Source organism: Pseudophryne corroboree, chromosome 4 (assembly GCF_028390025.1).
Source record: "Pseudophryne corroboree isolate aPseCor3 chromosome 4, aPseCor3.hap2, whole genome shotgun sequence".
NCBI classification, from domain to species: Eukaryota; Metazoa; Chordata; class Amphibia; order Anura; family Myobatrachidae; genus Pseudophryne; species Pseudophryne corroboree.
In genome coordinates, this window is record NC_086447.1 from 445,288,008 (window position 1) to 445,432,186 (window position 144,179).

Below are 144,179 nucleotides of genomic sequence, written 5' to 3' on the forward strand. Positions count from 1 at the left end.
GAGACGCGCCCCCACCGCTCCTGGCTCCGCCTGTGGAGCCCCAGCGTCATGCAGTGGACTTAGTGGAAGCAGGGGAGGACTTTTGTTCCTGAGAACTGGCTGCATGGTGCAGCTCCTTTCCTCTACCCCTGCCTCTGGCAAGAAAGGATGCACCTCTGACTCTCTTGCTTTTTTGAGAACGAAAGGACTGCATTTGGTAATACGGTGCTTTCTTAGGCTGTGAGGAAACCTGTGGCAAGAAAGTCGACATTCCAGCTGTCGCTGTGGATACGAGGTCCGAGAGACCGTCCCCAAACAATTCCTCACCCTTATAAGGCAAAACCTCCATGTGTTTTTTAGAGTCGGCATCCCCTGTCCATTGCCGAGTCCATAAGACGCACCTGGCAGAAATGGACATTGCATTTATTCGAGAGCCCAGCAGGCAAATGTCCCTCTGGGCATCCCGCATATATAAGACGACGTCTTTAATATGGCTAAGTGTTAGCAATACGGTATCCCTGTCCAGGGTATCAAACCCCTCTGACAGAGTATCTGTCCATGCTGCAACAGCACAGCACATCCAAGCTGAAGCAATAGCCGGTCTCAGTAAAGTACCAGAGTGTGTATACACAGACTTCAAGATACCTTCCTGCTTCCTATCCGCAGGTTCCTTTAGGGCGGCCGTATCCTGAGACGGCAGGGCCACCCTTTTAGATAAGCTCGTCAGGGCCTTGTCAACCCTAGGGGAGGATTCCCAGCGTAACCTATCCGTTGGCGGGAAAGGGTACGCCATTAGTATTCTCTTGGTAATCACCACTTTCTTATCAGGGGAAGACCACGCTTCTTCACATAACTCATTTAATTCATGTGACGGGGGAAAAGTCACTGGCTGCTTTTTCTCCCCAAACATATTTACCCTCTTGTCAGGGACAGGGTCAGCCTCTGAAATGTGTAATACATTTTTCATTGCAATAATCATGTATCGGATGGCCTTAGTCATTTTGGGCTGAAATAGTGCCTCATCCTCGTCGACGCTGGAGTCGGCCTCCGTGTCGACATCTTTATCAACCAACTGAGATAGTGGGCGTTTTTGAGACGCTGGCGGCCTCTGAGGCGCCTGGGCAGGCCCAGGTTGAGAGCCCGGCTGTCCCCCGGCAGCAACATAATCAAATCTCTTATGTAATGAGTTTACATTGTCATTTAAGACCTTCCACATATCCATCCAATCAGGTGTCGGCACCGACGGGGGCGACACCACATTTATCTGCACTTGCTCCGCCTCCACGTAACCCTCCTCACCAAACATGTCGACACAGCCGTACCGACACACAGCACACACACAGGGAATGCTCTGACTGAGGACAGGACCCCACAAGGTCTATGGGGAGACAAAGAAAGAGTATGCCAGCACATACCACAGCGCTATATACACAGGGATAGACACTACCAGAAGTGAATTTTTCCCAATAGCTGCTGTATCAATACACCTTTTGCCTAAATTTATGTGCCCCCCCTCTCTTTTTACCCTCTTAGTGCCAGGAGACTGCAGGGGAGAGCCTGGGGAGCGTCCTTCCAGCGGAGCTGTGAAGAGAAATGGCGCTGGTGTGCTGAGGAAGAAGGCCCCGCCCCCTCAGCGGCGGGCTTCTGTCCCGCTGTTTCTGACTAAAAAATGGCGGGGGTTTTACACATATACAGTCACAGACTGTATTATGTGTCTTTTTTATGCCAAAGGTATTCTTATTGCTGCCCAGGGCGCCCCCCCCAGCGCCCTGCACCCTACAGTGACCAGAGTGTGTGGTGTGCAGTGGGAGCAATGGCGCACAGCTGCGGTGCTGTGCGCTACCTTAATGAAGACAGGAGTCTTCAGCCGCCGATTTCATCACCAACTTCCGATCTTCTGGCTCTGCGAGGGGGACGGCGGCGCGGCTCCGGGAACGGACGACCGAGGACCTTTGCCTGTGTTCGAACCCTCTGGAGCTAATGGTGTCCAGTAGCCTAAGAAGCGCAACCTAGCTGTGAACAGGTACGTTTGCTTCTCTTCCCTCGGTCCCACGTAGCAGTGAGTCTGTTGCCAGCAGATCTCACTGAAAATAAAAAACCTAACATTACTTTCTTTACTAGCAGGCTCAGGAGAGCCCACTAGGTGCATCCAGCTCTGGCCGGGCACAGATTCTAACTGAGGTCTGGAGGAGGGGCATAGAGGGAGGAGCCAGTGCACACCAGATAGTACCTAATCTTTCTTTTAGAGTGCCCAGTCTCCTGCGGAGCCCGTCTATTCCCCATGGTCCTTACGGAGTCCCCAGCATCCACTAGGACGTCAGAGAAAGTTCAATTTAATACCCAAGGAGGAGCAGAGATTTTCCAGAATCTGCAAACAAGTTGAGAGTCACGATCAGAGATAATTTCAACGTAACCCATGCAATCTGAAAATCTCTGTTATGTGGGCCATTTTAGAAAAATGGTCTACCACAACCCAAATGGTATTTTGACCTTTAGACAAAGGTAAGTCAGTTATAAAATCCATTGAAATATGAGTCTATGGGCGACTAGGTATAGGTAGAGGATGTAATTGTCCAAGAGGAGAACCCCTGGGGATTTTATGTTGGGCACACTTTGGACAAGAGGCTATAAAGTCCTTTACAACAGCCTTTAAATTTGGCCACCAACTGGAGTGCTGGCAAACTTGAGGGTCTTAAGAACAACTGCATGACCCATAAACGGGGAAATGTGAGCCAAAGTAAGGAGTCTCTTTCGAATATCTGGAGCTAGAAAAGTCTTTCCTGGTGGAGGAGTTGGAGAAATTTGGGTTTCCAGAAATGACGCTGGATCCACTATGGTCTGTTGTTTACAATTAGTAGTAGATTCATCACAACTCTGTCACGATCCGGGTATCTGGACGCCATTACTTACCCTTCAGATGCCTCCTAAGGCTGGCTCAGCGTTCCAGGACCGGATCCCGCTGTTCCTGAGTTTCCACATGCAGAATGTCAGAGCGGTGATTTCATCAGCCGCGGCCTCCGCTGTGCCCGCGTGGTTAAATGTGCGCTTGTCAGTCTGGCGTCTCCTGTCTCCTGTGGCCGGCGTCGCCATTACTGTTTCAATTCTCACATGGATTACAAACCAAACTTCCCTCCAAGTGTCTGCATGGGCGCAGCCATCTTGGATTTTGTCATCTGATTATTTCCACCAATCTGCTGTCTGTATTGTTGATTTGCATAATTGCCTAGCCAACCCCTTCCTTGCTGCAGGTATAAGTATGCTGTGCCTGAGCAAGGAAGGCGTCAGTGCTTTGGTTGTCTAACCTAGTTCCAGTTTGTCTCTCTCCTGTGGTTGTCTTCCAGGTTCCAGCTCCTGTCTCCAGACTTCTGCTATAGAGACCCGCACCAGCATTCCATCTGCGGTGTAGCCTGACTCTCCGATCCATTCTGGACTCACCTGTTTCCAGCTACAACAATCACCTGCTTCCAGCCCAGCTTCCAGCAGTGTACAGCTTCTCTTAAAGGGCCGGTGTCCTTTCTGCAGTTTACCACTCTCCACCGGTATTATTATTTCACCGCTCTCAAACAATCACCTGCTTCCAGCCCAGCTTCCAGCAGTGTATAGCTTCTCTTAAAGGGCCGGTGTCCTTTTCTGCAGTTTACCACTCTCCACCGGTATTATTATTTCACCGCTCTCAAACTCCAAACTTCATTATTATTTCATCGCTCTCAAGTTCGTTTATTATTTAACTGGTTCCAGCCAGTATCCACTCCGTACCAACAACAGTCTGGTTCCAGCCAGTATCCACAGCAGCCGTTTTACCTTCAGCAGCCCAGCCTTTCCTGGAACATCAGCTGGTACGATCCTGGGTTCTCTCCATTGCTACAGTCAGGCCTGGTAAGGACTTTCCAACTAGAAGATTATAAGAACTGTCTCACACTACCAGTGCCTGTGGCCCTTGCCACCCTGTAGTACCCAGGAATTGTATTTATCCTCTGTTGACTTTTATGTTTCCTTTTACTGCTGCTGTGTTACGGAGTTTGTCATAATAAACATCATTGACTTTTATCCTGGTTGTCGTGGTCACGCCTTCGGGCAGTTATTCTACATGTTACTTACATGTCTAGGGGTCTGATACAACCTCCCAGGTTCCGTTACATCTCAGCCCCTACAACTAAGGCTGCCTCCCGTCAGCTCAGGCCCTCAGTTGTGACAGTAAGCACTGACCTAATGAATCCAGCCGGAGACCAGGATCAAGCGGCCAGGCCGATGCAAGAACTGGCAGCCCGACTTGAACATCAGGAGGCTGCACAGGGCCACATCATCCGCTGTCTCCAGGATCTCTCTACACGGCTGGATGGGATTCAAACGACCCTCCGTGGACCTGGCACGTCCGGTGCGTCCACTACAGTAACACCAGCTGTAACCCCACCCACCTTACCCATTTCCAGTCCACATCTTCATCTTCCAACGCCAGCAAAATTTGATGGATCTCCAAGGTTCTGCAGGGGATTTCTCAATCAATGTGAAATCCACTTTGAGCTTCTACCTGGCAATTTCTTCAGTGACCGTACCAAAATTGCCTATATCATCTCCCTTCTCAGTGGCTCAGCCCTTGACTGGGCATCACCTTTATGGGAGAAGTCTGATCCCCTGCTATCCTCCTATACTGACTTTGTAGCTACATTCAGGCGCATCTTCGACGAGCCAGGCCGGATAACATCTGCTTCATCTGAGATTCTCCGTTTACGCCAGGGAACACGTACTGTGGGACAGTATCTTATACAGTTTAAAATCCTGGCATCCGAACTGGCATGGAACGACGAGGCCCTGTATGCTGCATTCTGGCATGGCTTATCAGAACGCATCAAGGATGAGTTAGCTACCAGAGACTTGCCCTCTAAGTTGGATGAGCTAATTTCTCTTTGCACGAAGGTTGATCTACGTTTCAGAGAGAGAGCAACCGAGCGAGGAAGATCATCTACTCCTAAATCTTCTGCTCCTCCTCCTCGTCAACCATCTCCATCCAAGGATGAGCCTATGCAAATTAGTCGTTCCCGTCTATCTCCCGCTGAGCGCCGAAGACGTCTCTCTGAGTCTCTCTGTCTCTACTGTGCAGCTCCGTCGCACACTATCAATGTCTGTCCCAAACGTCCGGGAAACTCCAGATCCTAGCTCGCCAAGGAGAGGGCCGGCTAGGAGTAATGATCTCCTCTCCATCTCCTCATGACTGTAACCTCCCAGTGTCGCTCCAAATTGCTCAACGTTACAGGAACGTCATTGCCCTCCTTGATTCCGGAGCAGCTGGGAATTTCATAACCGAAGCTTATGTTAAACGGTGGTCCCTACCCACCGAGAGACTGTCCTCGTCCATCTCTTTGACTGCCGTGGATGGCAGCAAGATTTTTGACGCAGTCATTTCCTTAAGGACTCTTCCAGTTCGTCTGAGAGTGGGAGTTCTTCATTCTGAGTATATTTCTTTTTTAGTGATTCCAAGAGCCACACATCCAGTGGTTTTAGGCCTTCCATGGCTCCGTCTCCACAACCCATCAATTGACTGGACGACTACGCAAATACTGGCATGGGGTCCCTCCTGTGCTGAGACTTGTTTAGCCAAAGTTCTTCCTGTTTGTTCTTCCTTCCCCAGGTCATCTGATGTTCCGCCTCCTCCATATCAAGACTTCACGGACGTGTTCAGTAAAGCCTCTGCTGATATCCTTCCTCCTCATAGAGAATGGGACTGCCCAATCGACCTCATTCCAGGGAAGGTTCCACCGCGAGGCCGAACTTATCCGTTGTCTCTGCCTGAGACACACTCCATGGAAGAGTACATCAAAGACAACCTGGCGAAGGGTTTCATCCGACCATCTTCTTCTCCAGCCGGCGCAGGCTTCTTCTTCGTTAAGAAGAAAGATGGTGGTCTGCGTCCGTGCATCGACTACAGAGGTCTGAACGACATTACCGTCAAGAACCGATACCCTTTACCCCTGATTACCGAGCTCTTTGATAGAGTTAGTGGTGCAACTATTTTCACAAAGCTGGACTTGAGGGGTGCCTACAATCTCATCCGAATCCGTGAGGGTGACGAGTGGAAGACCGCCTTTAACACCCGTGACGGACATTATGAGTACCTCGTCATGCCCTTCGGATTGAGCAACGCTCCAGCAGTCTTCCAGCACTTCGTGAATGAGATTTTCAGGGACATCTTGTACCGCCATGTCGTGGTTTATCTAGACGACATCCTCATCTTTGCTAATAATCTCGAAGATCATCGTTTCTGGGTAAAAGAGGTTCTTTCCCGTCTCCGTGTCAATCACCTCTATTGTAAATTGGAGAAGTGTGTGTTTGAAGTTAAAACCATTCCGTTTCTAGGTTACATTGTGTCCGGTTCCGGACTAGAGATGGATCCTGAGAAACTCCAAGCAATCCAGAATTGGCCTATACCCTTAAGCCTCAAAGGGGTCCAGAGGTTCTTAGGGTTCGCCAATTATTATAGAAAATTTATACGAGACTTTTCCACCATCGTGGCGCCTATCACTGCATTAACCAAGAAAGGTGCTAATCCGTCCAAGTGGTCCGAGGAAGCTACACAGGCCTTTCACCTTCTGAAGCAACGGTTCATCTCTGCACCAGTTCTGAAACAGCCCGACACCGACTCTCCTTTTATCTTAGAGGTAGATGCCTCCTCCGTTGGAGTAGGAGCAGTGTTATCCCAGAGGGCCAAAGATGGACATCTACATCCTTGCAGTTTCTTCTCCCGGAAGTTCTCCCCAGCTGAGCGCAACTATGCCATTGGCGATCAGGAGTTGCTAGCCATCAAGCTCGCTCTGGAGGAGTGGAGATACCTGTTGGAGGGAGCTTCCCACTCAATCACCATACTTACCGACCACAAAAATCTTTTATATCTCAAAGGCGCACAATGTCTGAATCCTCGTCAGGCCAGATGGGCACTTTTCTTCTCTAGGTTTGACTTTAAACTCCAGTTCTGTCCGGGTTCTCAGAATCGTAAGGCCGATGCCCTTTCCCGCTCATGGGAGCAAGAAAATGAGTCCGAGTCTGCAGACAAGCATCCTATTATTAATCCGTTGGCATTCTCCACGGTAGGGATGGACTCTACGCCTCCACCAGGGAAAAGTTTTGTTAAGCCAGTTCTAAGGAAGAAGCTCATGCATTGGGCCCATGCTTCCTGTTTTGCTGGACATACAGGCATTCAGAAAACCCTTGAATTTATTTCTAGGTCCTACTGGTGGCCAACTCTGAAGAAGGACGTTATGGAATTTATTGCCTCCTGCCCAAAGTGTGCCCAACACAAAGTCTCCCGCCAGTCGCCTGCGGGGCAACTGGTTCCATTATCTGTTCCCCGTCGACCTTGGACCCATTTGTCGATGGATTTTGTTTCCGATCTACCTATCTGCAACAAGTTTAATACCATCTGGGTGGTAGTTGACCGGTTCACCAAGATGGCACATTTCATCCCTCTCACCGGTCTTCCGTCAGCTTCCAAGTTGGCTCAAGTGTTTATACAAGAGATCTTCCGACTTCACGGTCTTCCTGAAGAGATCATCTCGGATCGTGGAGTACAATTTGTAGCCAAATTTTGGCGAAGTTTGTGTCAAGCCCTCCAAGTCAAGTTAAAGTTTTCCACGGCTTACCATCCTCAGACCAATGGTCAAACCGAGAGGGTGAATCAGGACTTGGAGGCCTTCCTCCGTATATATGTGTCTTCCTCTCAAGATGACTGGGTTCAACTCCTTCCTTGGGCCGAGTTCAGCCACAACAATCAATACCATTCCTCATCTTCTTCTACACCATTCTTCATTAATTATGGATTCCACCCTAAAGTCCCAGAATTCCAACCACTTCCCGCAACTTCTGTTCCAGCAGTGGATGTCACCTTGCGTCAGTTTTCAAATAACTGGAGGAACGTCCGCGCAGCCCTGCTTAAAGCCTCATTCAGGTATAAGAAGTTTGCCGATAGGAAGCGTAGAGCGGTTCCTGCTCTCAAGGTGGGTGATCGTGTGTGGCTGTCCACGAAGAATTTGAGGTTGAGAGTTCCCAGCATGAAATTTGCACCTCGCTACATCGGACCCTTCAAGATTGAACAAGTCATCAATCCTGTTGCCTACAGGTTACAGTTACCATCCTTCTTGAAAATACCCAGGACATTTCATGTTTCTTTGTTGAAACCGCTGATCCTGAATCGGTTTCATTCCGCACTTCCTCCAGCTCCCAAAGTTCAGACTCAACGGGGAGTCGAGTACGAGGTGGCCAAGATTTTGGACTCACGTTTCCGTTACGGTCAGTTACAATACCTCATTGACTGGAAGGGCTATGGTCCTGAAGAACGCTCTTGGACCAATGCCTCAGACGTCCATGCTCCTGCCTTGGTCCGAAATTTCCACGCAAACTTTCCTTTAAAGCCTAAGAAGTGTCCTGGGGCCACTCCTAAAGGGGGGGGTGCTGTCACGATCCGGGTATCTGGACGCCATTACTTACCCTTCAGATGCCTCCTAAGGCTGGCTCAGCGTTCCAGGACCGGATCCCGCTGTTCCTGAGTTTCCACATGCAGAATGTCAGAGCGGTGATTTCATCAGCCGCGGCCTCCGCTGTGCCCGCGTGGTTAAATGTGCGCTTGTCAGTCTGGCGTCTCCTGTCTCCTGTGGCCGGCGTCGCCATTACTGTTTCAATTCTCACATGGATTACAAACCAAACTTCCCTCCAAGTGTCTGCATGGGCGCAGCCATCTTGGATTTTGTCATCTGATTATTTCCACCAATCTGCTGTCTGTATTGTTGATTTGCATAATTGCCTAGCCAACCCCTTCCTTGCTGCAGGTATAAGTATGCTGTGCCTGAGCAAGGAAGGCGTCAGTGCTTTGGTTGTCTAACCTAGTTCCAGTTTGTCTCTCTCCTGTGGTTGTCTTCCAGGTTCCAGCTCCTGTCTCCAGACTTCTGCTATAGAGACCCGCACCAGCATTCCATCTGCGGTGTAGCCTGACTCTCCGATCCATTCTGGACTCACCTGTTTCCAGCTACAACAATCACCTGCTTCCAGCCCAGCTTCCAGCAGTGTACAGCTTCTCTTAAAGGGCCGGTGTCCTTTCTGCAGTTTACCACTCTCCACCGGTATTATTATTTCACCGCTCTCAAACAATCACCTGCTTCCAGCCCAGCTTCCAGCAGTGTATAGCTTCTCTTAAAGGGCCGGTGTCCTTTTCTGCAGTTTACCACTCTCCACCGGTATTATTATTTCACCGCTCTCAAACTCCAAACTTCATTATTATTTCATCGCTCTCAAGTTCGTTTATTATTTAACTGGTTCCAGCCAGTATCCACTCCGTACCAACAGCAGTCTGGTTCCAGCCAGTATCCACAGCAGCCGTTTTACCTTCAGCAGCCCAGCCTTTCCTGGAACATCAGCTGGTACGATCCTGGGTTCTCTCCATTGCTACAGTCAGGCCTGGTAAGGACTTTCCAACTAGAAGATTATAAGAACTGTCTCACACTACCAGTGCCTGTGGCCCTTGCCACCCTGTAGTACCCAGGAATTGTATTTATCCTCTGTTGACTTTTATGTTTCCTTTTACTGCTGCTGTATTACGGAGTTTGTCATAATAAACATCATTGACTTTTATCCTGGTTGTCGTGGTCACGCCTTCGGGCAGTTATTCTACATGTTACTTACATGTCTAGGGGTCTGATACAACCTCCCAGGTTCCGTTACATCTCAGCCCCTACAACTGAGGCTGCCTCCCGTCAGCTCAGGCTTTCAGTTGTGACAAACTCAAAGAGTGAGAAAGAGCATCAGCCTTACACTTGAGTGGACCTGGACGATAACTGAGCTTGAAATTGAACCGAGTGAAAAACAGTGCCCAGCGGCCTTGATGAGGGTTGAGACTAGAGATGAACGGGTTCGGTATTACTCGGGTATTTCGGGTTTTGCTTATTGGCTATCCAAGACGCGTGACATCCGTGATCCAATAAGATGCCGTTTCGAGCCCCGAGTAAATCAGAGTAAAACCGAACCCGCACATCTCTAGTTGAGACACTGAGCCGTTCGGAGGTATAACAAATTCTTGTGATCTGTGAATACTGATGCTGTGCTCCTTCAAGCAAATATCTCCATTACTCAAAAGTAAGCTTTATGGCGAGTAACTCCTGTTCTCCGATGGAGTAGTTTAGTTCAGCAGACTGAAATCTATGTAAGAACTATACACAAGGATGAATTTTACCATCTTCAAAGTATTGCGCCATGTTATGGTCGACAGTAATTAGGTCGACCACTAGTGGTCGACATTGGCATGTCCAACATGGACAAATTGTCGACACATGAAAATGGTCGATACATGAAAGGTCGACACATGAAAAGGTCGACATGAGGTTTTTTTTTGTTTTTTTGGTGTCGTTTTCTGCGTTGAGTGACGGGGAACCCCAATTAGTGCACCGCGGACCCTCGCATGGCTCGCGAGCTTTGGGCAAGGTGCCTCGCTTTGTTACCGCTGCACTCGGCACAGGTTACCGTTCCCAATCGTAGTCCACGTGGATTGTAAAGTATGGAAAAGTTCCACAAAAGGAAAAAAAGGGGGAAAAACTCATGTCGATCTTTTCATGTTGGCCATTTTCATGTGTCAATGATGTGTCCATGTCGACCATGTCAATGCCGACCAATAGTGGTCGACCTAATGACTGTCGACCATCCAAACGGATACCTGCGCCAAGACAGCACCAACTCCCTCTGTGGGTGCATAAACTTCCACGATAAATGGTAGATTTAAATCCGGTTGACCAAGAATAGGAGCGGACATGAACGCTTGCTTTAGTGCCAAAAAAAGCCTTGATTGCTTCCGATGACCAATTAGGTGGAGCCACACACCTTTTCTGTTTAGTCCTGTGATTGGAGCAACGACAGAAGAATCATTTTTGATAAATTTAATGTAGAAATTTGCGAAACCCAGAAAATGCTGAATGCCCTTGAGGATCGTGGGCAAAGACCAATCACGGATGGCTTGAACCTTCTCAGGATCCATTTGCAAATCAACTCAGAAATAATTATGTACCCAAGGAAACGAATAGTAGGCACCTTGAATGTACATTTCTCCAATTTGCAGAACAGCTGATTTTCCTTTAATCTAGTTAGTACTGTGGTACTGTATATGTCTATATATAGAGCTCAATTACTGTTCATGAGAGATTACATGCTAGAACATGGGTCTTCAACCTGCGTCCCTCCAGCTGCTCTGGAATTACACATCCCAACATGCCCTGCCTCAGTTTTATCATGCCTTAATAGCAAAACTGTGGCTGGGATGTGTAGTTCCACAGCAGCTGGAGGGCCACAGGTTGAAAACCTATGTGCTAGAGGATGGGTTGAGATAGAGAGGAAGAAGAGATTAGAGAAAAGGAAAGCACAGGTTGAAAGGTTGACCAATGGAAAGTATTTTTGCCATTGAATGCTAGAAACCAATGCTGCACCAGGGATGGGCAGTAAGGGGAGGCAGTGCCTTCCCTGTCATTAGTGGTTAAAAATAGGATTTGAATTACCTACCGGTAAATCCATTTCTTGTAGTCTGTAGAGGATGTTGGGGTCCATTTAGAACCATGGGGTATAGACGGGTCCTTTGGGAGCCACTGGCACTTTAAGAGTTTAATAGTGTGGGCTGGCCCCTCCTTCTATGTCCCTCCTACCAGACTCAGTCTAGAAACTGTGCCCAAAGAGACGGACATACTTTGAGAGAAGGAAATACACAGACTGTGGTGAGATTCACACCAGCCCACACATAACAAAAAGGAAAGCCAAGCTAGCCAACTTGGAACAATTCAGCAACAGCTGAAATAACAATACTGAACCAAGTAACAACGCAGGAATACTAAGCACTGTGCGGGCACCCAGCATCCTCTACGGACTACGAGAAAAGGATTTACCGGTAGGTAACTAAAATCCTCTTTTGTCTTACGTCCTAGAGAATGCAGGGGTCCATTTAGTACCATGGGGATGTACCAAAGCTCCCAGTACGGGAGGGAGAGTGCTGAGGTTCCTTTTTCGGAATGCCCTTCCAAGCTAAGATCTGGCGATCAACCTCCATGCCGTCAAACGTAGCCGCGGTAAGTCTTGATAGGCGAACAGCCCCTGTTGCAGAAGGTCCTCGCGAAGAGGAAGAGGCCTCGGATCTTCCAGCAGTAATTCCAGAAGATCCGCATACCAAGCCCTCCTTGGCCAGTCCAGAGCAATGAGGATCGCCTGAACTCTTGTTCTTTTTATTAGTTTGAGAATCCTTGGGATGAGTGGAAGTGGAGGGAACACATACACTGACTGGAACACCCACGGAGTAACCAGTGCGTCCACCGCCACTGCCTGTGGGTCTCTCGACCTGGAACAGTACCTCCGAAGCTTCTTGTTGAGGCGAGAGGCCATCATGTCTACCTGAGGTACACCCCATCGGCTTGTCACCTCTGCGAACACCTCCAGGTGGAGGCACCATTCTCCTGGATGGAGATCGTGTCTGCTGAGGAAGTCCGCTTCCCAGTTGTCCACTCCCGGAATGAAGATTGCTGATAGCGCCACCGCGTGTCTTTCTGCCCAGAGGATGATTCTTGTTACCTCTGACATTGCAGCTCTGCTCTTCGTTCCACCCTGTCTGTTTATGTAGGACACCACTGTGACGTTGTCCGACTGAACCTGAATAGCTTGATCTTGCAGAAGATGTGCCGCTTGTAGAAGGCCAGTGTAAACGGGCCTTAGTTCCAGAACGTTTATTGGAAGGAGAGATTCCTGACTGGACCACCTTCCTTGGAAGTTTTCCCCTCCGGTGACCGCTCCCCAACCTCTGAGACTTGCATCCATGGTTGGAAGGATCCAATTCTGAATCCCGAACCTGCGGCCCTCGAGTAGGTGAGAAGTTTGCAGCCACCAGAGGAGCGAAATTCTGGCTTTCGGCGACAGACGAATCCACTGGTGCATGTGAAGATGCGACCCCGACCATTTGTCGAGAAAATCCAGTTGGAATGACCTTGCATGAAATCTTCCGTAATGAAGAGCCTCGTAGGAGGCTACCATCTTCCCCAGAAGGCGAATGTACTGATTAACCGATATCCGGGCTGGATTCAGAACATCCCGTACCATTGATTAGATCACCAATGCTTTCTCTACTGGTAAAAACACCCTCTGCACTTCCGTGTTGAGTATCATCCCCAGAAAAGGCAATCTCCATGTCGGTTCCGAATGTGACTTTGGAAGGTTTAGGATCCACCCATGATCCTGAAGTAGTCGAGTTGAGAGAGCAATACTCTGCAACAACTTCTCCCTGGATGATGCTTTTATCAGCAGATTGTCGAGATATTGAAGTATGTTTACTCCTTGCCTGCGAAGGAGTAGCATCATCTCTGCCATGACCTTGGTGAACACCCTTGGTGCTGTGGAGAGGCCAAAAGGCAGTGCCTGGAACTGATAGTGATAATCCAGTAACGCAAATCAGAGATAAGCCTGGTGAGGCGGGCAGATCGGAATGTGAAGGTATGGATCCTTGATATCCAGGGATACCAGGAATTCCCCCTCTTCCAGACCTGAGATCACCGCTCTCGGAGACTCCATCTTGACTTTGAACTCCATCAAGTAGGGGTTCAAGGACTTAAGGTTTAATATCGGCCTTATCGAACCGTCCGGTTTCGGCACCACAAATAGGTTTGAGTAAAAACCCTTGTGTATTAGTTGAGGTGGAACTGGAACAATAACATTTGTTCGGACCAATTTTTTAATGGCTTCCTGCAGGATAGCACTTTCTGTCAGCGAAACTGGTAAGCCTGACTTGAAGAATCTGTGAGGTGGGGGTTCCTGAAACTCCAGTCTGTAGCCCATGCTAACAATATCTGTCACCCAGGGGTCCAGGCATGATCACGCCCAGATGTGACTGAAATTTTTTAGTCTCGCTCCCACCTGCCCAATCCCCAGGCTGGGAGGTCCACCGTCATGCTGAAGATTTTGAGGAAGCAGAACCTGGTTTCTGTTCCTGAGAACCTGTTGGTGCAGGTTTTCTGGATTTTCCCCGACCACCCCTGAAGAAGGTGGATGGGGATTTGGATTTTTAAAAATGTTGTGGTTCGAAAGGACTGCAGTGTAGACTTAGGATAAGATTTTCTAGTTGGCGGTGTTGCTGAGGGGAGAAAGGTTGACTTACCCGCAGTTGCCGTGGAGATCCACGCATCCACTGCATCCCCAAACAGAGCCTGACCTGTGAAGGGTAGGTTCTCCACACTTTTCTTGGATTCTGCATCCGCAGTCCATTGGCGTAACCACAGTCCTCTGCGCGCCGAGACCGCCATGGCCGTAGCCCTCGCATTCAGCATACCGAGGTCCTTCATGGTCTCCACCATGAACCCCGCAGAATCCTGTATGTGATGCAAAAACAATTCAATGTCACATGTCACATCCCAGGATTTTTCAAATAAAGAATTTAACTCCTTAGGAGCAGGGAAGGTAAGCGAGGATTTCTTATTTACCATAAAATAAGAATTTACTTACCGATAATTCTATTTCTCGTAGTCCGTAGTGGATGCTGGGAACTCCGTAAGGACCATGGGGAACAGCGGCTCCGCAGGAGACTGGGCACAAAAGTAAAGCTTTAGGACTACCTGGTGTGCACTGGCTCCTCCCCCCATGACCCTCCTCCAAGCCTCAGTTAGGATACTGTGCCCGGACGAGCGTACACAATAAGGAAGGATTTTGAATCCCGGGTAAGACTCATACCAGCCACACCAATCACACCGTACAACCTGTGATCTGAACCCAGTTAACAGCATGATAACAGAGGAGCCTCTGAAAAGATAGCTCACAACAATAATAACCCGATTTTTGTAACAATAACTATGTACAAGTATTGCAGACAATCCGCACTTGGGATGGGCGCCCAGCATCCACTACGGACTACGAGAAATAGAATTATCGGTAAGTAAATTCTTATTTTCTCTGACGTCCTAGTGGATGCTGGGAACTCCGTAAGGACCATGGGGATTATACCAAAGCTCCCAAACGGGCGGGAGAGTGCGGATGACTCTGCAGCACCGAATGAGAGAACTCCAGGTCCTCCTCAGCCAGGGTATCAAATTTGTAGAATTTAGCAAACGTGTTTGCCCCTGACCAAGTAGCTGCTCGACAAAGTTGTAAAGCCGAGACCCCTCGGGCAGCCGCCCAAGATGAGCCCACCTTCCTTGTGGAATGGGCTTTTACAGATTTTGGCTGTGGCAGGCCTGCCACAGAATGTGCAAGCTGAATTGTACTACAAATCCAACGAGCAATAGTCTGCTTAGAAGCAGGAGCACCCAGCTTGTTGGGTGCATACAGGATAAACAGCGAGTCAGATTTTCTGACTCCAGCCGTCCTGGAAACATATATTTTCAGGGCCCTGACTACGTCCAGCAACTTGGAGTCCTCCAAGTCCCTAGTAGCCGCAGGTACCACAATAGGCTGGTTCAAGTGAAACGCTGAAACCACCTTAGGGAGAAATTGAGGACGAGTCCTCAATTCTGCCCTGTCCGTATGAAATATTAGGTAAGGGCTTTTATAGGATAAAGCCGCCAATTCTGAGACACACCTGGCTGAAGCCAGGGCCAACAGCATTACCACTTTCCATGTGAGATATTTTAAGTCCACAGTGGTGAGTGGTTCAAACCAATGTGATTTTAGGAACCCCAAAACTACATTGAGATCCCAAGGTGCCACTGGAGGCACAAAAGGAGGCTGTATATGCAGTACCCCCTTGACAAACGTCTGAACTTCAGGAACTGAAGCCAGTTCTTTCTGGAAGAAAATCGACAGGGCCGAAATTTGAACCTTAATGGACCCTAATTTTAGGCCCATAGACAGTCCTGTTTGCAGGAAATGCAGGAAACGACCCAGTTGAAATTCCTCTGTAGGGGCCTTCCTGGCCTCGCACCACGCACCATATTTACGCCAAATACGGTGATAATGCTGTACGGTTACATCCTTCCTGGCTTTGATCAGGGTAGGGATGACTTCATCCGGAATGCCTTTTTTCTTCAGGATCCGGCGTTCAACCACCATGCCGTCAAACGCAGCCGCGGTAAGTCTTGGAACAGACAGGGTCCCTGCTGGAGCAGGTCCTTTCTTAGAGGTAGAGGCCACGGGTCCTCTGTGAGCATCTCTTGAAGTTCCGGGTACCAAGTACTTCTTGGCCAATCCGGAGCCACGAGTATAGTCCTTACTCCTCTCCTTCTTATGATTCTCAGTACCTTGGGTATGAGAGGCAGAGGAGGGAACACATACACTGACTGGTACACCCACGGTGTTACCAGAGCGTCCACAGCTATTGCCTGAGGGTCCCTTGACCTGGCGCAATACCTGTCTAGTTTTTTGTTGAGGCGGGACGCCATCATGTCCACCTTTGGTTTCTCCCAACGGTTCACAATCATGTGGAAGACTTCTGGGTGAAGTCCCCACTCTCCCGGGTGGAGGTCGTGTCTGCTGAGGAAGTCTGCTTCCCAGTTGTCCACTCCCGGAATGAACACTGCTGACAGTGCTATCACATGATTTTCCGCCCAGCGAAGAATCCTTGCAACTTCTGCCATTGCCCTCCTGCTTCTTGTGCCGCCCTGTCTGTTTACGTGGGCGACTGCCGTGATGTTGTCTGACTGGATCAGCACCGGCTGACCTTGAAGCAGAGGTCTTGCTAGGCTTAGAGCATTGTAGATGGCCCTTAGCTCCAGGATATTTATGTGAAGTGATGTCTCCAGGCTTGACCACAAGCCCTGGAAATTTCTTCCCTGTGTGACTGCTCCCCAGCCTCTCAGGCTGGCATCCGTGGTCACCAGGACCCAGTCCTGAATGCCGAATCTGCGGCCCTCTAGAAGATGAGCACTCTGCAACCACCACAGGAGAGACACCCTTGTCCTTGGTGACAAGATTATCCGCTGATGCATCTGAAGATGCGACCCGGACCATTTGTCTAGCAGATCCCACTGGAAGGTTCTTGCGTGGAATCTGCCGAATGGGATTGCTTCGTAAGAAGCCACCGTCTTTCCCAGGACCCTTGTGCATTGATGCACTGAGACTTGGCCTGGTTTTAGGAGATTTCTGACTAGTTCGGATAACTCCCTGGCTTTCTCCTCCGGGAGAAACACCTTTTTCTGGACTGTGTCCAGGATCATCCCTAGGAATAGAAGTCGTGTCGTCGGGATCAGCTGCGATTTTGGAATATTGAGAATCCAACCGTGCTGGCGCAGCACTATCTGAGATAGTGCTACTCCGACTTCCAACTGTTCCCTGGATCTTGCCCTTATCAGGAGATCGTCCAAGTAAGGGATAACTAAAACTCCCTTCCTTGGAAGGAGTATCATCATTTCGGCCATTACCTTGGTAAAGACCCGGGGTGCCGTGGACAATCCAAACGGCAGCGTCTGAAACTGATAGTGACAGTTCTGTACCACAAACCTGAGGTACCCTTGGTGAGAAGGGTAAATTGGGACATGTAGGTAAGCATCTTTGATGTCCAGAGACACCATATAGTCCCCTTCTTCCAGGTTTGCAATCACTGCTCTGAGTGACTCCATCTTGAATTTGAACCTTTGTATGTAAGTGTTCAAGGATTTTAGGTTTAAAATTGGTCTCACCGAGCCGTCCGGCTTCGGTACCACAAATAGTGTGGAATAGTACCCCGTTCCCTGTTGTAGGAGGGGTACCTTGATTATCACCTGCTGGGAATATAGCTTGTGAATGGCCTCCAATACTGCCTCCCTGTCTGAGGGAGACGTCGGTAAAGCAGACTTTAGAAAACGGCGAGGGGGAGACGTCTCGAATTCCAATTTGTACCCCTGAGATACCACCTGAAGGATCCAAGGGTCCACTTGCGAGTGGGCCCACTGCGCACTGAACTTCTTGAGACGGGCCCCCACCGTGCCTGAGTCCGCTTGTAAAGCCCCAGCGTCATGCTGAGGACTTTGCGGAGGCGGGAGAGGGCTTTTGTTCCTGGGAACTGGCTGTTTGTTGCAGCCTTTTTCCTCTCCCTCTGCCACGGGGCAGAAATGAGGCGCCTTTTGCCCGCTTGCCCTTATGGGGCCGAAAGGACTGCGCCTGATAATACGGCGTCTTCTTAGGTTGAGAAGCTACCTGGGGTAAAAATGTGGATTTTCCAGCAGTTGCCGTGGCTACCAGGTCTGATAGACCTACCCCAAATAACTCCTCCCCCTTATAAGGCAAAACTTCCATGTGCCTTTTAGAATCTGCATCACCTGACCACTGCCGCGTCCATAAACCTCTTCTTGCAGAAATGGACAGCGCGCTAACTCTTGATGCCAGCCGGCAAATATCCCTCTGTGCATCACGCATATATAGAAATGCATCCTTCAAATGCTCTATAGTCAGTAATATACTGTCCCTATCTAGGGTATCAATATTTTCAGTCAGGGAATCCGACCACGCCAGGCCCGCACTGCACATCCAGGCTGAGGCGATTGCTGGTCGCAGTATAACACCCGTGTGAGTGTATATACATTTTAGGATATTCTCCAGCTTTCTATCGGCAGGTTCCTTTAGGGCGGCCGTATCAGGAGAGGGTAGTGCTACCTGTTTAGACAAGCGTGTGAGCGCTTTATCCACCCTAGGGGGTGTTTCCCAACGTGCCCTATCCTCTGGCGGGAAAGGGTACGATGCCAATAACCTTTTAGGAATTATCAGTTTTTTATCGGGGGAAACCCACGCCTCATCACACACTTCATTTAATTCCTCGGATACAGGAAAAACTACAGGCAGTTTTTTTCTCACCAAACATAATACCCTTTTTAGTGGTACTTGTATTATCAGAGATATGCAATACATTTTTCATTGCTTCAATCATGTAACGTGTGGCCCTAGTGGAAGTCACGTTTGTCTCCTCATCATCGACACTGGAGTCAGTATCCGTGTCTGTGTCTGCCATTTGAGGTAACAGGCGTTTTAAAGCCCCTGATGGCGTTTGAGACCCCTGGACAGGCACAAGCTGAGTAGCCGGCTGTCTCATGTCGTCAACTGTCTGTCGTAAAGAGCTGACACTGTCACGCAATTCCTTCCATAAGCTCATCCACTCAGGTGTCGACTCCCTAGGGGGTGACAACTCTATAATAGGCAATTGCTCCGCCTCCATCTCATTTTCCTCCTCAAACATGTCGACACAATCGTACCGACACACCGCACACACACAGGGAATGCTCTGATAGAGGACAGGACCCCACTAGCCCTTTGGGGAGACAGAGGGAGAGTATGCCAGCACACACCAGAGCGCTATATATAGACAGGAATACCACTATAAAATGTGCTTTTCCCTTTATAGCTGCTGTTAGTATTAAAACTGCGCCAAATTAGTTCCCCCCTCTCTTTTTTACCCTTTTCTGTAGTGCAGGACTGCAGGGGAGAGTCAGGGAGACGTCCTTCCAGCGGAGCTGTGATGGAAAATGGCGCCCGTGTGCTGAGGAGATAGGCTCCGCCCCCTTCTCGACGGCCTTTTCTCCCGCTTTTTGGTGAGTTCTGGCAGGGGTTAAAATACATCCATATAGCCCTGGGGGTTATATGTGGTGTATTTATGCCAGCCAAGGTGTTTACATTGATGCTCAGGGCGCCCCCCCCTAGCGCCCTGCACCCTCAGTGACCAAAGTGTGAAGTGTGCCTGAGTAACAATGGCGCACAGCTGCAGTGCTGTGCGCTACCTTGTTGAAGACTGATGTCTTCTGCCGCCGATTTTTCCGGACCTCTTCTTGCTTCTGGCTCTGTAAGGGGGCCGGCGGCGCGGCTCTGGGACCGAGCTCCGAGGCTGGGCCTGTGTTCGGTCCCTCTGGAGCTAATGGTGTCCAGTAGCCTAAGAAGCCCAAGCTACCACCACTTAGGTAGGTTCGCTTCTTCTCCCCTTAGTCCCTCGATGCAGTGAGCCTGTTGCCAGCAGGTCTCACTGAAAATAAAAAACCTAAAACTAAACTTTCACTAAGAAGCTCAGGAGAGCCCCTAGTGTGCACCCTTCTCGGCCGGGCACAAAAATCTAACTGAGGCTTGGAGGAGGGTCATGGGGGGAGGAGCCAGTGCACACCAGGTAGTCCTAAAGCTTTACTTTTGTGCCCAGTCTCCTGCGGAGCCGCTGTTCCCCATGGTCCTTACGGAGTTCCCAGCATCCACTAGGACGTCAGAGAAAATAAGATTCCTCTACTTGTTCAGGAACCTTCTCAGAAATATGTAAAACATCCCTAATGGCTTCAATCATGGGAAGGAGAAGAGCTTTCAACATTACTCTTGATGTGCCAGGCAACTAATAACACAGAACAACTGAGACAAACCAGGCCTTGCTTACTAATTCAACCATTTTTTCTTTGCCTAAATGTAAATTTTGCCTGAAAGTAGCAGCACCATAGCTATAAAGGGATCTATTTAGCAAGCCAATCTGTGACTTAAATCATATGGAAACAAATGTTTTTGCATGACTTAAGTAAAGCACAGGAGAGGCTTCACGCACAAGATAATGCAATTAACATCTCTGCTTATGCCCAACTCCTATAACATTGCATTGCAGAGAGCAAGACAAACACTGTAGACAGATGTCATCCCTGTAACTCCTCCCACTCTCCTCCCATCCTCCTGTCCCGTATGTATGTACTGTACTGTGTGAAATGTACTGTAATGGTGCTTTAAAACCAATGTCCAAATAACGTATTTTTCATAATATTTTCTCCAGGTGGCATACTTACTTGTGGGTAAATATACGTTATGGTAAGAACTTACCGTTGATAACGGTATTTCTCCTATGTCCACAGGTTTCCACAGATAACAATGGGATATGATGGAGCGTCAGCGGATTGGCACCAAATGATCACAAGCTTTCAGTCCTCCCAATATGCAACGGGCCCATCCATATATCCCCGCCCACTGGCTCAGGCAAATCAGTTGGATTCCAAAGCATTTAGGCAGGAGCATTATGTAGAACCCTATTCAGGCGAGAAGAACACACATGCACACCCTTCCACGCAAGAGGGAAGAGTTTAGTGAGTATAAAGATCCTCAAATCAGGTGCGTCAGGGTGGGATCCCTGTGGAAACCTGTGGACATAGGAGAAATACCGTTATCAACGGTAAGTTCTTACCATAACGTATATTTCTCCGGCAGGGTCCACAGGTTATCCACAGGATAGCAATGGGATTTCCCAACGCTATTTTTTTGTGGTGGGGACGCTCCTGATTAGACAGTAGAACCTTACGCCCAAATTCAGCATCATGAGAGGCAAAAGTATCCAAGGCATAATGTCCAATGAATGTGTTAATGGAAGACCATGTGGCTGCCTTACCTTTCTGTTCTGCTGCAGCACCATGTTGTGCTGCCCATGAAGGACCTACCTTATGTGTAGAGTGAGCACAGACATTAGCCGGAACAGAGAGATTAGCTAGAGAATATGGTTCTGAAGTCGTCATTCGAAGCCATCTTGCTAGCATCTGTTTAGTAGCAGACCATCCGCCCTTGTGAAATCCATAGAGGATAAAGAGAGAATCTGTCTTTCTGATGGCACTGGTACGATCTACGTAGATTCGTAATGCACGGACTACGTCCAGCGACGCTTCTCCCGCAGAAAGTCCCGATACCTGTAAAGCCGGGATTACAATTTCTTTGTTAAGGTGAACTTTAGATACCACCTTAGGAAGATAACCAGACCTAGGGGGTAATTCTGAGTTGATCGCAGCAGCAAGTTTGTTAGTAACTGGGCAAAACCATGTGCACTGCAGGGGGGGCAGATATAACATATGCAGAGAGAGTTAGATTTGGGTGGGTTATTTTGTTTCTGTGCAGAGTAAATATTGGCTGCTTTATTTTTACACTGCAATTTAGATTTCAGTTTGAACACACCCACCCAAATCTAACTCTCCCTGCACATGTTATATCTGTCCCCCCTGCAGTGCACATGGTTTTGCCCAATTGCAAACCAACTTGCTGCTGCGATCAACTCAGAACTAGGCCCCTAGTTCTGAGAACTGCTTTATCTGGATAAAAAAAATCAGAAAAGGAGATTTACATGACAGCGCTCCTAAATCTGGTATTCTTCTAGCTGATGCCATAGTCAGTAGGGAAAACTTTAGCTGTCAACCTTTTAAGATCCACTTTATCAAGTGGTTCAAACGGAGCACCTTGAGGGCTTTAAGAACCAGACTTAAATCCCAAGGCACTGCAGGAGGAACAAAAGGCGGTTGAATGCGCAGCCTTCCCTGGAAAAATGTACGCACATCCTGTAAATTGGCAATTTTCTTTTGAAACCTTACAGTCAATGCTGATACTTGCACTCTCAAGGAAGCCACCTTCAAACCCTTATCCATTCCTGCCTGAAGGAAATCTAAGACCCTGGATACTCTGAAAGACTTTGGGTCCATACTACTTTCACCGCACCAATGAATATAGGCTTGACATTTTCAGTGATAAATGCGAGCTGAGGATTGTTTCCTTGTTCTGAGCATAGTTTGAATTACCTGTTGTGAGAACCCTCTTGACTTCAGGATATAGGTTTCAACAGCCACGCCATCAAAGACAGTCGATCCAGATGCCTGTGATAACAAGGACCCTGCATCAGTAGATCTGGTCGCTGAGGGAGCAGAATTGAAGCATCCATCAACATTTTCTCCGGATCTGTGTACCAACGCCTTCTGGGCATCCCAACTGACAAACATATTTAAAGTCAGCAATCACACTAGCAGTCAGTCACCTGTTATATATTAGTCATATGAGCACATAATCAACTACAAACACATTTCAAAGGATGTACAGTAGGAGTACATATTACTGAATTCTGTTTTATGCAGACTTTAACGTATTCAGACACAATGCGAAGAAAACCACAGTAATGTACATAGACTCATATGCAATATGCACTAAACTTAACTATTCATACTGACAAAGGTAGATAGAATTTTAGTGCTGTATAACCCGTACTCCGTAGAGTGGGATACAGGGAGACTCACCTCACTTCCAAGATCGATCAATACGTTAGCGAACGCTGAGTGGATCCAGACGCTACTAGTTTACACTGTCGCTCCGGGAACTTTAAGTGGACACAGACACATTGTGCATACAGACGCACCGGTCAAACAGACGCCTGTACTGCGACTGGGTCTCCTCGCGGTAGCGCTTAGTGAACACAGACGCAGCTGCCTATGCTGCGACCGAGACCCCTCGTGGTAGCGTCTGAGATGGAAGTGAGATAACAGTTCATGGCGGAAGACCGACGGAAACTGGTCTTGAACTGGGGGGAGGGGCAACCAGGAGAGCGTCTGACTCCCCACCACTGACATCAACCCTAGGGATAGCAGCCTCATACTATTCCTGGTGCCTTATGATCCCTAAAGCCTAGCGCTTGAGCACCCGTGGTGGCGGCGCGTCAGCTACTGTTTGGTAGTCTCCTCCCAAACCAGTGCGGCTGTGTCCGTATTCCCCTTCTAAGCGGAACCGATGCCTCACCTTCTCCCCGTGCTCCGGCCACAGCCTGGTAACGTCTGCTGGACCTGCTAGTAAATCCGACACAGACGCCCGTCAAGACAGCACTTGTACCGTGGGTAAGCGTTGTTGAGACCCGGCGGAGAGTTGTTGGAGCAACTCTTTCCAATATGCGTTTAAGACGCTGTTAGGAAAGATCACTCAAAAACATAGTAAGACTATTAAAAATAAAATAAGAAAGCTTAGGGCTGCCATAGAACAGCAGCCCTGTGACCATGGTCCGGCTCCTGCCGCACCAAACAAAAAACTGATTTGCCTGAGCCAGTGGGCGGGGATATATGGACGGGCCCGTTGCATCCTGGGAGGACTGAAAGCTTGTGATCATTTAGTGCCAATCCGCTGTCGCTCCATCATATCCCATTGTTATCTTGTGGATAACGTGTGGACCCTGCCGGAGAAAATTAGGATTTCACTCCCATGCAATGATTTCTGGGAATTTATTCATACATATATAACATAAGAGGTAAAAATAATAAAAAAAAGTTCTCACATTCAGCAGAATAAAATTGGACAAGGGCCCTCATTCCGAGTTGATCGCTAGCTGCTCTCGTTCGCAGCTAGGCGATTAGTTGAAAAAACAGCACTTCTGCGCATGCGCGTTGTACTTTCACACAAAACTATACAGTTTCACACAAGGTCTAGCGACGCTTTTCAGTCGCACTGCTGATCGTTGAGTGATTGACAGGAAGTGGATGTTTCTGGGCGGAAACTGACCGTTTTCGGGGAGTGTGTGTAAAAACGCAGGCGTGCCCGATAAAAACGCAGGAGTGGCTGGGAAAACGGGGGAGTGGCTGGCCGAACGCAGGGCGTGTTTGTGACGTCAAAACAGGAACTGAACAGACTGAAGTGATCGCTAGCTAGGAGTAAGTTTTGAGCTGCTCAGAAAATGCACAATCTGTTTTTGGAGCATTTCTACAATCCTTTCGGTCACATGTCTGCTAAGCTAAGATACACTCCCAGAGGGAGGCGGCCTAGCGTTTGCACTGCTGCTAAAAGCAGCAAGCGAGCGATCTACTCGGAATGAGGGCCAAAGTGCTGGTGTCCTGATCCATGCACCGATCTACAGAGGGGTCTGGGGAACAGACACTCTGGGGAATAGGCCCCAGAGTGAGTTAGAGAGTAAACTTCACAGGGACAGTGTGTTTACACATGCACTGTCCCTGAAAGGACTCCTCGTATAATCACAACGATATTGGCAGATATATTCTACATGATAGAGCCCAAACAGTGGCGGTAGTAGATGCGGTCAAGCAGGGCTACCACCAGGGGTGCTGCGACCTAAGAGTGCAGCAGCAGTCACCCCACCAGCACCCATATGCCCTCCTCGCCTCCCACCACCATTTTAAGCTGAACAGCGGAGATCGCTCCACATGGGAAGCTGATTCAGGAGGAGTCCCGCTGCTCAGCTCCTGTCCGTGAGTGTGGGCTATCTCACAGCCTCAGTTCATCTGTCGGCGCTCCATATGAAGAAGCTGCTTCAGCCTGATGTGCTGTGTTAGAGGCTGTGTGATGATCCACACTCAGGGACAGAAGCTGAGCAGCAGGACCCCACTCCCTTCAAATGTAATTTATTTAACCTGGCAGAGGCAGTCTGGGCACCAGGGCTCACTGCGTTTGAACCTGCCATATTACAAGATGGCCCCTTGACAGTAAGTTGCATGTTTCCTTATGCCCTGTCCTTCATCCCCTTTCCTGCCTGCCCCCACCCCCACGGCACACCATCTTCCACACTGGTTTCCCTTACCTATTCTCTCCCCTCAGAGCTCCGCACCCCACCCCACCCCGATCAACGGCACCTCCGATCCCCTTCCACTAGTTCCCCTTTCCTGCTCTCCCCACCTCCCGATTGAGGCAGCTCCCTGTTACTGCCATCTTTTCCCACACAGCTCTACCACTCCACCCCAGCTGCGGCACACCCACCCCTCCTCAACCCTTACCTATATTTCTCCCCACACAGCCCAAACTCCTCTCCCATCTGTTCGTGGCACACTGGTTTTCAGGACAGGGCAGTATGTGTGTGTGTCTGAAGTCTGCATGAAGTGTGTTTGAGATATCAAGGAAAATATAGTATGTGGGATGCACTGATATGTTAGTGTGCCTCTCCAGTGGCAGTTTTAGGGGCAGGATAGCAGTCAACCTGCCAGCGCCATCTAATTTGACTGCATCCACCCGCTACTCACTTCTGTCCAGCTGCATGCCGGGTGGATGTGAGGTATCGGGAACTGTTGGGGCCGGAAGTACCCGTTCCATCCATGTAAGAGAAGGACGGGAGCGGGGGACTATCTGCTGCGGCAAGTGGGACCCGGAGCTGGTGTGCAGTGAGAGACGGGGACACAGGCAGTGGGGTGGACAGGACACACACTCTCACTCTGTATAAAAGGACTCTACCTGGCGTGTAATGTGTGTAAGGAGCACTACCTGGCGTAATGTGTATAAGGGGTTCTACCTGACTTAACGTGTATAAAAGGGGCTCTTCCTGGTGTAACACAGTTGTTTAAGTCAAAAAAATAGGATTTTAATTACCTACCTTTTCTAATCCTTTTCTCGTAGTCCATAGGGGATACTGGAAATCCATTTAGTACCATGGGGTATAGACGGGTCCACTAGGAGCCTTGGGCACTTTAAGAATTTGATAGTGTGCACTGGCTCCTCCCTCTATGCCTCTCTTACCAGACTCAGTCTAGGAAACTGCCCGAGGAGATGGACATACCTTGAGAGAAAAGTGGTGAGATTACAAACCAGCACACACAGAACAATAGGAAAGCCATGTTAACCAAACTGGAAACACGATAAGCAACAGCTGAACAAACCAGAATTCCTTTAGAATGTACGCTCTCACGAGCAGGGCCCTCTTCCCTCATGTGCTTATCCTTTCTTACTTTAATAATCTTCAACTGCACCAAATCCAGCAGTCCTCTGCCACCTGATACTTATTCCAGTGTCATCTGCTGATGTAACTATGTTTATTTACCCTGTACTTGTCCTTTACTGTCATCAACTGTAAGTTGCTGTTTTCCTGTTTGATTATTTGTTTATGTACTCTGTAATTGGGTGCTGCGGAACCCTTGTGGCGCCATATAAATAAAGGATAATAATAATAATAATAATAATACTTAACCAAGTAACAGTGGAGGAAGAACGAAGCATCAGGCGGGCGCCCATTATCCCTATAGACTACGAGAAAAGGATTTACTGGTAAAATCCTATTTTCTCTTACGTCCTTGGGGATACTGGGAATCAATTTAGTACCATGGGGAAGTACCAAAGCTCCCAAACCGGGTGGGAGAGTGCTGAGGTTCCTGCAGAACTGATTGACCAAACTAAAGGCCAAAGTATCGAACATGTAAAACTTAGCAAACGTGTTCGAACCCGACCAAGTATATGCTCGGCAGAGCTGTAAGTCCGAGACACTGCAGGCAGCCGCCCAAGAAGAACCCACCAACATAGTAGAGTGGGTCTGTACAGATTTTTGAAACGCGGACACCACCTTAGGAAGGGATTGCTGACGAGTTCTGAGTTCAGCTCTGTCCTCATGGAAAATTAAGAAGGGGCTCTTGTGAGACAATGCCTCTAGCTCCGACACACGTCTTGCTGAAGCCAAGGCCAACAGTGTGACGGTCTTCCACGTAAGGTAATTTACGTCAACCTCCTGTACTGGTTCAAACCAGTCCGATTGGAGGAACTGCAGCACCAGATTGAGATCCCAAGGTGCCACAAGCCATTGTGGGAGGCACAAAGGGAGGCTGGATGTGCAGAACACCTTTCAAAAACATGTGGACCTCAGGGAGAGAAGACAATTGTTTCTGAAAGTAAATAGACAAGGCCGAAATCTGGACTTTAATTGAGCCTAGGCGTAAGCCCACATCCACTCCCGACTGCAGAAAAATCAGGAGACATCCCAGATGAAATTCCACCACAGAATATTGTCTGCCCTCACACCAAGAGACATACTTCTTCCATATACGGTGGTAATGTTTAGACGTTACCCCCTTCCTGGCTTGGATCATAGTCGGGATGACCTTGTCAAGAATCCCTCTCCTGGCTAGAATCAGCCGTTCAACTTCCATGCCGTTAAATGTAGCCGCGGTAAGTCTTGATAGACAAACGGGCCCTGTTGCAGAAGATCCTCGCAAAGAGGTAGAGGCCACGGATCTTCGATCAGCATCCCGAGAAGATCAGCGTACCAGGCCCTTCGAGGCCAGTCCGGAACATTGAGGATTGCTTGAACCTTTTCCCTTTTTATTCTGTTTAGAATTCTTGGGATCAGAGGAAGTGGCGGAAACACGTACACCAGCTGGTAGACCCACAGAGTTGTCAGAGCATCTACCGCCACTGCTTGTGGGTCTCTCGTCCTAGAACAATACCGCTTGTGCTTCTTGTTGAGTCTAGAGGCCATCATGTCGATCTGTGGATATCCCCACCGATGTGTCAACCACCGGAACACCTCCGGGTGGAGGCCCCACTCCCCCGGATGTAGGTCGTGTCTGCTGAGGAAGTCTGCTTCCCAGTTGTCTACTCCCGGAATGAAGACTGCCAACAATGCCACGGCGTGTTTTTCTGCCCAGAGGAGAATTCTTGACACCTCTGACATTGCTGCTCTGCTTTTAATTCCGCCCTGTTGGTTTATGTATGTTACCGACGTCACATTGTCTGACTGAACTTGAATGGCCTGATTCCAAAGTAGAGATGAGGACTGCAGAAGGGTGTTGTAGATAGCCCTGAGTTCCAGGATGTTTATTCAAAGGATGACATCCTGACTTTCCCTGAAACTGCACCCCCTGGGTGACTGCTCCCCAACCTCTTAGGCTTGCGTCTGTGGTTAGCAGAATCCAATTCTGAACCGCGAACCTCGATGTGGTGAGAAGTCTGTAGCCACCACAGAAGGGAGATCCTGGCTCTTGGTGACAGACGGGTCCTCTGGTGCATGTAAAGATGTGATCCGACCATTTGTCCAACAGATCCAGCTGAAGGGCCTTGCATGTAACCTTTCCGTACTGAAGCGCCTCATAACAGGCCACCATTTTCCCCAGAAGGCGAATGCACAGATGCACCGAGATCCGGGTTGGCTTCAGGACAGCCCGAACCATCAACTGGATTACCATAGCCTTCTCCAAGGGAAGGAACACTCTCTGAGACTCTGTGACTAGTATCATTCCCAGGAAAGGAAGCCTCTGAGTCGGTTCCAGGTGGGATTTTGGTAAGTTCAGAATCCACCGGTGATCCAGGAGTAGTCTGGTTGAGAGGCGAAAGCTGTCCAACAACCGCTCCATGGACCGTGCCTTTATCAGATCGTCCAGGTACGGAATTATGTTCACTCCTTGTTTGCAGAGTAGAAATATCATCTCTGCCTTGGTGAACACTCTCAGTGCCGTGGAGAGACCAAATGGCAGGGCGTGGAACTGGTAGTGGCAGTCCTGCAGTGCAAACCGTAGATAAGCCTGATGAGGTGGCCAGATCAGAATGGGAAGGTACGCATCCTTGATATCCAAAGACACTAGGAATTCCCCCACCTCCAGACCTGAGATCACCGCTCTGAGACTCCATTTTGAATTTGAACACTCGTAAGTATGGGTTCAACGACTTGAGGTTCAAAATCGGTCTTACCGAACCGTCCGGTTTCGGTACTACAAACAAGTTGGAATAATATCCCTTGTTTTGCAGATGAGGTGGAACTAGAACAATGACCTGAGTCTGTACCAGTTTTCAATGGCGTCCTGTAAGGTTATACTTGCCTCTTGTGAAACTGGTAAGTATGATTTGAAGAATCAGTGAAGTGGGAACTCCTGAAACTCAAGTCTGTAGCCCTGGGAAATAAGATCTATGACCCAGGGATCCTGGCATGAACCTGTCCAGATGTGACTGCTCCCATCTGCAAGTCCTCCAGGCATCGCAATCTACCATCATGCTGAAGGCTGTGAGGAAACAGAGCTTAAGCTATGTTCCTGTGAACCAGCAGTTGCTGGTTTGCGTGGTATACCTCTAGTGCCTCTGGCGGCTGTAGAAGAACCTCTGGTTTTGCACTTAAACTTGGCAGTCCGAAAGGACTGTAGATTAGGTCCTGAGTAGGCCTTCCTGGCTCGGGGAGCTGCAGAAGGAAGATACGTAGACTTACCCACAGTAGCTTTGGAGATCCATTTGTCAAGTTCATCTCCAAATAAGGCCTCTCCTGTGCAGGGAAGGCCTTCCACGCCTTTCCTGGAGTCCGCGTCAGTCCGGGAGAGTCCGTTGTACTGCCAGTCCCAGGCTGCACCTGGGACAGGCAATACAATTTTTCGTGACATCCTGGATACTGATGCATCCACTATCGGTGGATTTTCCCATTTTTTCCTATCCTCAGGAGGAAAAGGAAAATAAGATTTTAAACCTACCGGTAAATCTTTTTCTCCTAGTCCGTAGAGGATGCTGGGGACTCCGTAAGGACCACGGGGTATAGACGGGCTCCGCAGGAGACATGGGCACCTATAAAGAACTTTTAGTATGGGTGTGCACTGGCTCCTCCCTCTATGCCCCTCCTCCAGACCTCAGTTAGAGAACTGTGCCCAGAGGAGATGGACAATACGAGGAAAGGATTTTGTTCATCTAAGGACAAGATTCATACCAGCCCACACCAATCATACCATATAACCTGGAATACCCAAAACCAGTTAACAGTATGAACAAACAACAGCATCGGTCCAAGACCGATTCCAACTGTAACATAACCCTTATGTAAGCAATAACTATATACAAGTCTTGCAGATTTTCCGCACTGGGACGGGCGCCCAGCATCCTCTACGGACTAGGAGAAAAAGATTTACTGGTAGGTTTAAAATCTTATTTTCTCTTACGTCCTAGAGGATGCTGGGGACTCCGTAAGGACCATGGGGTTTATACCAAAGCTCCCAATCGGGCGGGAGAGTGCGGATGACTCTGTAGCACCGACTGAGCAAATGCTAGGTCCTCATCAGCCAGGGTATCAAACTTGTAGAATTTAGCAAAAGTGTTTGAACCCAACCAAGTCGCCGCTCGCAAAGCTGTAATGCTGAGACGCCTCGGGCAGCTGCCCAAGAAGAGCCCACCTTCCTAGTGGAATGGGCCTTTACTGAATGTGGTAACGGCAATCCAGCCGTAACATAAGCCTGCTGAATCGTGTTACAGATTCAGCGAGCAATAGTCTGCTTTGAAACAGGCGCGCCAATCTTGTTGGCTGCAAACAGGACAAACAGAGCCTCTGTTTTCCTAATTCTAGCCGTCCTGGCTACATAAATCTTTAAGGCCCTGACTACATCCAGGGACAAGGAATCCTCCAAGTCACTCGTAGCCACAGGCACCACGATAAGTTGGTTCATATGAAATGAAGACACCACCTTAGGTAAAAATTGAGGACGAGTCCTCAATTCTGCTCTATCCATATGAAAAATCAAATAGGGGCTCTTGTGAGACAATACCGCCAATTCACACCCGCCTTGCCGAAGCTAAGGCCAATAACATGACCACCTTCCAGGTGAGAAATTTCAACTCAACTGTTTTAAGGGGTCCAATCCAGTGTGAGTTAAGGAACTGTAACACCACGTTCAGGTCCCATGGCGCCACTGGGGCCACAAAAGGAGGCTGGATGTGTAGCACTCCCTTCACAAACGTCTGGACTTCTGGAAGAGAAGCCAATTCCTTCTGAAAGAATATCGATAAGGCCGAAATCAGTACCTTAACAGAGCCTAACTTCAGGCCCATATCCACTCCTGTCTGTAGAAAGTGGAGAAAACGGCACAGGTGGAAATCTTCCGTAGGAGCATTCTTGGCTTCACACCAAGATACATACTTCCTCCAGATACGGTGATAATGTTTCGCCGTCACCTCCTTCCTAGCCTTTATTAGAGTAGGTATGACCTCCTCCGGAATACCCTTCTCAACTAGGATCCGGCGTTCAACCACCATGCCATCAAACGTAACCGCGGTAAGTCTTGGAACGTGCAGGGTCCCTGCTGTAACAGGTCCTCCCTTAGCGGAAGAGGCCAAGGATCTTCTGCGAGCATCTGCTGAAGATCTGAGTACCAGGCCCTTCGAGGCCAGTCTGGAACAATGAGTATTGTCTGTACTCTTTTCTGTCTTATGATTCTCAACACCTTTGTGATGAGAGGCAGAGGAGGAAACACATAGACCGACTGGAACACCCATGGCGTTACCAGAGTGTCTACTGCTATTGCCTGAGGGTCCCAGGACCTGGCACAGTACCTCCGAAGTGTCACAACTGAGGGCCTGAGCTGACGGGAGGCAGCCTCAGTTGTAGGGGCTGAGATGTACCGGAACCTGGGAGGTTGTATCAGACCCCTGGACATGTAAGTAACATGAATAATAACTGCCCGAAGGCGTGACCACGACAACTTGGATAAAAGTCAATGATGTTTATTATGACAACTCCGCAACACAGCAGCAGTAAAAGAAAACGTAAAAGTCAGCAAAGAATAAATACAGTTCCTGGGTACTACAGGATGGCAGGAGCCACAGGGCACTGGTAGTGTGAGATAGTTCTTATGATCTTCTAGATGGAAAGTCCTTACCAGGCCCGACTGTAGCAATGGAGATAACCCAGGATTGTGCCAGCTGGTGTTCCAGGAAAAGCTGGGTTGCTGAAGATAAAACAGCTGCTGTGGATACTGGCTGGAACCAGACTGTGGTTAGCACGGAGTGGATACTGGCTGGAACCAGTTAAATAATAAATGAACTTGGGAGCGATGAAATATGAACTGAAATGTAGAACTTGAGAGCGGAGAAATAATAATACCGGTGGAGAGTGGTAAAGTGTAGAAAGGACACCGGCCCTTTAAGGGAAGCTGTACTCTGCTGGAAGCTGAGCTGGAAGCAGGTAATGTTGTAGCTGGAAACAGATGAATCCACAATGGATTGGAGAGTCAGGCTACACCGCAGGTGGAATGCTGGTGCGGGTCTCTATGGTGGAAGTCTTGAGACAGGAGCTGGAACCTGGAAGACAATCACAGGAGAGAGACAAACAGGAACTAGGTTTGACAACCAAAGCACTGACGCCTTCCTTGCTCAGGCACAGTGTATTTATACCTGCAGCAAGGAAGGGATTGGCTAGGCAATTATGCAGATTATCAATACTGAGAACAGATTGGTGGAAATGATCAGCTGACAGAATCCAAGATGGCTGCGCCCATGCAGACACTTGGAGGGAAGTTTGGTTTGTAATCCATGTGGTAATGAAAACAGTAATGGCGGCGCCGGCCACCGGAGACAGGAGGCGCCAGGCTGACAGATGCACATCTAACCACGCGGACACAGCGGAGGCCGCGGCTGACGTAATCGCCACTCAGACACTCTGCATGCAGAAGTTCAGGGACGGCGGCGGAGGCCGCGGGAGACGCCATGCCAGGTGTAATATGGCGTTTACTGTGACAGCGTCCTAGAGTGACAGGAGAGGATACAGGAATGTACACATCAGGATAACAGATGGGATCCGGTCCTGGAGCGCTGAGCCAGCCTTAGGAGGCATCTGATGGGTAAGAAATGGCGTCCAGATACCCGGATCGTGACAGCACCCCCCCCCCCTTTAGGAGTGGCCCCAGGACACTTCTTTGGCTTTTGAGGAAACTTGGAATGGAATCTCCGGACCAAGGCAGGAGCATGGACATCAGAAGCATTGGTCCATGAACGTTCCTCAGGACCATAACCCTTCCAGTCAATAAGATATTGTAGTTGACCGTAACGGTGACGTGAGTCCAGGATCTTGGCCACTTCATACTCAACGCCTCGTTGAGTTTGGACTTTCGGAGTTGGAGGAAGTGAGGAATGAAACCGATTCAAGATCAGCGGTTTCAACAGGGAAACATGGAATGTCCTGGGTATTTTTAAGAAGGGAGGCAACTGGAGTCTGTAAGCAACAGGATTGATGACTTGTTCAATCTTGAAAGGGCCGATATAGCGAGGTGCAAACTTCATACTGGGAACTCTTAACCTCAAATTCTTCGTGGATAACCATACCCGATCACCCACCTTGAGAGCAGGAACTGCTCGACGCTTCTTATCGGCAAACTTCTTGTACCTGAACGATGCCTTGAGCAGAGCTGATCGTACGCTCTTCCAGATATTGGCAAACTGATGCAAGGTGATATCCACTGCGGGAACAGAAGTTGCTGGAAGCGGTTGGAACTCAGGGACTTTAGGGTGGAATCCAAAGTTAGTGAAGAATGGTGTTGAAGCAGATGAAGAATGATACTGGTTGTTATGACAGAACTCGGCCTAGGGAAGTAATTGAACCCAGTCATCTTGAGAGGAGGACACATAGATGCGGAGGAAGGCCTCCAAGTCCTGATTCACCCTCTCGGTTTGACCATTGGTCTGAGGATGGTAAGCCGTGGAAAACTTTAGCTTGACTTGGAGGACTTGACATAAACTTCGCCAGAATTTGGCTGTGAATTGAACTCCTCGATCTGAGATAATTTCTTCAGGAAGACCGTGGAGTCGGAAGATCTCTTGTATGAATACTTGAGCCAACTTGGAAGCTGACGGAAGACCGGTGAGAGGAATGAAGTGTGCCATCTTGGTGAACCGGTCAACTACCACCCAGATGGTATTGAACTTGTTGCACATGGGTAAATCTGTAATAAAATCCATCGACAAATGGGTCCAAGGTCGACGGGGAACAGATAGTGGAACCAGTTGCCCCGCAGGCGACTGGCGGGATACCTTATGTTGAGCACACTTTGGGCAAGATGCAATAAACTCCAAGACGTCCTTTTTCAGAGTTGGCCACCAATAGGACCTAGAGATAAACTCCAGGGTTTTTTGGATACCTGTATGTCCGGCAAAACGGGAAGCATGGGCCCAATGCATGAGCTTCTTCCTTAGCATCGGTTTCACAAAACTTTTCCCTGATGGGGGCGTAGAGTCCATCCCTACCGTGGAGAATGCCAACGGATTTATAATAGGATGCTTGTCTGAAGACTCTGACTCATTTTCTTGCTCCCATGAGCGGGAAAGGGCATCGGCCTTGCGATTCTGAGAGCCCGGACAGAACTGGAGTTTAAAGTCGAACCTGGAAAAGAAAAGTGCCCATCTGGCCTGACGAGGGTTGAGACATTGTGCGCCTTTCAGATATAAAAGGTTCTTGTGGTCTGTAAGTATGGTGATTGAATGAGAAGCTCCCTCCAACAGATACCTCCACTCTTCTAGAGCGAGCTTGATGGCTAGCAACTCCTGGTCGCCAATGGCATAGTTGCGCTCAGCTGGGGAGAACTTCCGGGAGAAGAAACTGCAAGGGTGTAAATGGCCATCTTTAGCCCTCTGAGATAACACCGCTCCTACTCCAACGGAGGAGGCATCCACCTCTAAGATGAAAGGAGAGTCGATGTCAGGCTGTTTCAGAACAGGCGCAGAGATGAACCTTTGTTTTAAAAGATGAAATGCTTGCATGGCTTCTTCAGACCACTTGGACGGGTTAGCACCCTTCTTAGTGAAAGCAGTAATAGGCGCCACAATGGTGGAAAAGTCTCGTATAAACTTTCGGTAATAGTTGGCGAACCCTAAGAACCTCTGGACCCCTTTGAGGGTTAAGGGTACCGGCCAATTTTGGATTGCTTGTAGTTTCTCAGGATCCATCTCTAGTCCGGAACCGGACACAATGTACCCTAGAAACGGAATGGACTTGACTTCAAAGACGCATTTTTCTAATTTGCAATAGAGATGATTGACACGGAGACGGGACAGAACCTCTTTAACCCAAAAACGATGTTCCTCTAAATCGTTGGCAAAAATGAGGATATCGTCTAGATAGACCACGACATGACGGTATAGAATGTCTCTGAAGATCTCATTGACAAAATGCTGGAAGACAGCTGGAGCATTGCTCAATCCGAAGGGCATGACGAGGTACTCATAATGTCCGTCACGGGTGTTAAAGGCGGTCTTCCACTCGTCACCCTCACGGATCCGGATGAGATTGTATGCACCTCTCAAGTCCAGCTTTGTAAAGATGGTAGCTCCGCTAACTCTGTCAAAGAGCTCAGTAATCAGGGGTAAAGGATAACGGTTCTTGATGGTAATGTCGTTCAAACCTCTGTAGTCGATGCACGGCCGCAGACCACCATCTTTCTTTTTTACAAAAAAGAAGCCTGCGCCGGCTGGAGAAGAAGAAGGTCGAATGAACCCCTTTGCTAGGTTCTCTTTAATATATTCCTCCATAGAATGCGTCTCAGGCAGAGACAACGGATAAGTTCGGCCTCGAGGTGGAACCTTCCCTGGAACGAGATCAATCGGGCAGTCCCATTCTCTATGAGGAGGAAGGATATCAGCAGAAGCTTTACTGAACACATCCGTGAAATCTTGATATGGAGGAGGTGGAACATCAGACGACCTGGGGGAGGAAGAACAGACAGGCAATACTTTAAACAAACATATCTCAGCACAGGAGGAACCCCATGCCAGGATTTGCGTAGTCGTCCAATCAATTGTAGGATTGTGAAGACGGAGCCATGGAAGGCCCAGGACCACAGGATGTGTGGCTCTTGGAATCACTAAAAAAGAAATAAGTTCGGAATGAAGAACTCCCACTCTCAGACGAATTGGTAGAGTCCTTAAAGAAATAACTGCATCAAAAATTTTGCTGCCATCCACGGCAGTTAAAGAAATGGACGAAGGAAGTCTCTCGGTGGGTAGGGACCACCGTTTAACATAGGCTTCGGTAATAAAGTTCCCAGCCGCTCCGGAATCAAGGAGGGCAATGACGTTCCGATAACGTTGAGCAACTTGAAGCGAGACTGGGAGATTACAATCTTGAGGAGATGGAGAGGAGATCATTACTCCTAGCCGGCCCTCTCCTTGGCGAGCTAGGATTTGGAGTTTCCCGGACGTTTGGGACAGGCATTAATGGTGTGAGACGGAGCTGCACAATAGAGACAGAGAGACGTCTTCGGCGCTCAGCAGGAGTTAAACGGGAACGGCCAAGTTGCATGGGCTCATCTTTAGATGGTGACAGTTGACGAGGAGGAGGAGCAGAAGATTTTGGAGCAAATGATCTTCCACGCTCAGTTGCTCTCTCTCTGAAACGTAAATCAACTTTCGTGCAGAGTGAGATTAGCTCATCTAACTTAGAAGGTAAGTCTCTGGTAGCTAACTCATCTTTAATACGCTCAGATAAGCCATGCCAGAATGCAGCATACAGGGCCTCGTCGTTCCATGCCAGTTCGGATGCCAGGATCTGGAACTGTATCAGATATTGTCCTACAGTACGTGACCCCTGGCGTAAACGGAGAATCTCGGATGAAGCTGAGGTTACCCGGCCTGGCTCGTCGAAGATGCGCCTGAATGTTGACACGAAGGCAGTGTAGGAAGATAGCAGGGTGTCGGACCTCTCCCATAACGGTGATGCCCAATCAAGGGCTGAGCCACTGAGAAGAGAAATAATATAGGCAATTTTTGTACGGTCACTGGGAAAATTGCCAGGTTGTAGCTCAAACTGAATCTCACACTGATTGAGAAATCCCCTGCAGAATCTTGGAGATCCGTCAAATTTTGCTGGCGTTGGAAGATGAAGACGTGGAGCAGAAATGGGTAAGGTGGGTGGGGTTATAGCTGGAGTCACTGTGGTTGACGCACCAGACGCGCCTGATCCACGGAGAGTTGTCTGAATCCCATCCAGCCGAGTAGAGAGATCCTGGAGACAGCGGATGATGTGGCCCTGTGCAGCCTCCTGATGTTCTAGTCGGGCTGCCAGTTCTTGCATCGGCCTGGCCGCTTGATCCTGGTCTCCGGCTGGATTCATTAGGTCAGTGCTTACTGTCACAACTGAGGGCCTGAGCTGACGGGAGGCAGCCTCAGTTGTAGGGGCTGAGATGTACCGGAACCTGGGAGGTTGTATCAGACCCCTGGACATGTAAGTAACATGAATAATAACTGCCCGAAGGCGTGACCACGACAACTTGGATAAAAGTCAATGATGTTTATTATGACAACTCCGCAACACAGCAGCAGTAAAAGAAAACGTAAAAGTCAGCAAAGAATAAATACAGTTCCTGGGTACTACAGGATGGCAGGAGCCACAGGGCACTGGTAGTGTGAGATAGTTCTTATGATCTTCTAGATGGAAAGTCCTTACCAGGCCCGACTGTAGCAATGGAGATAACCCAGGATTGTGCCAGCTGGTGTTCCAGGAAAAGCTGGGTTGCTGAAGATAAAACAGCTGCTGTGGATACTGGCTGGAACCAGACTGTGGTTAGCACGGAGTGGATACTGGCTGGAACCAGTTAAATAATAAATGAACTTGGGAGCGATGAAATATGAACTGAAATGTAGAACTTGAGAGCGGAGAAATAATAATACCGGTGGAGAGTGGTAAAGTGTAGAAAGGACACCGGCCCTTTAAGGGAAGCTGTACTCTGCTGGAAGCTGAGCTGGAAGCAGGTAATGTTGTAGCTGGAAACAGATGAATCCACAATGGATTGGAGAGTCAGGCTACACCGCAGGTGGAATGCTGGTGCGGGTCTCTATGGTGGAAGTCTTGAGACAGGAGCTGGAACCTGGAAGACAATCACAGGAGAGAGACAAACAGGAACTAGGTTTGACAACCAAAGCACTGACGCCTTCCTTGCTCAGGCACAGTGTATTTATACCTGCAGCAAGGAAGGGATTGGCTAGGCAATTATGCAGATTATCAATACTGAGAACAGATTGGTGGAAATGATCAGCTGACAGAATCCAAGATGGCTGCGCCCATGCAGACACTTGGAGGGAAGTTTGGTTTGTAATCCATGTGGTAATGAAAACAGTAATGGCGGCGCCGGCCACCGGAGACAGGAGGCGCCAGGCTGACAGATGCACATCTAACCACGCGGACACAGCGGAGGCCGCGGCTGACGTAATCGCCACTCAGACACTCTGCATGCAGAAGTTCAGGGACGGCGGCGGAGGCCGCGGGAGACGCCATGCCAGGTGTAATATGGCGTTTACTGTGACAGCGTCCCAGAGTGACAGGAGAGGATACAGGAATGTACACATCAGGATAACAGATGGGATCCGGTCCTGGAGCGCTGAGCCAGCCTTAGGAGGCATCTGATGGGTAAGAAATGGCGTCCAGATACCCGGATCGTGACACGAAGCTTCTTGTTGAGGCGTGACGCCATCATGTCTCTTTGAGGAACTCCCCAGAGACCCGTTATCTCTGCAAAGACTTGATGAAGTCCCCAATCTCCTGGATGGAGATCGTGTCTGCTGAGGAAATCTGCTTCCCAGTTGTCCACTCCCGGAATGAAGACAGCTGACAGAACGCTTACGTGATTTTCCGCCCAGCGAAGAATCCTGGTGGCTTCCGCCATCGCGACTCTGCTCCTTGTCCCGCCTTTATCGGTTCACATGAGCCACGGCTGGGACATTGTCTGATTGAATCAGAACTGGAAGGTAACGAAGAAAACCCTCCGCATGTCGAAGGCCGTTGTATATGGCCTTTATTCCAGCACGTTGATGTGCAGACAGGACTCCTGGCTTGACCATAGTCCTTGAAATTTTCTTCCTTGGGTGACTGCTCCCCATCCTCGGAGGTTCGCGTCCGTGGTTACCAGAACCCAGTCCTGAATGCCGAACCTGCGACCCACTAGAAGGTGAGTACTTTGCAGCCACCATAGGAGAGACACCCTGGCCCTGGGGGACAGTGTTATTTTCTGATGTATTTGTAGATGGGACCCGGACCACTTGTCCAGAAGGTCCCATTGAAAACGTCCTCGCATGGAACCTGCCGAAGGGAATGGCCTCGTAGGCTGCCACCATTTTCCCCAGAACTCGAATGCATTGATGAACTGACACTCTTTTTGGCTTTAGCAGGTCTCTGACCTTGTTCTGAAGGTCCTGGGCTTTTTCCAACGGGAGAAAAACCTTCTTTCGTTCCGTGTCTAGTATCATGCCTAGGAACGATAGTCGCGTTGTTGGAACCAACTGTGACTTTGGCGGATTGAGAATCCAACCGTGTTGCTGGAGCACTCTCAGAGAGAGTGACACGTTCTTCAGTAATTGATCTTTTGATCTCGCCTTTATCAGGAGATCGTCCAAGTATGGGATAATTGTGACTCCTTGCCTGCGCAGGATGACCATGATTTCCGCCATTATCTTGGTGAAAATCCTCGGGGCCGTTGAAAGCCCAAACGGCAACGTCTGAAACTGGAAATGACAATCCTGTACCGCGAATCTCAGGTACTCCTGATGAGCGGGATATATGGGGACATGAAGGTAAGCATCCTTTATGTCCAGCGACACCATAAAATCCCCATCTTCCAGGCTGGCTATTACAGCTCGGAGTGATTCCATCTTGAATTTGAAACGTTTCAAGTACAGATTTAGGGATTTTAGATTTAAAATGGGCCTGACTGAACCATCCGGCTTCGGGACCACAAAGAGGGTCGAATAGTACCCTTTTCCCTGTTGGCTCAGGGGAACCCCGATAATCACTTGCTGTTGACACAGCGTTTGAATTGCCGCTAACACTACTTCCCGCTCTGGGGTAGAAGCTGGTAAGGCCGACTTGAAAAATCGGCGTGGGGCACCTCTTCGAATTCCAGCTTGTAGCCTTGGGAAACTATCTCCATCGCCCAAGGATCTACGTCTGACCGAACCCAGACCTGGCTGAAGAGTCGAAGGCGTGCCCCCACCGGTGCGGACTCCCTCAGGGGAGCCCCAGCGTCATGCGGTGGATTTTGTAGAAGCCGGGGAGGACTTCTGTTCCTGGGAACCCGCCGCGGCAGGTGCTCTTTTCCCTCTACCCTTACCTCTGGCAAGGAAGGAGGAGCCCCGACCTCTTCTGGGCTTTTGCGATGGAAAGGACTGCATCTGATACTGTGGAGTTTTCTTTTGCTGTTGGGGAACAAAAGGTAAAAAGGTAGATTTACCTGCGGTAGCTGTGGAAACCAGGTCCGCGAGCCCATCCCAAAACAACACATCACCCTTATAGGGTAAAATCTCCATATGCTTTTTTGAATCCGCATCACCCGTCCATTGGCGGGTCCATAAGGATTGTCTCGCTGAAATAGCCATGGCATTGGCTCTGGAACCCAACAATCCAATGTCTCTTTGAGCGTCTCTCATATATAAGACTGCGTCTTTAATATGTGCTAAAGTTAGCAAAATAGTAGGGTATCAAGGTCAGCCGACAGGGTATCTGTCCAAGCTGCAACTGCACTACATACCCATACCGACGCAATTGCCGGTCTAAGTAAAGTACCAGTATGTGTATAAATAGACTTTAATGTAGTCTCCTGCCTGCGGTCCGCAGGGTCCTTGAGGGCTGCTGTATCTGGAGACGGCAGCGCCACCTTCTTGGACAGGCGTGTTAGCGCCTTGTCCACTATGGGAGAGGATTCCCAACGTGCCCTGTCCTGTGTAGGGAAAGGGTACGCCATAAGAACCCTTTTGGGAATCTGCAGTCTCTTATCTGGAGATTCCCAAGCTTTTTCAAATAACTCATTAAGTTCATGAGATGAAGGAAAGTTTACCACAGGTTTCTTTTCCTTATACATGCGCACCCTCGTGTCGGGAACAGAGGGGTCGTCTGTGATATGTAAAACATCTTTCATTGCAATAATCATATACTGAATAGTTTTTGCCACTCTAGGGTGCAATCTAGCATCATCATAGTCGACACTGGAATCAGAGTCCGTGTCGGTATCTGTGTCCACAATTTGTGACAAGGGACGCTTTTGAGACCCTGACGGGCCCTGTGAGTCGGTCCAATCCGTGGATTGACCCCCTGATGTCTCCCTGGATTCTGCTTTGTCTAGCCTTTTATGCAATGATGCTACACTTGCATTTAACATATGCCACATATCCATCCATTCCTGAGTCGGCACTACCGACGGGGACACACTACTCATCTCCTCCACCTCCTCCTTTGATAAGCCTTCCGCTACAGACATGCCGACATGCACGTACCGACCCCCCACACACACAGGGATATAACTATACGGGGACAATTCCCCAACCAGGCCCTTTGGAGAGATAGAGAGTATGCCAGCACACACCCAGCGCCAAACTGACACTGGAAAACCCAGATAGCGCTTTTATATATAATGCCAATGCTATTCCCACTCACTGCGCTTGAAATGTGCCCCTCTCCTCTTTTTTTCAGCCCTCTGATGCGTTCAGCAGGGGAGAGTCCGGGGAGCCAGCGTTCTCTGCAGCTTCTGTGGAGAAAATGGCGCTGGTTAGTGCTGAGGGATCAAGCTCCGCCCCCTCCAGCGGCGGGCTTCGGTCCCGCTTCAATTTCATAAAAATGGCGGGGGATCGTCTATTTGCTGCCTCCGCAGCCTGATATATATATTTGTGCCAAAAACGAGGTTTATTGCTGCCCAGGGCGCCCCCCCTGTGCCCTGCACCCATCTGTGCCTGTGTGTGTTGTGTGGGAGCAATGCGCTTACCTCATGAAGATCTGAAGTCTTCTGCCGCCTTGAAGTACTCACCCGGCTTCTATCTTCCGGCTCTGCGAGGAGGACGGCGGCGCGGCTCCGGGACGAACCCCAGGGTGAGACCTGTGTTCCGACTCCCTCTGGAGCTAATGGTGTCCAGTAGCCTAAGAAGCAGATCCTATCATTTAAGTAGGTCTGCTTCTCTCTCCTCAGTCCCACGATGCAGGGAGTCTGTTGCCAGCAGTGCTCCCTGAAAATAAAAAACCTAACAAAATTCTTTTACACAGAAAACTCAGGAGAGCTCCCTGTAATGCACCCTATATCTAACTGAGGTCTGGAGGAGGGGCATAGAGGGAGGAGCCAGTGCACACCCATACTAAAAGTTCTTTATAGGTGCCCATGTCTCCTGCGGAGCCCGTCTATACCCCGTGGTCCTTACGGAGTCCCCAGCATCCTCTAGGACGTAAGAGAAAAGATGATAGCAACCTTTTAGGGATTTGAAAGTTCCTATCAGGATTAAGCCACGGTTCTTCAAACAGGGTATTTAGTTCCCTTGACACAGGAAAAGTGGCTGAGGATTTCTTTTTTATATTAAAATAAGATTCCTCAGTCTCCTCTGTCACCTCAACAGGGATATGCAGAACTTCTCTGATAGCTTCTATGAGAGCCTCTATTCCCTGTGACAGAGTAGCCTCCCCCACCTCTGAGTCCACCTCCCCCTCCTCCCTGTCTGACCCTTCATCATCAGAGTCAGACTGCAGGATATGGGCCAAAGGATGTTTTGCTGACAAATGGCAGGGGACTGAGATGCTGGTTTGGGTACTGAGTCTCTTTTTATAAACTCAGTCATTAATTGTCTTAAGTGCGTCTCTTTCTCATTGCGGGACAATTTAGTAGAAATATTGGAAATCATTCCCATAATGTTATCCAGCCAAACTGGTTCTTCCCTGCTAGCCTGGGAGGGTACACTGCACTGAGTACACTGCAGTGAACCCCCTGGAGAAGAGGAACACTGGGGGTAATTCAGACCTGATCGCTCGCTAGCTGTTTTTTGCAGTCCTGCGTTCGCATATTCGCCGCCCACCAGGGAGTGTATTTTAGCTGTGCAAGTGTATGATCGCATGTGCAGCCCAGCGGTACAAAAAAACCTTTGTGCAGTTTCTGAGTTGCCCAGGACTTACTCAGCCACTGCGATCACTTCAGCCTTTCCGAGGCCGGAATTGACGTCAGACACCCACCCTGCAAACGCTTGGACACGCCTGCGTTTTTCCAACCACTCCCTGAAAACGGTCAGTTACCACCCACAAACGATTTCTTCCTGTCAATCCCCTAGCGATCAGCTATGCGAATGGATTCTTCGTAAAACCCATCGCACAGCAACGATCTGCTTTGTACCAGTGCGACGCGCCTGCGCACTGCGGTGCATACGCATGCACAGTTCTGACCTGATCGCAGCGCTGCAAAATACGCTAGCGAGCGATCAGGTCTGAATTACCCCCACTGTGCCTTACATGAAACACACTCTTTGTCTGACATACTGTGACAGTGACAGCACATACACACAGGGGGTGTAATATGGTATGCCGGCGGCCGGGCTCACGGCGACCAGCATGCCAGCGCCGGGAGCCCGACCGCCGGCATACTGACAGCGTGGCGAGCGCAAATGAGCCCCTTGCAGGCTCGCCACGCTGCGGGCACGGTGGCGCGCTATGCGCGCCACGCTATTTATTCTCCCTACAGGGGGATCATGGACCCCCACGAGGGAGAAAATCTGTCGGTATGCCAGCTGTCGGGATCCCGGCGCCGGTATACTGTGCGCCGGTATCCCGACAGTCTGCATACTGAAGACCACCCCACACAGGGACAGGTTAAATGCACAATTAACCCACAAAGAGCCCTTCTAGGGAGAGACAGAGATATTATGGAGCCAGCACACAGCGCCCTTACTGCTAATACCAAGCTTAGCCGGCTCCCAGACTGAGTACCCAGATTGGGGACTTAGTACACTAGTAAGCGCTCCCCCCCCTGCTATGACCCCCTGGTACCGCTGAGGTAATCTGGAGTCTCTCCGGAGAAGCTGCGCTTCCCTTTCAGTCAGCGTCTGTGTCCACTGCAGAGGGAAAATGGCGCTGGTGAGCTGCTGGATCCGCTCATATTGAAGCCCCGATCCCCTCAATGGTGCGCGGTGTTCCAGCACTTTTTTATACTGGCTGAGGTAATTTTTGTGCCTAAAATGGAGTCAGCCCCCTTTTAAGTCTGTAATGCCAGACTGGGTACTGTGTACACATGTAGTGTACTTAGACTCGGTTTGCTCCCTCAGAAGCCGTGCGTCTGCATTGTGTACTGAGTCTGGAGACCCAGCCGCCCCATGTAGAACCCGTACATTTCCGTACCCTCATGCAGCCATAATGGCCGGCGACCCGCTAGACGGGACGCCGGCATAGTACTCGCCACTTTTCTATCTTCTGGCTCTGTTAGGGGTGGCGGCATGCTCCGGGAATGTACGCTTGCCGTGGTGGGGCTTGCGAATAGTTCCCTCAGGAGCTAGTGTCCTGTCAGCGGGGAACGGGACCATTAACCCTTCAAGAGGTTGGGCCATTCCCCCCTTTAAGTCCCATGAAGCAGGCTGGCTGGTGCGATCCAGTCCTGCCTGAAAATAATAAACATCTAAAATAAATGCAGAAAACTCTTTGTGAGCTTCCAGTGACGTAACCGGCTCCTCCGGGGCACATTTTCTAAATTGAGTATGGTGGGAGGGGCATAGAGGGAGTTGCCAGCACACACCATCAAATTCTTGAAGTGCCCAAGGCTCTTAGTGGACCTGTCTATACTCCATGGTACTAAATGTATTCCCAGTATCCCTGAGGACATAAGAGTAAAGACAATTTTCCATTGAGTTCAGCATATATTAATAATCTGTTTATATAGTGTAATGTATATAAGGGGCTCTACCTGGTGTAATGTATATAAGGGGTACTACAGCGTGGTGTAATGTGACGGACGGACACTAGTGTGCAATGTAATGTGAATTGGGACTACTCTGTGGCCAAGGCCCTTCCCCATGAAGGCGTGTCCCGCTATTTTTGCGCACTGTCCCTATTTTGAATTGGAAGGGGGGGGCGTCAACGGAAATTTTCGCATTGGGGCCAACAAAGCCTAGAACCAGCCCTGACTGCAAAGTATGGATAACATAAGATTAGGCTACTCATTGGGGGTGATTCCGAGTTGTTAGCTGCTTTTAGCAGCATTGCACACGCTTAGCCGCCGCCCTCTGGGAGTGTATCTTACCTTAGCAGAAGTGTGAACGAAAGATTAGCAGAATTGCGAATAGAAATTTCTTAGCAGTTTCTGAGTAGCTCCAGACTTACTCAGCCATCGCGACCAGCTCAGTCCTTTTCGTTCCTGGTTTGACGTCACAAACACACCCAGCGTTTGCCCAACCACTCCCCCGTTTCTCCAGCCACTCCTGCGTTTTGCAACTCGAACGCCTGCGTTTTTCCGCACACTCCTATAAAACCGCCAGTTTCCGCCCAGAAACACCCACTTCCTGTCAATCACACTACGATCAGCACAGCGATGAAAAAGCTTTGTTATGCCGTGAGTAAAATACCTAACTTTTGTGTAAAATAACTAAGCGCATGCGCTCTGCGAACCTTGCGCATGCGCAGTAAGCGACTAATGGCAGTATAGCGAAAATCTGCAACGAGAGAACAACTCGGAATGACCCCCATTGTGTAAGTAAATGGTCATTACTCAACCTGGTCATTCATTACCTGGTAACAAACATGGAGGATACATGATTGTTAAATGACAGTAGTTTGTCATTAAGGGGTCTATTCATTAAGAAAAGAGTGGACAAGTGAGGCTGTGGAGAAGTTGCCCATGACAACCAATCAGCTGCTCCGTACAATTGTATTGTATGCAAATTATGTTACTTCAATGCTGATTGGTTGCCATGGCCAACTTCTCCACTGGTTCACTTCTCCACACTTTTCACTGCTTCATGAATAGACACAATAGCCTCGTATTACAAAGCAAAGAAAAAACGGGGAAACACAGCAGATACTGTACACGCAATTAAATACGAGCGAGCGGTATTTCTGTATATAGTTATAAACATATATCCCGTGTGTACCCTCTCTATACTCTACAACGCACCCCCTCCCGCACCAGCCGTACGCCACTGTCTACACAATGTACACACCGAGCATCTCAGCCAGCCAATGACAACTCCCCGTTCATAAGTTTCAAAACAACTACGGGGATTTAAATTCAAATACGGAAGTGACTGCCCTGAATTAGAGCATGCCGGGTAATGTCGTTCATTTGGCGGTTTGCGCTGCACAGCGAGTAGACGCGCGGACTACATTTCCCAGAAGCGCCCCCGCGCCAGCGGTGTATGTCGGCGTGAGAATGAATCAGTGGCGTTGTTGATAACGCCATATTGAGGAGAGCACAGAGTCAGACGGTCCCAGCAGCGGTAGAGCTGAGTAACGCAGCACGGTGTATCAGTGAGTGGCCGCGCCATCCCTCGCCATCCTCTCCGGCACTGTGCGTCAGCGGCCCAGCTGCAGCTGATAACGCTGTGGCGTGTCCCCGGAGAGCAGGCAGCCGGAGGATTGTCACGGGAAGGTGACGGGAGACTGAAGAGGCAGCGCCTAGATATAGGCCGGGGGTAATCGGAGAAGAGCCGCAGTGGGGAGTCTCCCTGCCATATATTTGCCCTTCGCTCTGGGTCTGTGCTCGCCCGTGCCCGGACATGGCCTGTGGAGCCACCCTTAAAAGGACTATCGACTTCGACCCTCTCCTGAGTCCGGCGGCCTCTCCAAAGAGAAGGCGATGCGCCCCTCTCTCCCCCTCCGGACCCTCCCCACAGAAATACCTCCGTATGGAGCCTTCACCCTTCGGGGAGGTGTCCTCCCGGCTAACCGCAGGTGGGCTCCTCACAGGACTGGTGATGCTGGGGGCATGCATGGGGTAGGGGTTATTGAGCCTAGGGTATATGGGGTAGGATGAGCAAGAGGTGTGTGTGCCAGGGATGGGACTGCCAGACAGTTGCTTGGGGGAGGGAGACGGCTGCAAGCCCTGGGTAGTAACCATTTGCTACTAAGGGGACATTTTGGACAAGGAAAACCAAGGTGCACTGTGTGCTAATAGCGGGGATAGAGTATGTAATGTGCTGTGAACAGCTGCATTTATATTGTCTTATGTGTGGGAGGTATGATTGCTTAGGGCTGGGGAGATGGAGACAAATGTTTTAAAAACTTGCACATAACCGAGACATAGCTGTAAGCAGTGTGCTTATGTGAGATTGTGTATGTACATATGTGTGTGTAAAATATATATATATATATATATATATATATATATATATATATATATATTTTAATGGGTTGTCAAATGTATTCAGCTGTGACATCATGAATGACTTTAAATTATTATCCAACTGCCTTTTTTTATTTGCCATTTGATTGGGTGGAGGTTCATATAATACTTATCTGGCTAAGAGGATACAATTGTGAGTTTTCTTTTTCCAAATTAATTTAGGCAATGCTATAGCATTATTTTCTTATCACAATGGGTGGGGGTGATCCCCTACAGGAATGCAATGTAGTAAGTATTCATTGAATGGCAAATGTAATGGCTTTTGTTCCATGGTGTGCTAAGTGATCAGAATTACCTTTATGGATACATTTAGTGATTGTTGCATGACATTTCATGCTGCAATTAATACTGCACACTTCCTCGTTTAAGATTGGGTTTTAGTTTATCACTTCATTATGTGTTGAGGGCGTGTATGTATAAATCCCCCCCGCCCGTGCCCATATCGCTTCACATTTAAAGGGTTATTTATCAATGCTTGGGGCGAGATGAAGTACTAGCTTATCAGCTTCTACCTTTACACTTGAGAGGCTGTGTTTGAAAAATGACAGTAATCCCCCTTTCAGACAGAGAATTTTACCCAAGAATTTGCTGGGGCAGACTGGGTCTACCCATGTCCAAAATATTGGGTTCCTTGACCCTGGTCACTTATACCCCTTTCACATCGCCACTGCCTTATCCCACCCGGGAATTAGAAACTGGTCTTTCTCGGGTGGGATCCGGCATTGGACCCTAACAGCATGCCGGGTTATTTGTGCGGTATAAAAGGAGTATAACAGTGTTATTCCTGGGTCTGACCCAGGTTGCCTGATGTCTGAAAGGGTGCGACACGGGTTTTGTCACCTCAGGCCATGCATAAATGGAGCCAATTGGTGCATCAGGAGTTCTGGCTCATGACTTAGCCCATGACACTTACTTTTGATGACTACACAATTTTGCAGGGCTGACACGGGTTCAATGTGAAAGGGGTCACGACAGGAATAACTAGTGTCCAAACTGCAGTGTAAAAGGGGTATAGGAGCTATGACCTGTGTTCAGAATAAAGTGTTGAAGCCCTGGCTTCTGTCTGAAAGTGGCATTAAAAGCCGATTGGTACTTTTATCTCTCACTTTTATTTCTCTGAAGCGTTGATAAACCCCCCCCCGCTCCTTAAAGAGTAACCTCAAACTTGTTTTATTTTGACTTGCCAATGAAGTGATACATTCCTTTGTATGTGAAAGCTACAGGTTGGCAAGTTTTATATAAGCAGCGTAGACTACAGTGACCCCTGATCTACTCTTACAACAATGTTGTCACCTACACAACCCTCATGGAACAAACAGCTGAATAGACCACACTAAACACGCAGATGGCCTTTTTTTGGATGGCAGTGAATTTGCATGATGCTAAACAAGCCATGTATTGGCAGGAACATGCTTACTGCTGTAAGATCAAGCTTCCAGTGCATTGGCTCTAAGTAATCACATGATATCAGGGCAATATGTATGTATATGTGTGCGTGTGTGTATATATAATATCTATATGTATTACAGCTGTCCAACAAAATGGCTTATACAGATGGGTATCATGTAAACAAGGTAGCCCATGTAAAAATCTAGTCAGGAGACTTGTATAGTAACATTTGCATTTGGTAATAAAACTTTACCAGACATAAGGCCTTATTCAGGTTTGTTGGCAAAACCATGGAGATACAGGGCCGGATTCAAATGTTACCCCTCCCCAGGGGTAGCGAGCTGAAAGCACACAGAGACCTGTTTGGGCGTATACTTTAATCTGGTTTAAGTTGAAACCAGACTGTAATTGGCATAACAGGGGGCATTTAAATAATGCCCCTTTAGATCAGTGGTGATTTGAATCCAACCCCCCCCCCCTCCCCACAGATTTGGGTGGGGTGCGTTCAAACTGCAATGTACTGTAGAAATTAAGCAGCCAGTATTTGCCATACACAAACAATATAATCCACCAAATCTAAATCTCTGCACATGTTACATCTGACCCACCAGCAGTGCTACATGGTTTGGCCCAATTGCTAACTTTGTTTTGTTTGCTAATAAACCTGAATAACCCCAACAGTCCAAGTGAATTCCCCCTATATGGCTGATTCTATTCATTTGCAGGAATTAAACTCTTGGGCCTGATTCATAGTTGTACAGTATTGCATAGCTGCAAGGAAGCGTCTGTGCATTACTGTACAACTAATGCCACAGGAGGTGTCTGAAGAACATAAATGCCTCCTGCCGGCATCGCAGATCAGAGTTACCTGTGCGAATACATACAGTAGCGTCGACTTACCGGCTGTAGTCATCGCCCATCTGAGTAAGTCTAATCCTACTCTGAATAGGTGACTGAAGTGATGCAGACCCTGGCCATGCCTTCAAAATGGGGTGACAATCTCTCAATTTGTGAAACAGTCCCAATAGCTCGAAAACAACATGCTGCAGCTTGGGGCACAGTACACCCACAATTGTTTGTGTACAACTATGAATCAGACCTTAAGTGCCTGTGAGCTATTCAATTACTTCCGGCGACTAGCTCAGAGGCTGCACTTGATATGATTTTCTGCTTGCACCCTCTTGAGGTGTAAGCAGAACCCTACGTTAAGTAGGGCTTTTGGCTAGTTGCGACCGGACAGCTGCTTCACGTCTGAGCTGCAACCTAATGCTGCTCATTTCATGGCATTATTACAGAAAAACTCCCCATCCCGGGGAGTAATTATTTAGCTTCCATGCTCTTAGCCGGGAGCTAAATTACCACAAAAAAGTTGACCAATCCCCATAGTCTGGAATGGAATATACAGGTTATTTTTTTTTTTCTTTACAGTACTTAACACAAAGTGATATTGTTTTTCTAATGGGGAAATTTTAATTCTTTTTGATTCCTGGCCAGTTGCTGTAGTGCAGACCTTTATATGTTTTCAAGAGGTATGAGGGAAAAGTGGCAATACTGGCAGACATTCTGCATGGTGTTGGTGCTGACGAATTTAATTCCCCTTTACGTTGCCATTTCTATGGTTCTATCAATCCTCCTCCAGGAATAAGGGGGATATTAAAGATTTAAGAGAGAAAGCACCAACAAGTCAGCTCCTAAGTGACAGTTTTCAGATATAGCCTGTGACATGACAGAATCTGAATGGTTAGTACTTTCTATCTTCACTTTCTCTTCAACCTTTGATACATACCCCCTATGTATTTAATATGGATTATATTTGGGGAATTGAAAAAAGTCTGTATCAATGAAATTACTGTAGCTGTATGATAGAAAACCTCTACAGCAGTGGTTCTCAAACTGTGCCTCAGGGTACTTGCAGGGGTGCCCTGGGTTGAAGGCCCAGGACAATTTTCAAAATTATTTATGGTCAATGAAATAGGCAAATCCAGTGCTTGTGACTGCCAATCATCAAATATGTGTTGAAATGGAAGTGAATCCTGTACCTCTCCACATGATGTGAACCTAAGGATGACCTATAAACACAGTTTACTCAATTTTAATATTTTTTTTCTGATTTTTCTCAATAAGACACTTTTGGTCTATGGGTTCCGTGAAAACAATTCTGATACTCTAGGGTGCCATGACTCAATAGTTTGGGAACCACTGGTCTACAGTATTAATCAGTCAGTCATGTCTTTACTTACAGTAAATCGGTAAACCCTTAATTGCTATGCAACTCTTTAGAAGACTCTACAGTGACTAAACTGTACTTTGCCTCATTTAGGATACATATATTTAAAATGTGATTATTCATTGCAAAGAAATGACATACTCTTAACTTGTTCCTAGCAGAGGAATGCTAATGCATTCCCAATAACAATGTTGATCCTCACTACTTCTGCATTAGTCAGGCCTCTCCTTGACTGTTATAATGGTTTGACAAGTCACTTTTTGTGTTCTGTAAATAATGATTGAATTAAATGCACAGGTTTTGTTTTGCATTTACAAAAGGATTGTACTGGGAGGTGCATTTTCCAACTGCATGTTTCCTATGAGTGGTTAACCCTGGTTCTCCGAGGTTGCATAGAATCTAATGCAGTGGTCTCCAACCTTAATTCGGGTGTGAGCTACTTTCGAAAAATAAAACCTCTGAAGGAGCTACCCCCTCCTCTCAATGGGCGTGCGTTCCTGCAAAAGTGGGTGTGGCCTCACAACTACAAGTAATCCCCCCCCCCCCCCCCCCATGTAGTGCCAGACACGCAAATAATGCCCCCCAGCAGTGCCAGACACACAAATAATGCCTCCCAGCAGTGTCCGATACTGTGCCCCACACAGTGGTAACCCTTGCTGGCTTCTTCTACTGCCGCCGATACTGCTCCTCCTGTATGAGGGGCGGAAGGGGAGGAGAGCGCAGCGCGCGCCTCTCCTGTGAAGTCCGGAGAGCGGCTGCGGTGAGGGTGACAGTCTCCGGTGGCGGGCATTTACAATATGGTGTCGGTAAGTGAGCCAATCAGGTGCCGCCGCTGCCTGTCCACAAGCTCTGATTGGCTGACGGCCGGAACCATATTAAAAATGAAGTGAGGAGGAGTGCCAGTGACTGGCCAAGCCCGTGCGCTTTGTCAGCTACCAAATATACTACGGTGAGCTACCAGTAGCTTGCAAGCGACGGGTTGGAGATCACTGATCTAATGTGTAGGCTCTTTGGGTCAGGGTGGATAGTTGCCATTCCTCACTTAAGGATGTCAAAGTAATTCGTATTTTGGGTGGGTCGTGTTCTGCATAATATTAATATTTCTCTATCGTCCTAAGTGGATGCTGGGGTTCCTGAAAGGACCATGGGGAATAGCGGCTCCGCAGGAGACAGGGCACAAAAAAGTAAAGCTTTACTAGGTCAGGTGGTGTGCACTGGCTCCTCCCCCTATGACCCTCCTCCAGACTCCAGTTAGATTTTGTGCCCGAACGAGAAGGGTGCAATCTAGGTGGCTCTCCTAAAGAGCTGCTTAGAGAAAGTTTAGTTTAGGTTTTTTTCTTTACAGTGAGTCCTGCTGGCAACAGGATCACTGCAACGTGGGACTTAGGGGGAAAGTAGTAAACTCACCTGCATGCAGAGTGGATTTGCTGCTTGGCTACTGGACACCATTAGCTCCAGAGGGATCGAACACAGGCCCAGCCGTGGAGTCCGGTCCCGGAGCCGCGCCGCCGACCCCCTTGCAGATGCTGAAGCGTGAAGAGGTCCGGAAACCGGCGGCTGAAGACTCCTCAGTCTTCATAAGGTAGCGCACAGCACTGCAGCTGTGCGCCATTTTCCTCTCAGCACACTTCACTGGGCAGTCACTGAGGGTGCAGAGCGCTGGGGGGGGGCGCTCTGAGAGGCAAATATAAACCTTATACAAGGCTAAAAATACCTCACATATAGCCCATAGGGGCTATATGGAGATATTTAACCCCTGCCTGACTGGAAAAATAGCGGGAGAAGAACCCGCCGAAAAAGGGGCGGGGCCTATCTCCTCAGCACACGGCGCCATTTTCTGTCACAGCTCCGCTGGTCAGAACGGCTCCCAGGTCTCTCCCCTGCACTGCACTACAGAAACAGGGTAAAACAGAGAGGGGGGGCACATTAATGGCTATATATATATATATATTAAAGCAGCTATAAGGGAGCACTTAATATAAGGATATCCCTTGTATATATAGCGCTTTGTGGTGTGTGCTGGCAGACTCTCCCTCTGTCTCCCCAAAAGGGCTAGTGGGTCCTGTCTTCATTAGAGCATTCCCTGTGCGTTTGCGGTGTGTGTCGGTACGTGGTGTCGACATGTATGAGGACGATATTGGTGTGGAGGCGGAGCAATTGCCAAATATGCAGATGTCACCCCCCAGGGGGTCGACACCAGAATGGATGCCTTTATTTGTGGAATTACGTGATGGTTTATCTTCCCTTAAACAGTCAGTTGAGGACATGAGGCGGCCGGACAATCAATTAATGCCTGTCCAGGCGCCTCAAACACCGTCAGGGGCTGTAAAACGCCCTTTGCCTCAGTCGGTCGACACAGACCCAGACACGGGCACTGATTCCAGTGACGACGGTAGAAATTCAAACGTATTTTCCAGTAGGGCCACACGTTATATGATTTTGGCAATGAAGGAGACGTTACATTTAGCTGATACTACAGATACCGTAAAACAGGGTATTATGTATGGTGTGAAAAAACTACAAACAGTTTTTCCTGAATCAGAAGAATTAAATGACGTGTGTGATGAAGCGTGGGTTGCTCCTGATAAAAAGTTGATAATTTCAAAAAAGTTATTGGCATTATACCCTTTCCCGCCAGAGGTTAGGGCGCGCTGGGAAACACCCCCTAAGGTGGACAAGGCGCTCACACGCTTATCCAAACAAGTGGCGTTACCCTCTCCTGAGACGGCCGCACTTAAGGATCCATCAGATAGAAAGATGGAAGTTATTCAAAAGAATATATACACACATGCAGGTGTTATACTACGACCAGCTATAGCAACTGCCTGGATGTGCAGTGCTGGAGTAGTTTGGTCAGAATCCCTGATTGAAAATATTGATACCCTAGATAGGGACAATGTTTTACTGTCGTTAGAACAAATAAAGGATGCATTTATCTATATGCGTGATGCACAGAGGGATATTTGCACACTGGCATCTCGGGTGAGTGCTATGTCCATTTCAGCCAGAAGAGCCTTATGGACACGACAGTGGACAGGCGATGCGGATTCAAAACGTCACATGGAGGTTTTGCCGTATAAAGGGGAGGAGTTATTTGGAGTTGGTCTATCAGACTTGGTGGCCACGGCTACTGCCGGGAAATCCACTTTTTTACCTCAAGTCACTCCCCAACAGAGAAAGGCACCGACCTTTCAACCGCAGCCTTTTCGCTCCTACAAAAATAAGAGAGCAAAGGGCTTGTCGTACCTGCCACGAGGCAGAGGAAGAGGGAAGAGACACCAACAGGCAGCTCCTTCCCAGGAACAGAAGCCCTCCCCGGCTCCTGCAAAAACCTCAGCATGACGCTGGGGCCTCTCAAGCGGACTCGGGGACAGTGGGGGGCCGTCTCAAAAATTACAGCGCGCAGTGGGCTCACTCGCAGGTAGACCCCTGGATCCTGCAGATAATATCTCAGGGGTACAGGTTGGAATTAGAGACGGATCCTCCTCATCGTTTCCTGAAGTCTGCCTTACCAACCGTCTCTTCCGAAAGGGAGAGGGTGTTGGAAGCCATTCACAAGCTGTACGCTCAGCAGGTGATAGTCAAAGTACCCCTATTACAACAAGGAAAGGGGTATTATTCCACTCTATTTGTGGTACCGAAGCCGGATGGCTCGGTAAGGCCTATTCTAAATCTGAAGTCCTTGAACCTCTACATAAAAAAGTTCAAGTTCAAGATGGAGTCACTCAGAGCAGTGATAGCGAACCTGGAAGAAGGGGACTTTATGGTATCCTTGGACATCAAGGATGCGTATCTACACGTTCCGATTTACCCCGCACACCAGGGGTACCTCAGGTTCATTGTTCAAAACTGTCACTATCAGTTTCAGACGCTGCCGTTCGGATTGTCCACGGCGCCTCGGGTCTTTACCAAGGTAATGGCCGAGATGATGATTCTTCTTCGAAGAAAAGGCGTATTAGTTATCCCATACTTGGACGATCTCCTAATAAGGGCAAGGTCCAGAGAACAGCTGGAGACAGCTTTAGCACTATCTCAAGAGGTGCTAAGACAACACGGGTGGATTCTGAATATTCCAAAATCCCATTTAATCCCGACAACTCGTCTGCTGTTCCTAGGAATGATTCTGGACACGGTTCAGAAAAAGGTTTTCCTTCCAGAGGAAAAAGCCAAGGAGTTATCCGATCTGGTCAGGAACCTCCTAAAACCAGGAAAAGTGTCAGTACATCAATGCACAAGAGTCCTGGGAAAAATGGTGGCTTCTTACGAAGCAATTCCATTCGGCAGATTCCATGCAAGAATATTCCAAAGGGATCTGTTGGACAAATGGTCAGGGTCGCATCTGCAGATGCACCTGCAAATAACCCTGTCACCAAAGACAAGGGTGTCACTTCTGTGGTGGTTGCAGAAGGCTCACCTATTAGAAGGCCGCAGATTCGGCATTCAGGATTGGATCCTGGTGACCACGGACGCCAGCCTGAGAGGCTGGGGAGCAGTCACACAAGGAAGAAACTTCCAGGGAGTATGGACGAGTCTGGAAAAGTCTCTTCACATAAACATTCTGGAACTAAGAGCAATCTACAATGCTCTAAGCCAGGCGGAACTTCTCCTGCAAGGAAAGCCGGTGTTGATTCAGTCGGACAACATCACGGCGGTCGCCCATGTAAACAGGCAGGGCGGCACAAGAAGCAGGAGTGCAATGGCAGAAGCTGCCAAGATTCTTCGCTGGGCGGAGAATCACGTGATAGCACTGTCAGCAGTGTTCATCCCGGGCGTGGACAACTGGGAAGCAGACTTCCTCAGCAGACACGATCTTCATCCGGGAGAGTGGGGTCTACATCCAGAAGTCTTCAACATGTTAATAGACCGTTGGGAAAGACCAATTGTAGACATGATGGCGTCTCGCCTCAACAAGAAACTGGACAAATATTGCGCCAGGTCAAGAGATCCACAGGCAATAGCTGTGGACGCACTGGTAACTCCTTGGGTGTACCAGTCAGTGTATGTGTTTCCTCCTCTGCCGCTCATACCAAAGGTATTGAAGATCATACGGCAAAGAAGAGTAAGAACAATACTAGTGGTTCCGGATTGGCCGAGAAGGACTTGGTATCCGGAACTTCAAGAGATGCTCACGGACGAACCGTGGCCTCTACCTCTGAGAAGGGACCTGCTACAGCAGGGTCCCTGTCTTTTTCAAGACTTACCGCGGCTGCGTTTGACGGCATGGCGGTTGAACGCCAGATCCTAAAAGGGAAAGGCATTCCAGAAGAAGTCATTCCTACCTTGATTAAGGCACGGAAGGAAGTCACCGTGAAACATTATCACCGCATTTGGCGAAAATATGTAGCGTGGTGCGAGGATCGGAGGGTTCCGACGGAGGAATTCCAACTGGGTCGTTTCCTACATTTCCTGCAATCAGGATTATCTATGGGTCTCAAATTGGGATCCATTAAGGTTCAAATTTCGGCCCTGTCAATATTCTTCCAAAAAGAATTGGCCTCTGTCCCTGAGGTCCAGACTTTTGTCAAGGGAGTACTGCATATACAGCCTCCTGTGGTGCCTCCGGTGGCACCGTGGGATCTAAATGTAGTTTTAGATTTCCTCAAATCCCATTGGTTTGAACCATTGAAAAAGGTGGATTTGAAATATCTCACATTGAAAGTGACTATGTTACTAGCCCTGGCCTCTGCCAGGAGAGTATCTGAATTGGCGGCTTTATCTTATAAAAGTCCTTATCTAATCTTCCATTCGGATAGGGCAGAACTGCGGACTCGTCCGCATTTTCTCCCTAAAGTGGTATCAGCATTTCATCTGAACCAACCTATTGTGGTGCCTGCGGCCACTAGCGACTTGGAGGACTCCAAGTTGTTGGACGTTGTCAGAGCCTTAAAAATATACATTGCAAGGACGGCTGGAGTCAGAAAATCTGACTCGCTGTTTATATTGTATGCACCCAACAAGTTGGGCGCACCTGCTTCTAAGCAGTCGATTGCTCGTTGGATTTGTAACACAATTCAACTTGCACATTCTGTGGCAGGCCTGCCACAGCCTAAAACTGTAAAAGCCCACTCCACAAGGAAGGTGGGCTCATCTTGGGCGGCTGCCCGAGGGGTCTCGGCATTACAACTCTGCCGAGCAGCTACGTGGTCGGGGGAGAACACGTTTGTAAAATTTTACAAATTTGATACCCTGGCAAAGGAGGACCTGGAGTTCTCTCATTCGGTGCTGCAGAGTCATCCGCACTCTCCCGCCCGTTTGGGAGCTTTGGTATAATCCCCATGGTCCTTTCAGGAACCCCAGCATCCACTTAGGACGATAGAGAAAATAAGAATTTACTTACCGATAATTCTATTTCTCGGAGTCCGTAGTGGATGCTGGGCGCCCATCCCAAGTGCGGATTATCTGCAATACTTGTACATAGTTATTGTTAACTAATTCGGGTTATTGTTAAGGAGCCATCTTTAAGAGGCCCTTTCTGTTGTCATACTGTTAACTGGGTTTAGATCACAAGTTGTACGGTGTGATTGGTGTGGCTGGTATGAGTCTTACCCGGGATTCAAAATGCCTCCCTTATTGTGTATGCTCGTCCGGGCACAGTACCTAACTGGAGTCTGGAGGAGGGTCATAGGGGGAGGAGCCAGTGCACACCACCTGACCTAGTAAAGCTTTACTTTTTTGTGCCCTGTCTCCTGCGGAGCCGCTATTCCCCATGGTCCTTTCAGGAACCCCAGCATCCACTACGGACTCCGAGAAATAGAATTATCGGTAAGTAAATTCTTATTATAAGCTATATAAATGTTGGGGTATCAAGGTTTACTTAATAGAAGCTAACCAAAACAGAATGATTTGTGCTCCTAGTTGGGATGTCGGCGCCAGCATTCTGAGCAGTGTCGGGATTCCAATCTCTACTGCCGAGAACTTGACCAGAACCCCCCCTTTTTTTCTTTTCTTTTTTTTTGGTTGAAAATTTTTTTTTCTTTTAAATATAGTATATACGTAATTGGGTAAGGGTCTTGGGCTCAACTCCTGAAACAAGTTTCTTTGGAACTGTAGGCCCACAGTCGAGCAAATTATTTAGATGAGCGCTGGTCAAGCCGGTCTTCGAGATCTACCAACAGTTCATGTTTTCCAGGCCTCCTGGGGATCTGTAGCATTGTCAGTTAGGAATGAATGCAGCACATCTTTATTAGTAATGACTACACCTGTACACCAGCTAGGTGGTCTGGAAAATGTGAACTGTTGGTAGATCTCGAGGACTGCTTTGGCCAGCTCTGATATAGATTCAGTAGTATTGGTGCTGCAGAAACATTACAGAAATCCAATACTATGTAGCCATTCACTTTTTTAAAAAGGAACAAACCTTTTAAAAATAATAAACATCTCTCCAAATAATACATTTGCAGGAGTCAAGCATCATGTAATCAATCAAGTCTGTTTTCAGTAAGTCTGCTTTCAAACTTAGTGATAAAGTCATATGGGACAGTAAACCAATCATGGGAGCATTTAAACTAATTTTGGGGAGTGGGTGATCCATTTTTTTGTTTTAAGCGACTTTCCTTTAGCATTAACGAAATTATTCAATTCTTAACATGGGAATTTAGCTCCTGACCAAAGTGCCTAGGAGCTATTTAATTACTTCCTGTGACTGCTGCTATTTCCTGCCCAGTTCCTGCATTATGCTGCAACTAAACTGTCAGGTTTCTGCTGGTGCCTTTTTGGGGGTGCGAGTAGAAATCTGCAATAAGTACAGCCTCTCTATTCGTGGGAAGTAATTGAATAGATCACAGGCACTTAATTCCTGCAAATTAATTGAATTGCTCCATTCAATACAGTGCAACTTGAACAGCGATGAGAAGGAGCTCCCGGCGCTATTCAATTCAGCTGTTTTATTGGAGAATGCTGGTTCTTGCACCTTAGACAGTGTTTTCTGACTTAAGTACCTTAAACATTCTCTGAGTTAAGTGGCAGGCGTGGTGCTGTTTCTGGCATGCTAAGGGGCAGAAAACTGTATCGTGCCAGTAATTTTGTCAGATTTCTGGTCGCACCCCAGGAGGGGTGCGAGAAGAAATCCTTCAGGCCGGCAAACCTTGCACGGAATTGAATAGCTCCAGGATATCCTTCCTGGCGCTGTTCAATTTGTGCTGGATTGAATTGATGCCTGTGAGTGAGATTTACTAAAGTACTAAACTGAATCCCCCCCCCCCCCCCCCCCCCCCATAAAGATCTAACAAAGTTATTTTGATGTACTTCTAGCAATACAGGAAACCAAAACAAACCACATGTGCATAAAGCAAAAGACCGCAATAAATAATGCAGGCCAAAAAAAAACCGGCTCGAAAAACCTTTTCAACATAATTATTGTGGTTATTTCTACAAAATATAAATATGAAACATTCAAAGACACTCGACAAAAAAATGCACAACAAAAAATTAAGGTTTCATAACCTTTAGAGTAGAACTGATGGGTATTTAGTAAAAGTTATGCACTCCTATAGTTTGTTTTTTTTAAAAGGTGCACTTAGATTTGCTGTGGAGTAGCATGATGCCTAATAATACTAATACAGATTTGGTTACAGCAGGTGACCAGCTTTGCCAATTATTGGGGGGAAAAGTAGCCACTTTCAATTTATATGCATATTTTTTGTGATCAGTGTGTATTTAAAAAAAAAAAAAAAGTACAATTGAATTGTATCCCCGATCTCCTGTCACTTTAGACGGAAGATTGGGTGTGCAAAAACAACTGAGTTGCTCCCATTGCATTTTATGTACAATGTGTTTACTGTATCTGCTGTCTAGATCAGGTGTGGGGAACCTTTTTTTTTTTTTTTTTCTACCAAGGACCATTTGGATATTTATAAAATCCTGCGGGGGCCATACAAAAATTATCAACTTAAAAATTAGCCTGCCTCCAGTAGTGCACTGCCAGATACAGACATGTCACGCTGCACTCTCCTCCCCTGCCACACACAGCAGTGGCTGGCCAGGCTGGATCAATTGGCTTATACGGCCCGCGGGCCGGAGGTTCCCCACCCCTGGTCTAGATGATCACTTTACTTACGTTCCAACAGCAATACTTTACATTGCTAAGGTTTTTTTTTTTTACTACTTCAATGCTTGGACCTGTTATCAAGAATCCAAATTACTCTGGATAGCTTCTTAAAATATCAAGCATTTTGACACATGGGCCTGTTGGATTAGTTGGTGCCATAAATATAAATCTTCTGAGCATATATTTTTTTTTTTTACCTTTTCAGCAATAAGAGTAAATGTAGAAGTTAAAGATTTTTATGGCCTTTAATTTTTGTTTACAGAACAAATCCTTCACAACATAAAACAAGAATATAAACGCATGCAAAAGAGAAGGCATTTAGAAAGCAGCTTTCAGCAGACAGAACCCTGCTCCGGTGAAGGCCAGCCACATAATTTTCTGCCTGCTGGGCCATCTCTGTCTGGTGAGTAAATTTGTCATATGCCTTTTTGTTTGTTACTGGTGACAGCTAGACGTACAGGCATGAGATTGCTATCTTTGCCACAACTATGGTGAGGATGGATTAGGCTGATAACTGCTTATTTGTGTTTTGTCAGTCACTGTTCTGGCACTGGCAAATATATATAACTAATGCAAGACTTCCATGCCCATTTAATTGTCAAATGTATCTGTTACGGACTAGAAGATAATAGCCACATTTAATCCTAAACATCCCCTGCATAGCAGATCTATAGATCCAGGTTACAGCAGCACATAAACAGAACATTCTTCTAGAAGTTATTTTATAGAAACTACAGCTCTATTCATAAATCAGTGAAAAGCCCTTTATTGCCTGTGAAAACAGAGCTTTTCTTTCTCTGACGTCCTAGTGGATGCTGGGACTCCGTCAGGACCATGGGGAATAGCGGCTCCGCAGGAGACAGGGCACAAAATGTAAAAGTTTGACCACTAGGTGGTGTGTACTGGCTCCTCCCCCCTATGACCCTCCTCCAAGCCTCAGTTAGGTTTTTGTGCCCGTCCGAGCAGGGTGCAATCTAGGTGGCTCTCATAAAGAGCTGCTTAGAGTAAAAGTTTTGATAGGTTTCTTATTTTCAGTGAGTCCTGCTGGCAACAGGCTCACTGCAACGAGGGACCTAGGGGAGAAGGAGTGAACTCACCTGCGTGCAGGATGGATTTGCTTCTTAGGCTACTGGACACTAGCTCCAGAGGGACGATCACAGGTACAGCCTGGATGGGTCACCGGAGCCGCGCCGCCGACCCCCTTGCAGATGCCGAAGTAAGAAGAGGTCCAGAAACCGGCGGCTGAAGGCTTTTCAGTCTTCATGAGGTAGCGCACAGTACTGCAGCTGTGCGCCATTGCGCTCAGGCACACTTCACACCAGCGGTCACTGAGGGTGCAGGGCGCTGGGGGGGGCGCCATGGGCAGCAATGAGATTACCTTTCTGGCTAAAAAGAATACATCACATATAGTCCCTGAGGCTATATGGATGTATTTCACCCCTGCCAGGTCTCGGAAAAACCGGGAGAAGAGCCCGCCGGAATAGGGGGCGGGGCCTATCTCCTCAGCACACAGCGCCATTTTCCTACACAGCTCCGCTGCTAGGAAGGCTCCCAGGCTCTCCCCTGCACTGCACTACAGAAACAGGGTAAAAAACAGAGAGGGGGGGCATTTTTTGGCGATATTATATATATTTAAGCAGCTATAAGGAAACAACACTTATATAAGGTTGTTCCTATATAATTATAGCGCTTTGGTGTGTGCTGGCAAACTCTCCCTCTGTCTCCCCAAAGGGCTAGTGGGGTCCTGTCTTCTATCAGAGCATTCCCTGTGTGTCGGTACGTGTGTGTCGACATGTATGAGGACGATGTTGGTGTGGAGGCGGAGCAATTGCCGGTAATGGTGATGTCACCCCCTAGGGAGTCGACACCGGAATGGATGGCTTTGTTTATGGAATTACGTGATAATTTCAGCACGCTGCAAAAGTCGGTTGACGACATGAGACGGCCGACAAACCAATTAGCACCTGTACAGGCGTCTCAAACACCGTCAGGGGCTGTAAAACGCCCTTTGCCTCAGTCTGTCGACACAGACCCAGACACGGACACCGAATCTAGTGTCGACGGTGAAGAAACGAACGTATTTTCCAGTAGGGCCACACGTTATATGATCACGGCAATGAAGGAGGCTTTGCATATCTCTGATACTGCAAGTACCACAAAAAGGGGTATTATGTGGGGTCTGAAAAAACTACCTGTAGTTTTTCCTGAATCAGAGGAATTGAATGACGTGTGTGATGAAGCGTGGGTTACCCCTGATAAAAAAAACTGCTAATTTCAAAGAAGTTATTGGCATTATACCCTTTCCCGCCAGAGGTTAGGGCGCGCTGGGAAACACCCCCTAGGGTGGACAAGGCGCTCACACGTTTATCCAAACAAGATACGGCCGCCCTCAAGGATCCAGCTGATAGGAGGCTGGAAAATACTCTAAAAAGTATATACACACATACTGGTGTTATACTGCGACCAGCAATCGCCTCAGCCTGGATGTGCAGTGCTGGGGTGGCTTGGTCGGAGTCCCTGACTGAAAATATTGATACCCTGGATAGGGACAGTATTTTATTGACTATAGAGCAATTAAAGGATGCATTCCTTTATATGCGAGATGCACAGAGAGATATCTGCACTCTGGCATCAAGAGTAAGTGCGATGTCCATATCTGCCAGAAGAAGTCTATGGACACGACAGTGGTCAGGCGATGCGGATTCCAAACGGCATATGGAAGTATTACCGTATAAAGGGAAGGAATTATTTGGGGTCGGTCTATCGGATTTGGTAGCCACGGCAACAGCCGGGAAGTCCACCTTTTTACCTCAAGTCCCCTCCCAACAGAAAAAGACGCAGTCTTTTCAGCCGCAGTCCTTTCGTTCCTATAAGAACAAGCGAGCAAAAGGACATTCATATTTGCCCCGAGGCAAAGGAAAGGGTAAGAGACTGCACCAAGCAGCCCCTTCCCAGGAGCAGAAGTCCTCCCCGGCTTCTGCAAAGGCCTCAGCATGACGCTGGGACCTTACAAGCGGACTCAGGGGCGGTGGGGGGTCGCCTCAAGAATTTCAGCGCACAGTGGGCTCACTCGCAGGTGGACCCCTGGATCCTGCAGGTAGTATCTCAGGGTTACAGGTTGGAATTCGAGAAGTCTCCCCCTCGCCGGTTCCTAAAGTCTGCTTTGCCAACGTCTCCCTCCGACAGGGCGACGGTATTGGAAGCCATTCACAAGCTGTATTCTCAGCAGGTGATAGTCAAGGTACCCCTTCTACAACCAAGGGTTCCTCAGGTTCGTGGTACAAAACTGTCATCAGTTTCAGACGCTGCCGTTTGGATTGTCCACGGCACCCAGGGTCTTTACCAAGGTGATGGCCGAAATGATGATCCTTCTTCGAAGAGAAGGCGTATTAATTATCCCTTACTTGGACGATCTCCTGATAAGGGCAAGATCCAGAGAACAGCTGGAGGTCGGAGTAGCACTAACTCAAGTAGTGCTCCAACAGCACGGGTGGATTCTGAATTTTCCAAAATCCCAACTGATCCCGACGACACGTCTGCTGTTCCTAGGGATGATTCTGGACACTGTTCAGAAAAAGGTATTTCTTCCAGAGGAAAAAGCCAGGGAGTTATCCGAACTAGTCAGGAACCTCCTAAAACCAGGGACAGTGTCTGTGCATCAATGCACAAGAGTCCTGGGAAAAATGGTGGCTTCTTACGAAGCGATTCCATTCGGCAGATTCCATGCACGAATTTTTCAGTGGGATCTGCTAGACAAATGGTCCGGATCGCATCTGCAGATGCATCAGCGGATAAAATTGTCTCTGCTATGGTGGTTGCAGAGTGCTCATCTGTTGGAGGGCCGCAGATTCGGCATACAGAACTGGGTCCTAGTGACCACGGATGCCAGCCTGAGAGGCTGGGGAGCGGTCACACAAGGAAGAAACTTCCAGGGCGTGTGGTCAAGCCTGGAAACGTCTCTTCACATAAATATACTGGAACTAAGAGCAATCTACAATGCTCTAAGCCTGGCAAAACCTCTGCTTCAGGGTCAGCCGGTGTTGATCCAGTCGGACAACATCACGGCAGTCGCCCACGTAAACAGACAGGGCGGCATAAGAAGCAGGAGGGCAATGGCAGAAGCTGCAAGGATTCTTCGCTGGGCGGAAAATCATGTGATAGCACTGTCGGCAGTGTTCATTCCGGGAGTGGACAACTGGGAAGCAGACTTCCTCAGCAGACACGATCTTCACCCGGGAGAGTGGGGACTTCATCCAGAAGTCTTCCACATGATTGTGGTCCAATGGGAAAGACCAATGGTGGACATGATGGCGTCCCGCCTCAACAAAAAACTGGACAGGTATTGCGCCAGGTCAAGAGATCCTCAGGCAATAGCTGTGGACGCTCTGGTAACACCATGGGTGTACCAGTCAGTGTATGTGTTCCCTCCTCTGCCTCTCATACCCAAGGTACTGAGAATTATATGGCAAAGGGGAGTAAGAACGATACTAGTGGCTCCGGACTGGCCAAGAAGGACTTGGTACCCGGAACTTCAGGAGATGCTCACGGAGGATCCGTGGCCTCTACCTCTAAGAAGGGATCTGCTTCAGCAGGGACCGTGTCTATTCCAAGACTTACCGCGGCTGCGTTTGACGGCATGGCGGTGGAACGCCGGATCCTAAAGGAAAAAGGCATTCCGGAAGAGGTCATCCCTACCCTGGTCAAAGCCAGGAAGGAGGTGACTGCACAACATTATCACCGCATTTGGAGAAAATATGTTGCATGGTGTGAGGCCAGGAAGGCCCCGACAGAGGAATTTCAACTGGGTCGATTCCTACATTTCCTGCAAACAGGATTATCTATGGGCCTCAAATTAGGGTCCATTAAGGTTCAAATTTCGGCCCTGTCGATTTTCTTCCAGAAAGAATTGGCTTCAGTTCCTGAAGTCCAGACTTTTGTAAAAGGAGTACTACATATACAGCCCCCGGTTGTGCCCCCAGTGGCACCGTGGGATCTTAATGTAGTTTTGGATTTTCTCAAATCCCATTGGTTTGAGCCACTCAAATCGGTAGATTTGAAATATCTTACATGGAAAGTAACCATGCTACTGGCTCTGGCTTCAGCCAGGAGAGTGTCAGAATTGGCGGCTTTGTCGTATAAAAGCCCATATCTGATTTTCCATTCGGACAGGGCAGAATTGAGGACGCGTCCTCATTTTCTGCCTAAGGTGGTATCAGCGTTTCACCTGAACCAGCCTATTGTGGTGCCTGCGGCTACTGGCGATTTGGAGGATTCCAAGTTGCTGGACGTTGTCAGAGCATTGAAAATATATATTTCAAGGACGGCTGGAGTCAGAAAATCTGACTCGCTGTTTATACTATATGCACCCAACAAGATGGGTGCTCCTGCTTCTAAGCAGACGATTGCTCGTTGGATTTGTAGCACAATTCAACTGGCACATTCTGTGGCAGGCCTGCCACAGCCTAAATCTGTCAATGCCCACTCCACAAGGAAGGTGGGCTCATCTTGGGCGGCTGCCCGAGGGGTCTCGGCATTACAACTCTGCCGAGCAGCTACGTGGTCAGGGGAGAACACGTTTGTAAAATTCTACAAATTTGATACCCTGGCTAAGGAGGACCTGGAGTTCTCTCATTCGGTGCTGCAGAGTCATCCGCACTCTCCCGCCCGTTTGGGAGCTTTGGTATAATCCCCATGGTCCTGACGGAGTCCCAGCATCCACTAGGACGTCAGAGAAAATAAGATTTTACTTACCGATAAATCTATTTCTCATAGTCCGTAGTGGATGCTGGGCGCCCATCCCAAGTGCGGATTGTCTGCAATACTTGTACATAGTTATTGTTACAAAAAAATCGGGTTGTTTATTGTTGTGAGCCATCTTTTCAGAGGCTCCTACGTTATCATACTGTTAACTGGGTTCAGATCACAAGTTGTACGGTGTGATTGGTGTGGCTGGTATGAGTCTTACCCGGGATTCAAAATCCTTCCTTATTGTGTACGCTCGTCCGGGCACCGTATCCTGAGGCTTGGAGGAGGGTCATAGGGGGAGGAGCCAGTACACACCACCTAGTGGTCAAACTTTTAAATTTTGTGCCCTGTCTCCTGCGGAGCCGCTATTCCCCATGGTCCTGACGGAGTCCCAGCATCCACTACGGACTATGAGAAATAGATTTATCGGTAAGTAAAATCTTATTTTTTCATCCACTAGGGGTCACTGGAGTACTCTTGGGATATGGACGGCTTTAGCAAGAACAGGGCACTGAATATTTAAATTTAGAACACTCCACCCCTCCATATCCCAGAGTACCTCAGTGTTTTTTCTGTGCTCATTTCTGAGGCCACGGGAGGGAAGTCTGTTTTCCTACCATTGCCTCCAACGGTGCCTAGACGGAAATACTCTGTCCCGGCGTTCAAATCTTTCTGACCTCAGCCCTTTCGAGGCCGTGGTAGAGGAACAGCCACGCCTGGCAGACGAGGACGTGGTTTCCAACAAACCAACACCAGTCGTCAGGACGCAAAGGTCACTGACAAGCCAGTGGCATGACTGGCTCCCAGCCCTTCTCGGATCTCCTGTTGTGGGGGCACGCCTTCAGACGTTCCATTTGGCGTGGTTCCAGACATCCAGAGATGGGTGGCTCCGCAGTTTAGTGTTAAAATGTTACAAAATAGAGTTAGACTGTATCCCGCCACTGCGGTTTTTCAAGACGGGACTTCCTGTGTCGGACGACAAGAGGGCGGTTCTGCAAATTGCCATTCAGTCTCTGCTGGATTCAGCAGTTTTGATTCCGGTCCCTGTACACCAACAAGGTCAGGGTTATTCCAGTCTGTTTGTGGTTACGAAGCCGAATGGCTCGGTCAGGCCAGTATTGAACTGAAAGGGTCTCAATCTATACGTCACTTACTACAGATTCAAGATGGAATCTCTGCGGTCAGTAATTGCAGGTTTGGAGCCACAGGAATTCATGATTGCGCTGGATCTCTAGGATGCATACTTACACATTCCGATTTGGCCACCTCATCAGAGGTTCTTGCATTTTGCGATACGGCAGAACCATTACCAGTTTCAGACTCTACCGTTTGGCCTCTCGTCAGCGTCTCGGGTATTCACCAAAGTGATGTCTGTGATGATAGCTCGTCTCCGATCCCTGGGAGTGATAATAGTTCCGTACTTGGACGATCTGCTCATCAAAGCTCCGTCTCAACAGATGCTCCTCCAACATGCGTTGCTAATGTACAATGTACTAGTTCAGCACGGTTGGATTGTCAACTTCAAGAAATCGCATATAATTCCGTCTCAATTACTTCATTTCCTAGGTATGATTCTCGATACGGTTAATCAAAGAATTTACCTACCAGAACAGAAAGTACAGATTATTCGTCATCTGGTACAATTAGTGCTCAAGCCACGCACAGTCTCTGTACATTTGTACATTCGCCTCTTAGGTACAATGGTGGCGGCTTTCGAAGCGCGTCAGTTCGGAAGATTTCACTCACATCCTTTTCAACTGGATGTGCTCGCACAGTGGTCGGGCTCGCATCTGCAGATTCTCACCACAGGGTGAGGTTGTCGCCACGGGCCAGGGTATCTCTACTCTGGTGACTCAAAGTACACAATCTAACCGCAGGGAAACGGTTCGGTGCCTGGAATTGGATAATTCTAACTACGGACGCGAGTCTCAGAGGTTGGGGAGCTGTAGTTCAAAATTGTCAGCTCCAGGATCTCTGGGTGGATTACGAAAGATTGCTGTCTATAAATGTCCTGGAACTCCGGGCAATTTACGATGCGCTACGACAAGCAGTGCACATGCTTCGGTCTCAGCCTGTCCAGGTGCAGTCAGACAACGCGACGGCGGTCGCGTACATCAACAAACACGGAGGAACGAGAAGCCGCATGCAATGCGGGAAGTAGCTCGAATCCTCAATTGGTCCGAGCATCACCAAGTAATATTGTCGGCAGTGTTCATTCCGGGACTGGACAACTGGGAGGCGGATTATCTCAGCCGTCGGGATTTTCAGCCGGGAGAATGGGCATTAAATCCAGAAGTGTTTCACATGTTGGTCCAGAGATGGGGTTACCCTCAAGTGGACCTGATGGCATATCGCCACAATCGCCAAACACCCCAGTATGTGTCCAGAACGAGAGATCCAAAGGCAGTGGCGGTGGATGCTCTCACAATCGCATGGCCGTACAGACTCGTGTATCTGTTTCCACCGTTGCCGCTGCTCCCTCTGTTGCTAAAACGGATCAAAAGAGAGTCTGCCACAGTCATACAAGTGGCGCCTCATTGGCCTCGGAGAGCTTGGTTCTCGGATCTCCGCGGACTACTCGCAGACTATCCTTGGCCGCTCCCACGACGTCCGGACCTGTTACCACAGGGTCCGTTCCTTTACCCCAATTTAGCGCGGCTGCGTTTAACGGGGTGGCTGAGACCGCCCTCTTAAGAAGAGAGGGCATTCCAGAATCGGTTATTCCAACCATGTTACGAGATAGGAAGCCAGTTACGGCAGCTCATTATTACACAATTTGGCGTGCCTATATAGGTTGGTGTGAAGCTCGGAAGTTTCCGACTTCATCTTTCAGTTATCCCGTCTTTTGTCATTTCTACAGAAGGGGTTAAATGGAGGTCTGCGTTTATGTACACTTGAGGTGCAGGTATCTGATTTGTCAAATTACTTTCAAAGACGATTGGCTCTATTGCCGTCGGTACACACTTTTCTACAAGGTGTCCTCAGCGTACAGCCTCCATTCATTCCACCTACAGCGCCATGGGACTTGAATCTGGTTTTAGATTTCTTACAGTCTTCATATTTTGAACCCTTACAGCAACTGGATATAAAGTTTCTCACTTGGAAAGCAAAACAATTTTCTTCTAGCCTTAGCTTCGGCAAGGCGTGTTTCAGATTTGGGTGCCTTGTCATGTAAGCCACCGTATTTGGTGGTTCATGATGACAGAGCGGAACTTCGGACGAATCCCGCTTTCTTACCAAAGGTAGTGTCATCTTTTCACATTAATCAACCAATAGTAGTTCCTGTGTTAACAGGACATTCTGGAACTCTGGATGTGGTACGCTCATTATGCGTTTCTGTATCCCGAACGTCTACAGTTCATAAGACGGATACGTTGTTTGTTCTCTATGATGCTGCTAAGATGGGTTGGCCAGCGTCTAAGCAGACCTTATCCAGATGGATAAAACTGACCATACGTCAGGCTTACCTTCATGCTAGGTTACAGCCGCCTACATCAGTTACAGCTCATTCCACACGTTCTGTGGGAACTGCATGGGCCGCTGGTCGTGGAGCCGTGCGACTACATGGTCATCAGTGCACACGTCTGTGCGCTTTTACAAGTTTGATACGTTTGCGGCATCGGCTTCTAGCTTTGGCCGCCTAGTGTTACAGGTGCCAAACAGCTCTCCCGCCCAAGGGGGAAGCTTTGGTACGTCCCAAGAGTACTCCAGTGACCCCTAGTGGATGAAAAAGAAAATAGGATTTTGGTACTTACCAGGTAAATCCTTTTCTTTGAATCCATAGGGGGCACTGGACGCCCACCCAGAGCAGTTTTACCTGGTTTCTGGTAAGTTCAGGGGATCTTATGGTAACACACTCTCACCGACTGGTTCAAATGATCAAGTGCTGGTTATGGTGTTGTCAGTAACGTTATGTGTCAACTTCATTGTTGTCCGTTATGTTATATGTAATACTCCATTGTCAACCTCTCTATAGCTCCTGTTCGGCTCAGTAAAAAACACTGAGGTACTCTGGGATATGGAGGGGTGGAGTGTTCTAAATTTAAATATTCAGTGCCCTGTTCTTGCTAAAGCCGTCCATATCCCAAGAGTACTCCAGTGCCCCCTATGGATTCAAAGAAAAGGATTTACCTGGTAAGTACCAAAATCCTATTTCTCTGCTTCACTGTTGACAATGCTAAATTCCTTTGTCGTATAATCAACCCTTATGAAGCTAAGAACACTGTACGCTGCTTACTTAAGAAATACCGTAATGATACGCTATTTGCGTAACGATCGCTCAGCCGTAGGCGAGACGCTCAAGCGTCACGTTCGCTCACGGCCCAGTGATCACAGGACACGTTATTGGTTATGTCTAGGGGAAAGATTCGCTGTAACGTAGCATACGCTAGAGACCACGAGGAGGTCACCAGCGGTGCAGACGCTCACAACACTATACCTTTATGTTAAACCTTATACCGACGAAACACACAGAATACCTTAATGTGAATACAGGGTGTAAATGCAACCTTGTGTAACCTGACTATCTACAAAAGCTATTTGAGCGTCACCGACGCTCAAGTGAACACTTATCACTATAGGAAATACACAGATACTGGTTTAGGTTTCCAAGGCCTATTAACTGTATTATATCTAGAATACTTGTAAAAGGGGATAACAGTACATATGATACACTACAATATAACAGACTTCCTAACCACAGAACTAAACAATAAATACAAAAAAGACAATACTACACTGACCTAAATGCAATACGATACAATACTATAATACTATAAGGTATTTAAGAGAAAAAGAGGAGAGAGAGAGATAGAGAGAGAGAGAGAGAGAGATTGGCTCGCAGAAAGACAATGATTATGGAGAGAACTTACGCACAAAGGGTATGATCGCCAGCGCCTCGATATCCAGCTCCCGATTATCAGCAGATAACCGTTGATGAGAGAGTGAGAGCTGGATGTGGTCGGCCTGCCTATTTATGCTCCACACACAATGCAATCTCCTGGTCCTACAATCCCATTGTCCATTGGCCGAAGGAATTCGGCCCTGCATCATAACAAAAGGTCATAGGGTGATTCATACAGGTGGGCTGTGACGATTTCCAACAGCTCAGGTGGGTGGGAAACTGGGGTTTCCCGCCGCATACCTGAGTATGTGCAAATCATAGAAATGGACATAAACTTCTTATGTCCATAACTATTCGCACGAGCGATTAATACGCTCCAAACCAACACCGGAATATTGCTAATTAAATACTCTTCCGATGGGTACCAAACACTGCTGTATGATTCCTGTTAAACCCTTCGTACGATGCAAAGAGGGATTCCTCAGCTCTGGGACATTATACTTTAACCAAACTTACAGAAACTATCAAAGGGATCATGATCTATAAACTACATTAATTGTGAACATTTGTAACTAATGAGTCGCACGCTACGATCACATAAACTCTACCGTAAATGCGCATACTGCGCGTGCGAGTGCACGCTATTGCGGGTATGCGCTTCCACGGGAGAGCGTACGCATGCGCAGCACGGACCAGTGTGCGGTGCAAATATGGCAACGTGCATTGAGACATTTTTCTGACTTTGACAGTCCACCCTTTGGCAGTCAATAATAACTGCCACAAAATATTTAAGGAGAAAAATGTAAGTCAGGGGTTAATTGATTTCCATGGTTGGGTAGGGGAGGAGAGAGGAGAAGGTGTGAAGAGGGTATGACCTAGTGAGAAAGCAGGAGCATGTGTGTATGAGTCCATGTTTGGAGGGTCATGTATCATCGTGCCGTACGTGTGGTAAATCAAGCTTCGAGGTATTGCGAAGTATACATTTGAATTCCTTCTTATCCTGTGGTACAGGTCTGTGGATGGGCTGTCAAACTTTACCGAGCTCATTTCGGCTTTCAGTTGTAACAAAATGGGGATGCACATTTTAGTTGATGATACATGAATGGGGGAGGTATGTGGTTGCTGATATCTGTGCCTGTATTCCCTATCGTCTATGTGTGTCGTTACCTGAGGGTTGTAGAGATGAAGATAAAGAACACTTACGAAAAATGCAATAATATTCTATGTCAGGGAAATGTACATTCGTCGATTGAGGTCTTGATTGGTGTCAGTTGATTGGAGTCTTCTTCTTTGTGCTTTTGCTCATAAATCGTGAGTAAAGCATACAACGTCCATGGATTTACAAAAAATGTTGGGCTATCGTGATTTTAAGGTTCCTAGGGAAACTGGGGTACCCATGGCATTGTCCATCAAAATCTTGTTTATCAGGTCGTCTGCTCTTCTTCTTTCCATCTTTCCGTTGTCGGCCCCTTGGCTCATCAAATCCTTCGTCTACGTGGGTCTTTGTACCTCGGAGGAAAACATAGAAATGGGTGAAAGACGGACCGTATACTTATTACATCATTACGTCATGGTTTCTAGCATTGGGTCATAAATCAAATCCAGGTTAATTACAGTTTCCTCACTCCTCAAGCTCATCACTTTTGTACTTTGTTTGCACCTTATTAAAGCCTGCCCGCATCTAAATATCAATCCAAACGATATAACGACACCCAAAATACATAGGAGAAACTTTCCAACATCCATTATGACTCCTTGAGCCCACTCTCCCAAACCGGAGAACCAATTTCGCGGGTTCAACCATGACACCCAACCAGTCAGCTCATTACCTACAGCAGCAAGGGTGAGATTGTGTTTTCGACGAAATTCCCACTTTAATTGCAGAATATCGTCCATCTTTTGGTCTATGACCTCTACCGGATCCTCGGTGCTATTTGTGATATACGTGCAACACTTTATGCCGTACTGTGTTGCCAATGTAACACAATATCCGCCTGTTACTGCTGTAAGATAATTAAGAACCATCCTATGCTGAACTAGTTCTGTTTTGTAAGCTTGAAGTTCCCTTCCAGTGTATCTAAACGTGTCATCATACATTTCAGTGATATTATCTAACAAATTGGCGAGTGCGGAAATGTATCTATAATTCATCACACCTCGAGCGGTGCGAGTGAAATCTAACGCTACCAGAACCTGAATCCCGGTGGATTCATGGATAAGATCAGAGGCCGGATGCTCTAACCTTTCTGACAGTTGTCTTTTAACAAGGTGCTCGTAGTGAGTGTGAGTATAAGGAGTTTGGGCACCACGGTGTATGTCCTTCATTTTGTCATGTGTAACAGTCATTACTTCAGGCAATACTTTTCCAATATAACACAATCCTTCAGAGTTTGGGGCAAGCCACTTGTACGCCTTTCTCCCGCATATGAAATATGCATCATCGGGGAGAACATAAGGGACGGAGAAGGACATGACCATGTTACAAACCTTCCAGGTGAAATCTCCTGACCCTAATTCTTCCATCTGTCTAATGCACGTATCAGTTTGTACGATATGTGCACAGTATCCTGGTGATACCTCTCCAACTTTAGTAATCCTATTTCCTAAGGTATATCGATACCGGAATGATTTTCCTCTACTGGCTATGTGGCGTACGAGTTCTGTATCTGTAGGCATTCTATCTGCTCTGTGTGAAAAGGTCATGGTAAGGTTGCTCCATGACACTTCCCAATTTCCCGGTTTTCTGGGATTGGAGATGTTAAAACATATGAGGGACCTATCCACATGGTATTGGTGGAGCTTCAAACTAGGAGGGCTGGAGATGTTAAACCTCCGGTCCACCGGTCTCCCACCACTTAGCTCAAGTACCTCCCCTAACGTTAAAGGAAATGGTACTAGCCCTGATTTACTGTGACCCTGAGGTACTTGAGAGCATACCCAACAATCTGTTTGGTTTAACACGTTACCCACTAAGGAGTGATAGTCACTCAATGGATGCCGGTCTATATGGATATTAAAACTAGATTGACATTTCTTTATGCATCCATCTTCAACCAGATTATCACAGAGCCTACAGATACAATTTTCCTCAGCTAACAATCCATCACAATTTCTTCTATCGGATCGTTTTCTGATACTCGCCTTTGCTTGTTGGCTTGGTTGATCTTGGAAAACTACACCTCCATCATCATAATCGGAACCCATTCCAGAACCTCTTTCGACCTCTATGGTACTCTCGCCGGAACAGACTGCTCTGGTCAACATCATGGTTAACATCAAAATCCGGATCACAGTCTCTTGGGGCAAGTCCATCTTTGAGGAGGAAATAGAGAAGAATGAGAAGGGGGAAAAAGAAATTTTAAAGGAGAGGGGATGGGAAGTGGAGAAAACAATAAAAGGGAGAGGGGAGTCGACAGCTGCTTTCGGTCTTCAAGGCTCAGGTGCCGCCTCAGTCCTCCTGGAACAGACACTCTAGTGATACAACCTCTACCGTCTGTTCCTTATCACGGGACTTCTCTGGATCAGCAACCTTCTTGCAGTGGGATGAATGGACCCAAGTCTCTCTCTCAGCAACCTTCAATGCTGTGGTGCTAGTCAATAAGACCTGGTATGGTCCTTCCCATCTATCAATAAGACAACCTGAGCGTAGAAAATTTCGTATCATTACATAATCCCCAGGTTCAATGTCATGACAATTACTATCTGGTAAATCAGGAATCACCAACTTCAGATTATCATTTTGATTCCTCAACTGCTTACTCATATTAATTAAGTACTTTACAGTTACTTCATTGTTACATTTCAAATCATCCTGAGGGTTAATCATGACATGCGGTTGTCGACCAAACAAGATTTCAAAAGGGGACAGATTAAGAGGGGACCTGGGAGTGGTTCTGATACTATACAAAACAATGGGTAAAGCTTCTGGCCACGTCAATCCTGTCTCTGCCATTACTTTACTCAATTTATTTTTAATAGTGCTGTTCACTCTTTCGACCTTCGCGCTCGCCTGTGGACGGTACGGAGTGTGCAGCTTACTATCAATTCCCATCAACTTACACATTCCTTGAAAGACATCACCTGTAAAATGGGTACCCCTATCACTTTCAATGATTCTAGGGATACCATATCTACATACAAATTCCTGCACAATTTTCTTAGCTGTAAACATAGCGGTATTTGTAGCTGTTGGAAAAGCTTCGACCCAATTCGAGAAAACATCTATACAAACAAGTACATATTTCAAATTTCTACATGGGGGTAGTTGAATGAAGTCAATTTGTATTACTTGGAAAGGGCCGCCGGCAGGTGGGATATGGGATGGTTCTGTTGGTATTGCTTTTCCAATATTCTTTCTCAGACAGGTAAGGCATGACATTGCTCTTTTACTAGCATGAGAGGAGAATCCTGGGGCGCACCAGTATGCTCTTACCAATTTGCACATCCCCTCCTTGCCTAGATGAGTCAGCCCGTGAGCTGCTTCAGCCAGACACGGAAGGTATGCCCTGGGGGCCACTGGTTTACCATGTCCATCCGTCCAGAGCCCTGAGGACTCCTGGCCATATCCCTTTGCCTTCCAGACTGCTCTCTCCTGAGTGGAACACAAATTCTGCATTTCACACAACTTTCGTGTGTTGATGGTATTAAATACCATCAGTTGTGTGGTGTCTGTCCGTATGGGGATAGCAGCTGCAAGCTTTGCAGCTTCGTCTGCTCGGCTGTTACCAAGGGATACTGGGTCTTGGCTATATGTATGTGCTTTACATTTGATAACAGCCACTCTGTCGGGTTCCTGTATCGCTGTTAGAAGCCTTTTTATGTGAGCTGCATGCGCTATCGGTGTACCAGCTGCCGTCATGAAATTTCTGAGACGCCATAGCGCTCCGAAATCATGGACTACCCCGAACGCGTATCTAGAATCGGTGTAGATATTGGCAGACTTACCCTTAGCCAATTCACATGCTCTGGTTAGGGCGACCAGTTCAGCAACCTGGGCTGAGTGAGGTGGGCCTAGCGGTTCCGCTTCTATGGTGTCTTGGTCATCTACGACTGCGTATCCAGTACACAAGTCTCCCGAGTCTGACTGTCTGTGACAACTACCGTCCGTGTAGAACGTGAGTTCTGCATCTTCTAGTGGATTGTCACTGATGTCAGGCCTTGCGGTAAAATTTTGGGTCAAATATTCCATACAATCATGTGTATCTTCCTTTGCATTAAATCCTCCTTCCCCATCACTCTCACCTCCCACCCTTTGTGCCTGTCCAGGCACACCTGGGAGAAATGTTGCAGGGTTTAATGCGCTGCATCTCCTTATGGTGATGTTTACTGGGGCCATTAATGCCAATTCCCATCTCGTAAACCTTGCTGATGAGACATGTCTGGTTTGGGCAGAATTCAATAAGGCCGATACCGCATGTGGTGTATGGATTGTGAGGTTGTGGCCTAGCACGACATCTTCGCTTTTCGTCACTAGCAATGCTATTGCCGCAACGCTACGCAAGCATGTGGGGAGGGATCGCGCTACCGTGTCTAGCTGAGCGCTGTAGTATGCAATTGGCCTGCTGGCATCACCGTGTTTTTGTGTTAGTACACCTGCTGCGCACCCAGCACTTTCTGTTCCGTATAGTTCAAAGGGTTTCCCATAGTCTGGCATACCTAGTGCTGGTGCCTGCGTTAGGCACTGTTTGAGTCTCTCAAATGCTGTTTCAGATTCGTCTGTATGCGAAATCCGATCAGGTTTGTTTGAAGAGACCATTTCCTGCAAAGGTAGCGCCAATATGGAAAACCCTGGGATCCAATTACGGCAATACCCACACATTCCTAAAAACGTCCTGATCTGTTGCTGGGTTTGTGGCAGTGTCATGTCTCTAATGGCTTGGATTCTATCAGCGGTCAGGTGTCTCAGTCCTTGTGTTAGACAGTGTCCCAAGTATTTTACCTTAGCTTGGCATAATTGCAACTTGTCTTTGGAGACCTTGTGACCTGTGTCTGAAAGATGAAACAGGAGCTGTTTCGTATCCTTCAGGGATGCCTCCAATGAATCCGAACACAGTAGTAGATCATCCACGTACTGTATCAACACTGATCCACTTTCCGGTTGGAAAGACTGTAAACAATCATGCAAAGCCTGAGAAAATATACTTGGACTATCTATGAAACCTTGGGGTAACCGAGTCCACGTGTATTGGACTCCTCTGTATGTGAATGCAAACAAATATTGGCTGTCAGGGTGCAGAGGTACCGAAAAGAAAGCGGAGCAGAGGTCAATAACAGTGAAAAATTTGGCAGTGGGAGGAATTTGCATTAGGATGACAGCTGGATTAGGCACTACGGGGAACTGACTTTCAACTATTTTGTTAATCCCCCTTAGATCCTGCACTAGCCTGTAACCCCTCCCCCCACTCTTTTTAACAGGGAAGATGGGACTATTTGCTGTGCTGGACGTTCTTACTAGAATGCCCTGTTGTAGCAAGCGCTCTATTACCGGGAAAACTCCTAACTCCACCTCTGGCTTCAGAGGATACTGTGGGATTTTTGGAGCTATCCTACCATCTTTTACTTGTACTACTACTACTGGGGCTACATTTGCCATTAATCCAGTGTCCTGTCCATCTTTTGTCCAAAGCGACTCTGGTATCTGAGATGTCATCTCTTCTACTTGGGATGGATTCCTATTTGTCATAATGGAATGTGACATTAATTTTGATGGGGAGTCTAACATGTCTCGTACTTCCTGAGCGTGATTCTCAGGGATGTCCAAGAATACACCTTCAGGAGTACAATAAATGACGCAACCCATTTTACATAGTAAGTCTCTTCCCAGGAGATTGGTCGGTGCCGATGCAGCCAGCAAAAAGGAATGCTTGGTATGCAAAGGCCCTATTGTAATCTCGGCTGGTTTGCTAACAGGGTAGTGCTGGACTACTCCTGTTACTCCTATGGCTGGAACTGTCCTACCAGTGGTTCTCATGCCCACTGTCGAATTGATCACTGACTTGGCCGCCCCTGTGTCTACAAGAAAGTTTAAAGTTTTACCGGCTACATTGATTGCAATCTCTGGTTCGCTTCCAAGACTGGCAATCAATTTAACTGGTTGCAGATTACAGGTATGGCCACACCCCTATTGGGTATGCTGACCTCCCTGAATCCCGCTGGCAGCAACTACTTGTGAGGGAGTTAGCTGGGAACTACCAGAGGCATGCCAGTCTCTGTTTGGGGGATATCTTTTTGTTTCCCCTGTATGTGGCTCAAAACTCCGCCTCTGTGGACCCTGCTCCCAATGTCGTGTGTGGTGTTGTTGTCTAGGGGGTTGAAAAGATCTTTGTACATTTCTTACTCTACAGTCTCGTGCAAAATGTCCTGGTTTGTTACAAGAAAAACATGTTATTACACTTGCCTTACCCACAGGATTCGGTGGTACATACGCAGGCTGCCTTGTGGTCAGCGCCTGTATACTTACGGACATCAACTTATCACTTTGCGACTCCCTGTGCCTAGTGATATTTCTGTCGTGATCAATAGCAGCCTCTCTCAAGGTGGACACTGACAGACCTCGCCAACATGGCTGCGTGGTCTGTACCCTAGCTTTTAATGTTTCTTTCAAACCATCCATCAGTACAGATACTGCTACTTCTCGATGGTTTGGGTTGGTCTTTATGTCTTCTATACCAGTGTACTTTGCCATTTCTAATAGTGCCCGGTGAAAATATTCTATTGCCGTTTCGGACTCCTTTTGCTTAATGGAAAATATTTTATTCCATTTAACAACGGCTGGGAAATACTCTTTTAGCTGTAAATTTATCCTTTTTACATTATCCTTATTGTACACGTCTGTAAGCGGTACATCTTTATCCAATGCACAATCAGCTAAAAACTGAGTTGCATCAACATTGGAAGGTAAACAAGCTCTTAGCAGTATCTGCCAATCCTTGTTGTTGGGTTCTACCGTGTTACCTAAATCCCTGATGTATTTTTGGCTAGCAACTAAATCCTTCCTGGGGTCAGGAAATTCGGACACTATTGTTCTTAATTCCATTCTGGAAAATGGAGTGTACATGGCAATGTTCCTTATGGGAGTGGCTCCAGACACATCTGTTTTTCCATTGGGAACTGCTATTACCCTTACAGGAGCAATTCTAACAGCCTCTTCCTGTGTAGATTCTACAGCTTGTTGTGGTACAATTGTTTCAGTGTAGTGCATGGTGCCGTACTTACCCGTTGACACGACCTCACCTATCCCTCCGCTAGGGGCTTTCACTAATCTCGTGGGTGTCGCTGTGCCTACTGTGGTCTCTGCTATGGTGGCTGCAAGAGAGAGAGCTGAAATTGTTGCTGAATCGTCTTCTTGATCACACTCCTGAGGAAGGTTCAAAACAGGGTACATCTTGCACGGGTTAATACTTGCATGAGTTATTTGGTTAACATCATTAACATTTACAGTGTTACTAAGAGTTTGTGTTTTACAACCCAGTGCGTTTCTCTCCGCAATCAACTTCTCTCCTGCAATGTATGGTGGAGGAGGAGCTGTGGCAATCAACTTCCTGACTGCCCCAGATCCCGCCGCCAGAGCCAAACCTCTCTGTATCTCACCTTCCTGGTGCCATAACTGTAAATAATCATGATGCTGAATTCGTCTCTTTGCTGATTTTACGAGACATATCCTCCTCCTTAAATTTTGTAACACCTCTGGACTGAAGCTACCTATTCTTGGGAACTTGTCCCTGTCTTGTACAGTCATTCTCTCCCATTCATCACATAAAGATTCGGTGTGAATTCCATATTTTTCACACATTACATATCGTGCCGACCCAACTGGTCGGTTCACAGAATCAACCTGAACCAGGGTTGATCGCCCCCTACCTGAGCAACTGGCCCCCATAGTCTGTAGGTGTTGCTTAGTCCTCCTTGGATTTCTGTATCAAGGTTTTCAGCAAGCCTTTACAGACAACCAAATTACTCCACAGTAGGCCGGCGGTGGCGGTTTACCGAGTACCCCACTCACTCGCCCACCTCGACCAATACGACCTGTAAACACCGTTATGATGCCAGCGTACTCGATACAGGGCCCCTATGGAACCTTCAGTTTACTGGAACATATGAGGGTTACCCGCAGGACACTTACTCTTTCCAGTAAAGTTGGGGTTGTTAGATAGTTCCTGAGTGACCAGCGAACTTCCCTTCCAAAAATAAAAAATTACACAAATCACGTCAGAATGTACAAATAGCGTTTGTGACCACTTTACTCTTATGGTATTTAGGTCAGATTACTAACTACTGCACACAATTACGTGTGGTCCAATCGTTCGGTACACGAGCACTACTTGTCATGTACTGAAAGATCAATGGAATCGATGTTTCCGGCCGCGATTCCTTCAGCAAGAGCTTATGGCCTATATGGGTTCTGCACCAACACCCCAGGCGTTGTGCCACTGGACTTTTATAGCGGACCTTTTACCTTACGACCTCCTGGTCTTGTTCCTTATGACCTCCTGGTCTTGTTACCTTATGGTCCGCTATACTCTAATGCTCAAATATTATTTAACCAGAGATGCCTCCCTGGCCACCGTATATGTCACTTACACGTATGTTCCTTAACGAGTACCCGACTTTCCTTTTGGTTCCACCTTTAAAATTGTATAAACTTTTGTATACAAAACACACTCACTCAACACATGTACACTTTGTTTCTATATCTATTTCTGCGCAGAAATTGTCTTCAGGCCAAAAGTGTTACCAATTAGGAGCAGGATCTGTTAAACTAAATTTCAGATTTTCCAAAAAATAGATTTGCGTTATTTACCGCGTCGCGTTATCTACCGCTGTGCGTTACTTATCGCTTTTCGTGACTTGGGCTACGTGGGCGTAACCAGACGCTACGTTGCGTAATGAACGCTGCGTGCGTCTGCCTTTTGGATTGCGTACGCTAGTCTTTGTTAGCGACACGTGTACGCAATGCAAAGGATCCACCGTAACACAATATATTTATTTATCAATGTAGATGATCCCTGATCGTCTACCGCAATCCACACTGACTGCCTTGTATCTCAGACAAACCGTGTGTTTGTTCTATACTTTAACTATTACCTCTACTTTTAAATAACAGCAAATCTCTTTTTAGCACTTTCTATCAACTATAAAAAAAAAATTGGCAAACAGGAATAGTGATATACGAAATTTGAAAAAGAAATGCAGATAAATGTATGCGTACGCAAGACAAAAGAAAAATAAACAGTTTTAAAAGACACAAGCGTTTTGTTCTTACTTCCGGTTACCGGGTTCCTTCAGCACTCTTTGTCTAAGCGAAGCAGACGCTTATCCCGTCAGCAACTGCGAGATAACCTCCCACCCTTTTGCTGGGGGATAATGTCTGCTGATCTACCTAGTGCAGATGTGAAAAGGACCGGACGAGCCCGCAATTGACAATGCTAAATTCCTTTGTCGTATAATCAACCCTTATGAAGCTAAGAACACTGTACGCTGCTTACTTAAGAAATACCGTAATGATACGCTATTTGCGTAACGATCGCTCAGCCGTAGGCGAGACGCTCAAGCGTCACGTTCGCTCACGGCCCAGTGATCACAGGACACGTTATTGGTTATGTCTAGGGGAAAGATTCGCTGTAACGTAGCATACGCTAGAGACCACGAGGAGGTCACCAGCGGTGCAGACGCTCACAACACTATACCTTTATGTTAAACCTTATACCGACGAAACACACAGAATACCTTAATGTGAATACAGGGTGTAAATGCAACCTTGTGTAACCTGACTATCTACAAAAGCTATTTGAGCGTCACCGACGCTCAAGTGAACACTTATCACTATAGGAAATACACAGATACTGGTTTAGGTTTCCAAGGCCTATTAACTGTATTATATCTAGAATACTTGTAAAAGGGGATAACAGTACATATGATACACTACAATATAACAGAGACTTCCTAACCACAGAACTAAACAATAAATACAAAAAAGACAATACTACACTGACCTAAATGCAATACGATACAATACTATAATACTATAAGGTATTTAAGAGAAAAAGAGGAGAGAGAGAGATAGAGAGAGAGAGAGAGATTGGCTCGCAGAAAGACAATGATTATGGAGAGAACTTACGCACAAAGGGTATGATCGCCAGCGCCTCGATATCCAGCTCCCGATTATCAGCAGATAACCGTTGATGAGAGAGTGAGAGCTGGATGTGGTCGGCCTGCCTATTTATGCTCCACACACAATGCAATCTCCTGGTCCTACAATCCCATTGTCCATTGGCCGAAGGAATTCGGCCCTGCATCATAACAAAAGGTCATAGGGTGATTCATACAGGTGGGCTGTGACGATTTCCAACAGCTCAGGTGGGTGGGAAACTGGGGTTTCCCGCCGCATACCTGAGTATGTGCAAATCATAGAAATGGACATAAACTTCTTATGTCCATAACTATTCGCACGAGCGATTAATACGCTCCAAACCAACACCGGAATATTGCTAATTAAATACTCTTCCGATGGGTACCAAACACTGCTGTATGATTCCTGTTAAACCCTTCGTACGATGCAAAGAGGGATTCCTCAGCTCTGGGACATTATACTTTAACCAAACTTACAGAAACTATCAAAGGGATCATGATCTATAAACTACATTAATTGTGAACATTTGTAACTAATGAGTCGCACGCTACGATCACATAAACTCTACCGTAAATGCGCATACTGCGCGTGCACGCTATTGCGGGTATGCGCTTCCACGGGAGAGCGTACGCATGCGCAGCACGGACCAGTGTGCGGTGCAAATATGGCAACGTGCATTGAGACATTTTTCTGACTTTGACACTGTATTCACAGATCGGGTTACCGCAGAGAGGTATAAAGTTCTCCAATAATTAGTGTAAATAGTGCTCCCCTATACATTTGTATGGGGTTGGCGGTTTAGTGAAGAATGGAAAGATAGGCTTTCCATTTCTCTTCTACAGATCCTTATGCCATCTGTAGATGGCATATTGAGCCTCAGAGGAGAAAACAGTGAACATGTAAGATCTTCCTCCTCTTAGTTACCCTGTCAGTGTGTTCATTGCCTTGCTTACATGCTTATCTCTATCATCATTCCACAGGCTATGGGGTAGCTGCTTTTTTAATAAGGGCTCAGGAGTATCTGCTTTCTGCAAGTTGATTGCTACACAAATCATTGGCACTATTCACAATAAGGACAGACTGCTACAGTTGTGCACATTTATATTTAATGATCGTGACCAATCACAATAGAATAGTACAGTCTTCCTACTCCTGGATTGATGCATCGCTGGGGGGACCGGAGACATCTGGAGGGGCAGGTCTTTCTGGATGGCATGAAAGAAAATCCGCTTACTGCCATGAGATGCAAGAGATTTGAAATGTTTCCACATCACTATATCGAATTTTTAGGAATATGGTTATCGCAGGAATTTTCAAGTAATCACAGCAGGTCATGTATTGATTTCTGTGTGGGCTGAGAAATAAGTGGTAATTACCGACTAAGCAAAATAGTTTGGCTCCCTTGTGCATTTTTCTTTTGCAGCAAGGCTGGGGAACACTGGACCATGGAATGCAGGTTAGCTGGAGGAGCTGGCACGTAAAACTAAACTGTAGCTTTAAATTCTAAGCTCCTCCTCCCCCAGTTCGGTCTTGGCAAGAGACTGCTTGGACCCGGTGACAGAGCAAGCTCTCAACCATTTAGAGGGTTCAGGTGCGGTAGTGCTGTCCTGGATTGTGGATGCCATTTTGCAGGGTTTTTGCTACTACCTTCCAGTTCATGAAGTCTCGGTGCGGAACGTCCAACACTTCTCTTTCCCTCATGCAGTTGTGCAGTCCAGGAGTTCTGCTAACAGCAGCAGGAGACTTGACAATGCTATTGCTCTGCATGGACTGCTGCATTTTATTGCACTTCTACAGATTGGCTACAGCTTCTCAAGGGTGGAGTGTCATTGTTTGTGTGCAACGGTCTTAATGTACTGCCTGCTTTTTGGCCTTTCAGTGCTATTTATACTCCTGTGCACAAGTATTTCCTGTGATATGGCCAAACAATATCCACTACGGCTAAGGGAATACCATAGTGCTGTTTATCTTGTGCACTATGTAAAGTTACATTGCCTTGTGGACAGCTGGACTTGCTTGTGGGCAGGAGGTGTGCTTCAGCCAAAGTAGAAAGCGAGATGACTGAAGCCATTACACACTAGCTGATGTCTACCCGGCGATATTGGCTGCATCGGGGTGACGGCGGGGGGCCATACGACAGCTGCTGCAGCAGCATGGCCCTCGTTTACGGAGGTCTTTCCTCGGCTGGACTATTCGGATGAGGGAAGGGGTGGTCAATGATGTGCAGGAGCGCATGCCGTTAACAATATTGAGTGTGCACTAGACGAGATAGTAAAAGATATTGCTCAGAATGTCCCTTTTGAGTGATATCTTTAACTTTCTAGTCTAGTGTGTATGGGCCTTTAGTCTCTCCGGCAGGTTGGTTTCCAACCCGGTAAGGCTGGTTGCCCGTTGGAGGGGAGGATCAAGTAAATGTTTTGGTGGTTCCCTCATCTCAGGCGCAGAATTCTTTCCCTATATAGGGATAGGTTCCTAATAATGACAGGTCCCAACCTGGCTCCATACCAGAAAATGTATGGCGACGGTGTTTTGGGACATCTTTTCCACCTCCGCTGTGTGAGGCGCATATGCGTCTTCTCCTTGCATGGCTCAGTTACAAGTTTTGGATTCAAAGAAAAAGGATGATTGCCTTTCAAAGACTGCTGTCGTCCCAAAGGGTGAGCACCTACAATTTTCTTCGAGTCACGAAGTGGAGACCCTCATTGCGGCAGGGCAACGCTTTCTACACTGTTTAGGTATCCTCTCCCGAGCGGTGACTGTCCGTTCAAGCTTCGGGCACAAGTAAGTCACTACTTTCCTTTTTGCTTTGGTTTTCTCCATCCTCATTGGGGAGAACTAGGTGTCGAGTAAGTCGTTTTCTGTTCATCACACATTTTATTTGTTTTATCCACTTTAAGTAGCTTATGTGTCCTAGTGGAACGGTGTCCCAAGGTTGACGCTGCAGTGGCGTGTTTATCCGAATACACTGCTCTTTTCAAGCATGGGCTCCTTTAGGGATCTGTGAGATAAAGTGGAAGTTTGTCTCAAGTCCATTTTCATATATCGGTAGATGCCCAATTTTGTCTGATCTTGGAAACTAAGCAGTGTTGGGCCTAGTTAATACTTTTATGGTAGACCACATGGGAATACTAGATGCTGTAGTTGTCCGGGGTCATTATCTGACCTTTACCATGCCTCCCAACATGACCCTCTCCAGGAGGGACAGAATGCTCTGCTCCTGGACTTCCCTCTTAATGTATAATTACATCACCTGTGGTGAAACACCTTTCTTATCCAAAAACCTGTTCAAAACAGGTTCCAGCAATCATACATGAAGAGAAAAGTCCAGGAGCAGATAATTTTGTCCCTCCTGGAGAGGGTCATGTTGGGAGGTATGCCTTTACTAGCCTAGACAAGCTATGGTAATTTAAGCTGACATGTTTGTTGTGGGGCCTCACATAGCTTCATCCAGGGCTTCCCTACTGGAATTGGTACATCAGCTTCTCAAGTTAATTGCATATATGAGCATCGGTGCTCATGGAGTTTCCAAGATTTAAGTTGTTGACAGCTTGGCTCATAGGGCCCTTTGGCTCTGCACTTCATAGAAAAGCACTTTTCTGCTGTTGGCTAAACCTACTAGCGGGGTCTGTGTTCTTCCAAGTGTTTAATTCCAGGTGAAGCGTCAATTAGAAGTTAGTCTACCATTGGCCGATTCTTTCCCAGTCGTCGTTGGATTCCTGGCTACTGGGCATCATTTCCAAAACAGTGGCTTGCATCTACCTCTGGTCCACAACTACAGAGATTTTGTCTTTCACCACTGCTCTTCCCTGAAATGTGGAGACTAAAGGGGACTCATGACGATATCGCTCCTGTTTCGCTGCTAAAATGGAGTTCTGTTCCACTTTGTTACTACTTCAGAGATCATTCCTGCCGATCTCAAATATTTGAGCCTTGAACACCAGGTTGTGGGTAGTTCATTTTACACTGAAATCTGTGATCAGGGACCCGCAGCATGGAGGCCAACAAATGTTTGATCCCATTAGATGCCGGGAATGCTGTACCAATACTGGTAGATCTTTTTTTGCGCCTCCATTTTGCACGGATGCGCTCACTATCCGTTCCTGCCTATACCATTCTCTATAGCCACTGTTGCACGTTTTTCAGATGTGGTTTGTATGGCCGGCTTACTAGCTCAAACAAGGTATCACAATTACACCTTACTTAGACATTCTGTTTGTGAAAGTCATCACCTTCAGTTACGAAAGTGCCTAGATTGCATGGTTCAAATACTTCAGTATCCCATCTGTATCCTGACTTTTCAGAAATATTCCTATTCCTTGTTGGTACCTTCAGTTCGGAGGGTGGGTTTCGACACCCCTCACCATTAGTGTGTTCTAGTCTGCATTTACAGCTCACACCTCAGACCTTGGTCACAACTGTACTGTAAGTGCCTCCTTTGTCAAACTGGTTATGCATGATGGTCTACATATTCGAGACCATTCAGTAGGCAAAGTTTCATTCCAGTAAGTTCCACTGGGTAATTATCCAGACTTAACAGAGTTGCTTGACATCCGTTTCGTCTCCGTTCCTTATTCTGTCCTACAGCACTTATTAATCTCTCCATTGGGGCATGGACCCTCCAATTATGATCCTGTGTCTATATGATCGACACAGGATCTATTGCGCTGGCCAATAGACACTAGACCACATGCAGCATCACGGAAAGAAATTGTAATTGAGTGAATGTCACTAACATTAGCTAGCAGTGTCTGATAGCTTTGAGAAAGTATGACCCAGCTGTTTCTGTAGCGTGATGACATCCTAGGATCATCAGAGCAAAGCAACACTGAAAGTTGTCTATGATCTGGAAAACGGGCTGTGTTAGTGAATGTGATATCACCATGTGATTCCCCATTTTCCCCTAGAGGGAGCAGCGTCTCCCCTGGCCGTTGCTAAACTAAGTTTGAATGGCACATAACAATTGACTTCTGTTCTACTAGTGTACCGGCAGCCAGATTTAGTACATTAGGCAACTGATGTAGGGTACCATGTTATTGGAGGCTTTGCCAAGTTAATGTGAATTTTAATGGACTTTTGCACTTGACAATATCCGACAGACTATGGGTATGCATGTGCTATCATCCTGGTAACCCTAGGAGAGATGAATTATAGCGGCACGTAGTAAAATAGGGTCTGATTCATAGCTGTAAGCTAAAGAATTCATAGCTGCGATACCGTATGGAGATACTGTGAGATAATATGCTAATGTCCCAGCCAACAAGATTTGTATTGAGATGCCACGGTGGAAATTGCGCACAAAGACTCGCAATTGCAGATCATTTGATAATTTGTCCATTAATAAGTAACCATATGGTCATGCGGAATGGCCGCGTATATTAGGATGCCGGAGCCATCTTTTAATGTGTACGGGATAACAGACTCGGGCAGCGACATGCCCCAAAAAACAACCGCGACACCTGCATTTTTGCTTCCACTCCCCCGTAACCTCCCATAAGTGGTCACTTACTATCAGTCACTTTGCAGCTGAATCCTCACTGGGAGTGACTTTCTACTTTAGATTTACACAAAGGCATAAATTATGAAGTGACCCAAAAACCTTGCTTTATAACTATGGTACTTCATTTTGGAGGAGGTCTGTTGTAGGCGCATTCAGATGTGCTGTATTCTTGCTTTATTATGGAGTTTGAGAAATACCAGCTTTGAAATCCTTTCATATCCTTCCTCTGGTGCTTTTCAGTACTGTGCAATTAATTTTGTCATTTTGAATACGACTAATTGTGCCATGGTTTCTGTGCAAAAGGGTCATTGTTATAAAATAGATCAGTAATTAAAACTACAGTAGACATTAGTGTTTGTGTTAATCTTGGATAAGAATTTTTAAGCACATTCAGTTTGGTTCCATGACTTCAGAGAATGTAACAATGGTGAAGAGTTTATGCTTTATATCCACTGGAAGCAACACTGGCTGCAAGAATTATTTGCACCCAAATCAATTTCAGTGGGTAATTCACATGTTTTGTGGCACTTCATGTAAAGCGTTCAGCGTGTTAACTAAAGTTTTTTCCTATCAAAGGAACATCATCAACATCTCCATTGCGGAAGGAACAGCCACTGTTTACTCTGAGACAAGTTGGAATGATATGTGAACGTCTTCTAAAAGAGCGAGAAGATAAAGTTCGTGAAGAATATGAAGAAATTTTGACCACAAAACTCGCAGGTATGTGATGTAATTCCTCCTTTTATACATGTGACATGAGTTTGGTTCAAATAGTGGTATGCACTCGGGTTGATTACTGCTGCCTGCATGAGTACTGTATGTGGGATCTATGTATAATATATATAATTTATGTTATGATTATTAGGGCGAGATTTAAATGTGATCGCCCCCTATCTCCCTTCTAAAGTGACGGGAGTTTGCAGGGGGTGATATACAATTGCCCCCCATTTTCGTGTTGATCACGCCAAGAGCAGGCTAAACCCCGTTGAGCGCGACGCGAAAAGTCCCATTTGGGTGCCCAAATGGGTCACTTTGCGCATTTTAGCTCGCCACTCCCGGTGCGGTAGCGAGCTGAAATGCTGACGTCACGCCCGTCGGCAGTAACATTTCATTATCTGCCAGCGGTAGGGGGGCGGCAAGATTTGAATCTCGCCCTTGGTGTCCCCCATTTTTGCATTGAGCGCGACGCGAAAAGTCCCGTTTGGGCGCTCAAATGGGTCACCTTTGCGCATTTCAGCTCACCACTCCTGGGGAGGGGGGGGAAGGGGAGTAGCGAGCTGAAATGCTGACGTCACGCCCATCAGCAGTAACATTTCATTATCTGCCAGCAGTAGGGGGCGGCAAGATGTGAATCTCGCCCTTAGTGTTAAGGAAATATATGAACATGTGAATTATTGGCATATACTAGTCAATAGATTCTTTACCTATGGCTTGAAACTTAACTTGACAATGGTTTGATATGTCATTTAGACTACAACCCTATGGTCTGAAAGACTTAATTGGAGGACAAAGCAGTGTAGTCCTGTGTGGTTGTTTTTTTTTTTTTTTTTTTTTCTCTTCCTTATTGGAATAATCATTCCTTGTAGTGGAAATTTAGTAACTGAGATCACACAACTCCTGGCCACTCTGGTCGTACTGTATAATTGACACCCAAAAACAGTGTTCATTCATATAGACTGTGAAGATTCTATCCTGCTGATCTCAATGGCCAGAGCACTGTGAACACGGCAGGCATATCAACTCTTTTCCACTGCCATAAATATATTGTGTTATTACATGTGAACGCACAACAACACCGGATATTGTGTAGTGTGAAAGCACCAGGTTGAAATAAGCCGGCTCGCTGTACTGTGTGAACGGGTAAGCCGGGTCGATGCGACCCGCATCCATTCACTGTATAGGAAGAGGCGATGCTTGGAGATCCTCATCTGCAAGTACTGCCACTGGTGACCTCATCAACCAGGCATATTGCTGGGGCTAAAAGGTGTCATACCGGGTCGCACCTGGGAAGGACCCATGTACAGGTCCCGTGTGCAACCCGGTATTGCAGCGGAATAGTGGTATTAAATAGTGCTGACCATTCTGAAAATAAAAGCTTACTACAGTCAAGACCCGTCCCCTTGCCTTACTGCCTACTGCAACAATATTAAACTGCATAATGATTTGACTGTGAAACGTCCGTTCTCTTGTCCTGCCTCTGGTTACATCTGCTGGTAAACACGTGAATTGCTCTGACAGGGCTGGTAAAGAAACATGAACAGTTGCTTCAACAATTGGTGATGAGAGAATTGAATGCTCCTCACATACTTTTGGTAATCCAACTTTGTAGGAAATGTGGAAATATGTCTCATTTTGAATGGTCTACAAACATACAGGTTGAGTATCCCTTATCCAAAATGCTTGGGACCAGAGGTATTTTGGATATGGGATTTTTCCGTATTTTGGAATAATTGCATACCATAATGAGATATCATGGTGATGGGACCTAAGTCTAAGCACAGAATGCTTTTATGTTTCATATACACCTTATACACACAGCCTGAAGGTCATTTTAGCTAATATTTTTAATAACTTTGTGCATAAAACAAAGTGTGTGTACATTCACACAATTCATTGTTTCCTATACACCTTATACACACAGCCTGAAGGTCATTTAATACAATATTTTTAATAACTTTGTGTACTGGTTGCGACACTAGTGGTTTCATAGGCTGCATTCCATTTGGGGGGGGGGGGGGGGGGGGTGTGTCTTATTAGCGGCAGAAATACTTCAGTTTATCGCAGGTTAACTTTTCGTTCCTATCACAAGAAAGTTGCTGCGAAAATGGCTTATCGGGGATATGCGCTCCCGTTTTATATATGTAACAATTTTCACACATTTTTCACCCCTGTAACACGAACACATGCAGTATCTGCTCTTATTTTTCCAACTTCTTCACACACTTCACTTTCCTCACTAGTGTGACGCCTGGGGGTAGTTCTGGCTGGGCTTGTTTTTGGTGTGTTCCACACCCTACACTTATAACCTTAGAATGTTAGGGACTTACCTGACTATAAGGTTACAGTGAAGTGGTGGGTAAGCCTGTAATCTTGGCCAACATTATGCGAAAAGTCTTATTTTGCAAAATGTAATCAAATTAGTAATGTTTGAATAGTGCACCTGCACTCGTTCTTTGTGTGTAGCACTACAAGTCTCAGCAAGGTAGAACCTCTCATTACTAGCAGTTAGTGTGTGCAGTCTAGGGCCCCTTCCCAATATATTCTCCATACTTAATCTATGCGGTGGTGATTGCTTATTCCACCCACTCAGTGGGGTCATCTTGGGCAACTCAGCGTGGTGCTTCTGCGAAACAACTCTGCAAAGCAGCTACGTTGTTGTCTGCTCACGTGTGTTTTTACGCATGTGATACGGTCACTGACTCAACTTTCGGATGTACTGTTCTCAGTGCATCTCGGGAGCGTCCCCGCCCATGAAGAGGGCACTTTAGGACATCCCAGTGTTCACTGTTCTCCCTAGTGGATGGAGGAAGAGAATGGAATTTATGGTCTTACCGTTGTTAAACTTTTCACATTCATCGGGGGCACAGGACACCCACCCTCACGCCCCTGGCTTGTGGGGGTAGTTCCTATGTGCTGGTATCCGGGTCACTTTCTTGTGATTGTCTGTGAGCCTTCTCCTTGCTCCTGGCATGGGCTTGCTACTTGACTGATGGCTGGAGGTGGGGAAAGCTGGAGGGGGAGCCTGAGCATGCTGGGAAAGAAAGTTGTAAGTATTTGGTGGCCAGACTCTCCTCTCCAGGCTATACCAGGTGATCCCTACATCCCCTATGAACATGAAGAGAAAACCATAAATACAATGTTTATCACAAAACCATGTTTTTGTTGCCAATATAATACCCCCATGAGTAACTTCAGTAAGTGAGGTAAGCACCTTTTTGCTTTGACGAAGTTTTATTAACGCCATACTTTAGTTGATGCATTGGATTGTTAGGAGCGAATAAGGTCCATTCTCACTGCAGATTTCATTTGTAATTCAGTGATCCAGTTTCACGGAACCCTGCTGAGCAGGTGAAAAGATAGGAAAAGATCTGTATTTTAAGGTAACAATGTGAGGAGACAGTGCAGAACCTCTGGTACACGCCAAATGAATAATCATGCAGCTGGAGGGTTTTAAATGGTAGACTCTGGCCAACATTTGTTTTTATTTTATTTATTTTATTTTAGCTCTCTGCAAGGTCACTTTCACAAACTCAATCTGAATTGATCCCTTAAGCTGCTACAGCTAGGATGTCTTTATATACGTAATACAATATATCTGTGTATCTCCTGTCCATTAAGAACTTTTTTTTTTTTTTTTCTCCCCTTAAGAACAATATGATGCTTTTGTGAAGTTCACGCATGATCAGATCATGCGACGATATGGAGAACAGCCTGCTAGCTGTAAGTATATTTACCACTATTTCTTTATACAATATTTCTCTGACGTCCTAGTGGATGCTGGGGACTCCGTCAGGACCATGGGGAATAGCGGCTCCGCAGGAGACAGGGCACAAAAGTAAAAGCTTTAGGATCAGGTGGTGTGCACTGGCTCCTCCCCCTATGACCCCCCTCCAAGCCTCAGTTAGATTTTTGTGCCCGGCCGAGAAGGGTGCAATCTAGGTGGCTCTCCTAAAGAGCTGCTTAGAGTAAAAGTTTTGTTAGGTTTTTTTATTTTCAGTGAGTCCTGCTGGCAACAGGCTCACTGCATCAAGGGACTTAGGGGAGAGAAGTGAACTCACCTGCGTGCAGGATGGATTGGCTTCTTAGGCTACTGGACACCATTAGCTCCAGAGGGAGTCGGAACACAGGTCTCACCCTGGGGTTCGTCCCGGAGCCGCGCCGCCGACCCCCTTGCAGATGCCGAAAAGTGAAGAGGTCCAGAAACCGGCGGCAGAAGACTTTTCAGTCTTCATAAGGTAGCGCACAGCACTGCAGCTGTGCGCCATTGTTGTCAGCACACTTCATAGCAGCGGTCACTGAGGGTGCAGGGCGCTGGGGGGGGCGCCCTGGGCAGCAATGATAGTACCTTATTCTGGCTAAAAATACATCACATATAGCCCCTGGGGGCTATATGGATGTATTTAACCCCTGCCAGGTCTCAGAAAAACGGGAGAAGAAGCCCGCCGAAAAGGGGGCGGGGCCTATTCTCCTCAGCACACAGCGCCATTTTCCCTCACAGAAATGCTGGTGGGAAGGCTCCCAGGCTCTCCCCTGCACTGCACTACAGAAACAGGGTTAAAATAGAGAGGGGGGGCACTTATTTGGCGATATGACTATATATATTAAAATGCTATAAGGGAAAAACACTTATATAAAGGTTGTCCCTGTATAATTATAGCGTTTTTGGTGTGTGCTGGCAAACTCTCCCTCTGTCTCCCCAAAGGGCTAGTGGGGTCCTGTCCTCTATCAGAGCATTCCCTGTGTGTGTGCTGTGTGTCGGTACGTGTGTGTCGACATGTATGAGGACGATGTTGGTGAGGAGGCGGAGCAATTGCCTGTAATGGTGATGTCACTCTCTAGGGAGTCGACACCGGAATGGATGGCTTATTTAAGGAATTACGTGATAATGTCAACACGCTGCAAGGTCGGTTGACGACATGAGACGGCCGGCAAACCAATTAGTACCTGTCCAGGCGTCTCAAACACCGTCAGGGGCGTTAAAACGTCCTTTTACCTCAGTCGGTCGACACAGACACGGACACTGACTCCAGTGTCGACGGTGAAGAAACAAACGTATTTTCCTTTAGGGCCACACGTTACTTGTTAAGGGCAATGAAGGAGGTGTTACATATTTCTGATACTACAAGTACCACAAAAAAGGGTATTATGTGGAGTGTGAAAAAACTACCTGTAGTTTTTCCTGAATCAGATAAATTAAATGAAGTGTGTGATGATGCGTGGGTTTCCCCCGATAGAAAATATTGGCGGTATACCCTTTCCTGCCAGAAGTTAGGGCGCGTTGGGAAACGCCCCTTAGGGTGGATAAGGCGCTCACACGCTTATCAAAACAAGTGGCGGTACCGTCTCCAGATAGGGCCGCCCTCAAGGAGCCAGCTGATAGGAGGCTGGAAAATATCCTAAAGTATATACACACATACTGGTGTTATACTGCGACCAGCGATCGCCTCAGCCTGGATGTGCAGCGCTGGGGTGGCTTGGTCGGATTCCCTGACTGAAAATATTGATACCCTTGACAGGGACAGTATTTTATTGACTATAGAGCATTTAAAGGATGCATTTCTATATATGCGAGATGCACAGAGGGATATTTGCACTCTGGCATCAAGAGTAAGTGCGATGTCCATATCTGCCAGAAGTTGTTTATGGACACGACAGTGGTCAGGTGATGCAGATTCCAAATGGCACATGGAAGTATTGCCGTATAAAGGAGAAAAAGACAACGTCTTTTCAGCCTCAGTCCTTTCGTCCCCATAAGGGCAAGCGGGCAAAAGGCCAGTCATATCTGCCATGGGATAGAGGAAAGGGAAGAAGACTGCAGCAGGCAGCCCATTCCCAGAAACAGAAGCCCTCCACCGCTTCTGCCAAGTCCTCAGCATGACGCTGGGGCCGTACAAGCGGACTCAGGTGCGGTGGGGGGGGTCGTCTCAAGAGTTTCAGCACGCAGTGGGCTCACTCGCAAGTGGACCCCTGGATCCTACAAGTAGTATCCCAGGGGTACAGATTGGAAATTCGAGACGTCTCCCCCTCGCAGGTTCCTGAAGTCTGCTTTACCAACGTCTCCCTCCGACAGGGAGGCAGTAGTGGAAACAATTCACAAGCTGTATTCCCAGCAGGTGATAATCAAAGTACCCCTCCTACAACAAGGAAAGGGGTATTATTCCACACTATATTGTGGTACTGAAGCCAGACGGCTCGGTGAGACCTATTCTAAATCTGAAATCTTTGAACACTTACATACAAAGGTTCAAATCAAGATGGAGTCACTCAGAGCAGTGATAGCGAACCAGGAAGAAGGGGACTATATGGTGTCCCGGGACATCAGGGATGCTTACCTCCATGTCCCAATTTGCCCTTCTCACCAAGGGTACCTCAGGTTCGTGGTACAGAACTGTCACTATCAGTTTCAGACGCTGCCGGTTGGATTGTCCACGGCACCCCGGGTCCTTACCAAGGTAATGGCCGAAATGATGATTCTTCTTCAAAGAAAATGGACGATCTCCTGATAGGGGCAAGGTCCAGAGAACAGTTGGAGGTCGGAGTAGCACTATCTCAAGTAGTTCTACGACAGCACGGGTGGATTCTAAATATTCCAAAACCGCAGCTGTTTCCGACGACACGTCTGCTGTTCCTAGGGATGATTCTGGACACAGTCCAGAAAAAGGTATTTCTCCCGGAGAAGAAAGCCAGGGAGTTATCCGAGCTAGTCAGGAACCTCCTAAAACCAGGAAAAGTGTCAGTGCATCATTGCACAAGGGTCCTGGGAAAAATGGTGGCTTCTTACGAAGCGATTCCATTCGGTAGATTTCACGCAAGAACTTTTCAGTGGGATCTGCTGGAAAAATGGTCCGGATCGCATCTTCAGATGCATCAGCGGATAACCCTGTCTCCAAGGACAAGGGTGTTTCTTCTGCGGTGGCTGCAGAGTGCTCATCTACTAAAGGGCCGCAGATTCGGCATTCAGGACTGGGTCCTGGTGACCACGGATGCCAGCCTGAGAGGCTGGGGAGCAGTCACACAAGAAAAGAAAAAAAAAGAAAAAATTTCCAGGGAGTGTGATCAAGTCTGGAGACTTCTCTCCACATAAATATACTGGAGCTAATGGCAATTTACAATGTTCTAAGCTTAGCAAGACCTCTGCTTCAAGGTCAGCCGGTATTGATCCAGTGGGACAACATCACGGCAGTCGCCCACGTAAACAGACAGGGCGGCACAAGAAGCAGGAGGGAAATGGCAGAAACTGCAAGGATTCTTCGCTGGGCGAAAAATCATGTGATAGCACTGTCAGCAGTGTTCATTCCGGGAGTGGACAACTGGGAAGCAGACTTCCTCAGCAGGCACGACCTCCACCCGGGAGAGTGGGGACTTCATCGGGAAGTATTCCACATGATTGTGAACCGTTGGGAAAGACCAAAGGTGGACATGATGGCGTCCCGCCTGAACAAAAAACTGGACAGGTATTGCGCCAGGTCAAGAGACCCTCAAGCAATATCTGTGGACGTTCTGGTAACACCGTGGGTGTACCAGTCGGTGTATGTGTTCCCTCCTCTGCTTCTCATAACCAAGGTACTGAGAATTATAAGACGTAGAGGAGTAAGAACTATACTCGTGGCTCCGGATTGGCCAAGAAGGACGTGGCACCCGGAACTTCAAGAAATGCTCACAGAGGACTCATGGCCTCTGCCGCTAAGAAGGGACTTGCTTCAGCAAGTACCAGGTCTGTTCCAAGACTTACCGCGGCTGCGTTTGACGGCATGGCGGTGGAACGCCAGATCCTAAGGGAAAAAGGCATTCCGGAAGAGGTCATTCCTACCCTGGTCAAAGCCAGGAAGGAGGTGACCGCACAACATTATCACCACATGTGGCGAAAATATGTTGCGTGGTGTGAGGCCAGGAAGGCCCCACGAAGAAATTTCAACTCGGTCGATTCCTGCATTTCCTGCAAACAGGAGTGTCTATGGGCCTCAAATTGGGGTCCATTAAGGTTCAAATTTCGGCCCTGTCAATTTTCTTCCAGAAAGAATTGGCTTCAGTTCCTGAAGTCCAGAAGTTTGTCAAGGGAGTATTGCATATACAACCCCCTTTTTGTGCCTCCAGTGGCACTGTGGGATCTCAACGTAGTTCTGGGATTCCTCAAATCACATTTTAAACCGCTCAAATCTGTGGATTTGAAATCTCACATGAAAAGTGACCATGCTGTTGGCCCTGGCCTCGGCCAGGCGAGTGTCAGAATTGGCGGCTTTGTCTCACAAAAGCCATATCTGATTGTCCATTCGGACAGGGCAGAGCTGCGGACTCGTCCCCAGTTTCTTCCTAAGGTGGTGTCAGCGTTTCACCTGAACCAGCTTATTGTGGTACCTGCGGCTACTAGGGACTTGGAGGACTCCAAGTTGCTAGATGTTGTCAGGGCCCTGAAAATATAGGTTTCCAGGACGGCTGGAGTCAGGAAAACTGACTCGCTGTTATCCTGTATGCACCCAACAAACTGGGTGCTCTTGCTTCTAAGCAGACGATTGCTCGTTGGATTTGTAGCACATTTCAACTTGCACATTCTGTGGCAGGCATGCCACAGCCTAAATCTGTCAAGGCCCATTCCACAAGGAAGGTGGGCTCATCCTGGGCGGCTGCCCGAGGGGTCTCTGCATTACAACTCTGCCGAGCAGCTACGTGGTCGGGGGAGAACACGTTTGTAAAATTCTACAAATTTGATACCCTGGCTAAAGAGGACCTGGAGTTCTCTCATTCGGTGCTGCAGAGTCATCCGCACTCTCCCGCCCGTTTGGGAGCTTTGGTATAATCCCCATGGTCCTGACGGAGTCCCCAGCATCCACTAGGACGTCAGGGAAAATAAGATTTTACTTACCGATAAATCTATTTCTCGTAGTCCGTAGTGGATGCTGGGCGCCCATCCCAAGTGCGGATTGTCTGCAATACTTGTACATAGTTATTGTTACAAAAATCGGGTTATTATTGTTGTGAGCCATCTTTTCAGAGGCTCCTACGTTGTCATACTGTTAACTGGGTTCAGATCACAAGTTGTACGGTGTGATTGGTGTGGCTGGTATGAGTCTTACCCGGGATTCAAAATCCTTCCTTATTGTGTACGCTCGTCCGGGCACAGTATCCTAACTGAGGCTTGGAGGAGGGTCATAGGGGGAGGAGCCAGTGCACACCACCTGATCCTAAAGCTTTTACTTTTGTGCCCTGTCTCCTGCGGAGCCGCTATTCCCCATGGTCCTGACGGAGTCCCCAGCATCCACTACGGACTACGAGAAATAGATTTATCGGTAAGTAAAATCTTATTTTCTAAAGCATTTGTGTACCATACATACTTACTGCTCACTTAAAAATACACACATGCTTTGTATTAGCTGCATTTGTGCTTTGTTTCAGCACAAAAGAATAGGCTATAGATGACCATTGAGTAAAAGTGGCCAACTAGAATTGAGTGGAGTTTGTGTTTTCTCCCCATACTTGTTTTCTCTGGGTACTCAAGCTGGCGCCCAATATCGAAATACAGGTTGAGTATCCCTTATCCAAAATGCTTGGGATCAGAAGTATTTTGGATATCGGATTTTTCCGTATTTTGGAATAATTGCATACCATAATGAGATATCATGGCGATGGGACCCAAGTCTAAGCACAGAATGCATTTGTTTCATATACACCTTATACACACAGCCTGAAGGTAATTCTAGCCAATATTTTTATTAACTTTGTGCATTAAACAAAGTGTGTGTAAATTCACATAATTCATTTTTTTCATATACACCTTATACATACGGGATCCGGTCTGAAGATCGACACTGTAGGTCAACAGTCACTATAGGTCAACAGTCACTAGGTCCAAAGGGTCTGAAGGTCGACATGTGCTAGGTTGACAGGTCAAAAGGTCGACATGAGTTTTTCACTTTTTTTGTTATTTTACTTTTTCATACTTAACGATCCACGTGGACTATGATTAAAACGGTAATCTGTGCCGAGCGCAGCGGTAACGGAGCGAGGCACCTTGCCCGAAGCTGCGAGGGGACACTGTGCACTAATTGGGCTTCCCGGTCACTGTATCTGTATCTGGGGAATAGCGGCTCCGCAGGAGACTGGGCACAACTAAAGAAAGCTTTAGGACTACCTGGTGTGCACTGGCTCCTCCCACTATGACCCTCCTCCAGACCTCAGTTAGAATCTTGTGCCCGGCTGAGCTGGATGCACACTAGGGGCTCTCCTGAGCTCCTAGAAAAGAAAGTATATTTTAGGTTTTTTATTGTCAGTGAGATCTGCTGGCAACAGACTCACTGCTACGAGGGACTAAGGGGAGAAGAAGCGAACCTACCTGCTTGCAGCTAGTTTGGGCTTCTTAGGCTACTGGACACCATTAGCTCCAGAGGGATCGAACACAGGACCCGACCTCGATCGTCTGGTCCCGGAGCCGCGCCGCCGTCCTCCTTACAGAGCCAGAAGCATGAAGATGGTCCTGAAAATCGGCGGCAGTAGACTTCGGTCTTCAACAAGGTAGCGCACAGCACTGCAGCTGTGCGCCATTGCTCCTCATGCACACCTCACACTCCGGTCACTGAGGGTGCAGGGCGCTGGGGGGGGGGGGGGGCGCGGCACCCTGAGCAGCAATGTTAACACCTTGGCTGGCAAAATAATCACAATATATAGTCCTAGAGGCTATATATGTGAAAAATACCCCTGCCAGGATCCATAAAAAAGCGGGAGAAAGTCAGCCGAAAAAGGGGCGGGGCTATCTCCCTCAGCACACTGGCGCCATTTTTCCCTCACAGCTCCGCTGGAAGGATCGCTCCCAGGCTCTCCCCTGCTGTTTCAAGACTACAAAGGGTAAAAAAGAGAGGGGGGGCACTAAATTTAGGCGCAGCAGTATATATATAAGCAGCTATAAGGGAAAATCACTCAGTTATAGTGTTCATCCCTGTGTTATATAGCGCTGTGGTGTGTGCTGGCATACTCTCTCTCTGTCTCCCCAAAGGGCTTTGTGGGGTCCTGTCCTCTGTCAGAGCATTCCCTGTGTGTGTGCGGTGTGTTGGTACGGCTGTGTCGACATGTTTGAGGAGGAGGCTTATGTGGAGGCGGAGCAGATGCCGATAAATGTGATGTCACCCCCTGCGGGGTCGACACCTGAGTGGATGGTTATGTGGAAGGAATTACGCGACAGTGTCGACTCCTTACATAAAAGGTTTGACGACATACCAAATATGGGACAGCCGGCTTCTCAGCCTGTGCCTGTCCAGGCGTCTCAAAAGCCATCAGGGGCTCTAAAACGCCCGCTACCTCAGATGGCAGACACAGATGTCGACACGGATACTGACTCCAGTGTCGACGACGATGAGACTAATGTAACTTCCAATAGGGCCACACGTTACATGATTGAGGCAATGAAAAATGTGTTACACATTTCTGATGTTACCCCAGGAACCACAAAAAAGGGTATTATGTTTGGAGAGAGAAAACTACCAGTAGTTTTTCCTCCATCTGAGGAATTAAATGAAGTGTGTGAAGAAGCGTGGGCTTCCCCCGATAAGAAACTGGTAATTTCTAAAAGGTTACTAATGACGTACCCTTTCCCGCCAGAGGATAGGTCACGTTGGGAAACATCCCCTAGGGTGGATAAAGCGCTCACATGCTTGTCAAAAAAGGTGGCACTACCGTCTCCGGATACGGCCGCCCTAAAGGAGCCTGCTGATACGAAGCAGGAGGCTATCCTGAAGTCTGTATATACACACACAGGTATTATACTGAGACCAGCTATTGCTTCAGCATGGATGTGCAGTGCTGCAGCTGCGTGGGCAGATTCCCTGTCTGAAAATATTGATACCCTAGACAGGGACACTATATTGCTAACCGTGGAGCATATTAAAGACGCAGTCTTATACATGAGAGATGCACAGAGGGATATTTGCCGGCTGGCATCTAAAATAAGTGCAATGTCCATTTCTGCCAGGAGAGGGTTATGGACTCGGCAGTGGACAGGTGATGCAGATTCTAAAAGGCACATGGAAGTTTTGCCTTATAAGGGTGAGGAGTTGTTCGGGGATGGTCTCTCGGACCTCGTTTCCACAGCAACAGCTGGGAAGTCAGCATTTTTACCCCATGTTCCCTCACAGCCAAAGAAAGCACCGTATTATCAGGTACAGTCCTTTCGGCCCCATAAGGGCAAGCGGGTTAAAGGCGCGTCCTTTCTGCCCAGAGGCAGAGGTAGAGGGAAAAAGCTGCAGCATACAGCCAGTTCCCAGGAGCAAAAGTCCTCCCCCGCTTCCTCCAAGTCCACCGCATGACGCTGGGGCTCCACAGGCGGAGCCAGGTACGGTGGGGGCCCGTCTCAAAAACTTCAGCAATCAGTGGGCTCGCTCACGGGTGGATCCCTGGATCCTTCAAGTAGTATCTCAGGGGTACAAGCTGGAATTCGAGACGTCTCCCCCCCGCCGTTTCCTCAAATCTGCCTTGCCAACAACTCCCTCAGGCAGGGAGGCAGTGTTAGAGGCAATTCACAAGCTGTATTCTCAGCAGGTGATAGTCAAGGTGCTCCTCCTTCAACAAGGACGGGGTTACTATTCCACAATGTTTGTGGTACCGAAACCGGACGGTTTGGTGAGACCCATTTTAAATTTGAAATCCTTGAACACATATATAAAAAAATTCAAGTTCAAGATGGAATCGCTCAGGGCGGTTATTGCAAGCCTGGACGAGGGGGATTACATGGTATCACTGGACATCAAGGATGCTTACCTGCATGGTCCCCATTTACCATCCTCACCAGGAGTACCTCAGATTTGTGGTACAAGATTGTCATTACCAATTCCAGACGTTGCCGTTTGGTCTGTCCACGGCACCGAGGGTATTTACCAAGGTAATGGCCGAAATGATGATACTCCTTCGAAAAAAGGGAGTTTTAATTATCCCGTACTTGGACGATCTCCTGATAAAGGCGAGGTCCAGGGAGCAGTTGTTGGTCGGGGTAGCACTATCTCGGGAGGTGCTACAACAGCACGGTTGGATTCTAAATATTCCAAAGTCACAGCTGGTCCCTACGACACGTCTACTGTTCCTGGGGATGGTTCTGGACACAGAACAGAAAAAAGTTTCTCCCGGAGGAGAAGGCCAAGGAGCTGTCATCTCTAGTCAGAGGCCTCCTAAAACCAAAACAGGTGTCTGTGCATCACTGCACGCGAGTCCTGGGAAAAATGGTAGCTTCCTACGAAGCAATTCCATTCGGCAGGTTCCATGCAAGGACTTTTCAGTGGGACCTGTTGGACAAGTGGTCCGGATCGCATCTTCAGATGCATCGGCTGATAACCCTGTCTCCAAGGACCAGGGTGTCTCTGCTGTGGTGGCTGCAAAGTGCTCATCTTCAAGAGGGCCGCAGATTCGGCATACAGGACTGGGTCCTGGTGACCACGGATGCCAGCCTTCGAGGCTGGGGGGCAGTCACACAGGGAAGAAACTTCCAAGGACTATGGTCAAGTCAGGAGACTTCCCTACACACAAATATTCTGGAACTGAGGGCCATTTTCAATGCCCTAAGTCAGGCAAAACCCCTGCTTCAAAACCAGCCGGTACTGATCCAGTCAGACAACATCACGGCAGTCGCCCATGTAAACCGACAGGGCGGCACAAGAAGCAGGACGGCGATGGCAGAAGCCACAAGGATTCTCCGATGGGCGGAAAATCACGTGTTAGCACTGTCAGCAGTGTTCATTCCGGGAGTGGACAACTGGGAAGCAGACTTCCTCAGCAGGCACGATCTCCACCCGGGAGAGTGGGGACTTCATCCAGAAGTCTTCCAACTGATTGTAAACCGTTGGGAAAAGCCACAGGTGGACATGATGGCGTCCCGCCTAAACAAAAAGCTAGAAAGATATTGCGCCAGGTCAAGAGACCCTCAGGCGATAGCTGTGGACGCTCTAGTGACACCGTGGGTGTACCGGTCGGTTTGTGTTCCCTCCTCTTCCTCTCATACCCAAGGTACTGAGGATAATAAGGAGAAGAGGAGTAAGAACTATACTCATTGTTCCGGATTGGCCAAGAAGAGCTTGGTACCCGGAACTTCAAGAAATGATCTCAGAGGACCCATGGCCTCTGCCGCTCAGACAGGACCTGCTGCAGCAGGGGCCCTGTCTGTTCCAAGACTTACCGCGGCTGCGTTTGACGGCATGGCGGTTGAACACCGGATCCTGAAGGAAAAGGGCTTTCCGGAGGAAGTCATTCCTACGCTGATTAAAGCTAGGAAAGAAGTGACCGCAAACCATTATCACCGCATTTGCCGAAAATATGTTGCGTGGTGTGAGGCCAGGAAGGCCCCAACGGAGGAATTTCAGCTGGGCCGTTTTCTGCACTTCCTACAGTCAGGGGTGACTATGGGCCTAAAATTGGGTTCCATTAAGGTCCAGATTTCGGCTCTATCGATTTTCTTCCAGAGAGAACTGGCTTCACTACCTGAAGTTCAGACTTTTGTTAAGGGAGTGCTGCATATTCAGCCCCCTTTTGTGCCTCCAGTGGCACCTTGGGATCTCAACGTGGTGTTGGATTTCTTAAAGTCACATTGGTTTGAGCCACTTAAAACAGTGGAATTAAAATATCTCACGTGGAAAGTGGTCATGCTGTTGGCCTTGGCTTCGGCCAGGCGTGTGTCAGAATTGGCGGCTTTGTCATGTAAAAGCCCTTATCTAATTTTCCATATGGATAGGGCAGAATTGAGGACTCGTCCCCAGTTTCTCCCTAAGGTGGTATCAGCCTTTCATTTGAACCAACCTATCATGGTGCCTGCAGCTACTAAAGACTTGGAGGCTTCCAAGTTGTTGGACGTTGTCAGGGCCCTGAAAATGTATGTTTCCAGGACGGCTAGTGTCAGGAAAACTGACTCGCTATTTATCCTGTATGCACCCAACAAACTGGGTGCTCCTGCTTCAAAGCAGACTATTGCTCGCTGGATCTGTAGTACGATTCAGCTTGCACATTCTGCGGCTGGACTTCCGCATCCTAAATCAGTGAAAGCCCATTCCACAAGGAAGGTGGGCTCTTCTTGGGCGGCTGCCCGAGGGGTCTCGGCTTTACAACTTTGCCGAGCAGCTACTTGGTCGGGGTCAAACACATTTGCTAAATTCTACAAGTTTGACACCCTGGCTGAGGAGGACCTAGAGTTTGCCCTCTCGGTGCTGCAGAGTCATCCGCACTCTCCCGCCCGTTTGGGAGCTTTGGTATAATCCCCATGGTCCTTACGGAGTCCCAGCATCCACTTAGGACGTCAGAGAAAATAAGATTTTACTCACCGGTAAATCTATTTCTCGTAGTCCGTAGTGGATGCTGGGCGCCCATCCCAAGTGCGGATTGTCTGCAATACTTGTATATAGTTATTGTTTAACTAAAGGGTTATTGTTGAGCCATCTGTTGAGAGGCTCAGTTATATTTCATACTGTTAACTGGGTATAGTATCACGAGTTATACGGTGTGGCTGGTATGAGTCTTACCCGGGATTCAAAATCCTTCCTTATTATGTCAGCTCTTCCGGGCACAGTATCCTAACGGAGGTCTGGAGGAGGGTCATAGTGGGAGGAGCCAGTGCACACCAGGTAGTCCTAAAGCTTTCTTTAGTTGTGCCCAGTCTCCTGCGGAGCCGCTATTCCCCATGGTCCTTACGGAGTCCCAGCATCCACTACAGACTACGAGAAATAGATTTACCGGTGAGTAAAATCTTATTTTTTGTTATTTTACTTTTTCATACTTAACGATCCACGTGGACTATGATTAAAACGGTAATCTGTGCCGAGCGCAGCGGTAACGGAGCGAGGCACCTTGCCCGAAGCTGCGAGGGGACACTGTGCACTAATTGGGCTTCCCGGTCACTGTACAGAGAAAGACACCAAAAAAACATGAAAAACTCATTTTGACCTGTAGACCTAGCACATGTTGACCTTCAGACCCTGTCGACCTAGTGACTGTCGACCTATAGTGGTCGACCTAGACACTGTCGATTTGATGATCCACACCCATACACACAGCCCGCAGGTCATTTAATACAATATTTTTAGTAACTGTATTAAACAAAGTTTGTGTACATTGAGCCATCAGAAAACAAAGGTTTCACTATCTCACTCTCGCTCAAAAAATTCTGTATTTCGGAATATTTGGATATGGGATTCTCAACCTGTATATGCTGGTTGATTGGTTTCGGGGAAAACAATAATCTAGTGTGTGTACGATCCACTGGGGCAGGGACTGATGTAAATGGGCAAATATTCTCTCTAAAGTGCTGTGGAATATGTGTGCGCTTCATAAATAAGTAGTAAAAAAATCAGGTGCTGGAAAATAGGTTGGGGTCTCCTTTTAGTGGTCCTTTTTCTGCCAAAAACAATGTGTCACAGGTATGCAGTCACTACTGAAATACTAATATTTAAGTAGATTCCCTTTTTAACTGCAAATCGTATCCTAGATATTGACTGGGTTAAATGGTATTGAGCTTTATTCCATGTTTCAACCAACCTTTACTTATATATATTTTTGTTTCTCCTGCAGATGTCTCATGAATTGTTCCTTGCCTTCCTTTTGGCTGTTCTCCCCCTATTGCTGCAAGATGTCCTAGTTAAAATTGTGGCAATGCCATATTCCCCTTCCTTGTGAACACAGCTTATTTCAAGCCTTTGTCAGTGGTAACCACTCTTATGCAGCAACTGATTTTGGAGTGCTCCCTGGTGTCAGTGCCACCTGGACGTGGATCTATGCTACCTGTATTACTATACCAGTGGCCTCATTTGCTGTATCATTGAAATCTGGCTGCTTTTGTTAATGTTTTAAAATGGATTAAAGCTGGTGTTTAAGAACATGCCCTGTACTAGTTGTGTTATAAAAATCCAGTTGGTCATCTTTTTGACAGATTTCCAATGATTTAACAATGCACTACGAAACAGTACTCACCGTCAGTATGGTGAAAACTCCATGGGACAATTTTCAAGTGACATTCAACAGATCTGAGGGAAAAATAGGGCATGTGTATTTTAAAGGACTTTTGTGGGGAAGGTAAAAATGGATTTATGATTACTTGTTTTGTAGTTTTTATTTATTCTATCAGTCTAACAAATGTTTAATGCAATTTTTTTTTCCCGTCTATCATTGTTTAACTGCCTTGTAGTACTGGAATTTAGTTGGAAAATAAAAATGTTCAAAACTTCATTTTTGGGCCTATATATATATATATTATTATATTTTCCCCATAACTTTGTGGGATTGCCTGCCATTGTCTAGTATTTTCTTCCAAAATAACCACATTTTATAAGCCTGTTTTTTTGTTTTTTTTTTGTTTTTTTTTTATGAATATTAAGAAAACTGGTGGCATGGTGCAAAAATGAAACCTGTACAAGTCTTTGGAAATGTATGAAGACACTTACTTTGTGAGCCATGGTTATGGGACTGTAGTCACTGGACATAATATAAACGTTTTACTTGTGGAGCTATGAGGATGCCAGTTCATATAGAAACATAAATGGAAAAGACAAAAAAAAGGGAGTGGAATTCCTAGTCTGTACATTCCTTCTACAGTTATATATAAAAAAAAAAAATTATGGCATCCTCATAGCTCCACAAGTAAAACGTTTATAATTTCTTTTATGTAAGCTTCGCACAAACAAATTTTTTTTTTTTTTTTTTAGTGGTAAAATATCCTTCATCATTCTGTTGTATGTTTCTTTAGTTGGAAATTTATTGTGTAGACAGCTTTACAATCATTTTGTATCTTTATCTGAAACTGAAATGTTCAGCTAATGGTGAAAGCTGGCCCATGCTTACTATGCTTCTCCCAGAGCATATACTCTAGCCACTGGCATATTTCCTATAGGTTTGGAAATGCAGTAAATGTCTTCTAGCTAGAATCCTGGTGGGTGAACTGAAAACGTATATGCACAGTCCAAAATATGCTCAATAAAGGTATGCATAAGGCATTTCAGATTTAGATATGAAGCACAAGCACAGACTTCTGTATCTGTTGTAGCCAGAATAAAAACCTTGTACCTGTCTTGGGAGAAAACATTGGCCTGAATGCTCTATATAGTGTACCTGTAAGAGCAACTGAAAGCAATCTGGAAGGTTGCAGTGGGGAGATAGGACTAGAACTTGAGCCCGGTTAAATGCCTTAAAGGTATAATAACTACCGATTATGCATTATGTACAGCAGTGGTTTCCAAACTATGTTCAAGGCACCCTCATAGTTCAGATAGATTAAGGACAGAGGGTCATATCAAAATGATAAAGGTTCCAATTAAGTCTGGGCTCAAGCATGGGTAGCCTGTTAGGATGCCTTGAGTTTGGGAACAACCACTGCTCAGGATTGTTACTAACATACTAAACAAAATACTTGTTGCTCTAAACGCAAATATGTACCTAGACACAGTGACTACGCAGAAATGTTAGTACATTGTGACTAAAAGGCTATCATTTAACCTGAACCACAAGCAAATGCCAATTTTCTCATCCCTACATTGGCACGTAGAAGGCCAAACAATGTGTTCAGTATGCCAATATATTCCACGTCTGCTTCTCACTACTGTAGATCACAAGGTTGGATTAGGGAGAGGACAGTGGCTGTGAGTAGTATGCTAGCCAACATGAATAGAATGCTAACTATTGGGGCCCTAGGGCTTCTCCAGTAAATGGATTGATTTGCTACAGGCTGCTCAAAGCCTCTACTTAACAGAAGAGCTGGTGTCTGCTTTCTTAGAACATACTGTAATTAGAATTTGAAAATAAATGCTGAACCGCTTTGATACGCACTTTTGTTAGCTGATATTGTAATTGAACTTCATAAACAAGTGAATTATTCCACTATTTTTATTGTGCATCTGCAGTTATTAAATGTGCCTCCTGATTTGATCCTTAAAACCAGACCATGGTAGCCTTGATGAATGGGGTAACTCCCTTGTTAGTGGAGTAGGTACAAGGAGGGGACCCGGGGACACCCCCACCCCCTTTCTGTATAGTGTCAACTCTTATAATGTAGTAGTCTGTTTGGGTTTTCCATTTTATAGGTGTGACTTTTTTTTTTTTTTTTTTTTTTCCTGAAGATGTTCCACATGACACCTAGGAGTGTGCTCTCTGTTGATGCTAGTTGGCACTTAAGCCACATTGCTCAGTGTGGACCCACAATTATGCGCTCCTGTGGGTTGTTCCCAGGGAAAGAGAGCATGCATTTTAAATGTCTCGGCAACACGCTGCATATAAAAAAATCTGCGAGATTGTTATGTAATGTGGGGCGAGTTGATCTGCCAATACTGTGTTTCTCTAACGTCCTAGTGGATACTGGGGAATGTACTTGAGTACCGTGGGGTATAGACCGGGTCCACTGGAGCCTGGCACTTTAAGAAACCTTTAGTGTGCTGGCTCCTGCCCTCTATGCCCCTCCTACCACTCTGTTTTGAAAAATGTGCCCAAGGAGTCTGGTACATTCCTCTGGAGCTCCAGAGAGTTTTATTCAAATCTTTTAGTTTATTTTCAGGTAGTACTGGTTGACAACCAGTCTACCTGCATCTTGGAACTTAGGGGGTGGGGAGCAAACCAACCTCCTGAGGGTGGATAGTTTGTAACCCCATCTGACAGGACATTAAGCTCCTGAGGCGCTGTATCACACACAACACTGTGCGCACACGCTGGCAGCTAGCCGCCACCTTCTAACAGATGCTGAAGAGATGCAGGTGTGGTGAGTGTTAACACCGGGTCCCGATTAGCAGGTCCCTGGTGACTATTGGCGGCATGACAGACTTGACTATCACGGGCCACGAGCTGCGGTGCCTGCCGCAGACTACACTGGAAGAAAGGGGGTGTTATACTTCCACTAGGGGTGCACAGCATCTAATATTGCGCTCCTTCACTAATAATGCCAATATAATTTTAGAAGGGACTGTGCACCATTACGAGGGCTGGGCTTCCTGGAGAGCGGGACTAGAGACGGGAAAGGCACCATTTCCTGCTGCTGCGGATCAACAAGACTGTATACACGCTGCTCCTCCACACAGACCTGGCTGCACAGACTACTGTACTGGTACCAGGGGGCTCATAGGAAAGAGGGGATCATATCAGCGTTAGCGCCCCTGCTCCAAAGCAAAAGTAATCAGAGTTTACACAGCAGAGTACTGCTTTGCTGTGTATGGTGTGCTGGTCTCCAGTCTGTGTCCCTCCAGGGGCTGTCTGGGTGTGTGTATTTTTTTTTTTTGTTTTTTTTTTCACTGTTTATCACTGCACTGTGTGTTTTCACTCTATGTGCAAAATGTCTGCAGATAAGGCTATGTGTACTACTTGTACCTTTACACCTTCCTCTGAGGGATCTCTCCTGTGTGAGCAGTGTTCCTTATCCTCTCAGGGTAAATAGTACACAGGCATCTGACTGGTTGGAATCATTTAAAGGCATGATTCATAATATAAATACAGAACTAGCTGCAGCTAGGCAAGAATGACCGGTACTAGAACAATTTAACGATAATATGGCTAAGGCTGCAGTTCAGACAGGCTCCTCAGCATCCTCTGTTGGTGTCACGTAAATGTTCACTTCCACAGGCGCTCCAGTCTGATTCTGAACTTCCAGACTTAGATGAAACAGCTGTCCTCCTCCATATCAACTTCTATCTGTCCTGGGGGGTGGAAGCCCTAATTTATACTATTATGGAGGTTCTTAACATACCCGATAAGGAAGCAGAAGAGGAGTTGTATTTTCATGTAAAACCTAAATCCTCAGCCACTTTTCCTATATCTAAGGAATTAAACTCCCTGGCCCAAGAGGAGTGGGTCAATCCTGATAAGAAATTCAGAACTCCTCAGATTATCATCCTTTCCCTTCCCTGCTGAAGATAGGAAGGTATGGGAACCTCCCCCCATTAAGTCGATACGTATGTGTCCAGGCTGTCGCATAAGCTGGTTCTACCGTTACCTGGGGCTATATCTAGCTGACCAAAGATTGAGACCACTCTCAAAGCACACTGGGGGTCATTCCGACTCGTTCGCAGACATCGGTTCTTTGCTGCGGTGCGAACAGGTCGGAACTGTGGCTGCGTGGCGCTCGCATTGTGCATGCGCGTCATTGCCCAGCGACACCCGTCGCCGGGTAACGGTGCCAGGACCGATGAAAGTGATCGCAGGTGCGATCGCAAGAAGATTGAAGGAGGAGGAGGATCTGGGCCGTTTCCTGGGTAAGTCGAACGCAGGCGTTTGGAGGGCGGATGTCTGACGTCACAGCCTGGACCTTCATCGCTGGATCCGTCGCACTGGTAAGTAGCTGCAGGGCTAGTCTTGTTTTGCTTGAAACTTTTTTAGCATAGCAGGGCTGCACATGCGATCGCTGCCCTGCTATGCTAAAATACACTCCCCCATAGGCAGCGTCAGGTTGATCGCAGGAGCAGCAAAAAGTTGCTACGTGCGATCAACTCGAAATGACCCCCTATATACGTCGGTGGGCGTGGCTCAGAATCCTACTATAGTTTTGTGGTTGGATTTCAAGGGCATTGGTCAAATGGTCTGAATATAATAAATAGATTGAACTCCCTGCCTCAGGAGGAAATCATTACGCTGCTGCAGCATATCCAGGATGCTGCAAACTTTATGAGCGAGGGTGTTAAGGATGGGGGTAATTCCAAGTTGATCGCAGCAGGAAATTTTTTAGCAGTTGGGCAAAACCATGTGCAGTGCAGGGGGGGCAGATATAACATGTGCAGAGAGAGATAGATTTGGGTGTGGTGAGTTCAATCTGCAATCTAAATTGCAGTGTAAAAATAAAGCAGCCAGTATTTACCCTGCACAGAAATAAAATAACCCACCCAAATCTAACGCTCTCTGCACATGTTATATCCGTCTCCCCTGCAGTGCACATGGTTTTGCCCAACTGCTAAAAAATTTCCTGCTGCAATCAACTTGGAATTACCCCCTATGTCAGATTAATGGACGTACCACTGCTATGGCGGTCTCTGCCCCCAGAGCCCTGTGGCTGCGTCAATGGTCAGCGGATACTAATTCCAAAAAGGGTGTGGAGAATCTTCCTTTACAGGAGATGTACTGTTTGGCGAACAGTTGGAACAAGTGGATCTCTCAGGCGATGGCAGGTAAGTCTACCTATCTGCCGTCGGCTGCTCCACCTGCTAGACGCCCCTACTTGGGGCCTTCTTTACAGGCCTTTCGTGTGGCAAGATGCAGAGGCTGAGGGCCCTCCAATGCTGTTAGAGGATCTTGCGGTAAGTCCCGGAAACCAGCAGCTCCTGCATCCCTGGACCAGTCCTCTGCGTGTCGAGTGACCTTGCTGGAGGCCATTCAAAAGCTTTTACAAACAGGAATTGTGGTTCCAGTGCCTCCTTCGTTACACAATGGGGGGTTTTACTCCAGTCTTCTTGTCATACCAAAAGCGGATGGTTCGGTGCTGCCCATCTTGAATCTGAAGGCTTTAAACCCTTATCTGCGGTATTCAAATTCAAGATGGAGTCCCTGCGGGCAGTGGTATCCGGTCTGGAGGAGGAAGAATTTCTAGTGTCCCTAGATGTCAGGGATGCTTACTTGCACATCCCTATTTGACCCACTTATCCGGCTTACCTCAGGTTCGCCATCTTGTACAGCCACTTCCAATTTCAGGTCTTACCCTTTGGTCTCTCCACAGTTCCAAAGGTGTTCACAAAGGTCATGGCGAAGATGATGCTGCAACTGAGTCAACATAGTCCCCGATTTGGACGATCTCCTGACAAAAGCAATGTCCAGGGAACGTCTGCTACAAAGCATCGACCTGACGACTCACCTGCTTACGGATAATGGGTGGATCCTGAATTGTCGGAAATCTCACCTGGAACCATCCCAACGACTTCAGTTCCTTGGAATAATACTAGACAGTGTCTCAGAAGGTGTTTCTTCTAATGGACAAGGCCTTGACTATCCAGGCTATGGCCCGCTCAGTACTTTGGCCCCGCAAGGTCTCAATGCATCTTTGCATTCGCTTGCTGGGCAAGATGGTTGTCTCATACGAGGCAGTCCAGTACGGGAGATTTCATGGCCATCCGTTTCAGCTAGATTTGCTGGACAAGTGTTCGGGGTCTCATCTGCACATGCATCAGAGTGTAACCCTAGAGCTCGGATTTTCCTGTTGTGGGGGCTACAAATTCATCAACTAGTGGTAGGCCGGTGTTTCAGTACCCAGTCTTGGATTCTACTGACAACAGATGCCAGCCTCCGGGGTTGGGGGCTGTGACCCAAGGGGACCAGTTCCAGGGGAAATAGTCAAGTCAGGAATCTGCACTACTGATAATTGTCCTGGAACTCTATTTACAATGCCCTTCTACAAGCTTCCTCTCTTCTCCAGGATCAAGCTATCCAAGTTCAGTCGGACAACACCACAGCAGTGGCGGACATAAACCGACAGGAAGGAATAAGAAGCAGAGCAGCAATGCGAGAAGTGTCAAAAATACTCCTCTGGGCTGAGGCCAACTCAAGGTCCATCTCGGCCGTATTCATTCCAGTAGTGGACAACTGGGAGGCGGACTTCCTCAGCAGGCACGACCACCATCCGGGGGAATAGGGCCTTCATCATCAGGTGTTTCAACAATTGATTCACCGGTAGCAGTATCCGCAGATAGACCTGATGGCTTCTCGTCTCAACAAGAAGCTATGCCGTTACTGGTCCAGAACGAGGGATCCGCAGGCTGTAGGTATGGACGCGCCGACGACGCCATGGACGTACCAGTTTGTTTACCTGTTTCCTTCAATCCCGCTAATTCCAAGAGTCCTAAAAAGACTCAAAAGGGAAAGCGTTCAGGCATTTCTAATTGCCCCGGATTGGCCTCAGCGGGTCTCTTATGCAGACCTCCTGACCATGTCTCTGGAAGAACCCTGGCCTCTGCCGCTTCTAAAGGACCACCTTCAGCAAGGACCATTTTGTCTATCAAGACTTACAGCGGCTATGTTTGATGGCTTAGAAGTTGAGATGGAGATTCTAGCCAGAAAAGGTCTTCCCTCAAGGGTTATTTCCACTATGGTACAGGCCCGGAAAGTGGTTACGTGGAAATATTACCACAGGATCTGGAAAAAAATGTTTTTGTTTGTTTGAAGGTAGAAAGGTTTCTCCCGTGGAATTTCGACTTGGTCGTTTTCTCCCATTCCTACAAGTGTGAGTGGAAATGGGCCTACGGTTAGGCTCCGTCAGAGTACAGATTTTGGCACTTTCTATCTTCCAGAAACAACTTGCAATGTCGCCGGAAGTACAGACTTTCCTAAAAGGAGTTCTTAACATGCAACCGCCCTTCATACGTCTCACAGCTCCATGGGATCTCAATGTGGTTTTGTCCTTTTTTCAGTCGGACAGGTTTGAACCCTTACAAAGTATGGAATTGAAGATTCTCACTTGGAAGACTGTCATGTTGCTGGCATTGTCATCTGCAAGATGCGTCTCTGAATTGGGGGCCTTATCCTGTAAGAGCCCGTACTTGATATTTCATGAGGATAAGGTGGAACTTCGGACCCAGCCTCAGTTTTTGCCGAAAGTGGTTCTGGTGTTGGCTGACGCTTCAGTCGCCCCAGAGTCCTTGGATGTGGTGAGTGCTCTGAAGATTTATGTCAAGAGGACTGCTCATCATCTGAAATCTGACTCGCTGTTTGTCCTTTATGATGCCACCAAGATTGGTCGTCCGGCTTCTAAGCAGTCCATTGCTCATTAGCTCATGCCTATACTTCTGCGGCTCTGCCTTTGCAGACGTCTATTCAGGCCCATGCCACAAGATCAGTGGGTTCTTCCTCGGCGGCTGCCCGGGGTGTCTCGGCCTTACAATTGTGCTAAGCAGCTACTTGGTCTGGTTCGAACACGTTTGTAAAGTTCTATAAGTTTGGCCAAGGATGACCTTCAGTTTGGTCAGGTGGTTTTGCAGTGGTCTCAGCACTCTCCCACCCGTTCTGGGAGCTTTGGGACTTCCCCTCGGTACTAAAGTACATTCCCCAGTATGCACTAGGACGCTGGAGAAAATAGGAATTTAATACCTAATGGTAATTCCTTTTCTCGTAGTCCGTAGTGGATACTGAGTGCCTGCCTCAGTGCTTCGAATTCTGCTTACCTGGTGTAAATGTTTCAGGTTGGTCCGCTGTTGTGGTCCCTTTTCCAGGTTGGGTTAGCTTTGCTATCCTTTGTTGTAGTTGGTGTTACTATCTTCTGTTGCGGTTAGCACTCCTATTCTGGTTGTGTGTTGGCTCGTTGCCTCTAAGCTGTTTCTATGTGTGTATATGTTTCCTTCTCTCATGGTATGTCTGTCTCCTCAGGCACAGTTTTCCAAGACTGAGTCTGGTAGAAGGAAAATAGAGGGGAGGAGCCAGCACTCACTAAAGGTTTCTTAAAGGATCAGGCTCCAGTGGACCCGCTCTATAACCCACAGTACTAAAGTACATCCCCCAGTCAAGGTTAGGGAAGCTCCTGAAAAGTTTTCTGCATTTATTTTCTGTTTGTTTTCTGGCAGGTCTGATTGGCAACAGACTGCCTACGTCGTGGGACTTAGGGGGGAGAACAGCCCAACTTCCTAAGGAGTTAATGGTCATGTTTCTCAGCTGACAGAACACTGAGCTCCTGATGGAGTCATTCGGAAGTCCCACCATGGTGAGCGTACCTTCCCGCAACACGCCGCCACCCCTAACAGAGGCAGAAGATAAAGTGGCGAGTACAGCGCTGGTGTCCCGGTTAGAGGGTTGCCGTCAGGAAAGGCTCTGAGTGCAAGCTGCGCTCCAGGGGGCTCGGAGGACATACACAGCAGTCTGTGTCCCGCTGTGAGGGGTGCGCTGAGTCACCAATGCATACCCACACTGGCGAACATACCTAACAAGGGTTTTACCTCAGGCCAGTATAAAAAAGCGGGAAGCTGAGCGCCATTAAGGGGGTAGGGCTTCACTATGAGCGGATCCAGCAGCTCACCAGTGCCATTTTTTTCTCTGCAGCTCACACTAAAAATGCTGGCAGGGAAGCACAACTCCTCCACAAAGGGGAGAGTAGTATTATAAGTACAAATACCCTGTTAAGGGTACTTAATCTGCACCCAGCTGAAATTATTATTAGCTAAAGAGGCACTGTGGGGCTGGTTTCCTTATAACTCTGTGTCTCCCTAGGGGGCTCTGTGGGTTAGTTGTGCTTAACCTGTATTCTTCTGTGTGTGTACTCTTCCACATTAAAATGTTTAAGGAGGGTGTTTCCTACACAGCAGAATGCTTCTCTTCCCCTGGGGGATCATTACACTGTACTCCGTGCACATTCTCATAGTGGGTCTGACGCAGCATGGTTGCATTCCATAAGGGGATAATTAAATATATTCAAATAAATTATCCCATACTGAGAAGGAGATTCAGCTCCCACACCAGCGCCTCAATCCCCTACCATTGGTCCACAAAAGCGTACACTGGCCCAGATCTTGCAGGTTGACATTGATGACGTTGCCTCAGATGCAGGGTACGGTGGGGTGGATATGAGAGGGGGATGTCAAAGTCAGAAAAATATCACGCTACACACTGCCATATATGCACCTCATGCGAGTGCCTGCTGCGTGTGCATGAGCCCTCCCGTGCGTGCGCATACTCTCAGTTGCGTGCACCCGCAGGCGCGCGGTATGCGCATTTACGGTAGAGTTTATGTTAGTCTAGCGGGCGACTCAATCATAACATATTTTATTCATATAATGTATTTTGTAGATTATGGTCCCTTTGATAGAATCTGAAAGTTTAGTTAATGTAGTATGTTCAGAGACAAAGAGATCCCTCTTTGTTTGATACGAAGGGTCAGACAGGGGTTACACAGTGGTGTTTAGTATCCATCGGAAGAGAATATAATTAGCAATATTCCGGTGTTGGTTTGAAGCGGATTAATCGCTCGTGCGTATAGTTATGGACATAAGAAGTTTATGGACATTTTACTATATTTGCACTTTATTACCCATGCGGCGGGAAACCCAGTTTCCCACCCACCTGAGCAGTTAGGAATAGTCACAGCCCACCTGTATGAACCAACCTATGACCTTTTGTTATAATGCGAGGACGAATTCCTGTGTCCAATGAACAATAAGAATGTAGGGACCATTGTACTGTACTGGGTGTAAGTGTATATAAAGACAAGCCGATCTGGGCCAGCTCTCTACTCTCTTCAACGGTTCTCATTGCTGATAGTCGGGAGCTGGATATCCAGAAAAGGCGCTTGCGATTGTTTCCCCTGGTGCGTAAGTTCTCTGCAACCATATCGTCTCTTATTTAATGTTATAAGCCATTCTCTCTCTCCTTCCCCCCCCCTTTTTAAATGTAATTGTATCTGTATTGTATTTTATGTGTAGTTATCCGGTTAGGTATTTTATGTTATCTTGGTAGTGTATAACTTGTATTGTATTATTCTTTTGCAATTGAATGTTCATTCATTTCCTTAAAAAGGCGTTAGACCCTTAGACCGGTATTTGACTGTTTATTATATTGCTAAGGGGTTCTCTGAGCGTCACATACGCTCATACAGCTTTTAAACTAACAAGGTTACACTGTGTTGCATTTACACCTTATCACTGCACAAGGGTTTACAGTATAAGTACATTGTTTATGGTATAGTTATAAAGGTTTAACACTGTGAGCGTCAGCGCCGCTTGTGATCTCCTCGTGGTCCCGAGCGTCCGCTACGCTGAGAGCGTATCATTACGTTAGTCGGCAGCCCATAGCGTGCTTGCCTGTACGCACTAAGCCGTGAGCGAACGTGCCGCTTGTGCGTCTCACCCACGGCTAAGCGTTCGTTACGCTACGTGCGTACTCTTACGGTATTCCATATGCCAATTGCGTACTGTGTTCTTTAACCTTTTAGCGTGTTTTATACAAGGTATAGAATAGGCATTGTCAATTGGGGACTCGCCCGCTCTTCACATATCTGCACTAGGTAATTTTAGCAGACATTATCGATCAGCAAAAGGCGGGAGGTAATATTCCTCCGTAGTGCTGACCAGATAAGCGTCTGCTTCACTTAGTAAGGAGTGCTGAAGGAATCCAGAACCGAAAGGTAGGAACAGTACGTTATTGTCTTTTTAAAACCTGTTTAGTTTCTGTTTTGCGAACATACGCATAAATACACACACCTGTATTCCTGAGTTAGTAGTATTTGTCCGTATTTCACTCTCCTGATTGCCACACATTAGTGATAAAGTGTTGAGACATTTGTTGTTATTAATAGTTAAAAGTAATATTTAAGGAAATAATTGTAAAAAGCACGCACACAGTCTCGCCTAAGAATATAAGGGAGATTTGGGTGGTGTATAGTGAATGATTACTGTTAAAGATCATTCACATTGATAAACGTGTAGTGTGTAACTGTGGACGTACTTGGTCTGTGTACACGTGTCCCTACAAGGGCAGGGCGTACGCAGCAAGGGTCGACGCACGGAGCGTGTATCACGCAACGGAGCGTACGGATATGCCCACATGATACAAACCGCACGATAGTTTAGTAAGCGATAAGGAAATAACGCGAAAATAACACAAATCTATCTCAAATCCAAAAGTTTAAAAGTTAAAAGAAAAAGACTCTCTGTTGCAATTCTTCTGGGTTAAGCTAATACCGAATGAAAGGATTTCTGCGCAGAAATAAAAATTAAAGTGTACATGTGGTAAGAGTGTGTGTGTATATATATAAGATTTCTCTTTTATTACGGAAGTGGGAACCATAGGCCAGTAGAAAGAGAGACACCAGCGAGAGTGATATCGTGGGGTGGCTTGGGAGGTGTCCCTTGTTAGACTCGACACATTTATGAGCAGTAGAGTCTGCTGTACATAAAAGACCAGGAGGTCACGGACCAGGAGGTCACAGAACAAGAGGTTCAGGTACAGCAGACTAGAAGTAGAGAGCACAACCGAAGAGGGGTTGGTGCGAAACCCATATAGGCCAAAGAAGCTCAAGGCTGAAGGAATTCGCAGCAGAAATTTTCGATTCCACTGATCGTTCCGCACATAAGATTAGTTGCTTGTGTGCAGATACGATTGTACCGCATGTGATTGTGTGCATTAGCGTGTCTTGAATTCAAAAGAACGCTACTTGCACATTGTTAACGTGATTTGTGTAATTTTTTTTATTTTAAGGGAAGTAGCCTGATCACTCAGGGACATTCCAGCGACTGACACTTGCTGGGGAGGGTAAGACACTCCCACACGCCCGAGCAAGTAGACGTACTTAGGTGCCCTAGGCTGGGTACGGAACCTCTGGGAACTTTGGTCGCCGTATTGGCCAGCGTGGACGGGAGTTAAGTGGGCGGACTTCGGAGCAAAACCCCCACCGCAGCCTTACCCCGAGCATCTTGGTTTTTGTAAGGGTTGCCGGAGACCCTGATTTGAAGTCAGAGGTAGTGAAAGCAGCACCTGCAGAGATGGGGGCCAGTTGTTCAGGTAAGGGGCGATCAACCCAGGTTCAGGTTGATTTGGTAAACCGACCAATCGGGTCGGCAAGGTATATCATGTGTGAGAAATATGGTCATCACACAGAAATGTTGTGCAATGAATGGGAAAGGATGACTGTGCATGACGGGGAAAAGTTTCCCCGGGTAGGTAGTTTTAACCCAGAAGTGTTACAGAATTTAAGGAGAAGAGTTTGTCTGATTAAGTCTTCAAAAAGGCGTATTAGACATTATGATTATTTAACATTGTGGCAACAGGAAGGTGAAATACAAAGGGGGTTGGCGCAAGCCACTGGATCTAACCCTATCAGGAAACTGATAGCCACTGCTCCCCCACCACCATACATACCTGGAGAGAAATTGGTTGCAGAGAATGGCACTCAGGGTCATGTTAAATGTGTAGAAGTTAAGGATAATGTAACCAAAGTAATTAATGCTAACACTAATCCGTGCAAGTTGTACCCTGTTTTGAACTTTCCCCAGGATTGTGACCAAGAGGATGAGCCCACAACAATATCAGCACTCTCCCTAGCAGCCACCATATCAGAAACAGCAGTAGGCACGACTCAACCCGTAAGATTAGCATCAAAGGCCCCTAGCGGAGGGACAGGTGAGGTCGTATCGACTGGTAAGTACGGCACCATGCACTACGCTGAAACCATTTCACCAAGTATTGTAGAATCTACACAGACAGATGTTATTAGGCTTAATCCCGTTAGGGTAATAGCAGTGCCACATGGGAAGACTGATACTTCAGGGGCAACCCCGATCAGAAACATCGCCATGCACTGTCCCTTTTCCCGAACGGAATTAAGGTCAATGATGTCTGAATTCCCTGATCCTAGAAAAGATTTAGCTGCATGTCAAAAATATATTAGAGAGCTAGGAAATTCTGCAGAGCCAAATAATAAAGATTGGAGGACAGTTTTGAGGGCATGTTTACCCCCCAGTGTTGATCCGTTAAAGTTTATCGCTGATTGCAAGTTAGATGAGGAAGTACCGCTAACAGATGAGTATAATCAGGATAATGTAAAGAGAATCAATTTACAGTTAGGAGTATATTTTCCTGCAGTTGTAAAGTGGAATAAAATCTTTACAATAAAACAAAAAGAAGGTGAATCCACATCAGAGTATTTTCACCGGGCTCTGCAGGATATGGCTAGGTACACTGGTATAGATGACATTAAAACAAATGTACACCACAGGAAAGTAGCTGTTTCAGTATTGATGGACGGTCTAAAAGAGGTTTTAAGGAATAGAATACAAACCACTAGGCCTGATTGGAGAGGTATGTCGGTGGATGCATTGGGAGAGGCTGCTGCTGGGCATGATCGGAATATCATCAGACACAGGGAGTCACAGAGTGATAAGTTAATGGCTGTGAGCATACAGGCCCTCACTACCCGGCCACCTCAGCCCAGAACTGTGACCCCTGTGGGTAAGTCAAGAGGTATAAAATGTTATAGTTGTCACAGAGAGGGACACATAGCACGTGATTGTAAAGTAAGACCAATACAAAATTCATATCAACCCTATAGACAACGACCTGATACGAGACACTGGGATCAAGGACCGAAGGGGCGGAGTTATGAGCCACATGCAGGGGAAACAAAAAGGTATCCCCCAAGAAGAGACTGGCAAATCTCTGATAGTTCCCATCTACCCCCACCACAAGTAATTGCTGCCAGCGCGATTCAGGGAGGTCACCATACCCAATAGGGGTGTGGCCACACCTGTAATCTGCAGCTAGTGAAATTGATTGCAAGTCTTGGAAGTGAACCCGAGATCACAATTGATGTAGCTGGTAAATCATTAAATTTCCTTGTAGATACGGGGGCGGCCAAATCAGTGATAAATTCGACAGTGGGCATGAGAACCACTGGTAAAACAATTCCAGCCATGGGGGTAACGGGAGTAGTACAACACTTTCCTGTTAGCAAACCAGCAGAGATTACAATAGGGCCCTTGCATACCAAGCATTCCTTTTTGCTGGCTGCATCGGCACCGACTAATCTCCTGGGAAGAGATTTATTGTGTAAAATGGGGTGCGTCATTTATTGTACTCCTGAAGGTGTATTCTTAGACATACCTGAGAATCACGCTCAGGAAGTACGAGACATGCTAGACTCCCCATCAAAATTAATGTCACAGACCGTTATGATAAATAGGAGTTCATCCCAGGTAGAAGAAATGACATCCCAAATACCAGAGTCACTTTGGACTAAAGATGGACAAGACACTGGATTAATGGCAAACGTAGCTCCAGTAGTTGTGCAAGTAAAAGATGGTAGGATAGCTCCAAAAATCCCACAATACCCTCTGAAGCCAGAGGTGGAGTTAGGAGTATACCCCGTAATAGAGCGCTTGCTACAACAGGGCATTCTGGTAAGAACATCCAGCACTGCCAATAGTCCCATCTTCCCTATGAAAAAGAGTGGGGGGAGGGGTTACAGGCTAGTGCAGGATCTAAGGGGGATTAACAAAATAGTTGAGAGTCAGTTCCCCGTAGTGCCAAATCCAGCTGTCATCCTTATGCAAATCCCTCCCACTGCGAAATTTTTCACTGTTATTGACCTCTGCTCCGCCTTCTTCTCGGTACCTCTGCACCCTGACAGCCAATATTTGTTAGCATTCACATACAGAGGAGTCCAATACACATGGACTCGATTACCACAAGGTTTCATAGACAGCCCAAGTATATTTTCACAGGCTTTGCATGATTGTTTACAGTCTTTCCAACCAGAGTGGATCAGTATTGATACAGTATGTGGATGATCTACTACTATGTTCAGATTCACTGGAAGCGTCCCTGAAAGATACGAAACAGCTCCTGTTTCATCTTTCAGACACAGGACACAAGGTTTCCAAAGACAAGTTGCAATTATAATCACAATAAACAAGAAAAAGCGCTAGGAAACTGGATAGAAATACGCTTAACAATTTTAATAAAATATTATATTTAAACATTCATTTATACTGTTGCAACAGATTATAAAACAATAATGTGTGTATTTAAAATTTAGGGCAAAAATATAGCACTGCAATAAGTTTTGAAAAAGTCCCATATATTTAGTATGGATTGTATATTGTTGGCCGGTGCTCATAAGAGCCAGTTCATCCCCAAAATAAGTGCCACAGTCCAGGAACAACTCTATGCGAATAGTATATTACCAACTGCAGTTAGATTGACCTCGCTGACTTGGTTCAAGATGTTTACTTGGTCCAATTAGTCGCTTGGATCCAATAGGTGGATTGGCTGGACGTCGTTATATCATCCCCCTACAAACGCCTAGAAGTCAGATATAGGAACCTGCCATCAGCGATTTGAACATCTGCAAAATCTGGACCCAAGCGACTAATTGGACCAAGTAAACATCTTGAACCAAGTCAGCGAGGTCAATCTAACTGCAGTTGGTAATATACTATTCGCATAGAGTTGTTCCTGGACTGTGGCACTTATTTTGGGGATGAACTGGCTCTTATGAGCACCGGCCAACAATATACAATCCATACTAAATATATGGGACTTTTTCAAAACTTATTGCAGTGCTATATTTTTGCCCTAAATTTTAAATACACACATTATTGTTTTATAATCTGTTGCAACAGTATAAATGAATGTTTAAATATAATATTTTATTAAAATTGTTAAGCGTATTTCTATCCAGTTTCCTAGCGCTTTTTCTTGTAATTTGTGATTTTGGTTGTGGGGTCTAACTAACCCCGTTATATTAGCTGCTAAGGAAAAGCAACTCACCACAAGCGCCAAAGGTAATTACTTAGTAATTTCCATTATTTGCAATCAAACAAGTTGCAATTATGCCAGACTAAAGTAAAATATCTGGGACACTGTCTGACACAAGGACTGAGACACCTGACCGCTGATAGAATTCAAGCAATTCGAGATAGGACTCTGCCACAAACCCAGCAACAGATCAGAACATTTCTAGGAATGTGTGGGTATTGCCGTAACTGGATCCCAGGTTTTTCCATTCTGGCATTACCTTTGCAGGAGATGGTCTCATCAAACAAACCTGATCGGATTTCGCATACAGACGAATCCGAGATGGCATTTGAGAGACTTAAACAGTGCCTAACGCAGGCACCAGCATTAGGTATGCCAGATTATGGGAAACCCTTTGAGCTGTACGGAACAGAAAGTGCTGGTTGCGCGGCAGGCGTCCTAACCCAAAAGCACGGTGATGCCAGCAGGCCGGTAGCATACTACAGCGCTCAGCTAGATACGGTAGCGCGATCCCTCCCCACATGCTTGCGAAGTGTTGCAGCGATAGCATTGCTAGTTACAAAAAGCGAAGATGTAGTGCTAGGACACAACCTCACAATCCATACACCGCATGCAGTGTCAGCCTTGCTAAATTCTGCCCAAACCAGGCACGTCTCATCAGCGCGGTATACAAGATGGGAATTGGCATTAATGGCCCCCGTAAACATCACCATAAAGAGATGCAGTGCATTAAATCCTGCAACATATCTCCCAGGTGTGCCTGCACAGGCACAAAGGGTGGAGGATGAGAGTGATGGGGAAGGAGGATTTAATACAGGAGATGACATGCATGATTGTATGGAGTATTTGACCCAAAATTTCACGGCAAGGCCTGACATCAGTGACAACCCACTGGAAGATGTAGATCTTACTTTCTACACTGACGGTAGTTGTCACAGACAGACGGACTTGGGAGACTTGTGTACTGGATACGCAGTCGTAGATGACCAAGGCACCATAGAAGCAGAACCGCTAGGCCCACCTCACTCAGCCCAGGTTGCTGAACTGGTTGCCCTGACCAGAGCATGTGAATTGGCTAAGGGCAAGTCAGCCAATATCTACACCGATTCTAGATACGCCTTCGGGGTAGTCCATGATTTCGGAGCCCTATGGCGCCTCAGAAATTTCATGACGGCAGCTGGTACACCGGTAGCGCATGCAGCTCACATCAAAAGGCTTCTAACAGCGATACAGGAACCCGACAGAGTGGCTGTTATCAAGTGTAAAGCACATACATATAGCCAAGACCCAGTATCACTTGGTAACAGCCGAGCAGACGAAGCTGCTAAGTTAGCAGCTGGTACCCCCAGACAGACAGACACCACACAACTGATGGTATTTAATACCGTCAACACACAGAAATTGTGTGACATGCAAAATTTGTGTTCCACACAGGAAAAGGCAGTTTGGAGGGCAAAGGGATATGGCCAGGAGTCCTCAGGACTCTGGACAGATGGACAGGGTAAACCAGTGGCACCCAGAGCATACCTTCCAGGTTTGGCTGAAGCAGCACATGGGCTGACTCATCTAGGCAAGGAAGGGATGTGCAAGTTGGTAAGAGCATATTGGTGCGCCCCAGGATTTTCTTCCCATGCGGGAAAGAGAGCAATGTCATGCCTCACCTGCTTGAGGAAGAATATCGGAAAGGCAATACCAACAGAACCATCTCATATCCCACCTACAGGCGGCCCTTTTCAGGTAATACAAATTGATTTTATACAATTACCCCCTTGTCGAAATTTGAAGTATGTACTAGTTTCTATAGATGTGTTTTCAAATTGGGTCGAAGCATTTCCTGCGGCCACAAATACCGCAATGTTTACTGCTAAGAAAATTGTACAGGAATTTGTGTGTAGATATGGTATCCCTAGAATAATTGAAAGTGATAGGGGTACCCATTTTACAGGTGATGTCTTCCAAGGAATGTGTAAGTTGATGGGAATTGATAGTAAGCTGCACACTCCGTACCGCCCCCAGGCGAGTGCGAAGGTAGAAAGAGTGAACAGCACTATTAAAAATAAATTGAGCAAAGTTATGGCAGAAACAGGATTGACATGGCCAGAATCTTTGCCCCTTGTATTATACAGCATCAGAACCACTCCCAGGTCCCCTCTTAATCTGTCCCCTTTTGAAATTCTGTTTGGTCGACAACCGCATGTCATGATTAACCCTCAGGATGATTTGAAGTGTAACAATGAAGTGACTGTAAAGTATTTGGTTAAGATGAGTAAATAGCTAAAGAATCAGAATGATAATTTGAAGTTAGTGATTCCTGATCTGCCAGATAGTAATTGTCATGACATTGAACCTGGGGATTATGTAATGATACGGAATTTTCTACGCTCAGGTTGCCTTATTGACAGATGGGAAGGACCATACCAAGTCTTACTGATTAGCACGACAGCATTGAAGGTTGCCGAGAGAGAGTTTTGGGTTTATTCGTCCCATTGTAAGAAGGTTGCTAATCCAGAGAGGTCCCGTGATAAAGAACAGACGGTAGAGGAAGTTGTATTACTGGAGTGTCTGTTTCAGGAGGACTGAGATGGCACCTGAGCATTGAGAATAATAAGATCGGAGGCAGTTGTCGATTCCCTGTTCCCTTTTATTGTTTTTCTCCACTTCCCATCTCCCTCAATTGTTTCTTTCCCCCTTCTCATTCTTCTCCATTTCCTCCAATAAGATGGACTTGCCCCAAGAGACTGTGATCCGGATTTTCCTGTTGACCATGATGTTGACCAGAGCAGTCTGTTCCGGCGAGAGTACCATGGAGGTCGAGAGAGGTTCTGGAATGGGTTCTGATGACAGAGATGGAGGCGTAGATTTCCAAGAACAACATAATCACCGAGTAAAGGCGAGTATCAGAAAACGATCTGGTAGCATTGACAATAGAAGAATTTGTGAAGGATTGTTAGCTGAAGAGAACTGTATCTGTAGACTCTGTGACAGTGTAGTTGAGGATGGGTGTATCAAGAAATGTCAGTCCAGTTTTAATATCCACATGGACCGGCATCCATTGAGTGACTATCACTCCTTAGTGGGTAAAGTGTTAAATCAGACAGATTGTTGGGTATGCTCTCAAGTACCTCAAGGCCATAGCAAATCAGGATTAGTGCCCTTCCCTTTAACTATAGGGGAGGTACTTGAGCTAAGTGGTGGGAGGCCGGTGGACAGGAGGTTTAATATCTCCAGTCCTCCTAGTTTGAAGCTCCACCAATATCATGTGGATAGATCCCTAGTATGTTTTAACATTTCCAATCCCCGAAAGCCGGGAAATTGGGAAGTGTCATGGAATAACCAAACCATGACCTTTTCATACAGAGCCGATAGAATGCCTACAGATACAGAACTTATACGCCACATAGCCGGTAGTGGAAAATATTTCCGATATAGGTATACCCTAGGAAGTAGGACCATGAGAGTTGGAGAGGTATCACCAGGATACTGTGCACATATCGTACAAACTGATACGTGTACTAAACAGATGGGAGAATTAGGGTTAGGAGATTTCATATGGAAAATGTGTAATATGGTAATGTCCTACTCCGTCCCATATGTTCTCCCCGATGATGCAGATTTCATATGCGGGAGGAAGGCGTATAAGTGGCTTGCCCCAAACTCAGAAGGGTTATGTTATATTGGAAAAGTACTGCCTGAGGTAATGACCGTATCCCACACTAAAATGAAGGCTATTCACCGCAGTGCCCAAGCTCCTTATACTCACACTCATTACGAACACATCGTTAAACGGCACCTAATAGAAAGAACAGAGCATCCGGCCTCTGACCTGATCAATGAATCCACCGGGATTCAATTCCTAATCGCGTTAGATATCACTCGTACCGCCAGAGGAGTGATAAATTATAAATACATATCTGCGCTTGCAAATTTATTAGACAATATCACTGAAATGTATGATGACACATTCAGGTATACCGGAAGGGAGCTCCAAGCTTATAAAACAGAACTGGTTCAGCATAGGATGATTCTCAATTATCTCACAGCTGTGACAGGCGGGTATTGTGTTACCCTAGCGACTCAGTATGGAATAAAGTGCTGCACATATATTACCAACAGCACCGAGGACCCGGTCGAGGTCATAGACAAAAAGATGGATGACATTTTGCAATTAAAATGGGAGTTCCGAAGGAAACACAATCTCACCCTTGCCGCTGTGGGTAATGAGCTGACCAGTTGGGTGTCATGGTTGAACCCACGAAATTGGTTCTCTGGTTTAGGAGAATGGACTCAAGGAATTATCATGGATATAGGGAAATTTCTTTTGTGTACATTGGGCGTCATCATATTGGTCGGTCTGATATTTAGATGCGTTCGGGTTTTAACAAAGTGTAAACGTAGCGCCCGAGTGATGAGTTTAAGAAGTGAAGATACTGTAATAACAACGACTGATTTGATTTATGACCCAACGATAGAGACAATGTTGTGATGAAAATGTGATTCCACGGTCCGTTTCTTTCACCCGTTTCTCCTTTGTTTTCCTCCAAGGTAAAAAGACATCCGCTTGGAAGAAGAATTTGACAACCTTTTACACAGACAACTGATGGACTATGCCATAGACCCCCATATCCCTAGTACTTTAAATTTTACGCTAGCCCAACACTTTTTGTAAGTCTATGGACATTGAAAAAGCTTTTTGCACACCGTTAATAGCAAAAGCATCGGGAGACTACAGTCAACATGTACATCGAGACAAGACAAGACCTCAATCGGCAAATGTATATTAAACTCACATAGTTTATCACTGCATTTACCATAATTGTTCTTTATCTTCATCTCTACAACCTTCAGGTAATAACACACATAGTCGATAGGGAATATAGGCACAGATATCAGCACTCACATATTCCCCCAGTCATGTATCATCAACTAAAATGTGTTCCCCCATTTTGTTGCAACCAAAAGCCGAAGAGAGCTCGGTAAAGTTTGACAGCCCATCCACAGACCCGTACCACGGGATAAGAAGGAATTCAAATGTATACGTCGCAATACCTCGAAGCTTGATTTAAAACACGTACGGCACGATGATACATGACCCCCCAAACATGGATTCATACACACATGCTTCTGCTATCTCACTAGGTCATACCCTTTTCCTACCTTCTCCTCTCCTCCCCTACCCAATCATAGAAATGTATTATACATGACACATATTTTTCTCTTTTTGAAATGTTTTAGGAAGTGGCAGTTATTGGTGACTGCCAAAGGGTGGACTGTCAAAGTCAGAAAAATATCACGCTACACGCTGCCATATATGCACCTCATGCGAGTGCCTGCTGCGTGTGCATGAGCCCTCCCGTGCGTGCGCATACTCTCAGTTGCGTGCACCCGCAGGCGCGCGGTATGCGCATTTACGGTAGAGTTTATGTTCGTCTAGCGGGCGACTCAATCGTAACATATTTTCTCTAATGTCCTAGTGGATGCTGGGGACTCCATCAGGACCATGGGGAATAGCGGCTCCGCAGGAGACAGGGCACAAAAGTAAAAGCTTTAGGATCAGGTGGTGTGCACTGGCTCCTCCCCCTATGACCCTCCTCCAAGCCTCAGTTAGATTTTTGTGCCCGGCCGAGAAGGGTGCAATCTAGGTGGCTCTCCTAAAGAGCTGCTTAGAGTAAAAGTTTTGTTAGGTTTTTTATTTTCAGTGAGTCCTGCTGGCAACAGGCTCACTGCATCGAGGGACTTAGGGGAGAGAAGTGAACTCACCTGCGTGCAGGATGGATTGGCTTCTTAGGCTACTGGACACCATTAGCTCCAGAGGGAGTCGGAACACAAGTCTCACCCTGGGGTTCGTCCCGGAGCCGCGCCGCCGACCCCCTTGCAGATGCCGAAAAGTGAAGAGGTCCAGAAACCGGCGGCAGCAGACTTTTCAGTCTTCATAAGGTAGCGCACAGCACTGCAGCTGTGCGCCATTGTTGTCAGCACACTTCATAACAGCGGTCACTGAGGGTGCTGGGGGGGGCGCCCTGGGCAGCAATGATAGTACCTTATTCTGGCTAAAAATACATCACATATAGCCCCTGGGGGCTATATGGATGTATTTAACCCCTGCCAGGTCTCAGAAAAACGGGAGAAGAAGCCCGCCGAAAAGGGGGCGGGGCCTATTCTCCTCAGCACACAGCGCCATTTTCCCTCACAGAAATGCTGGTGGGAAGGCTCCCAGGCTCTCCCCTGCACTGCACTACAGAAACAGGGTTAAAACAGAGAGGGGGGGCACTGATTTGGCGATATGACTACATATATTAAAATGCTATAAGGGAAAAGCACTTATATAAAGGTTGTCCCTGTATAATTATAGCGTTTTTGGTGTGTGCTGGCAAACTCTCCCTCTGTCTCCCCAAAGGGCTAGTGGGTCCTGTCCTCTATCAGAGCATTCCCTGTGTGTGTGCTGTGTGTCGGTACGTGTGTGTCGACATGTATGAGGACGATGTTGGGAGGCGGAGCAAATTGCCTGTAATGGTGATGTCACTCTAGGGAGTCGGCACCGGAATAGATGGTTTATTTAAGGAATTACGTGATAATGTCAACACGCTGCAAGTCGGTTGACGACATGAGACGGCCGGCAAACATATTAGTATCTGTCCAGGCGTCTAAAACACCGTCAGGGACGTTATAATGCCCATTTTACCTCAGTCAGTCGGTCGACACGGACACGGACACTGACTCCAGTGTCGACGGTGAAGAAACAAACGTATTTTCCTTTAGGGCCACACGTTACTTGTTAAGGGCAATGAAGGAGGTGTTACATATTTCTGATACTACAAGTACCACAAAAAAGGGTATTATGTGGGGTGTGGAAAAACTACCTATAGTTTTTCCTGAATCAGATAAATTAAATGAAGTGTGTGATGAGGCGCGGGGTTCCCCCGATAGAAAATTATTGGCGGTATACCCTTTCCCACCAGAAGTTAGGGCGCGTTGGGAAACACCCCTTAGGGTGGATAAGGCGCTCACACGCTTATCAAAACAAGTGGCGGTACCGTCTCCAGATACGGCCGCCCTCAAGGAGCCAGCTGATAGGAGGCTGGAAAATATCCTAAAAAGTATATACACACATACTGGTGTTATACTGCGACCAGCGATCGCCTCAGCCTGGATGTGCAGCGCGGGGGTGGCTTGGTCGGATTCCCTGACTGAAAATATTGATACCCTTGACAGGGACAGTATTTTATTTAATATAGAGCATTTAAAGAATGCATTTCTATATATGCGAGATGCACAGAGGGATATTTGCACTCTGGCATCAAGAGTAAGTGCGATGTCCATATCTGCCAAAAGATGTTTATGGACACGACAGTGGTCAGGTGATGCAGATTCCAAACGGCACAAAGATGTATTGCCGTATAAAGGGGAGGAGTTATTTGGGGTCGGTCCATCGGACCTGGTGGCCACGGCAACTGCTGGGAAATCCACCGTTTTTACCCTAAGTCACATCTATGCAGAAAAAGACACCGTCTTTTCAGCCTCAGTCCTTTCGTCCCCATAAGCATATCTGCCCAGGGATAGAGGAAAGGGAAGAAGACTGCAGCAGGCAGCCCATTCCCAGGAACAGAAGCCTTCCACCGCTTCTGCCAAGTTCTCAGCATGACGCTGGAGCCGTACAGGACCCCTGGATCCTACAAGTAGTATCCCAGGGGTACAGATTGGAAAGTCGAGATGTTTCCCCTCGCAGGTTCCTGAAGTCTGCTTTACCAACGTCTCCCTCCGACAGGGAGGCAGTATTGGAAACAATTCACAAGCTGTATTCCCAGCAGGTGATAATCAAAGTAACCCTCCTACAACAAGGAAAGGGGTATTATTCCACACTATATTGTGGTACTGAAACCAGAAGGCTCGGTGAGACCTATTCTAAATCTGAAATATTTGAACACTTACAAAGGTTCAAATCAAGATGGAGTCACTCAGAGCAGTGATAGCGAACCAGGAAGAAGGGGACTATATGGTGTCCCGGGACATCAGGGATGCTTACCTCCATGTCCCAATTTGCCCTTCTCACCAAGGGTATCTCAGGTTCGTGGTACAGAACTGTCACTATCAGTTTCAGACGTTTGGATTGTCCACGGCACTCCGGGTCTTTACCAAGGTAATGCCCGAAATGATGATTCTTCTTCGAAGAAAATGGACGACCTCCTGATAAGAGCAAGGTCCAGAGAACAGTTGGAGGTCGGAGTAGCACTATCTCAAGTAGTTCTACGACAGCACGGGTGGATTCTAAATATTCCAAAACCGCAGTTGTTTCCGACGACACGTCTGCTGTTCCTAGGGATGATTCTGGACACAGTCCAGAAAAAGGTGTTTCTCCCGGAGGAGAAAGCCAGGGAGTTATCCGAGCTAGTCAGGAACCTCCTAAAACCAGGAAAAGTGTCAGTGCATCATTGCACAAGAGTCCTGGGAAAAATGGTGGCTTATTACGAAGCGATTCCATTCGGCAGATTCCACGCAAGAACTTTTCAGTGGGATCTGCTGGACAAATGGTCCAGATCGCATCTTCAGATGCATCAGCGGATAACCCTATCTCCAAGGACAAGGGTGTCTCTCCTGTGGTGGTTACAGAGTGCTCATCTTCTAGAGGGCCGCAGATTCGGCATTCAGGATTGGATGCTGGTGACCACGGAGGCCAGCCTGAGAGGCTGGGGAGCAGTCACACAGGGAAAAAATTTCCAGGGAGTGTGATCAAGTCTGGAGACTTTTCTCCACATAAATATACTGGAGCTAAGGGCAATTTATAATGCTCTAAGCTTAGCAAGACCTCTGCTTCAAGGTCAGCCGGTATTGATCCAGTGGGACAACATCACGGCAGTCGCCCACGTAAACAGACAGGGCGGCACAAGAAGCAGGAGGGCAATGGCAAAAACTGCAAGGATTTTTCGCTGGGCGGAAAATCATGTGATAGCACTGTCAGCAGTGTTCATTCCGGGAGTGGACAACTGGGAAGCAGACTTCCTCAGCAGGCACGACCTCCACCCGGGAGAGTGGGGACTTCATCGGGAAGTTTTCCACATGATTGTGAACCGTTGGGAAAGACCAAAGGTGTACATGATGGCGTCCCGCCTGAACAAAAAACTGGACAGGTATTGCGCCAGGTCAAGAGACTTTCAGGCAATAGCTGTGGACGTTCTGGTAACACCGTGGGCGTACCAGTCGGTGTATGTGTTTCCTCCTCTGCTTCTCATACCCAAGGTATTGAGAATTATAAGACGTAGAGGAGTAAGAACTATACTCGTGGCTACGGATTGGCCAAGAAGGACTTGGTACCCGGAACTTCAAGAGATACTCACAGAGGACTCATGACCTCTGCCGCTAAGAAGGGACTTGCTTCAGCACGTACCATGTCTGTTCCAAGACTTACCGCGGCTGCGTTTGACTGCATGGCGGTTGAACGCCGGATCCTAAGGGAAAAAGGCATTCCGGAAGAGGTCATTCCTACCCTGGTCAAAGCCAGGAAGGACGTGACCGCACAACATTATCACCACATGTGGCGAAAATACGTTGCGTGGTGTGAGGCCAGGAAGGCTCCACAAAGAAATTTCAACTCGGTCGATTCCTGCATTTCCTGCAAACAGGAGTGTCTATGGGCCTCAGATTGGGGTCCATTAAGGTTCAAATTTCGGCCCTGTCGATTTTCTTCCAGAAAGAATTGGCTTCAGTTCCTGAAGTCCAGAAGTTTGTCAAGGGAGTACTGCATATACAACCCCCTTTTGTGCCTCCAGTGGCACTGTGGGATCTCAACGTAGTGCTGGGATTCCTCAAATCACATTGGTTTAAACCGCTCAAATCTGTGGATTTGAAATATCTCACATGGAAAGTGACCATGATTTGGCCCTGGCCTCGGCCAGGCGAGTGTCAGAATTGGCGGCTTTGTCTCACAAAAGCCCATATCTGATTGTCCATTCGGACAGGGCAGAGCTGCGGACTCGTCCCCAGTTTCTCCCTAAGGTGGTGTCAGCGTTTCACCTGAACCAGCTTATTGTGGTACCTGCGGCTACTAGGGACTTGGAGGACTCCAAGTTGCTAGATGTTGTCAGGGCCCTGAAAATATCGGTTTCCAGGACGGCTGGAGTCAGGAAAACTGACTTGCTGTTATCCTGTATGCACCCAACAAACTGGGTGCTCTTGCTTCTAAGCAGACGATTGCTAGTTGGATGTGTAGTACAATTCAGCTTGCACATTCTGTGGCAGGCCTGCCACAGCCAAAATATGTAAATGCCCATTCCACAAGGAAGGTGGGCTCATCCTGAGCGGCTGCCCGAGGGGTCTCGGCATTACAACTCTGCCGAGCAGCTACGTGGTCGGGGGGAGAACACGTTTGTAAAATTCTACAAATTTGATACCCTGGCTAAAGAGGACCTGGAGTTCTCTCATTCGGTGCTGCAGAGTCATCCGCACTCTCCCGCCCGTTTGGGAGCTTTGGTATAATCCCCATGGTCCTGACGGAGTCCCCAGCATCCACTAGGACGTTAGAGAAAATAAGATTTTACTTACCGATAAATCTATTTCTCGTAGTCCGTAGTGGATGCTGGGCGCCCATCCCAAGTGCGGATTGTCTGCAATACTTGTACATAGTTATTGGTACAAAAATCGGGTTATTATTGTTGTGAGCCATCTTTTCAGAGGCTCCGCTGTTATCATGCGGTTAACTGGGTTCAGATCACAGGTTGTACAGTGTGATTGGTGTGGCTGGTATGAGTCTTACCCGGGATTCAAAATCCTTCCTTATTGTGCACGCTCGTCCGGGCACAGTATCCTAACTGAGGCTTGGAGGAGGGTCATAGGGGGAGGAGCCAGTGCACACCACCTGATCCTAAAGCTTTTACTTTTGTGCCCTGTCTCCTGCGGAGCCGCTATTCCCCATGGTCCTGACGGAGTCCCCAGCATCCACTACGGACTACGAGAAATAGATTTATCGGTAAGTAAAATCTTATTTTATTCATATAATGTATTTTGTAGATTATGGTCCCTTTGATAGAATCTGAAAGTTTAGTTAATGTAGTATGTTCAGAGACAAAGAGATCCCTCTTTGTTTGATACGAAGGGTCAGACAGGGGTTACACAGTGGTGTTTAGTATCCATCGGAAGAGAATATAATTAGCAATATTCCGGTGTTGGTTTGAAGCGGATTAATCGCTCGTGCGTATAGTTATGGACATAAGAAGTTTATGGACATTTACTATATTTGCACTTTATTACCCATGCGGCGGGAAACCCAGTTTCCCACCCACCTGAGCAGTTAGGAATAGTCACAGCCCACCTGTATGAACCAACCTATGACCTTTTGTTATAATGCGAGGACGAATTCCTGTGTCCAATGACCAATAAGAATGTAGGGACCATTGTACTGTACTGTGTGTAAGTGTATATAAAGACAAGCCGATCTGGGCCAGCTCTCTACTCTCTTCAACGGTTCTCATTGCTGATAGTCGGGAGCTGGATATCCAGAAAAGGCGCTTGCGATTGTTTCCCCTGGTGCGTAAGTTCTCTGCAACCATATTGTCTCTTATTTAATGTTATAAGCCATTCTCTCTCTCCTTCCCCCCCCTTTTTAAATGTAATTGTATCTGTATTGTATTTTATGTGTAGTTATCCGGTTAGGTATTTTATGTTATCTTGGTAGTGTATAACTTGAATGAACATTCAATTGCAAAAGAATAATACAATACATTTCCTTAAAAAGGCGTTAGACCCTTAGACCGGTATTTGACTTTATTATATTGCTAAGGGGTTCTCTGAGCGTCACATACGCTCATACAGCTTTTAAACTAACAAGGTTACACTGTGTTGCATTTACACCTTATCACTGCACAAGGGTTTACAGTATAAGTATATTGTTTATGGTATAGTTATAAAGGTTTAACACTGTGAGCGTCAGCGCCGCTTGTGATCTCCTCGTGGTCCCGAGCGTCCGCTACGCTGAGAGCGTATCATTACGTTAGTCGGCAGCCCATAGCGTGCTTGCCTGTACGCACTAAGCCGTGAGCGAACGTGCCGCTTGTGCGTCTCACCCACGGCTAAGCGTTCGTTACGCTACGTGCGTACTCTTACGGTATTCCATACGCCAATTGCGTACTGTGTTCTTTAACCTTTTAGCGTGTTTTATACAAGGTATAGAATAGGCATTGTCAGGGAGCTGCAGCTCTGACTCGGGGTGCAAACTCCGATAGAAGCTATTAGAGATGTATTGCAGATTCCTGATAAGGTGACAGTAGACAAGGAGGAATCTTATTTTAATGTAAAGAAGAAAGCCTCAGCTACTTTTCCTGCATCAAGAGAGTAAATTCTCTGTTTGAAGTGACTTGGGTAAACCCAAAAGGCAAAAAGTTTCAGATCCCTCAGAGGTTGCTCATTCCTTCCCTTTCCCTCAGGAGGATAGGAAGAAATGGGAAGAACCCACTGATCGTGGACGCATCTGTATCTAGATTGTCACGTGAAGTTTTTTTTTTTTTTTAACCTGTCCTAGGCACAGCCTCCTTAAAGGACACGACTGATCACAAGATTGAGACCTGTCTCACATCCCTGTACACAGCTGCAGGGGTGGCCCAGAGACCCAGTATTGCTTGTGCATGGATCACTAGGGCCATTGCAAAGGGGTCAGGTTCCCTAATTGATGATTTGAATTCTCTCATATGCAGGACTCTGCAAATTTTATGATGGAGGCCAGGAAAGAAAAGGCCTGTTCAATGCACGCGTTGCTGCCATGGCAGTGTCAGCACGCAGAGGCTTATAGCTACGCCAGGGGACTGCGGATTCCAGGAACGGCGTGAAGAGCCTACCTTTTGCAGGTGAGGCCTTTTTGGAGATGAACTGGATAAGTGGATATATACGGCGGGTAAGTCTACATACCTTCCTTCCACAGCACCCCCAACTAGGAAAACCTACTTTGCAGTCCTTTTGGACGCAGCGAAATTTAAAAGCAAACCCAAAGGTTCTTCTACAGCCTTCAAAGGCAATAAAAGTAAACCCAGAAAACCAGCAGCGGCAGGTTCTCAGGAACAGACCTCCGGGTCTGCTTCCTCAAAGCCTTCAGCATGACGGTGGAACGCACTGCCTAAAAGACAGGCCGGTGGGAGCCCGGTTACGTTCTTTCAGTCACATTTAGTCAACATCTTGCCAGGATCCCTGGATGAAAAACTGATCACCCAGGGATAAAGACTGGAGTTTCAGGAACTCCCACCTCACAGATTCTTCAAATCAGGCTTACCAGATTCACCAGAAACAAGTATGACTTTACAGGCAGCCATTCAAAAACTGGTACAGACTCAGGTCATTGTCCCGGTTCCACCTCAACTAGAAACAAGGGTTATTACTCTAACCTGTTTGTGGTTTCGAAACTGGACGGTTCGGTAAGGCCCATTTTAAACCTCAAATCTCTGAACCCGTACTTGCGGGTGTTCAGGTTCAAGATGGTGTCTCTGAGAGTGGTGATCTCGGGTCTGGAAAAACAGGAATTTCTGGCATCTCTGGCCATCAAGGATACGTACCTTCATATTCCGATTTGGCCGATTTGCACTACAGGACTGTCACTACCAGTTCCAGGCTCTGCCATTTAGCCTCTCCACGGCACCGAGGGTATTTACCAAGGTAATGGCAGAGATGATGTTTCTCCTCCGCAAGCAGGAAGTGAACATAATACCATGCCTGTTCAACCTGCTGATAACAGCACCATCCAGGGAGAGGTTGTTGGACAACTTTGTCCTCTCAACCTGACTACTTCAGGATCACGGGTGGATTCTGAACCTACCAAAATCCCACCTGGAACCAACACTGAGGCTTCCGTTCATGGGGATGATACTGGATACGGAGGAACAGAAGGTGTTTCTTCCGTTGGAAAAGGCATTGGTAATCCAGTTGATGGTTCGGGGTGTCCTGAAGCCAACCTGGATATCTATGCATTCGCCTTGTCAAAGTCAGAAAAATGTCTCTATGCACGTTGCCATATTTGCACCGCACACTGGTCCGTGCTGCGCGTGCGTACGCTCTCCCGTGAAGGCGCATACCCGCAATAGCGTGCACTCGCAGGCGCGGTATGCGTATTTACGGTAGAGTTTATGTAGTCGTAGCGTGCGACTCATTCGTTACATATTTTCACAATTAATGTAGTTTATAGATCATGGTCCCTTTGATAGTTTCTGATAGTTTGGTTAATATAGAAGGTCCCTGAGCTAAGGAATCCCTCTTTGTATCGTACGAAGGGTCTAACAGGAATCATACAGCAGTGTTTGGTACCCATCGGAAGAGTATTTAATTAGCAATATTCCGGTGTTGGTTTGGAGCGTATTAATCGCTCGTGCGAATAGTTATGGACATAAGAAGTTTATGTCCATTTCTATTATTTACTCATACTCAGGTATGCGGCGGGAAACCTAGTTCCCCACCCACCTGAGCTGTTTGAAATCGTCACAGCCCACCTGTATGAATCAACCTATGACCTTTTGTTATGATGCAGGGCCGAATTCCGACGTCCAATGGACAATGGGATTGTAGGGACTGTAGGATTGCATTGTGTGTGGGGCATAAATAGGCAGGCCGACCACATCCAGCTCTCACTCTCTCATCAACGGTTATCTGCTGAAAATCGGGTGCTGGATGTCCAGGCGCATGCGATCGTTTACCCTTGTGCGTAAGTTTCTCTCCGTTATCATTGTCTTTCTGTGAGCCAATTTCTCTCATCTCTCTCCGTCTCTCTCTCTCTCTTTCCCTTCTCTCTCTCTCTCGTATCTCCCCTAGACTAGTATTGTATTGTATTAGATAGTATTGTTTAGTTCTGTGGTTAGGAAGTCTCTGTTATATTGTAGTGTATCATTTGTACTGTTATCCCCTTTTTACAAGTATATTAGATATAATACAGTTAATAGGCTTTGGAACCTAAACCAGTATCTGTGTATTTTCTATAGTGTTAAGTGTTCACTTGAGCGTCGGTGACGCTCAAGCAGCTTTGTAGTTAGTCAGGTTACACAAGGTTGCACTTACACCCTGTACTCACATTAAGGTATTCTGTGTATTTCTTTGGTATAAGGTTTAGACATAAAGGTATAGCATTGTGAGCGTCTGCACCGCTGGTGACCTCCTCGTGGTCTCGAGCGTAAGCTACGCCATAGCGAATCATTACTCTAGTCATAGCCAATAACGTGTCCTGTGATTGCTGGGCCGTGAGCGAACGTGACGCTTGAGCGTCTCGCCTACGGCTGAGCGATCGTTACGCAACTAGCGTACCATTACGGTACTTCTTAAGTAAACAGCGTACAGTGTTCTTAGCTTCATAAAGGGTTGTTTATACGACAAGGGAATTTAGCATTGTCAATTGGGGACTCGTCCTATCCTTCTCATATCTGCACTAGGTAGATCAGCAGACATTATCCATCAGCAAAGGGCGGGATCATATTCCTTGCAGTGCTGATTGGATAAGCGTCTGCTTCGCTTAGATAAAGAGTGCTGAAGGAATCCGGGAACCGGAAGTAAGAACAAAACGCTTGTGTCTTTTAAAACTGTTTTATTTTTCTTCTGTCTTGCGTATACACGCACGCATACATTTATCTGTATTTCTTTTTCAAATTTCGTATATCACTATTCCTGTTTGCCAAGTTTTATAGTTGATAGAAAGTGCAAAAAGAGATTTGCTGTTATTTCATAGTAGAGGTAATAGTTAAAGTATAGACCAACACACGGCTTGTCTGGGAGATAAGACAGTCAGTGTGGTGTGCGGTAGATGATCAGGGATCATCTACATTGATAAAGGTAGAAATTGTGTTACGGTGGATCTTTGTTTTGCGTACACGTGTCCCTAACAAAAGACTTGCGTACGCAATCCAAACGGCAGACGCACGCAGCGTACATTACGCAACGTAGCGTCTGGTTACGCAACGTAGCTCAAGTCACGAAAAGTTGAATTAGCGCAAAGCGATAATTAGCGCAAAGGCGATAAGTAACGCACAGCGGTAAATAACGCGACGCGGTAAATAACGCAAATCTATTTTTTTGAAAAATCTGAAATTTAGCTTAACAGATCCTGCTCCTAATTAGTAACACTGTTGGACTGAAGACAATTTCTGCGCAGAAATAGATATAGAAACAAAAGTGTACATGTGTTGAGTGAGTGTGGTTTTGTATACAAAAGTTTATATAACTTTAAGGTGGAACCAAAAGGAAAGTCGGGTACTCGTCAAGGGACACACGTGTAAGTGACATATACGGTGGCTAGGGAGGCATCCCTGGTTAAATAATATTTGAGCATTAGAGTATAGCGGACCATAAGGTAACAGACCAGGAGGTCATTAACAGAAGGTAACAAGACCAGGAGGTCGTAAGGTACTAAAGAGGTCCGCTATAAAAGTCCAGTGGCACAACGCCTGGGGTGTTGGTGCAGAACCCATATAGGCCATAAGCTCTTGCTGAAGGAATCGCGGCCGGAAACATCGATTCCATTGATCTTTCAGTACATGACAAGTAGTGCTTGTGTACTGAACGATTGGACCACACGTAATTGTGTGCAGTAGTTAGTAATCTGACCTAATACCATTAGAGTAAAGTGGTCACAAACGCTATCTGTACATTCTGACGTGATTTGTGTAATTTTTTATTTTTGGAAGGGAAGTTCGCTGGTCACTCAGGAACTATCTAACAACCCCACCTTTACTGGAAAGAGTAAGTGTCCTGCGGGTAACCCTCATATGTTCCAGTAAACTGAAGGTTCCATAGGGGCCCTGTATCGAGTACGCCAGCACCATATCGGTGTGATCAGGTCGAGGTGGGCGAGTGAGTGGGGTACTCGGTAAACCGCCACCGCCGGCCTACTGTGGAGTAATTTGGTTGTCTGTAAAGGCTTGCTGAAAACCTTGATACAGAAATCCAAGGAGGACTAAGCAACACCTGCAGACTATGGGGGCCAGTTGCTCAGGTAGGGGGCGATCAACCCTGGTTCAGGTTGATTCTGTGAACCGACCAGTTGGGTCGGCACGATATGTAATGTGTGAAAAATACGGAAGTCACACAGAATCTTTATGTGATGAATGGGAGAGAATGACTGTACAAGACAGGGACAAATTCCCAAGAATAGGTAGCTTCAGTCCAGACGTGTTACAAAATTTAAGGAGGAGGATATGTCTCGTAAAATCAGGAAAGAGACGAATTCAACATCATGATTATTTACAGTTATGGCACCAGGAAGGTGAGATACAGAGAGGTTTGGCTCTGGCGGCAGGATCTGGGGCAGTCAGGAAGCTGATAGCCACAGCTCCTCCTCCACCATACATTGCAGGAGAGAAGTTGATTGCGGAGAGAAACGCACTGGGTTGTAAAACACAAACTCTTAGTAACCCTGTAAATGTTAATGATGTTAACCAAATAACTCATGCAAGTATTAACCCGTGCAAGATGTACCCTGTTTTGAACCTTCCTCAGGAGTGTGATCAAGAAGACGATTCAGCAACAATTTCAGCTCTCTCTCTTGCAGCCACCATAGCAGAGACCACAGTAGGCACAGCGACACCCACGAGATTAGTGAAAGCCCCTAGCGGAGGGATAGGTGAGGTCGTGTCAACGGGTAAGTACGGCACCATGCACTACACTGAAACAATTGTACCACAACAAGCTGTAGAATCTACACAGGAAGAGGCTGTTAGAATTGCTCCTGTAAGGGTAATAGCAGTTCCCAATGGAAAAACAGATGTGTCTGGAGCCACTCCCATAAGGAACATTGCCATGTACACTCCATTTTCCAGAATGGAATTAAGAACAATAGTGTCCGAATTTCCTGACCCCAGAAAGGACTTAGTTGCTAGCCAAAAATACATCAGGGATCTAGGTAACACTGTAGAACCCAACAACAAGGATTGGCAGATACTGCTAAGAGCTTGTTTACCTTCCAATGTTGACGCAACTCAATTTTTAGCTGACTGTGCATTGGATAAAGATGTACCGCTTACAGACGTGTACAACAAGGATAATGTAAAAAGGATAAATTTACAGCTAAAGGAGTATTTCCCAGCCGTTGTTAAATGGAATAAAATATTTTCCATTAAGCAAAAGGAGTCCGAAACGGCAGCAGAATATTTCCACCGGGCACTATCAGAAATGGCAAAATACACTGGTATAGAAGACATTAAGACCAACCCAAACCATCGAGAAGTAGCAGTATCTGTACTGATGGATGGTTTGAAAGAAACATTAAAAGCTAGGGTACAGACCACACAACCATGTTGGCGAGGTCTGTCAGTGTCCACCTTGAGAGAGGCTGCTGTTGATCACGACAAAAACATCACTAGACACAGGGAGTCGCAAAGTGATAAGTTGATGTCCGTAAGTATACAGGCGCTGACCACAAGGCAGCCTGCGTATGTACCACCGAATCCTGTGGGTAAGGCAAGTGTAATAACATGTTTTTCTTGTAACAGACCGGGACACTTTGCACGAGAATGTAGAACAAGGAATGTACAAAGATCTTTTCAACCCCCTAGACAACAACACAACACACGACATTGGGAGCAGGGTCCACAGAGGCGGAGTTTTGAGCCACATACAGGGGAAACAAAAAGATATCCCCCGAACAGAGATTGGCATGCCTCTGGTAGTTCCCAGCTAACTCCCTCACAAGTAGTCGCTGCCAGCAGGATTCAGGGAGGTCAGCATACCCAATAGGGGTGTGGCCATACCTGTAATCTGCACCCAGTTAGGTTGATTGCTAGTCTTGGAAGCGAACCAGAGATTGCAATCAATGTAGCTGGTAAAACTTTAAACTTTCTTGTAGACACAGGGGCGGCCAAGTCAGTGATAAATTCGACAGTGGGCATGAGAACCACTGGTAGGACAATTCCAGCCATGGGAGTAACAGGAGTAGTCCAGCACTACCCTGTTAGCAAACCAGCCGAGATTACAATAGGGCCTTTGCATACCAAGCATTCCTTTTTGCTGGCTGCATCGGCACCAACTAATCTCCTGGGGAGAGACTTACTATGTAAAATGGGTTGCGTCATTTATTGTACTCCTGAAGGTGTATTCTTGGACATTCCTGAGAATCACGCTCAGGAGGTACGAGACATGTTAGACTCCCCATCAAAATTAATGTCACATTCCATTATGACAAATAGGAACCCATCCCAAGTAGAAGAGATGACCTCTCAGATACCAGAGTCACTTTGGACAAAAGATGGACAGGACACTGGATTAATGGCAAACGTAGCTCCAGTAGTTGTACAAGTAAAAGATGGTAGGATAGCTCCAAAAATCCCACAGTATCCTCTGAAGCCAGAGGTGGAGTTAGGAGTTTTCCCAGTAATAGAACGCTTGCTGCAACAGGGCATTCTGGTAAGAACGTCCAGCACAGCCAATAGTCCCATCTTCCCTGTTAAAAAGAGTGGGGGGAGGGGTTACAGGCTAGTGCAGGATCTAAGGGGGATTAACAAAATAGTTGAAAGTCAGTTCCCCGTAGTGCCTAATCCAGCTGTCATCCTAATGCAAATTCCTCCCACTGCCAAATTTTTCACTGTTATTGACCTCTGCTCCGCTTTCTTTTCGGTACCTCTGCACCCTGACAGCCAATATTTGTTTGCATTCACATACAGAGGAGTCCAATACACGTGGACTCGGTTACCCCAAGGTTTCATAGATAGTCCAAGTATATTTTCTCAGGCTTTGCATGATTGTTTACAGTCTTTCCAACCAGACAGTGGATCAGTATTGATACAGTATGTGGACGATTTATTACTGTGTTCAGATTCACTGGAAGCATCTCTGAAGGATACGAAACAGCTCCTGTTTCATCTTTCAGACACAGGTCACAAGGTTTCCAAAGACAAGTTGCAATTATGCCAAGCTAAGGTAAAATATTTGGGACACTGTCTAACACAAGGACTGAGACATCTGACCGCTGATAGAATCCAAGCCATTAGAGACATGACACTGCCACAAACCCAGCAACAGATCAGGACGTTTTTAGGAATGTGTGGGTATTGCCGTAACTGGATCCCAGGGTTTTCCATATTGGCGTTACCTTTGCAGGAAATGGTCTCTTCAAACAAACCTGATCGGATTTCGCATACAGACGAATCCGAAACAGCATTTGAGAGACTCAAACAGTGCCTAACGCAGGCACCAGCACTAGGTATGCCAGACTATGGGAAACCCTTTGAACTATACGGAACAGAAAGTGCTGGGTGCGCAGCAGGTGTACTAACCCAAAAACACGGTGACGCCAGCAGGCCAGTCGCATACTACAGCGCCCAGCTAGACACGGTAGCGCGATCCCTCCCCACATGCTTGCGTAGCGTTGCGGCGATAGCATTGCTAGTGACGAAAAGCGAAGATGTCGTGCTAGGCCACAACCTCACAATCCATACACCGCATGCGGTATCTGCCTTATTGAATTCTGCCCAAACCAGACACGTCTCATCTGCAAGGTTTACAAGATGGGAATTGGCATTAATGGCCCCAGTAAACATCACCATAAGGAGATGCAGCGCATTAAATCCTGCAACATTTCTCCCAGGTGTGCCTGGTCAGGCACAAAGGGTGGAAGGTGAGAGTGATGGGGAAGGAGGATTTAATGCAAAGGGAGATACACATGATTGTATGGAATATTTGACCCAAAATTTTACCGCAAGGCCTGACATCAGTGACAATCCACTGGAAGATGCAGAACTAACGTTCTACACGGACGGTAGTTGTCATAGACAGTCAGACTCGGGAGACTTGTGTACTGGATACGCAGTCGTAGATGACCAAGACACCATAGAAGCGGAACCGCTAGGCCCACCTCACTCAGCCCAGGTTGCTGAACTGGTCGCCCTAACCAGAGCATGTGAATTGGCTAAGGGTAAGTCAGCCAATATCTACACCGATTCTAGATACGCCTTCGGGGTAGTACATGATTTCGGAGCCCTATGGCGGCTCAGAAATTTCATGACGGCGGCTGGTACACCGATAGCGCATGCAGCTTATATAAAAAGGCTTCTAACAGCGATACAGGAACCCGACAGAGTGGCTGTTATCAAATGTAAAGCACATACATATAGCCAAGACCCAGTATCCCTTGGTAACAGCCGAGCAGACGAAGCCGCAAAGCTTGCAGCTGCTACCCCCATACAGACAGACACCACACAACTGATGGTATTTAATACCATCAACACACAGAAGTTGTGTGAGATGCAGAATTTGTGTTCCACACAGGAAAGAGCAGTCTGGAAGGCAAAGGGATATGGCCAGGAGTCCTCAGGGCTCTGGACGGATGGACATGGTAAACCGGTGGCCCCCAGGGCATACCTTCCATGTCTGGCTGAAGCAGCTCACGGGCTGACTCATCTAGGCAAGGAGGGGATGTGCAAATTGGTAAGAGCATACTGGTGCGCCCCAGGATTCTCCTCTCATGCGAGTAAAAGAGCAATGTCATGCCTTACCTGTCTGAGAAAGAATATTGGAAAAGCAATACCTACAGAACCATCCCATATCCCACCTGCCGGCGGCCCTTTCCAGGTAATACAAATTGACTTCATTCAATTACCCCCATGTCGAAATTTGAAATATGTACTTGTTTGTATAGATGTTTTCTCGAATTGGGTCGAAGCTTTCCCAGCAGCTACAAATACCTCTATGTTTACCGCTAAGAAAATTGTGCAGGAATTTGTATGTAGATATGGTATCCCTAGAATCATTGAAAGTGATAGGGGTACCCATTTTACAGGTGATGTCTTTCAAGGAATGTGTAAGTTGATGGGAATTGATAGCAAGCTGCACACTCCGTACCGTCCACAGGCGAGTGCGAAGGTCGAAAGAGTGAACAGCACTATTAAAAATAAATTGAGTAAAGTAATGGCAGAGACAGGATTGACGTGGCCAGAAGCTTTACCCATTGTTTTGTATAGCATCAGAACCACTCCCAGGTCCCCTCTTAATCTGTCTCCTTTTGAAATCTTGTTTGGTCGACAACCGCATGTCATGATTAACCCTCAGGATGATTTGAAATGTAACAATGAAGTAACTGTAAAGTACTTGATTAACATGAGTAAGCAGTTGAGGAATCAAAATGATAATCTGAAGTTGGTGATTCCTGATTTACCAGATAGTAATTGTCATGACATTGAACCTGGGGATTATGTAATGATACGAAATTTTCTACGCTCAGGTTGTCTTATTGATAGATGGGAAGGACCATACCAGGTCTTATTGACTAGCACCACAGCATTGAAGGTGGCTGAGAGAGAGACTTGGGTCCATTCATCCCACTGCAAAAAGGTTGCTGATCCAGAGAAGTCCCGTGATAAGGAACAGACGGTAGAGGTTGTATCACTGGAGTGTCTGTTCCAGGAGGACTGAGGCGGCACCTGAGCCTTGAAGACCGAAAGCAGTTGTCGACTCCCTTCTCCCTTTTATTGTTTTTCTCCACTTCCCATCCCCTCTTCCTTGAAATTTCTTTTTCCCCCTTCTCATTCTTCACTATTTCCTCCTCAAAGATGGACTTGCCCCAAGAGACTGTGATCCGGATTTTGATGTTAACCATGATGTTGACCAGAGCAGTCTGTTCCGGCGAGAGTACCATAGAGGTCGAGAGAGGTTCTGGAATGGGTTCCGATTATGATGATGGAGGCGTAGTTTTCCAAGATCAACCAAACCAACAAGCAAAGGCGAGTATCAGAAAACGATCCGATAGAAGAAATTGTGATGGATTGTTAGCTGAAGAAAATTGTATCTGTAGGCTCTGTGATAATCTGGTTGAAGATGGATGCATAAAGAAATGCCAATCTAGTTTTAATATCCATATAGACCGGCATCCATTGAGTGACTATCACTCCTTAGTGGGTAACGTGTTAAACCAAACAGATTGTTGGGTATGCTCTCAAGTACCTCAGGGTCACAGCAAATCAGGGCTAGTACCATTTCCTTTAACGTTAGGGGAGGTACTTGAGCTAAGTGGTGGGAGACCGGTGGATCGGAGGTTTAACATCTCCAGCCCTCCTAGTTTGAAGCTCCACCAATACCATGTGGATAGGTCCCTCATATGTTTTAACATCTCCAATCCCAGAAAACCGGGAAATTGGGAAGTGTCATGGAGCAACCTTACCATGACCTTTTCACACAGAGCAGATAGAATGCCTACAGATACAGAGCTCGTACGCCATATAGCCAGTAGAGGAAAATCTTTTCGGTATCGATATACCTTAGGAAATAGGATTACTAGAGTTGGAGAGGTATCACCAGGATACTG

At 47.0% G+C, this 144,179-nt stretch overlaps 1 protein-coding gene across 2 annotated transcripts; it reads left to right on the forward strand.

Moving 5' to 3' along the window:
* The first annotated feature begins 46,126 nt into the window (after nucleotides 1–46,126).
* AKIRIN2 (akirin 2) lies at nucleotides 46,127–104,986 on the forward strand. Of its 2 annotated transcripts, XM_063916927.1 has the most exons (5): nucleotides 46,129–46,762; nucleotides 60,138–60,278; nucleotides 87,665–87,808; nucleotides 91,457–91,528; nucleotides 104,333–104,986. In XM_063916927.1, exons 1-5 carry the CDS (start codon nucleotides 46,588–46,590, stop codon nucleotides 104,341–104,343), a joined length of 543 nt encoding a protein of 180 aa, XP_063772997.1. In that variant the 5' UTR covers nucleotides 46,129–46,587; the 3' UTR covers nucleotides 104,344–104,986. The 2 variants fall into 2 exon arrangements, with proteins under 2 accessions (XP_063772998.1, XP_063772997.1); XM_063916928.1 differs by lacking the exon at nucleotides 91,457–91,528 and having other exon boundaries at nucleotides 46,127–46,762.
* Nucleotides 104,987–144,179: the final 39,193 nt, after the last annotated feature.

Bases quoted from the DNA above. Each gene is read 5' to 3' on its own strand.
- AKIRIN2 (XM_063916927.1), top strand. From the start codon at position 46,588: ATGGCCTGTGGAGCCACCCTTAAAAGGACTATCGACTTCGACCCTCTC. The intron at 46,763-60,137 runs GTGGGCTCCTCA...TTTTGTTTACAG, and splicing joins GTCCTCCCGGCTAACCGCAG to AACAAATCCTTCACAACATA. The intron at 60,279-87,664 runs GTGAGTAAATTT...TTCCTATCAAAG, and splicing joins TGCTGGGCCATCTCTGTCTG to GAACATCATCAACATCTCCA.